At 38.1% G+C, this 124906-nt stretch overlaps 1 protein-coding gene across 5 annotated transcripts; it reads right to left on the bottom strand.

Moving 5' to 3' along the window:
* Nucleotides 1-4614: 4614 nt before the first annotated feature.
* Nucleotides 4615-122592, bottom strand: UIMC1 (ubiquitin interaction motif containing 1). Of its 5 annotated transcripts, XM_043594652.1 has the most exons (16): nt 122450-122581; nt 115249-115401; nt 86422-86506; nt 67487-67611; nt 66629-66734; nt 66081-66319; nt 65586-65786; nt 58425-58489; nt 56337-56413; nt 51655-51758; nt 46135-46285; nt 10399-10483; nt 8142-8313; nt 6753-6816; nt 5659-5701; nt 4615-5107 (listed from the first exon to the last, which is right to left on the bottom strand). In XM_043594652.1, exons 2-16 carry the CDS (start codon nt 115393-115395, stop codon nt 4897-4899), a joined length of 1875 nt encoding a protein of 624 aa, XP_043450587.1. In that variant the 5' UTR covers nt 115396-115401; nt 122450-122581; the 3' UTR covers nt 4615-4896. The 5 variants fall into 5 exon arrangements, with proteins under 5 accessions (XP_043450587.1, XP_043450414.1, XP_043450760.1 ...); XM_043594479.1 differs by having other exon boundaries at nt 65586-66319; XM_043594825.1 differs by lacking the exons at nt 65586-65786; nt 66081-66319; nt 66629-66734 and having other exon boundaries at nt 122450-122592.
* Between the last annotated feature and the right edge of the window lie 2314 nt (nt 122593-124906).

Here is a 124906-nt window from a genome sequence, read left to right as displayed (position 1 = left end):
AAAACTCTGGTCTACCTCAACAGCAGTAACCCTACCATTATCTACAGATAGAACATGGCCTCCACGTGACACCAGGGTGGAGACCAGGGATGATGGCTCTTGTATTAGTTTTGGCTAGATTAGTGCCAATCAGACACATGGGCTCTGAAAAGCAGGGAAACTGGGGGTGGGGTCAGGAGGACAGAGTGGCCATCACCCACAGCATAACATCCTGCCTAGCCTAGGGCTCTAGTCTCTCTCAGCTTAGTTTAGTTGGAAGAGAATATGGAACTGAATGTGATTCATGCTGACAGCCAGAGTCCAGTCTTCTGGGCCAGGGTGAGGCTATGTTCCTAACAAGTAATGCCAAAACTCTTCATCCATGTTTCTGGAAGTCCTGTGTCTATTTCCCCAATACCCTAGGCAGACTGTCGGGGAAGTTCTATGTCAGGGCCTCTAGAGGGTGGAGGTTGCTTGAGCTTGAGGTCTGTGAGCAGCTGTGACAGTCCTGGCTATAGCAGAGGCATAGTAGTAGCCAGCAGTTCTCTTTGGACGCCAGATGACCACTGACCAACAAGAAGGACAAATCCTGACAAGACTCTCTCATAGCACCCTTAGTACCAATCTCCAGCTGTCCAGGAGGAACCGAGGGATGGGAATTGGTGGTCAGGTCATTGAAAGGTGGGCTGCAACCAGGGCTGGGCTAGGAGCTAGGCTCTCCCTACTCGGAGCTGTTCATAGTCTTGCTTCTCACAGCTGACAGTGCCCAGCAGCCAGGCACACAGGCTCAGTAAGTTCCCCACCATTCCTTCCACACCCTTTACTCCAGGTGTGCCTTGCAGACTTCCTACACCCATCAAGCTGCTTCTTGCTGTTAAGTCTTTGTTCATGCTGGTCTATCTGGAATAACCTCCCCCTTTGCCCTCTCTAGCCTTGTCACCAAATTTTTCCTATCCTTTATACTTCACGGGTGCCTGGGTAGCTCAGTCAGTTAAGCGTCTTAATTTTGGCTCAGGTCATGATCCGAGTCATGGATCATGCTTGGAATTCTCTTTCTCTCCCCCTCTGCAGCTCCCCTGCTCTAAGTAAATAAACATTAAAAAAAATTATATTTGAGTCATCACCAATGCTGTGGAGCCTTTCCTGAGAAGCTCCTCTTGGCCCTGACCCCAGCTGAGTGTGGTCTATTGATCTCAGGGCCTTGGATTGGCTTATATCATTGCATTGACAACAGTCTATTAAAATAATGTTTGTCTTTCCCCACGGACTCCCAAGAAAATGTTCCTTATTCATCTTTGGAATCCCATGGCCCAGGTTCTAGACCTGACATGTAATAGGTATCAGTTAATTTGTGTTAAATTGAAGAGCTACAACTTCAGTAGTACAGGGCTTTTGAAACTGAGAGTTTCGAAATAAACTCTTCCTGCTTTCCTGGTGCGTACAGCTTCAGCAGCCTTTCCACTCTGGGCTTATATATTCTTCTATCTTCCCACTGGTATACCCTCCACTTAGTATCTGCCTTCTCCTCAGTCCAATTTCTAAATCAACTTAGGGCCAAAGCTGCTCTGCCTCACAGGTGAGAATGAGCCCATCCAAACTTAAAACTTCCATTGAGTTTTGGGACTCAAGTGGGAGGTAGGAGGTGGTGAAGTACACAGAGCATTAGCTCTAGTGTCAGGCAGATGGGTTAGAATCCCATCCCATTTAGCTGTATGATTTTAGGCAAATCTCTTCACTTCTCTGAGCCTAAATTTTCCATGCATAAAACATGGAGACTAATTTTTCCATAGGATTTGCCTCAGGTTGGGTTTCCCCAGAGGCAGACCTAATTTGAGTGCAAATATCTTAACTGGGAAGTGATCCAGGCCAGGGCTAGGATGAGGGTGATCCATGTGAGGTGTGCCCAGCTACAAAAGGTAAAGAGGCCCTCTTACCTTCATGTAAGTGCCAACTCTGTCCTTACATGAACCCAAAGCAAGGGCCTCTCACTCTAGTCCCAGCCCTGATCCAGGAAGTGCTGGCAAGGGAACTGGAAGTGAGGTAGGAAGGAAAAGAAAAGCAATTGAATGTACATAACTAAGTTGCTGCTGGCAGCTAGTGAGGCTCAGTCCCACAGAGGAACTCTGTGAGAACTCTGGTGGAGAATGCACCCACCTAACAGGTAAGGAAGCTCAAGTATTTATCCCCCAGCTTCCACCTTTCACTGGTTGAGGACTGCCTCAGGGGCCTAAGTCCTGGCACCCCAGCCTGTGCCAATACAAAGCTAGAGAAGTGCTAATGCAGAGAGTTGCAAATTCTTGCAATAGGTTACTGTGGGTATGTAATAGAATGTTGAGTGCCCAGGGGAAATGGGCAAGGCACAGCCTCTGCTAGAGGATGAAAGGCTGTTGTAAGGGATGAAATGAAATTACACAACCACAATGCCTAACATGGAGTAGTTCTCTTTCCCAATTTATGATAATAGCTTACGAAGTTCATGGAGCTTTCCAGCTCTCCAAGAATTGGCAACATCAGCAGAACATCTGCTTCCCACCTTTCAGGAGAAGAAAAAAAAAAGAAAAGAAAAGAAAAAAGAAAAACCCATGGGTCCTGGGTGAACTCTAAATGCCCAGGGACCTAAGCCTGTTGTGGAAGGCTGGTGGTTGTTGAAGCTAAGACAGTCAAGGGCTCACTCCTCAAATAACTGACTCCTTTCGCATCTGCACCCCACCTCTAGCTTCTTTTACTTCTCACCCTAACACTACTTATGACATACAAAACCAGCATCACATTAGTAACTGCTGCCATTTACTTCTCATCTTCTATGCGACAGATACTGTGCCTTTATATACATTATCTTACTCCTTAGAACACTGTTAAGTATGATTTCCCCATTTTATGGACAAGGAAACTGGGTCTCAGAGGGATTAACACATATCAGAGAAAGGGGTTCAGACTCAGACTGATGTGATACTCTTTCCACTGACTTTTTGTCTCTTCATTGTCTCACTAACACCTCTCTCATGGGACCACGGGCACAGGGGGAATAAAATAAATGAGCAGACTTTACCAAAGATAGGGATGGTAGAGTGTAGGGAGGGGGTAAGGAGTAAGTCATGAAGGGCACTGGGGAGATGGCTGTTTTCCCCTGACTAGCAAGTAAGCCTATTGGTCCTGGTCCTACTGACCCATACTCGCCTCCAACAATTTGCCACTGACCCATGTTCTGGGGAAACTGCTCAATTTTAAGCTAAAATATTCACTTTCTAGAATCAGCCTTTTCTCTTCTCTTCAGGAAGAGAGAGAAACATATTATCCCACTTATAATGTTCTACCCTCCAATAAATTGCCAGTAAATGAGACTAGTGAGGATTAAGTTGATGGGACATAATAAACTACTTTTTGTTAGAAGGAATACAAGAAAATAATCAATACTAGAGTAAAAATACAGCATTTTCTTTAGGACTGAAGATGAGGGGCACTGTGGTCTCACTGCCAAGGACAAAAAGTGGCTTTATTTATTTCTCTGAGCCTTTGTTTCCTTATCTGAAAATTAGGGAGGGTAATACCTACCTCATAGAGTTGCTGTGAGGATTAAATGAAAGTACATACATTGCCTAAGCCACAATAGTTCCTCAAAAAACAACACCTATTACCTTACGTGATGCTGGCCACAATGTCCGTGCCACCCAACACCAAAACATGGAATAAATAGTGTGCATACCATGCTGCCTTCTTTTAACTCAAAGAGCTTGTGTGCAAAGGCTCAGGCAGGAAACAATGCCTTAAAGGCCTTTGCTGTGCCTTCCATCCTAGCTATCTCTGAATCTCCAGTCTAACACACCCTTCATTTTCATCTTTTTTAAAACCAAGGAAAAGGTAACTTTGAACTTGATAAATCAGAAGTTAGGAGAGTCTGAGTGGTGTCCCTATTTACCCTGTCCCAGGGCCCATTCCTGGACAGCAGCCACCTCCCACAGTCTTTTATTACATCTCCAAATCAGGTTGGGCCAAAGCTAGCTTTCTTAACATCCTTGTTTGATCATCTCCCACAGGTAGTTGCTTCAGCCATTCGACATCCTCTTATCTTTGGAGTCTGCAAGTACACTGAAGACAGACCACATCTCTGTTCTGCACCGAAAGCTCCTGGGCAATGTGGTAAAAAATGCGCACTCCTCTACTAATACACTGAAATATAAGTTATTTCCTATTGCTGCTATGACCTTTGACAGCAAGAGAACCAATCTGTTTTAACAGATATCCCTGGCATCCCCACTGGTTAATCTAGGAAGAAAAATAATTTTGCATAGGAGCTACTAACAAACAGAGCATTCAATTCCTCAAAGGTCCTATGCTCTGGCTGAGAATTCTTAACTAGGTGAGGCAGCAAGATGAAGTGGTAGGTCACCGAATGGTAGGGACAGCAAAATAAGAGGTAGGATCTGATGCCTTGGCACCTTCCACAATGATGTCAGAAAAGGTCAAGGAAGTAACCACACAATGCTTAGAATTGCACACTACACATTCAGTGAATATCGGCAGTATGTCAAAGACCAGTAATGGAATTAATTTGGAAACATGTAATTTAGGAGTCTCAGAACTAGCTCCACATTTAAATATTCCCAACCCAAATCCAGTAACACAGAGAAAAAAAAGTAAAATCTCCATCTTATTGAAATAATATTTCATACAAACATAGATAAATATATTTAAATTTTCTTTTAACTATAAGTGAATCCAGATTGTTATAAAACAGAATACTATACACAATGTCTGTATAGCTTATAGAAAACATCAAAACGAGAATGCTGAGTGGGTGCTGGTGGCGAAACCTGTAGGGCCAAAACTTGCTCAACAATGAAATAGGGGCCACTAAGGCTTAATGACCATGGCCCACCCCTATCGCTAATGGTTTTGTGAACTCTGGACCCTAGAAATTCAGAGTTTTCTCCTTCTTCCTTTGCCTGCTTTGGCCCGTGCCCGGCTACCTGGCCGGACAGTAAGTTGCTTTTTAAAGTCCACTAAGCAATCTGTGGCTTCTGAAATGGAAACAAAAGACTTGATGGGAGATTCGTTTAAGTCAAGATGTGCAGGGGAACTCTGCATCTCTCTGCTGCAGCCTGCCTCTTCCATCCCTAGCGAGGGCACCCTAGAGAGAAGGGGAAAAATTCAGAATTCAATATATACCTACTAATAAGCACTAAGTATGTATCATGCATTGTACCAGGGGCTTTTACATACATTATCAGTTCATATAATCTTTGTAATAATCCAACCAGATAAGTACTATCATTCCCTTTTTGCAGATGAGGACACTGGGTAAATTATAAACCCAAAGCCACACAGATAGTGAGAGAATGAGAATTCAGACCCAAATTCCCATTTTTTAAAAAAAATTTTTTTTTTTTACCAAATTCCCAAACTTCTTGAAATCTAAGTCAGAAGACTACGGTTGGGAGGGAAGAATAAGTCATAGCTCTTGCTCTGCCTGTTTTTATGCCATGAAATTGAACTAGCCATCCAATTCTTAGCCAAGATATATTGGGGGTTGGGGGAGGGATCACAGAGAGAGGTCATACAGTTCCATGGTGATTTCTACCTCCAATGGTTTGAATATCACATTATCCACGGAACCCAGGACCAGGCCTACACTTTTTTAGAACTGCTCACAGTCATATTTCAATGTATACCCCAATTCACCTGAGGCCTCCTGTTTCTTTAGACTTGGTCTTTATTTCTGCATCTGTAATGAGAGAGAAAAAGTAGTAATGCTGTTAAAAGTGTTGTAATCATACTACTTCTCACTGCTCATGTGCTTCCTATTTTCTGGGCACTGCTTTTCATCAGTCTTATCCAGGTAGTTCAGATCCCCAAGCCTCAGACCAATGGAATGTTAGTATTAGCATCCAATAGACTCAGCTGCAGAAGTATCGAGGTGAACACTTTTGAATGAACAACCTCTGAATAATCTACTTCAAATCTGGACTTGAGGTACAAGGAGTTGCCAAGGGAACTCTGCCACCTGCAGAGATTCAGAACATGCTGATCTAGAGGCAGTAGGCCGTAGGGCTTGGAGAGGCTGCCTTTTTATAGTCATCACGAGGCAAAACAGATTTATTTGTGAGAATGAACTACCAGAACGAGAAGGTAGGCAAATCTCCCCAGGCTTAAGCAAAAGCTCCTCTTCCATCTACATCTAGTGAATTTTAACAATAGCAACAAATAACAATAGTAATAATAGCAGCTAACATTTACCAAGAGCCTACTTATGCCAGAGAATTTGTTTGGAGCTTTACTAGATAAAATCCTTACAATCTATGAAGTTGGTATTACTAACTTTATGCAATGCTTTTAACCAATCCACTCTACTGCTCCATAAATACTAGGCACAAAGAGAGAGTTACTTCCTATAATCCCTCAGGAGCATAGATTGGGACACAAAACTAAAAGTGACACATAAATAATGCACAAAACATTAGAAGGAGGAAGAAATGTCTACATGTCTGGTTTTCCAAGATTGTTCCTTTAGAAGGTATTTCGGGCTGTGTCATTCCTCTATGATTTGGATTTTTTTTTCCCCACTCAACAGGCTTTATAAAGCCTGAAATGAAACACATGATGAACAAGACAGGGTGTGTCCTCATCTTCTTTAGGGAGATACAACTTAGAGTCTAAAAGGCTGGCTGATTGGGTCAAATGTATACCCACATAACTCCAACAAACAATGAGTTCTCAGTGGCTATTTTTACTGGGCCTTTGACAGAAGCCCAGAAAATTGGTCCTGAAGTCTTCACCTGCAGTCTTCTGCTCAGACTGTTCCAAGAGACTGAGGAGTCGGCCTTCACTGAGTTTTTTTTCCTGTGACAGAGAAAAACAGATGAAAGAGTTATCTCATGGCAGAGAGTCTAAAATACAACCTCCTTAGCCCAGATCACACCTGTCTCCAGGAGAGAAGGAATGTGGGACACAGCTCTAGGAAAGTCTTTTGCTTTCTAATAAACGGGGTACACAAGTAAAAACACAAACTGTGATGATGAACAGAATACATCTTTATGCCAAGAATATTATCCAAGAATGGATACCAGAGTCAAAGCAAATTATTCCACCAAGATCATATTAAAGAACAGTAGCCTTTGACCATGATAGATTTGGAGAGATTTAAAATAGAAAATAATAGTTTCACGGTAGCTTCTAGGGATAGTGATGCCAGAAGAATAAACAGGCTCTACAATATAAGCATTTACCTATAATCCCCAACTCCAAATCACTACCTCAAAATCACCCCATTGATATAGGAGAGTCCCTTTCTTTTGTCATGATAGATAATGGCTCTTCATCTTAGTGTGCAGTGACTGCTAAGTTAGTAAACATAGAATATGGAGCTGCTGCTTTATCTTTGATCTCTAAGCCAAGACTTGCTCTTGCTGATCTAATTGCAAAGCCCAGAAAGCACATTCATCTTCCCAGTAACTAGTGGCCAGACCTCACAGCTTCCTAAGACCAGGCTCACAAGGTGTTAAACAGAGTTGATCTCAAATATGCTCCTGGCAGTGGTGATATGACTGGATATCCTTTCAAGAGAAGAATTTGGTGATATGTTTCAACAGATTTTAAAATGTTTATATCCATTCCCCTAAGAGTTCCACTTCAGGAAATCTATTCTAGGAAACAGTAAGTGGTACACAGATTAATGTTTTAAATACAATCTTGTAATACAAAAGAATTGGGAAGAGCCTAAATGCCCACTAATATGAGAATGGTTATGTGACTTCTGTGTGATGTAAGTTTTAAGAGTAATTTAAAACAAAGTTTGAAAATAAACCCAGGAAGGTGTTTATGCTACAATGTTATGTAGACACACACACACACATATATATGTGCATATATAGTGTGGTCTCACTTACATGAAATATGCATAAAAAAAGACTGAAAAAATTGGCCAAAATACTAAAAGTTGTTATCTCTGAGTAGCTAAATTATGGGTAATAATTTCTTAATTTCTCCTGATTCTTCATATTTTTTTGAACTGCCTATATTTCCTACAAGGAGCATATATACTTTTTAATTGAAAGAAAAGATAATTTTAAAATGCAATCTTGTTTCTAGATAAGCAGAAAAGGAAGGAAGAAGAAAAAAGCATAGAACAGAACTTTGGAGAGCTTCCTAAAACATTCCATACATACCTTTGGGTTCCTCAGCCGCTGCCGCCACTTCTCCTCCATAGCTGAGCATATCCTCCCACTCTCTTCAGGCCCATCTCCTTGGTCACCCCTTGCAAGCTGGAGACAGGACTCTACATGACTCTGATACTCTCTGAATGGGACCAGGGATTTACAGAGATAACACTTCTCATTCCTAGCCAATCAGAAGGAAGGGGGAAAGAGCAGTTTTAAGATTTGCTTTTGCCTCTGGGCTCCTGGATATGTCTCAAATTGTGTTTTTATGTTACTCTGTCTCAATTGTGTTTTTACGTTATTCAGTGGAGGAGACATGTCAACCAATGCAGATTCACTCAGCAGGATGGCCAATAAAACTAACCTGACGCCAATCAAAAGGACTGAGTGATTAGCGGTTTTCCCTGGCTGTTTCTCTGTACCCTGCTGTTGCAGCAGTGGGATGGTAATGAAATCAGCTCTTCTAACTATCTCAAACAATGCTGATTGCTCTTCAGACATAAAATATTCTGTCAAACTCTTCTGAAATTAAGTGTAATAGTTTTTTCAAAGGGAAGTTAAAATTTAGACAACCATGAGAATTAAATCAAGATGACATTTTTTACCAGGGTGGATGAACTTGTCTGACTCTGTATGCTGACTTCCTTAATTTTACAACCTGCAACATCAACTAGGAAGTTACCAAAACCATGTGGTTCTGCCAGAGACTTTTGAGTAACTTCACCTACATAGTTATTTTTATCTTTTATAATAGTAGAATCTGTAGAAAGAGAGGAAACTGTGTCCTTGAAGTAAGATTCATTGGGCATCTGTGACAATGGAATCATTGGGGACAAAGGAAGAAAATAAGCACTTATTAAGTATTTTCTCTGTGGTAGGAACTGGTACCAAGCCCTTTAAACACAACTTCTCAATTAATTCTTTGGCCCTACTAAGAAAGTACTATTCTCCCCAAGGTTCTATAGCTAATAATTGTCAGAAACCAGGTCTTGTAGACTCTTAAGATCATCTTCATTTTAAGAAGCTAAAGAAAACTTTCCAAAGGCTGCTATTTTAGATTTCTCTTTCTGGTCATAACTATTCAGTTACTATACAGCAAGAGAAATCTGGATTAGCTCTACAGAAAACTTTCTCTGGAGGTCTTTAAAAATAGGAGAAAAAATTATCTCATATACTCAATCATCTGGAAGAATATAAATAAAACTCTGCCTTATGAGAAAATCTAGATCAGTGTACCTTTTAAAATTTATGAATTAATGCAAAAATCATACAGTCATCTCCTACTACATGAGATAGCAGCACTGTGAAAGGAGCTTAAGTTGTGGAGTCAGGATTTGCCAGTTCTCACTACATGATCTTTAACCAGTTACTTATAATTTCCCTTCAATTTCCTTATCTATTTAAAAAAAAAGAAAGAAAGAAAGAATAACTATCTTATCAGCTATTGTGAGAGTTACAAAGTACATCAAACACTTAGCACAGTGGCTGGTACATAATATTAGGTGTTCAACAAAGAGCTATTATTGTTTTTGCTGTCTCAGACACATTTTATTAGATGCTGAGGATATAAACATGAATGAAGGCAAGTATCTGCCTTCAAAATTCACAGTCTACCCAAGGAGACAGAAATGAAAAAAAAGAAAAAAAAAATACTGCAATATAGTGGGATGGGATGCAATACAGTCATAGAGGAATGTCCACATGTTAGGATTCCAAAAGGAGCAAGTGATCAGCTCCACTCAACTGGATTAGGGAAGACAGCCTTGAAATTTAGGGTCTAAGATCTGTATTTCAAAGATAAACATTTCTGCCTAATGACTGACTGTTTTATTGTTGGTAATGTCTTTCCTTTCAGGGGGCATCACTTCTACCCAACCACCCTTTAGAATATACTTTCTTAGTCAAGCTGCAACCTATAACCCAAGGAAGTCACTTATATTGCCCAAACTTTTGCAACTGAACTTCTGTACCATTACATCGCAAAATAGCTCACTGCTCCCAAAAGTACCAAAGACCAAAATGCAAATTTAAAGAAAACAGAATGTGGAAATGGAATGGGTGGTAGAATTTTTTAAGGGTAATTCAAAAAGATAGAGGCCACCTGCATTAACATAAATTGGGAATAAGAAAAATAGATTCAGATATCAAAGCAATGAAGTGACTGGAAAGCCAAAGAAACCCAGGGTAGAGAGGAATAGGTCTCTTTATTCAGTCCAAGCAATGGTATGTTAGACAAGAGCTCTGAAAACACGACATAGTCACTTACTTGTCAATGTCTAGGGAAGTTTGGGCAGTTGTCTCACTGTCACTCTTGCTCTTGCTGTTGGCCTCTTTTTGTCTCCGAGTCAACACTTTCAACAAAAAAAAGGAGGGGAGGGGCAGGGAGGGGTAGAGAGAGACACAGAAAGAAAGGAAGAAAGAAAGAAAAAGAAAGAAAGAAAACTGTTAGTTGGAAGTAGATTCTGAATATAAAAGACAAAATGTATGGGAAGAAGTTTAAAATCATATTCCACTGGGAGAAGTGCACTGTGTCTGCAAAATCTCTGCCTTTTCTAGCAAAGAGAGTAACACCTGTAATGTATGAACTGAAGCTGCCAGCCACAAGATATTCCTATATTTGCTAATAAGATCGATTTATTCCCTATTTGCCATGAGATCTAAAGATCTAGTCCAGGGATGCCTGGGTAGCTCAATCGGCTAAGCATCCAACTCTTGATTTCAGCTCAAGTCATGATCTCAGCGTCATGAGATAGAGTGCTGTGGCAGGGCTGTATGCTGGGTGTGGAGCCTGCTTAAGATTCTCTCTCTCTCTTTCTCTCTCTCTCTCTCTCTCTCTCTCTCTCTCCCTCTGCCCCTCCCCTACCTGCACATGGGCACTCTCTCTCTCTGTCTCTAAAATAAATAAATTAATAAATTAATTAATAATAATAATAATAATAATAATAATAAATAAAAATCTAGTCAACACAAGGAAAGGGTTTTGTGTAGTACCCCAACTAGCAGCACTCAAGGGAGGGATTTATACTTTACCAACCAAAATTCTATCTGGTGTGACATACACTCCAATCAGGTAGTCTATGGAATATAGTAACGATAGCTACATCTGAGTACACACATTAGTTCCAATCTTTAGTATAGAAAGTGTTCCAATTACAAGTGAGGAAACAAACTCACAATGGTGAACACAACCAGTTTTTCCCACTACACTAGGACCACTTCCCAGTTCTAGTGGGTACAGATAGCTTTAGCCCAGGTGGCATATAAATAATACTTTGTCTCACACCCAAAGCATCTGTTTATAAAATCACAGTCTCTTAAAAGGTCTTAGAGGTTAATCAACTATTTTGCAGTCTTCATTCCTTGCCAACAAGAAAAACTATAACCATCTAACTTCAAATTTTGCCTTCCTCCCTCTTGACTTGAAATCCCCATGTCAGAGAATTTAGGAAGGTTAGCAGTTGACAAAATAATTTAGGTTGTGAAGCGTTGATCTAGTCCAGGAGTCAACAAACTTCTTCTCTAAAAGGCCAAACAGTAAATACTTTGGGCTTGGCAGGCCATATGGTCTCTGTCACACTACTCAACTCTGCACGGTGCAGGAAGGCAGCCATCAACAACCCATAAATAACTGGGTGTGGTATGCTCCAGTAAAACTGTATCTACAAAAACAGATGTCTGGCTAGATTTGGCCCCTGGTGGCCAGAGTCTGCCAACCCTTCTAGTCCAACCTTCTACTCATAAAAAATGCCTTGCAAGCATCCCCAACAAATAATCACCTAGTCTCAACTTGATTATATCCATTCACTGAGGGGAATTCACTTTCTCCTAGGGAAACTCATTCTACTGCTACACAACAATCCGACTCAATTTGTATTTACTGGGGGCTCTATGAATAAGTCTACCCCCTTTTATGTAAGTCAATTCTCTGAAAACTTAACAAGCTACATTACAATCTTGGATTTACTCAGTTGTCTGCTCCACTGAAATGTAACCTCCTTCAAAGCAGGGACTATACTTAGTCATTAATCTAATTTCTAATGACCGCAGAAAATTTTGATTGCATTGGTTAGCTCTAATCCTTATAATAATCCTCCAGATTGGTATTATTATTCTGCCCTAAAGGTATGGAAACAAACTCAGAGGAAATGACTTTGCCAAGCTATCACAATTGCTAAGTGACAGAACCCAGGAGAGATCTATACCAGTCTGATTCTTATACCCAAGTTTTATATTCCTAGTTAACCTCCTTTATATACACCTCAATTTGTCAGGCTCCCTTTAAATGTGTGGCACCCCAAAATGGACCTAATACTCAATAAGCAGTCTGACTAGTAGAGAGAACACAAGAACCACAAACTAACCCACTTAGACTCATATTCCACTAATTCAGCCAAAGCTGTATTTGCTTTATTGACAATCTTAAATTAAGCTTAAAGTGAGCTTAAAGGCAACTAAGATCCATCCCCTACCCTCCCAAATCATCTTCAAATAAATTATCATCAAGACAAGTCTCCTAATTCTATACTTGGGTATTGGGTATAAAACAACTAAGCTATTGGTTATTTCCCCCTCTTAAACACAGGACTGTATATTTATCCCTGGTTGTTGGTTTGTTTTTTTTTTTTCAGCTGAACATTTTAGTCTGTTGGGATCATCTGCAGTCTTAATTCTGTCATCTGATGTTATCAGCTCTCTTTTCCATCTTTGTGTCATCTGCATGACAAGCATGACAACCATGCTTTCTACATCTCCATCCAAGTTATAAATGATATGGCCAAGGACAGAAAACTGTGGCATTTTACTAAAGAAGCCTGTCTTCTCCCTGGTCCAAATTTCATTTGAATACTTAATCAAGCAGATATTTATTAAGAACCTTCAATGTACAAGTACTTTTGGAGAGATATAGGAAATCATGTGGTAGGGTCCTTGCTCTTAAGGAGCTTACAACTTACTAAGGGAGACAGCATATACACTCAAATAATTACAATACAAGGTGTAAAAAGATACACATAATAAAAGATCATATACACAAGCAACTATTAATAGCGTTTGTCTCTGGGGAGGATGTCAGGGACATTTGGGGAATGGAATTGGAGAGAGAGGCATATTTTGTACTATATACTTTTCTGTACTGTTGAATTAAAAATTAAAAGGGAAGAGAAAAGAGACAGTAGAGAGGTGTTAGGTACAAGTTAGAGTATACTATATATCTATTTCTAAGGTTCCTTCCAACCCAGAGATTTTATAAGTAAACAGAAAGTACTGTAGGAGAAAACATCCCAGACACAGTTGTAAAACCATCTTCAAATCCTATTCTATCAGCCATCCCACATTTCTCCATCTTATGTACAAGGACTTCATGAGAGATTTTATCAAGTGTCTTGCTGAAATCAATTCTCAAAAGGTTGGCACCTCACAGATTACAGAAACCTTTAAGGGTTGTTGTTTTTTTTTTCTCTTTCTTTCTATTTGTCCCCCATCTTGACTACCAAGTATTTTTCCAAAAGAAATACTTGGAAAGCACTCCACAGGCAAAGCTGGAAAAATAATTAATTGCTTCTAGCACTTTATATATATCTCTATTGTACTTAGTGCCTTTCTGTTATTTGTTTATATGTCAGTCTCCTACACTATATAACTTTCTGAATTTAGAGATTCTAGGTTTTGTTGTTTCTTCAGAATCCTCAGTAGAGTCCAACATTGATTAGGTGCTAATAAATATTTGCCAAATTAAATCATAGCAATGGATTCAAAAAAGTTCTTGTTTTATGAGGACCTTCTCTGTGCCAGGGACTTTATAAACATCATCTCTAATTCTTTACAATAATCCTGCAAGGCATATATGATTACCTGTATTTTTACAGATGATGAAATATTAAATAACTTGATCAATATCACAAAGCTAAAACAACAACAAAAGAAACATGGCACCAGGAACGCAATACAAGTCTAACTTTAAAGAAGCTTATGTTGGGGTTTCTGGCTAGCTCAGTCAGTGGAGTGTTTGACTCTTGATCTCAGGGTTGTAGTTTTGAGCCCCATGCTGGGTGTAGAGATTACTTAAAAATAAAATCTTAAAAAATTAAATAAATAAAGATGCATATGTTGTTCTACAAGAGTAGGCTGCCTTTCCTGAGAAATAAGAGGGAACAGAAGGGAAGATAAAAAGTTGTAAGTGGTAAATGAGTGGAAAAGAATTTGAGGGGAGAGACTAGGCAGACAGCTGTAAACCATATGCTAATTTTATTATTAAATGTTATGATCAGAGTAAACTGGACTGACTCTGCAGCTGTATTTTGTCTTAGAAACCTATAGCCCTTACAAAGAAGCATGAAGGAATATGTTGCTCTAAAAGAGCCTCCTACTTTGGTTTCTGAGGGCCAAGACAGCCATTTCAAATAGCTATCGGAAGAAATTTCAGTATTAAACTTAAGTCCAAAAACCTAACTACTGGTGACAACAGTCAAAGATTTCAAAAGGGAACAATGGAAGCTGAGGACAGATAACTACCAGGAAAGCAACTACCAGGGCCAGGTAAGCAAAACAGAAAGAAGGGATATCACTGAGACCTGACAGAGCCACTTATAAACCTATGACCATTAACTCAGGCCTTTACAGAACTGAATGGAAAACATCCTAAGGAGCTGTGCTTGGGACTTGGCTTGGCACTGTTAATATACAAAAGAAGCTGTAACACCCAGCAGAATAAAGTGCATTGACTTTAGAGTTGTCCAAGTTGGGATTCTACCAGCTGTGTTGTCTATGGCAAGTTACTTAACCTGAGTATCAGTAGAATTACCTACAAAAAGAGATAATAGCACCTATCCTCTGAGGTTTTGGTAAAGATCATATCAGATAATTCAAATAATTTGGATTTAATTTAATCCAAATAAATTGTTGAGTGTCCAGCCCACAGAAAGCCCTCAGCAAACATTTGTTGCTATTATTATATGATTCCATTATCCTTCCAGATTTCTTAGCTTTATCCAAAGATTTAAGACTACCCTTAGAATAAGTGCCAAATAGCTTATCTATTATTTTTTCTAATTGTCTTTGAATGTTTATTTTTTGAGAGAGAGACAGAATGTGAACGGGGGAGGGGCAGAGAGAGAGGGAGACACAGAACCTGAAGCAGACTCCAGACTCCAAACTGTCAGCACGGAGCCCGACGCAGGGCTTGAACCCACAAACTGTGAGATCATGACCTGAGCTGAAGCCAGACGCTTAACCAACTGAGCCACCCCCACGACCCAGCTTATCTATAATTTATTAATCTTTAGTTCTCATACTAATTTATACAAACAAAATGGTAAAGTAAATAATTAAAGTATTAAAGAACAATTATCAATATCATATAAACATTTGTTTCCACAATGCACAGAAGACACGCAATCAACAATAAAAACATGTGGCCTGAAACTGTAAATAATGAAGATGGTCCCTTGAGGAGAGTGGAAATTATACATACAAAGAAGAGAGACTTGGCAGAATAACAGGCTAATCAGTATGTCTCCTTCAAACTCAAAACCATCTCAGCAGAAAAAAATGGAAGGCCACAGAACTGTGTATGGTCCTGCTAAGACCAGCCATCCTCCAACCCAGCACTTCCTCAGTGGAAGGTACAAGAAGGGAAGGCTTGTTATACCTGCATGTTGCCTGTCTCAATGTTGTCAGCCTCTCCCAAAAGACTAGTCCCAAGAAAAACGCATCATTAGAATTATCTACATTTTCTGAGACATGTGGCTATTTAAATTTAAATCTTAATTAGAATTAAACATAATTTAAAATTCAGCTCCTCAGTCCCATGAGGGGTGATGACACAATCTTGTCCATTGCAGTGCTCCTGCTGCCTCAAGGACTTTATCTTATGAGTAGGTCTCTGGTGATGAATTCTTTCAGTGTTATATATCTGAAAAGTCTCTATTTCATCTTTTAAATTTTTAATAACATTTTTAGTTTGGAATAATTTAGATTTTAAAGTGTTGGAAAGATAGTGCAGAGATTTCTTTATAACGTTCGCTTACTTTCTCCTAATGTTAACACCTTATGTAACCATGGTACGTTTGTCAGAACTAAAACATTTACACTGGTACATAGCTATTAACTGAACTCTAGACTTCGTTCAAATTTCACCAGTTTTTCCATTATGACCTCCCTTTTTTAAATTCTAGGATCCAACCCAAGATACTTTATTATATTTGGTAGCCCTTGTTTTTGAAATATTCTGCTGGGTACAGAAATTTAGGTTCTGCTAGATACAGATACTAATCTTTTTCTTTCAGTATTTTGAAAGATTTTGCCCCAATGTCTTCTTGATTGTGTTGTTCCCAACAAGAAATCTGATTAATTCTTATGTTTTCTATCTGCATGTAATGTATCTTTTTTCTCTGGAAGGTTATAAGGTTTTTTTTCTTTATCTCTGGGTTTTGTTTGTTTGTTTGTTTTAAGTAAACTCTATGCCCAACGTGGGGCTAGAACTCATGACCTTGAGATCAAGAGCTGCATGTTCTACTGACTCAGCCAGCCAGGCACCACCCCCACCCCGCCCCACTTCTTCTTTATCTCTAGTTTTAAGCAATTTGATTATGATGTGTTATTTTTTTTTGAGGGTGAGAGAGTGCACAAATGGAGGAAAGGGACAGAGAGAGAGAGAGAGATTGATTGATTGATTGATTGATTGAGAGAGAATATCCCAAGCAGGCTCCACACTTAGCATGGAGCCCGATGCAGGGCTTGATTCCACAACCTGGGCTCATGACCTGAGCCAAAATCAAGAATCCGACACTCAACTGACTGAGACACCCAGGCGCACCAATTATGATGTGCTTTTTTTTTTTTTTTGACGTTTATTTTTGAGACAGAGAGAGACAAAGCATGAATGGGGGAGGGTCAGAGAGAGGGAGACACAGAATCTGAAACAGGCTCCAGGCTCTGAGCTGTCAGCACAGAGCCCGACGTGGGGCTCAAACTCACGTACCGCAAGATCATGACCTGAGCCGAAGTCGGCTGCTTAACCGACTGAGCCACCCAGGCGACCCATGATGTGCTTTTTAAAGTTTATGATGATATTTCTTCTTCCTGTGCTTCATAGAACTTATTGGATCTACAGATTTATAGTTGTCATCAACTTTGGAATTTTCTCAGCCATCATTTCCTCAAAATTTTTTTCTGTCGTTTGCCCCCTACAGCAACTGTTATTTACCAGTATATTAGGCCACTTAAAATAGTCTGATACACAACAGTTTTAAATTTTGATGTAATCTAATTTATCTATTTTTGTCTTGTATTGCTTATACTTTTGGTGTCAGATCTAAGAATCCATTGCCAAATCTAAGGTCATAAGATTTACCCCTAAGAGTTTTAGTACTTACATTTAGATTTTTGATATATTTTTTTGTATACAGTGTGAAGTAGGGGTCAAACTTTCTTCTGCATATGGATATTAAGTTGTCTTAGTACCATTTGTTGAATAGACTATTTTACCCCTATTGAACTATCCTGACAGCCTTGTCAAAACCTGGTTAGCTATAAATGTATGGTTTTAATTCTGGACTCTCAATTCTATTCTATCTATCTATCTATCTATCTATCTATCTATCTATCTATCTATCTATCTAATCTCCTTATGCCAGTGCCATATGGTCTCAATTGGTAAGTTATATAATTAGGAAGTATGAACCCTCAACTTTGTTCTTTTTCAGGGCTGTTTTGGCTATTCTGGATCCCTTGTATTTCCCGAACTCAAAAAATGGAGTCATTAACCCAGCTGCTTTAGGACAAAACTTGGTGTCACCTGTTTTCTCCTTCCCTCAGATTCCAACAAATACTGTAGGATCAACCTTCAATATACATCCCAAATTTGGCAACTTGTTTACCTTACAACTATCACTATCATCTACTATCACATTAGACTCTGCCTGGAATACTGCAAAAGCCTCCTCTCCTTAGTCTGTTCACATCTACTTTTGCCCCTGGCCCTTTACAGACTATATTTCACACAGTAGCCAGAGTTGGATTATATCACTCCCTTGCTCTCAACTGTTCCATGGCATTTCATCATATTTAGAATGAAGTACAAAACCCCAGATGATCTGGTCACTGATCTGATCTTTCCTCTCTTTTCCCCTGTTGTTCATCCCACTACACTCGTTGTGGCTTCCCTGATGCTGTAGAAACATGCCAAGCACACTCTTGTTTTAGGGCATTTATAGTTATTCCCTTTACCTAGATGACTCTATTCAAAAATCACCTCAAGAAATCTTCCTTGATCTTTTCATTTAATAGCTCCCCATGGCCTCCTACCACCTTCCCTGTCCTGGGCATTCTCTATACCCTGGTTTTTGCTTATTTTTCTTAAGCCTTACTTATTATCTGTTTTTTCCATGAGAATGTAAGCTTCATGAGCACACAGACTTCTTTTCTGTTCAGTGGTATATTCTCAGCTTGTATAACAGTACCTGGTTATAATAGGTGCTATATAAATTATTAACTGGGGTTGTCAGTAAAGGAACATAAATAATATAGTATAAACAATACTTCTGAATTACTCAGGGGGCTCTCTAAGTTGAGCATCCTACAGTGGGCTTAGCCAGAAACCTAAATCAAAGTTGCCTTCTCTCATCCTGATCCCTGGTCACAAAAAAGCTTGATTGATTCCCTCACGAAAAGATTCTCAAATCTGTCAACTTCCACTGACTCTCCCTTACTACTTGTCTCCCTGTTTCTAGCCTCAGTCTCTCCAATCTATCTTCCATAAGCTCTAAGAATAACTCAGGCCCAGTATTACCAGTGGCAGTACCCAGGAAGCCTTCCCTGACCCAAGAAGGCCCCAATCTCTACACTCAAACAGGACTCTATGTGCATATTTATCACAGCACTTCTCACACAACACTCTAATTACTGCCTTACCTACTTGTCTCCCCCAACAGATTGTCTCTTAATCACTTCAGCATTCCACATTCCTGGCATAAAATTGACACTCAATATAAACGTATATTTAATGAATTCATTTGGCAAGATAGTTTCTTATTCACAAGTTTGCCAGAGTATTTTCTTGGCTTTAAGAACAATAGAATATCTTTATAACTTAGATGAAAAGGTCTCTTAGGCCTGACCCAAAATAACACTTGAAGCAGAAAAGCCCTATCTACCTCAGTCCAATCAATAAATAAATTCTTGTTGTCTTCTCAGGTTCTAGACTTGATAATTTTATTCTACTACAGATAGCATCTAACTCAAAAATCCTAATGATTATGTTGACACTTCCTAAGTATAAAAAAACCTAAAACAGGCAGACATCACTGAGTCCTATTTACAGATGAGCAAAATAAAGACTCAGAGACCTCAATTCTGTAAATACCTGGTCTTGGATACGATTCCAAGTCTGTTAGACTCCAAAGCCAGTACCACAATACCAAACTGTCTTCTTTGCTTCAGAGAAGCCACAGAGGCCCCCTGTCCCTATTCAAGTTGCAGCAATTTCCTTTCCAGTTTAGAGACAAGCTTGCTTTCAAGAAGTACACTTAATGTTGAGCTATTGACCCTAACCTTCAATACTGCTATAGTTATCCCCTGCATCTGAAGTGTCAGCATGGCTTGCATAATACCTATCCATATAAAGACAAAAGTACTCATATAAAAATATTCTTAGCAGTGACCCCCCACCCTGAAGCTAAAGGCAAGAGTAAATACTGAGGAAAATCCATAAGCCACACAATCCTACTTAAGATACAGAAATAAAGGGTCTACCACCTCTATATTTTTATGAGCAAAATTTCTCAATCTATGAGGTACTGAATAACTTAGAGGTCTTAGAAAAACAGTCACTTGTCTAGTTCCTACTAGCACCTGGGTATAATATTTATAGTTCAATTTTTTCTTTAACAGCTAGAATTTTTATTTAAGCAATTTGACAATATATATCTAGGATTGTAAAATAATTCATATCTACTGACCCATGAATTATACCTTGGCAATCTATTCTGAAGAAATCATCTGATTTTAAACAAGGTCATAAGACAAAGATATCTTATCAAAGCATTATTTATAACAATGAAAAATTTAAACAACCTAATGTTCAAACACAAGATGAAATACTATGCAGGAATTAAAAAAAAAAAAAAAAAGACGAAAAAGAAATATACCAAAACATTAAATGTAAAGTGGGAAGGGGGAGTAATTATTTTTCCATGTTGCCATTTTTTTTTCAGTGAGCATATATACCACTTTATAACTTTAAAAAAACTGTTTAAATAAATGTTAGGAGACACCCCTGATGAAATAACAGATCAGGCAATGGTCATCAATGACCATCAGTTGAAAGCTAGCGGCTTTCTAATGAATGGATTAGGCTGATCCTACTGATCAATTGAATCATAAAAGTAAGATAATCAGATAGTATGTGCCTCCCAAACTGATGCAATATGAAATATACAATACCACTTATAAAGCGCTCTTTAAAAAAAACAACAAAAAAAACCACAAACTGAACCTGATAAAACCTCAAATCTAACTATTAAGTTTCCAGAAATTATTGTCTAGAACAGAATAACATGTTAAAGATATAACAGGAAGGGGTGCCTGTATGGCTCAGTCAGTTGGGCGTTTGACTTCAGCTCAGGTCATGATCTCGTGGTTTGTGGGTTCGGGTCCTGCCGTCAGGCTCAATGCTGTCAGCACGGAGCCTGCTTGGGATCCTCTGTCTCCCTCTCTCTGCCCCTCCTCTGTTCATGCTCGCTCGCTCTCTCTCTCTCTCTCTCTCTCTCAAAAATAAACAAACATTAGGGGCACCTGGGCTGCTCAGTCGGTTAAGCCCCGTGTGGGGCTCTGTGCCAACAGCTCAAAGCCTGGAGCCTGTGTCTCCCTCTGTCTCTCTGCCCCTCCCCTGATTGCACTCGCTCACGCTCTCTCCCTCTCTCTCTCAGGAAATGAATAAACATTAAAAAAAATTATAAATAAATAAACATTAAAAAAAAAGAACAGGGACACAATCAGCAAAATCCACAAAAGGAATACTGAAAGACAAAAAGCCAGTCTCTTTAACAAATAAACTGTCAAGAAAATAGAGATAGGCGGATAACTGAGATTAAAAGAGACTTGAATGACATCAACCAAATGTAAATGTGTGCAACTTGTTTGGATCCTGATTTGAACAAGCCATTTAAAAAAATTATGAGGTAATTAGGGAAAGAAAGATGCTGACTGATATAATAATGGTACTGTGTCTACATTATTTATTTATTTATTTTAATGTTTATTTTTCTTAACATTTATTTATTTTTGAGAGAGACACAGAGCACAAGCAGTGGGGAGGCACAGAGAGGGAGAGACACAGAATCCAAATAAGGCTCCAGGCTCCAAGGTGTCAGCATAGAGCCCGACATGGGGCTAGAACCCATGAACCTTAAGATCATGACCTAAGCCAAAGTCAGATGCTTAACTAACTGAACCATGAGGCACCCCTTAATGTTTAGTTTTGAGAGAGAGAGAGAGACAGAGTCAGAGAGACAGAGACAGAGAGACAGAGAGAGAGAGAGAGAGAGAGAGAGAGAGAGAGAGAACCAGCGGGGGAGGGGCAGAGAGAGACGGAGACACAGAATCCAAAGTAGGCTCCAGGCTCTGAGCTGTCAGCACAGAGCCCGATGTGGGGCTCAAACTCATGAGCTGTGAGATCATGACCTGAGCCAAAGTAGGACACTCAACCAACTGAACCACCCAGGTGCCCCCAGTGTCTGTATTTTTTTTAATAGCCTTTATCTTTTAGAGATACATATTAAAGTATGTATAGACAATATGTTATACCTGAAAACTGCCTCCCCAAAACCTGGTGGGGGGTGGATAGGAGGTGTATTATAAGTGAAAAAAGATTTGTCATATTGATAACTGCTGAAGCTAGAGAACAGGTTCATAGAGACTCATTATACGGTTAAACAATGAAAATAAAAAATAGGCTTAACATAAGACCTGCTGGCAAAAGCTATGTTAAAAAAAACAAAAGGGTATATGATACATATCAAGCTATAGCAGTGGTTTGGATTGGGCTGGGTCATGGATGAATTTTTTCTGAATAAAATTTTCCTAAAACCTTCTATAATAAATATATAATGCTTAAAAATAAAAATTGTCAGAAGGCCAAACAGCCTAATGATTAGGAGCAGAGCCCTTAGATAAATGGCAAATTCCAGGGGTGAACAGGAAAAGTCATGGTAACCCCATACTCTCTTATAGTAAAAAGACAGTGCTCAAAAAATTGATGGGCACATTCCCAGAGGTTACAGAAGAAAACCTGAAGGGATTTCCATTGGTCAAATTTGGAACAATTTGAACAACAAAATTACTGGGAAGAATGAATTACAACACATTAAATTTTAAAAATGAATCAGGGGCACCTGGCTGGCTTCAGTCGGAGAAGTGTGTGACTCTTGATCTTGGGGGTGTGAGTTCAAGCCCCACAACAGGTGTAGAGATTACTTAAAAATAAAAAATCTTAAACAAACAAACAATGAATCCATGAGTTCATTCCACATTAAAAAAAATACTAACAAGGGATAAGGAGAGAAAATTTCTCTTTACAGAAGAATGTCAGCTAATCAATGTAGAAAAATGGAAGAAAAGAAAAAAATCACCACTTACTGCTGTAGTAATAATTAAGCAAGAATCACCAACTGATGCTAAAACCATGGGTAAATGCCTACTTGGGAACAGGATATTCACATAGCCTCAAAGTATTACCCCATAGATGACATACTGACCACAAAAAAAGGGAAGGGTACCTTTACAAAAGGAAATTTGGTAGACACCACCTTAGACAGAAAATCAAATTTAACAATGCCAATAGTACAAACTGATAATCATTTGCCCCTTCATGTGATATCCTATGGACTGAATGTTTGTGTCCCCCAATAATTCATATGTTGAAATCCTAGCCCTTGGGTGGTAATTAGCTCATGAGAGTGGAGGCTTCATGAATGGGATTAGAGCCATCCTAAGGGCCTGACGAAACCAGAGCTCTCTCCTTCCATCACGTGAGACATAGCAAAAAGTCAGCAGGCTGCAACTCAGAATAAGGCTCTCACCAAAATGCAAACCATGCCAGCACCCTGATCTCAGACTTCTAGCTTACAGAACCGTGACAAATAAATTTCTGTTGTCTATCAGCTACCCAGTCTGTGGTACTTTGTTAGAGCAGCCCAAACTAAGACATGATGCATTTAGAAGAATACAACATTCCCTTTGTTATATTCTTGCCACAAATGTTAAACCTGAATCTAATCACAAGAAAACATCAGACAAATCCAAACTGAGGAATATTCTGAGAGGAAAAACCAGAAAAGAGAAGACCCACAGTCTGTGAATAAACTCTGCCCAGGTCTATGACTCCAGAACTACTCATGTACTATACAGAAACTCCAGTTAAGGATAAAAGAACTAAATTAAGATTTGAACTGCCTCCCTAAATAAGAATGTGCAGTTTGATTCCAACCCAGTTAACTAATGAAACAAATAATACTTTGAGAAATAAAATAGACTCTAGAATATCCACAATATAACATTCACAATATGTAAGATAAAATTCAAGATTACTTAACATATAAAGAGGATGAGGCAAATGTGATGTTTTCAATTTACAAGGGTACAACTTGAATGATCACAGATTACTGAGGCCAGAAGAAAGTGGAATAAAATCTTTAAAGTGCTGGGGGAGAGGTGACTGGGTGGTTCAGTCAGTTAAGTGTCTGACTCTTAATTTCTGCTCAGGTCATGATCCCAAGGTTGTGAGATCAAGCCCCGCATCAGGCTCTGTGCTGAGCATGGAGCCTGCTTAAGATTCTCTCTCTCCCCTCTGCTCACGTACCTGAGCATACTCTCTCTCTCAAATAAATAAATAAAATGTTTTTTTTTAATATATATATATATTTTTTTTTTTTTTTAACATTTATTTATCCTTGGGACAGAGAGAGACAGAGCATGAACGGGGGAGGGGCAGAGAGAGAGGGAGACACAGAATCGGAAACAGGCTCCAGGCTCTGAGCCATCAGCCCAGAGCCCGACGCGGGGCTCGAACTCACGGACCGCGAGATCGTGACCTGGCTGAAGTCGGACGCTTAACCGACTGCGCCACCCAGGCGCCCCAAAATGTTTTTTTAAAAGTCCTGGGTGGCTCAGTCGGTTGAGCATCCGACTTTGGCTCAGGTCATGATCTCAAGGTTTGTGGGTTCGAGCCCCACATTGGGCTCTGTGCTGACAGCTCAGAGCCTGGAGCCTGCTTCAGATTCTGTGTCTCCCTCTCTCTCTGCTCCTCCCATGCTCTGTCTCAAAAATAAATAAACATTAAGAAAAATTTTAAACACAAATGCTGGCGGGGGGGGGGGGGCAGAAACACCTATCAGCCCAAATTCTATATTCAGAAAAAATATCCTTCAAGAATGATGGTGAAATCAAGACATTCAGATAATAACATGCTAAAGTAAGTTGGTTACAATTAGACCTACACTATAAGAAATACTAAAGACAATTCTTTTTTTTTTTTTTTAATTTTTTTTTTTTCAACGTTTATTTATTTTTGGGACAGAGAGAGACAGAGCATGAACGGGGGAGGGGCAGAGAGAGAGGGAGACACAGAATCCGAAACAGGCTCCAGGCTCTGAGCCATCAGCCCTGAGCCTGACGCGGGGCTCAAACTCACGGAGCACGAGATCGTGACCTGGCTGAAGTCGGACGCTTAACCGACTGCGCCACCCAGGCACCCCACTAAAGACAATTCTTGAAGCTGAAGGTGATGATATACTATAGACTCAGATAATCAGGAAGAAGAGAAGAATATCGGAAATGATTAACATCTGATAAATACAAAAGTCTATTATCTCTTAATTGCTTTTAAATATACAGGGCTGTTTAAAGCAAAACCTTTGGCATTGTTTTATGAGGTCTATAATACATAAATATATACATGTGACATTTGACAACTATAGCATTTAAAAAAAGGAAGAATAGTAAATGAACCTATACAGTTACAAGATTTCTACACTTTTTTGTTAAGTGGTATTAACTCTAAGTAGACTGTGAAAAGCCAGAGCAGCCACTAAAAATACAAAGAGGTATAGCTTTAAAAAAAAATTCTATTAACATATTCAAATAATCAAAAGATAGGAAAGAAAAAAAACAGGATAAAAACAAAAGAGATAAACCAAAAAACAACAGCAAAACAATAAAATGGTAGACCTAAATCTAACCACATCAATGATTAAATTTTAAATGTCAACTAACTAAATTTTCCAATTAAATATTAGAGATGGGGGGGGGAATGAAAAAAAATAATAGAGATTGTCAGAATGGATAAAAAGCATGACCTAACAGTATGCTGTCTACAAGAAGACTCATTTAAAAAATAAAAATACAGGGGCGCCTGGCAGCTCAGTTGGTTAAGGGTCTGATTTCAGCTCAGGTCATTATCTCACTGTTGTGGGTTCAAGCCCCGCATTGGGATCTCTGCTGTCATCGCAGAGCCCACTTCAGATCCTTTGTCCCCCTCTCCCTTTGCTCCTCCCCTGCTCATGCTCACGCTCTCTCAAAAATAAACATTAAAACAAATGTAAAAATAAATAAAATAAATACATAAATACAAATACAAGTATGTTCAAAGTAAATGAATGGAAAAAGATATACTAGGCAAACAGTGATGTAAAAGAGCTGAAATGGCTAAAACTATGTTTAATTGTTCTATCAGATAAAATACACTTCAAGAAAAATATTAACAGAGATAAAGTTGGAAACTATAGAATATACTTAATAAGTTGACTGCAAAATTTATACAGAAATGCAAGACTATAATATCCAGCAACCTTAAAAAAGAACAAAGGGAATTTTTGCTACCTGATTTCAAGACTTACTATGAAGCTACTGTAATTAAGATATTTGCATCAATGGCATAAAGATAAACAGATCAAGGAACTATAACAGAGAACCATGACCTATATATAGTCATTTAATTTTTCTGCAAAGGCACCAAAGTAATCCATTGAGAAAGAGAATTTTTTTCTATAAATGGTGCTGGAATAACTAGATATCCATATGGAAGAAATAAACCTCAACCCTTACCTCACACCTTCCAAAAAAATCAATTCAAGATGCATTATAAACCTAAACAGAAAATAGCAACTATAAAGGAAAAAAAATAATAAACTTCATCTTAAAACTTCTGCTCATCAAGACACCATTAGGAAAACAGGCAGTCACAGACTACAAGAAATTATCTGTACAACATATATTTGACAAATGACTAGTATTCAGGACATACAGAGAATTCCTGTCTTCAGTAATAAAAAGTCAAGCAATCCAATTTACTAGCTTAGAGATTTTGACAAAGTTATTTACTTCTCTTTGGTGATGACAGAATGTAATTTTAATGTTGCTGCAAAGATCAGATGGGATAAGGGTAAGTATAAATACATAAGTGCATGGTGCCTCACACAAAGCAATAATAGGAGTCACTGCTATAAAGACTAGGAATGTTATACACCCATGAACTTCAACATTTTTTTATTCTAAACAAGAGAATCCTGTTTTTAAATAAAATCTCATTTGAAACCCAATATATAAAAATCCATACAAGCAGAGTTCCAGATGAGGTGGTGGTAAAGGTAGACTGTTATACCAATACTAGTCCTGGCCGCCATACCCTTTACACACCTTCACAGAACCTAGTGATCTGTAGAACACATTCTGAAAAACTAATGCTGTAGAACAAGGATAAGCGAATTACAGGCTGACCACCTATTTTTATAAATAAACTTTTACCGGAACACAGCCACCTAATTCATTTATGTATTGTCTATGGTTTCTTCCATGCTATAATAGTACAGTTGTGTAGCTGTGACAGAGATCTGGGAAGTTGTGACAGAGACCATATGGCCTGCATAGCCATATTTACTATCTGTCCCTTTAAGAAGGTTCTCAACTTTGGCTTTAAAAGAGTACATTTTCGGGCACCTGGGTGGCTCACTTGGTTAAGCGTCCGACTTCGGCTCAGGTCACAATCTCACGGTATGTGGGTTCGAGCCCCACGTCGGGCTCTGTGCTGACTGCTCAGAGCCTGGAGCCTGTTTCAGATTCTGTGTCTCCCTCTCTCTCTGACCCTCCCCCGTTCACGCTCTGTCTCTCTCTGTCTCAAAAATAAATAAATGTTAAAAAAAAAAAAAAGTACATTTTCAGAGGGCCTACCTGCATAACACTGTTAAGATGCTGTGGAAGGAGTAAAAATGGCTATGACACAGTTACTGTGAATAACAATACTAAGCTTATGAATATAAATCCTGAGTGTTTAAGTCTTAAAAAGGAACATTTTGGGGATGTGAATCTCCCCATAAATTAAGAAAGCCTAAGATATTAGCATCAAAAACTTTCTACAGGGCGCCTGGGTGGATCAGTCAGTTAAGCAACCTACTCTTGATATCGGCTCAGGTTGCAATCTCACAGTGGTGGGATCGAGCTTCAAGTCAGGCTCTGAGCTGAGCGTGGGGCCTGCTTGGGCTTCTCTCTCTCCCTCTCTCTCTGCCCCTCCCCTGTTTGCATGCTCTCTCTCTCTCTCAAAATAAACAATTAAGAAAAAAAACTCCCTACAATGTGTAAACCTTGTTAAACTCTGATTTCAAACAATCAGGAGACTAAGGGACATTTGAATTCACCAAATATTTGATGATATTAATTTTTTAGGTATAATATAATGCTTAGATTGGTTTTTTCTTTTACATTTATTTATTTATTTATTTATTTATTTATTTATAGAAAGGGGAGGGGGGCATGCACGGGGGAGGGGCAGAGAGAGAGAGAGAGAGAGAGAGAGAGAGAGAGAGAGAATTCCAAGCAGGCTCCCAGGCCGCCAGCGCAAAGCCCGACCTGGGGCTTGATCCCACCAACGAGATCATGACCTGAGTGGATATCAAAACCTGGACGCTCAACCGAATGAGCCACCCAGGTGCCCCAGTTTTTCTTTTAAAGAGATTTTCTCTTTCAAAAATAACTAGTATTATAATGAAATGATATCTGGGATCTGATTTGAAATAATCTGAGGAGAGGAGGTTATGGATGGAATATAGATAGAACACCAGTGACCATGAGCTGATGAACAAGTGGCATACCCTGGGGTTCAAAGTACTACTATTCTCTCAATTTTTATGTTTGAATTTTATATGTTTGTATTTAAAACAATCACAAGAAGTCCTTTTGCAAGACAATAATCAAAATTAAACTGGCCATTGTCTTCTGAAAAAACTGGTATGAAAGCATAGATATAAAGAACCTAGGAAAAAACCTAAGAGCCTTCTCTCTAAAGAATCATTAATGGGAGGGGGCACCTGGGTGGCTCAGTCAGTTAAGTGTCCAACTTCAGCTCGGGTCATGATCTCACAGTTCACAAGTTCAAGCCCTGCACTGGGCTCTGCTTGCAACACAGAGAATGCTTCAGATCCTCTGTCTCCCTCTCTCTCTGCCCCTCCCCCACTTGTGTGCACACTCTCTCTCAAAAATAAACATTTAAAAAAACACAAGAATTATTAATGGCAAGTATATCCAGTGGTTACATCTTATCATCAGAGCCTAAATTAAGGTAATACTAAATGAGTTTCATATAGAGAAAAAACTGAACTTCTCTGAATTTTACTAGTAGCTGCTTTATCAAGGTTCCTATAGGAGTGAAATGAATAACAAGAAGCATAACAGAAACATACAAGCTCTTTAAAATTTTTATAATATGTACAAAAAATATATATATCCAAACCAATCATCCAACTTAAAAACTACACTATTCTCGGGGCGCCTGGGTGGCTCAGTTGGTTGGGCGACCGACTTCAGCTCAGGTCATGATCTCACAGTTCATGAGTTCGAGCCCCACGTCAGGCTCTGTGCTGACAGCTCAGAGCCTGGAGCCTGCTTCAGATTCTGTGTCTCCCCTCTCTCTATCCCTCCCCTGCTAACACTCTGTGTCTCTCTGTCTCTCGATAATAAATAAATGTTTAAAAAAATTAAAAAAAAACAAAACACTACACTATTCTCAAAATTGATTATCTGTGTGCTTCTTCCTGATCCCATAGTCTGCCTCCACCCATCTCCACCAAGAAGCCTTTATTGTCAAAATTATATAATTTGTTATTATACAAACACACAGTTTTACCATAAATTCTTAAAACAATATATTGACTATCATGTTAAATTTAGTATTCTGAAATTTGTTTTTTTTTAATAAATTTTTTAAAAGTTTATTTATTTTGAGAGACACAGAGCAAGTGGGGGAGGGGCAGAGAGAGTGGGAGGCAGAGAATCCCAAGCAGGCTCTGCACTGTCAGCTTGGAGCCCAATGTGGGGCTCTAACTCATGAAACCGTGAGATCACGACCTGAGCTGAAACCCAGAGTCGGATGCTTAACCAACTGAGCCACCCAGGCGCCCCGTTCTTGTTTTTTTTTTTTTTTAATCTGAACATTCCTGGATGATTCTTTGGAGTATGAGGTTTTTTGACTTTTTTAAAAAATGTATTTATTGTGAGAGAGAGAAACAGGGGGAGGGAGGGGGGAGGGTCAGAGAATCCCAAGCAGGCTCTACACTGCCAGCACAGAGCCTGATGCGGGGCTCAAACTCACAAACCGTGAGTTCATGACCTGACCTGAAATCAAGAGTGGGAAGCTTAATTGACTGAGCCACACAGGCCCCCCCCCCCCCGCCCCGGAGTATGAGTTTTTTAATTTAAGCTGCTTGTATATATGCCAGCTCCTGCCACTTTCTAGGAATGTGATACTGGGAAAATTATTTTCCTGTGAAGCCTCAGTTTCCTCTTCTATAAAAGTGGAATAATATCTGCTTCAAAAGCTTATTATACAAAAAGCACAGTTCCAGATATATAACAGGTGCTCATAAACGGTAGCTCTTATTGGTTCATATTAGGTATGATTTGTAAAGACCTGGCACATTAAATCCTTTTACTTAATGGAAAAATATTATCTTGCTATCAAGTGTTTCCTTTATATTATGCCCTTAGACTCCTTAGTAATAAGTCAGTCTGTGAATGGACAATTTCTACAGCCACCACCAGAAGTAATTCTGATAGTTCATCTGATCCTTTCATTTTACACACACGCTTTTACAGAGGTGACTTATGTCATATCAACTCAGTTCACTAGGAAATAGTCTGAATCCATCAAACTGTTTCTCCCAGGTAATTTAAAAGCTGACAAGGTCAATTCTGATGAGATCAGATTTCATGTTTGCATTCAGGGATGAAGGATTCTAGTACTCTGTCCTCTTAAAACTGACTGAGGCTTCCATGTTCTCCTCAAACTTTGTGTATTCCTGTCTCCATACATGGGAAGGCAGAATGAACCTGTAGCAATGAAGAATGCTAGCTCTTGAGTCAGGCCAACCTGGGCTTAGGCCCTGGATCTACTGCTTATTAACTATCTGATGCTGCCCTCTCTGAAGCCAGTTTCCTCATGAATAAAATGACGATAACAATAACATTTATCCTCTGAGGTAACTAAAGTCCTGCCTGTGGCTCTAAAATAGTTTTAAAGGAGATGACTGATCTAATATTAATTCCCTGAACTTCCTTCTTTCTTAAAATGTTCTAAATGCCCAAGTTAAAAAGTGTGACTAGATCATGAAATGAGAGAACTTCTCTGAAGTGGGTTTTAGCTGATAATATTCCTTCAACACATAATGCTTTGGATATTAACTCAGGTGTTAATAAGAGCTATTTTATTTTTCAGGAAAGAATAAGCACATCTGGCAGAACACTGCTGAAAGAAATCCTGAGGTCTGGCTCTTTAGCAGTGAGGCACAAAGAGTAGGGGTAACTGAAGCAAAGACAAAGCCAATGTTAAGAGGAATAAGATGAGAAGAATGAAGGCACTAAGGACTCAAGCAGACAGAGACTGCAGTCAGACATCCATTTCACATGCTAAACCATACAGCAACTTTATTAATGCATCACAGCGGAGCTGATATGAGGCAATGTCCCACAGAAAGGATGAAGAGAAGTTGTCAGAAGACAACCAAGATGTGAGGGGAGGGGAAGTGAGAGGCACACCGCTGCTACATTATTAATACTTAATACAAGAGGAGAAGGGTTACATACAGTGCAACCTTTAAGTCTGGGGTAGAGGTAGATATTGGTCTAGGAGTTCATCAGTAGCTATGTCAGTAGACATTCAAATAAGATGGTGGCCACTCAGAAAATGTCAAAGAGTTCTGGACTCAAGTTCTCAAAAGGAATCTACTTTAAATAGTATGCCATTTTGGGTATCTGGCTCCTAGTGACTCCAATTCCAGGCCGCCACCTTCTACTTAGCTTCTTCCTGCCACCGTCAATAGCAATAAAGTCTTTATCCTTTCTCCTTAATGCCCACCCCCCTTAATTCTGCATGGATTCCAATACTCTTTTCCCCCTATCAGTGCTACTTCTATTCACACGAATTAGATCCTTCTACAGAATCAGCACTCTTCTTCAAGAAATAAAAGCTTTGACAGTGTTCACACCAAGAAGTTGGTGTCTCAGGCTGCATAAATCTGGAAACCTGGTGAAAACTGATGGATGGGTAGAAAAAACCTGGAAAGCACCTTCAAAGCAAAAGGCAAACCATTTATAAATAACTTCTATAAATGGATAAGAAAAATACTAAGAACTCAAAAGATACTTGGGCAAAGTTCAGAGAACAATTCTTCAAAGAAGAATTTAAATTTTAAAGAATTTTAAAAAAAGAAAAAAAATTTAACTTTACTACTAATTGAAGAAATATAAATAAAGTACAGTGAAATGCTATTATTTACGTATCATATATGTTATGATCTGTATTAAAAAAAAAAGAAAAAGAAAACGAATATTCCTCAGTATTTGGAATAGTGTGGTAAAAGGAATAGTTTCATATTCTACTGGAGAAAATTTAAATGACTAAAACCTTTCTAGAAAGCAATCTTAAAACTCTGTAGATATAATTCAGTAATTCCACTTTTAGTAATCCTAGTTTAAAGAAATAACTCTAAACAAATTCAGACAATTTATGTAAGACTCATGCCACTTGCTTGTTTTTAAATGTTTATTATTTTTGAGAGAGAGAGAGACACACACACACACAGAATGCGAGTGGGGGTGAGCAGAGAGAGAGGGAGACACAGAATCCAAAGCAGGCTCCAGACTCTGAGCTGTCAGCACAGAGCCCAACATGGGGCTCAAACTCACATGCCGTGAGATCATGACCTAAGCAGAAGTCGGATGCTCAACTAACTGAGCTACCCAGGTGCCCCACTTGCTTGTTTGACTAAAAGATTTTATTTTGGGGGACACCTGGGTGGCTCAGTTGGTTGTGTCTGGTTCTTGGTTTCAGCTAATGTGATGCTCTCACAGTTTGTGAGTTCAAGCCCCGCGTCAGGCTCTGTGTTGATGGCACAGAGCCTGCTTAGGATTCTCTCTCTCCCTCTCTCTCTCTCTGCCCCTCCCCGACTCATACTCTCTTCCTCTCTCTCAAAGTAAATAAACTTAAAAAAAAAAAAAAAAAGATTTTATTTTTCTCTACACCCAACATAGGGCTTCAACTCACATTCCCAAGATCAAGAGTCACATGCTCTGTCAACTGAGCCAGCCAGGTGCCCCAAGGCTTGTGCTATTTTGGACGTGTATCTTTAATAGAAGGAAAAAAAAAAATGGTAAAAAACCTAAGCCTAATATTAAGGGAACCCTTAAACAAGAATCTGCTCTTTTTCTCACCAATCAGAAATTAACCCCCTTCTATTGTATGAGTAGCTAGTGTCTTTATTTTAGTTCTTCAAATGATTTGTGTCATAGTTATGCCCAAGTCTATTTGCCCCACTAGACTGTGTGAATTCCCTGAATATAAATTTGAGGTCCCAGTCAGCTCTGTATCATATCCCTTTACTACCTCTTGAGGACCCCCAGCACCTAGTGCAACACTTCATTAAACAGTAGAAAACAAAATTTTTTGTTAAGGTGAATCACTGTACAAAGCAAATTAATCAACGACTTCAAAGACAGTATAATTTCATACATAAAGGCAAACACACATACATAAAAGACATGAACACCAGATATATACCTGGCCTAATTCTACCACAATTTGGAATAAGCTCAATTCCACAAGATTATAGGAATATTAGACTATATAGAATAATATAGGAGTGTTAGACTGCAACAGTAAAAATCTATAGCCATGCCCCTTTATCCCCTCCTTCCTGGAACACAGATGTGAGGTCTAAGGATAAAAAAGTCACCTTGAGACCATGAATCAAGAAGTCACAAATTAGTGTGCCTGGGTGGCTCAGTCAGTTAAGCGTCTGACTTCAGCTCAGGTCAGGATCTTGTGGTTTGTGGGTTCAAGCCCCGCATCGGGCTCTGTGCTGAAGCTCAGAGCCTGGAGACTGCTTTGGATTCTGTGTCTCCCTGTCTCTCTGCCCCTCCCCTGCTTGCACTCTGTCTTTCTCTCTCTCTCAAAAATAAATAAACATTAAAAAAATTATTAAAAAAAAAAAGGAAGCCACAAGGACTGTAGAAGCAAAAGAGAAAAGTCTAAATTTTCATTACATCACTGAGCCATTGCCTCTCTCTAGATCCTTGTTATATGAGAAAAAGAAACCCTACATATTAAACCTATTGTTAATGGTGTTTTCTGTTACTGTGACTTACAGATTTTTCTGACAGTTACTAACAGGGTTTTGTTACTTGTTCTGACTTAAGAACGATGCATACCCTCTTACTTGGTTACAGTGACTAGTCCAGGAATGGTCACTTAAATCAAATAAAGACTAATCAAAAGTCTTTCTCTAGACTGATCTATGGTTTCAGGAGAAAGAACTCCTTTCCAATAAAGGTGAAAAGTCTACAGCTGCTGGCAGACATTCTGTTTGCCTTTGAAAAGCCTATTGAAAACAGACAAGTAGAGTCAAAAGATGGAGATCTCATCTGAGCTCTTAGATCGAGGTCTGCCTGAAATCTACACCAGACTTCCCAATTACCATGCAAACTAACTTGTTTTTTGCTTAAGTTACTTGAATTGTATTTTCAACACTTGCATCCCAAAGAGTCCTATATACTATAGTGTGAAGTAAACACACAAAAAAATTCTTTTACAAGTAGAAAAAACTCTACCCCATTTTAACCCACATAATTCAAGTTACATTTGTCATTCTACAATTGCCTACTATTTCCTTTCATATTGCCCATACTACAACCACATTGAATCACTTGCTCTTTCCTGTATACTGTTCATACTTTTCTATTTATGTGATGTTGCCTACTGTTCTTTTACATTAATGCCCTTCCATCTCAATCTCTAATCACATTTCCTCTGAAACACCACAGACTTTAAGTCCATTAGTAATTCTGACCTTGTGTTACAGTTATTCATGTTCATGCTTTATCTGCCCAACTGTACTATAATATCTCAGTATGTTTGGATTTGTAGATCTCCCCACAAGCCAGTCTGTCTCCAAAATCCATGTTATTTCTACTAAAACTGTGCTATTTCCCAATTGTTAACACCTCAGTAGTTAGGTGTCAATAGTAATATAGTTAATCTACTTTTCCTAGGTACCACAAAAACCATATTGATACAAGAGTGAAGAGTAAATGGGGTACAAATTACATTCAGGTAGGCAAATTCAGGTATATAAAAAAGAAAAAGTCAAACTTTATCTAATTAAAAAAAGCTTTTCGGGGCACATGGGTGGCTCACTCAGTTGAGCATCTGACTCTTGATTTCAGTTCAGGTCATGATCTCACAGTTCCTGAGTTTGAGCCCCACATCGGGCTCTGTACTGACAGCACAGAGCCTGCTTGGGATATTCTGTCTCTCCCTCTCTCTGTAACCCTCCCCTACTCATGCCCACTCTTTCTCTCTCAAAATAAATAAACATTTTTAAATTTTTTAATAGAAAATAAAAAAAGTTCTTCATTAGAGATGTTCAGGTCTTATGATTTTTGCTAAGCCACCCAAGGTAAGCCTAATTTTAGGCCTCAATCCTTCTCTGTTAGCTCTGAGGCAAGTTTATAACAAGGAATCTCACCTACACTCACCCACTTACTCACTATTATTTTTCGAGGAGACATCCATGAAAAGAAAATCCACTCCTGACAGTATCCTGACTCTAAGCCACACCTGTCTCCAGGCCCAAAGAGTACACAGTTAATGCCTTCAGCTTCCCTAACTCTCCCACCATCTATTTCTTACTAGCTTATTCTTAACACCTTACAATTTTCCCTGCCTTTCATCTTCCCCTCTACCTGGCTTATGGACTATTCTTTAGGTATTGGCACACAGAAACAGACTTCAGAGAGACTACACAGACAAGAGTAATATTCAATAACAGCAGCTACTATTTACTGAACACTTATTACATGCTAAACACAGTGCTAGGTACTTTGTAAAGTGTCTCTGATTCTCATGACAATCCTAATGATGTCAGACTAATTTTATAAACAAGACATCTGATCCTCAAAAGGGTAAGGTCATTTGTCAAATATTATCCAGCTGACAAGTATTAACAGTGGACATTTAAATTCAGATCTGCCTAGTTCCAAAGCCCATGTTTCTCCCACTCTATCATATTGCCAAAAATAAAATTTTGGCTATCCTCCCAGCTTCCACTCTTGTCCCCCACCTAACAATCCATACATACAGCAACCAGGTGATCCTTTACTCAAATATTAATTCATTTTTTTTGCTCAAATCCCTCCAAAGGCTCCTCCTTTGCTCCAATTAAAAGCCAAAGTCCTTACTATGGCCTAAGAACCCTATGTGATCTGTCCACTTGTCCCCTCCCCAATTACCTCTTTAATTTCACTGTTTATCTTTCCCTCACTAACTCCACTCCAGCCACACTGGCTTGTCATTCTCTCATACACACCAAGCCTGTTCACAACCAAAAGTCTTCGTACTTACTGTTCCTTCTGCCTGTAACACACTCTCCTCTCCACCTCGAAATCCTTCATTTCCTTAAGGTCTCTGCTCAGATGTCACCTCCTTGATGGGACCTTCCCTACCACCTATTCTAAATTGCTACCCCTTGACCTCAGTATTCTCCATTCTCTTCCTCTGCTTCCTCTTTTTCTCCAAAATACTTATCACCACTTAACATACTGGATGTTTACTTATTTACTGTCAGTATCCCACTGCTAAAATATAAGCTCCATGAGAACAGGGACTTTGTATATTCTGTTCACTGTACCTGGTATATAGCAGTTGCTTAGTAAATATTTACTAAGTAAATGGAGAGCTTTATTCTTCCTAAATGTTTTAATAAAAATGGTCTCAAACACATTTTCCAGAAAGCAAATACAAAAGCAACCTATCTTTGTTAGTCTAGATTAATTTAACAAATCTTCTCCCCTCAAACAATGCCTTTATTTATTTTTTTTTCAAACAATGCCTTTAAAGAACACTCCTTCTAGTTTTTCCAAACTTGTAGTAGCCATGTCATTGAGCAACAAACTGAGCAGACTGAGCCAACTTACTCAGAGTGTAGTATTATAATCAAATAAAACTTACAGCAAAGTTAATCAGACACATATTTAATGATATGCATAATTGTTATTGTGCTGCACGGTAACTAGGCATAAATGGTAGACACTTCATGTAAATGACTCTAATTACTATTTTTTTTACACAGCCAAACCAAGCATGTCTGGGATCAGATTTAGGGGAAAACAGGAAGGAGGGGAGAGCTGAATACTTAATTCTGGGAGATAAGTCCTCTCTATTATTCCATCTCCTTAGGCATTGGGCGAATGGTCTCCCAGCCTGGGTTATGTGTTTTCAAGAGTAACTCTTTCCCTTCCATGGCAGGAGAGGGGCTCCCTTTTACCAAAAACTGGGCTGAGGGCCTGGCCTCTGTCTCCAGTCATAAAATGTTGAGAGGAACCAAAACAATCACTACTATCTCTGGCAAGGAAAACAGGGGCAGGCAAGATGGTGAAAAAAAAAAAAAAGCAAAAAAAAAGCAAACAGACAGCAAAGTTATTGAGGACGTATGATATGCTAGGCACATGGCACAGTAGCAGGTGCTTTGCATAATTCCCCTAATTACTTTTCCATCCCACCTATATCCCCAAACTCTGTTCTTAAGACACAGGAATAAATCAAGAGTGGAATAGTTCCAGTGGGGACTCCCTGCTGCAAATTCTCTTATAGGGTCAGAGAGAGTAATTTAGGTTAGCAAGTTAACACTACTAGGAAGACTAAGTGGAAGCTGTTGTCTAGTGGCTGTTTCCCTTGCTTCCTTTTTTAATTTTTTTTTAATGTTTGTTTATTTTTAAGAAAGAGACAGAGGGAGACAGAGGATCTGAAGCAGGCTCAGAAGCAGGCTCTGCACTGTCAGTGCAGAGCCTGATATGGGGCTCAAACTCATGCACTACAAGATCATGACCTGAGCAGAAGTCAGACGCTTAACTGACTGAGCCACCCAGGCACCCCTCTTTCGCCTGCTTCCTTCTCTTATCTAACCTATAGGAAGATAAAGGGTCCCCTACTTTCCCATGGGTTTATCCAAACCTATTAGCCTTCCTAGCCCAGGTTAAACCAACCCTCTTTCTGAGATTTCATCCCTATTCACTGCAGCTCTCCATATTCCTATTGCACTTACAGTCAGAATCATTCATGTAGGGGTGCCTGGGTAGCTCATTCAATTAAGTGTCCGACTTCAGCTCAAGTCATGATCTCACAGTTCATGAGTTCAAGCCCTGCAACGGGCTCACTGCTGTTAGCTCAGAGCCTGCTTCATATCCTCTGTCCACCTCTCTCTCTGCCCCTCTCCTACTTGCTCTCTCTCTCTCTCTCTCTCTCAAAAATAAATAAACTTTAAAAAAAAAATCACTCATACAGGTACATCATCATTCACTTTATGTCATCTTGTAATTAATTTCTTAGGTTAATATTTATCTCCCCAATGACACTGCAAGCTCCTTAATGGCAGAAATGTCTCAAACTTCTTTAGTAACCCATGTTAAGTTCTAGCACCATTTAAAAAAAAAAAAGTTCTGGGGCGCCAGGATGGCTCAGTCAGTTGAGTGTCCGACTTCAGCTCAGGTCATGATCTCTCAGTCTGTGAGTTCAAGCCCCGGGTCAGGCTCTGTGCTGACAGCTCAGAGCCTGGAGCCTGTTTCAGATTCTGTGTCTCCCCCTCTTTCTGCCCCTCCCCCGTTCATGCTCTGTCTCTCTCTCTCTCTCCCTGTCAAAAATAAACATTAAAAAAAATTTTTTTAAATAAAAAAAACAACCAAGCATAAATATTTCAATGAAATGAAGTTAAGGAAATAGGGGATAGAAAGTAATCAAATTTCTCACTGTAGGTACACAAGCTGGTGTTGATATTTACAGTATTCTACATTTCTCTTTATTATACTCCTCAGCTAATTTTTAAAACAAATTTCCCTTGAAAAAGAAAGTGTTACTGTTATTCAGGATATAGCAGACATCTTTAAATGGATATCTGAGACAGTTGGATCAGGGCTAAAAGACATACAGTGCCAATAACATACATACTTCCAATTTATCAGAAAACACACATATATCTACATCTGAAAGAGTGCTCAAAACCAGAGTGTAAATCCCACTGAGCAGCATTCGACAGGGTCACTGACACTTGTCCCAGGGGAATAAAGAGAACCTGAAAGGATTTCCCTGAATGAACGACAATGCAAGTCTCAGTCTCCTTTGCCCACCTGATGGTGTCAGCTTCTCAACAAGTTCAATGACAACAACCTGGTTCTGGTGGTATAAGTTGTGGTTCAGAAAACTTAAAAACAATGCTGAACTCATTTCAACAGTAAGATGAATTGTGAATTGCCCCACTAAACTCTAGTAAGGAAGAACAAGCTAAAAAGCAAGTATCATATAGCTGAAAGATGTCTTTGGACAGTAATGAATACCAAAGCCTGCTGTTTAAGCACAGACTATCAGAGTTCAGTCTGGGAGGTGTCAGCAAGAGCTACTTTATACTACCCTTTACCTAACAGCTCTGACCATAATATTATTTTTATTATGGTCATAATAAAGTTATGACCATAAAGTTATTTTTTCTACAGCTCAAGGTACAATCAGCTTCTCAAACTCATTTATCTCTGGACCTCAATGCTGTGTAGGTTGTTGACTCAGATAATTAATACCAGCTGGATAAGCATGTTTGGTGAGATGTGCAAGATAGTTTCTTCCTTCTCCAGTCACCAGATGTCCAACTCCAGAGTTCTTTCAGTCACTGGAACTCTCTGCTAAAAACTCAGACTGAAGAGCTCTGTCAAATTAAAATTGCATCTAAAGCCCTAGTCCTTCAGTGTTCTACTAGAAGGTGATGATGATCAAATGTAGGTCTTCAACTTTCACTACATTTAAAAGATGACCATGCTATTATAATGATGCTTAAAAATGATGACAAAATCTCAAACCCAGTAATTCTACCAAGAATAGTAACAGCCAACTAAAAGTTCTTAAGTACTGGGGTGCCTGGGTGGCTCAATTGGTTAAGCATCTGACTTTGGCTCAGGTCACAATCTCGCAGTTTTTGGGTTCAGACCCTGTGTCGGGCTCTGTGCTGGCACCTTGGAGCCTGGAGCCTGCTTCAGATTCTGTGTCTCCCTCTCTCTCTCTGCCATTCCTCTACTTGTGCTCTCTCTCAAAAATAAACAAACATTAAAAAAAAATTGTTTTTAAGTTCTTAAGTTCTTACTCAATGTGCTAGGAATAGTACTATGCACTCTCCCTAAGATATCTCATTTAACCTTTAAAAAAATAAACAAGGTCATTACTGTTAATTTGAAAGCTGCATAAAAGGAAGGTAGGAACTCAGCACAGAATCACACACTGCTAAGTGACAAAGATGGGATTCAATCTCAAAATAACTAGACTCTAGAGCCCATCTTTTTTTTACTATCACCCGAGCTAGTGATATACATCCTTGGGAAATAACCCCAAAATACAGCAACAACTTCATGCATAATAGGCTCAACAACATGGTGACCTGAATCATGCTAAATGAATAACAGTTAAGTAAATGGAGGCAATTCAGATCACGGAATATTTAATATTAAAAATATTTTTACAGGCACCTGGGTGGTTCAGTCAGTTAAGCATCCGACTTCAGCTCAGGTCATGATTTCATGGTCTGCGAGTTTGAGCCCCTCTTTGGGATCTCTGCTGTCAGCACAGAGCCTACTTCAGATTCTCTGTCCCCTTCTCTCTGTCCCTCCCCCACTCACATGTGCTCGCTCTCTCTCAAAGATAAATAAGCATTAAAAATTTATAGATTTTTTCTTTCAACAACCAGACCAAAACACACCTAGAGTCTGGCATCCTTTTATTATATTTTTTGTGTTATTTTAATTTTTATTTTATTATTTTTTATTTTATTAATTTTCTTCCTCCAAAATGATGAAACGAAGGAATTCACCCCAAAAGAAAGAACAGGAAGAAATGACAGTCAGGAACTTAATCAACACAGATACAACCAAGATGTCTGAACCAGAATTTAGAATCACGATAATACTAGCTGGGGTTGAAAAAAGCACAGAATCCCTTTCTGCAGAGATAAAAGAAGTAAAATCTAGTTAGGATGAAATTAAAAATGCTATAACTGAGATGCAATCTCAAATGGCTGCCACGGTGGCAAGGATGGATGAAGCAGAGCAGCGAATCAGCAATGCAGAGGACAAACTTATGGAGAATAATGAAGCAGAAAAAAAGAGGGAGAGTAAGGCAAAAGAGTACAATATAAGAATTAGAGAATTCAGTGACTCATTAAAAAAGAATAACATCAGAATCATAGGGATCCCAGAAGATGAAGAGAGAGACAAAGGGGTAGAAGGTTTTTGTGAGCAAATCATAGCAGAAAACTTTCCTAACCTGGGGAAAGACACAGACATCAAAATCCAGGAAGCACAGAGAACTCCCATTGGATTCAACAAAAACCGACCATCAACAAGGCCTATCACAGTCAAATTCACAAAATACTCAGGCAAGGAAAGAATCATAAGAGTAGCAAGGGAAAAGAAGTCCTTAACCTACAAAGGAAGACAGATCAGGTTTGCAGCAGACCTATCCACAGAAACTTGGCAGCCCAGAAAGGAGTGGCAGGATATATTCAATGTGCTGAATCGGAAAAATATGCAGCCAAGAATTCTTTATCCAGCAAGGCTGTCATTCAAAACAGAGGGAGAGATAAAAAGTTTCCCAGACAAACAAAAACTAAGAAGTTCATGACCACTAAACCAGCCCTGCCAGAAATTTTAAGGGGGACTCTCTGAGGGGAGAAAAGATGAAACAAAACAAAACATAACAAAATCAACAAAGACTAGAAAGGACCAGAGAACACCACCAGAAACTCCAACTCTACAGGCAACACAATGGTAATAAATTCGTATCTTTAAGTACTCACTCTAAATGTCAACTGACTAAATGTTCCAATCAAAAGACATAGGGTAACAGAATGGATAAGAAAACAAGATCCATCTATATGCTATTTACAAGAGACCCATTTTACACCTAAAGACACCTTCAGATTGAAAGTAAGGGGATGGAGAACCATCTATCATGCTAATGGTTGCAAAAGAAAGCTGGAGCAGCCATACTTATATCAGACAATCTAGATTTTAAAATAAAGACAGTAACAAGAGATGAAGAAGGGCATTATATCATAATTAAGGGGTTTATCCAACAAGATCTAACAATTCTAAACATTTATGCCCCAAATGTGAGAGCACCCAAATATATAAATTAATCACAAACATACAGAAAAACTCATTGATAATAATACCATAAATAATATGGGACTTCAAGACCCCACTTACAACAATGGACAGATCATCTAAACAGAAAATCAACAAGGAAACAAAGGCTTTGCAGGATACACCGGACTGGATGGACTTAACAGATATATTCTACCAAACTTTTAAAGAGAGTTAACACCTATTGTTTTGAAGCTGTTCCAAAAAATAGAAATGGAAGGAAAACTTCCAAACTCATTCTATAAGGCCAGCATTACCTTGATTCCAAAACCCAGACAAAGACCTCACTAAAAAAGAGAACTACAGACCAGTTTCCCTGACGAACATGGATACAAAAATCCTCAACAAGATACACTAGCCAATGGGTTCCAACACTAAAAGAATTATTCACCATGACCAAGTGGGATTTATACCTGGGATATAGGGCTGGTTCAATATGCACAAAACAATCAATGGGATACATCACATCAATAAAAGAAAGGACAAGAACCACATGATCCTATCAATAGATGCAGAGAAAGCATCTGACAAAACACAGCATCCTTTCTTGATAAAAGCCTTCTAGGGACAGAAAGATCATATCTCAATCATAAAAGCCATATATGAAAGACCCACCGCTAATATCATCCTCAATGGGGGAAAACTGAGAGCTTTCTCCCTAAGGTCAGGAACACAACAGGGATGTCCACTGTCACCACTGTTATTCAACATAGCGTTGGAAGTCCTAGCCTCAGTAATCAGACAACATAAAAGAGTAAAAGGCATCCAAATTGGCAAGGAGGAAGCCAAACTTTCACTCTTCGCAGATGACATGATACTCTATATGGAAAACCCGAAAGATTCTACCAAAAAACTGCTAGAACTGATCCATGAATTCAGCAAAGTCGCAGGATATAAAATCAATGCACAGAGATTGGTTGCATTTCTATACACCACTAATAAAGCAACAGAAAGAGAAATCAAAGAACCAATCCCATTTACAATTGCACCAAAACCATAAAATACCTAGGAATAAACCTAACCAAAGAGGTGAAAAATCTATACACTGAAAACTATAGAAAGGTTATGAAAGAAATTGAAGAAGACACAAAAAAATGGAAAAATATTCCATGCTCATGGATTGGAAGAACAAATATTGTTAAAATGTCAATACTGCCCAAAGCAATCTACATATTCAATGTAATCTCTATCAAAATAGCACCAGCATTCTTCACAGAGCTAGAACAAACAATCCTAAAATGTGTATGGAACCAGAAAAGACCCTGGATAGCCAAAGTAATGTTGAAAAAGAAAACCAGAGCTGGAGGTATCACCATCCTGGACTTCAAGATGTATAACAAAGCTGTAATCATCAAGACAGTACAATACTGGCACAAAAACAGACACATAGATCAATAGAACAGAAGACAGAACCCAAAAATGGACCCACAAATGTATGGCCAACTAATCTTTGACAAAGCAGGAAAGAATATCCAGTGGAATAAAGACAGTCTCTTCAGCAAATGGGTGTTGGGAAAACTGGACAGCAAAATGTAGATAAATGAACCTGGACCACTGTCTTATACCATACAAAAAAATAAACTCAAAATGGATGAAAGATCTAAATGTAAGACAGAAAGCCATCATAATCCTTGAGGAAAAAGCAGGCAAAAACCTCTTTGACCTTGGCTGCAGCAACTTCTTACTCAACATGTCTCCAGAGGCAAGGGAAACCAAAACAAAAATGAACTCTTGGGACCTCGTCAAAATAAAAAGTTTCTGCACAGCGAAGGAAACAATCAGCAAAACTAAAAGGCAACCGACAGAATGGGAGAAGATATTTGCAAATGACATATCAGATAAAGGGTTAGTATCCAAAATCTATAAAGAATTTAGCATACTCAACACCCAAAAAACAAATAATCCAGTGAAGAAATGGGCAAAAGACATGAATAGACACTTTTCCAAAGAAGACATCCAGATGGCCAACCAACACATGAAATGATGCTTAACATCACTCATCATCAGGGAAATACAAATCAAAACCACAATGAGATACCACCTCACACCAGTCAGAATGGCTAAAATTAACAACTCAAGCAACAAGAGATGTTGGTGAGGGTGCGGAGAAAGGAGATCCCTTTTGCACTGCTGGTGGGAATGCAAACTGGTGCAGCCACTCTGGAAAACAGTATGGAGGTTCCTCAAAAAGTTAAAAATAGAACTACTCTACGACCCAGCAACTGTACTAGGTATTTATCCAAGGGATACAGGCGTGTTGTTTTGAAGAGACACATGCACCTCGATGTTTATAGCGGCACTATCGACAGTAGACAAAGTGTGGAAAGAGTTCAAATGTCCATCAACACATGAATGGATAAAGATGAGGTGTGTGTGTATATATATATATATATATATATATATATATATATATACACACACACACATACAATGGAGTATTATTTGGCAATCAAAAAGAGTGAAATCTTGCCATTTGCAATTACGTGGATGGAACTAGAGGATATTATGCTAAGCAAAATTAGAGGAAGACAAATAGCATATGATTTCACTCATATGTGGAATTTAAGACACATAACAGATGAACATAAGGGAAGGGAAGCAAAAATGATATAAAAACAAGGAGGGGGACAAAACATAAGAGACTCTTAAGTACAGAGAACAAACTGAGGGTTGTTGAAGTGGTTGTGGGTGGGGGGATGGGCTAAATGGGTAAGGGGCATTAAGGATTACACTTGTTGGGATGAGTACTGGGTGTTATACATAGGGGATAAATCACTGGAATCTACTCCTAAAATCATTATTGCACTATATGCTAACTAACTTGGATGTAAATAAGTAAACAAATAAATTAAGTTAAAAAAATATATATATATATACATATATACATATATATACACATGTAACTTTAGTGACATGGGGGAAATTTCATGCTAGTAAGTAGAAAAAGCAAAACAGAAAATTTTACAGATGGTGAGATGTCCACTATATAAAAAGCATATCTGTACATGGAAAGATCTAAATTTACTGCTAAATAAAAAAAGGCAAGTTATAGAATAATATATATACTATAGCATGGTCCCATTTATGTAAGTAGTATGTGACTCATTTTAAGTATTTAATAAATATGGGGCACCTGGGTGGCTCAGTCGGTTAAGCTTCCAACTTCAGCTCAGGTCATGATCTTGTGATTCATGAGTTCGAGCCCCACCTCAGGCTCTGTACTGACAGCTCAGGGCCTGGAGCCTGCTTTGGATTCTGTATCTCCCTCTCTCTCTGCCCCTCCCCTGTTCACACTCTGTCTCTCAAAAATGAATAAATATTAAAAAAAAAGTTTTAACAAATAAATATAAACAATTATTATTACAATGAACATGTACTACTTTATAATCAGAAAAATCTACAAATTTATTTAATTATAAGTTTATAAGTTTAGGTACTTCCTTACATAATAAATAAAAAGTGTGTTATATCGGAAAAATTAAATAACATGTGCCTTTCTTTCCTGGAATTCCTACCTTATAAAATACTTCACAATTATACAATTTCAGACTAAATACTTCCAAGTTATGGGAATCAAGTGGGACTAAGAAGTGCAACACGCTTAAGGAAAGGCAGGATTGGGGATGGTAATGGACTGTGATCAACAAGCAGATTCTCTTGGTCAATATCTCACACTGCACCAAAACTAAGGTTTTTGATGTAGTCTTCAAGAGGTAACCAACGGTTCCAGGGGTGATACAGCAGAGACATATAGCACATGAACAGAAATGGGGGATACTTTTTGGCTTCTGTTTTTAGTTAGAATTTCTACACACATAAATAAACCCCACAAGGGATTTATTTTGAATTAAAAAAAAAACAACAGGCAACTCTTATAACATTGTGTAAATTACACTTCAATTTTGAAAAAAAACAGGCAACCCTAGAACTTAATTCCTCAAGCTCCATGGAATCTCAATATTTGAAATAAAAGATGAAATGGAAGGTCCACAGCATCACACTGATTTTTGGCCCACCTATACCAAGATGAAAGATTTTTTCCCTCCCTTTCTCCTAAGTATGTGCAACAAAAGAGCATACCTGCCAAAGAAATAAAGAACAGATATGGGAAAGAGAAAAAGACAAACCCAACAACTTTAACTTTGAGGAAGAGTGGTCTGTTTTTCCTGTACTGTATTATAGAGGATTACAAAACTATCATGCAAAGAGAAGTTTGATAAATCCTGGTAAGTCTTACCTGTACTTGGCCCTATTCCATTGCAGTACATGGCATGTCGCTCAATCTTTGTGGGTGGAAAGTCTTGGTCACATAGTGGGCAGGACACCTGGGTACTGGATGAGACAGTAGAAATAGCTATTTCCTTCTCAGCATTTTCCCTGTTATCAACCTGAAGAAAATAACAAATGGCAACTATAATAACTTTATAATAACATCTTTTCCTTCAAAGAACTGCAAGAGAGTCCATCCCATATTTCATTTACTTTCTAAGAAAATACCAATCAGTTTGCCAAATTCAGGTCTGAAGATTGGGAGATATACTAATATAGTTAATACTTATTCAGTGCCCGCATACTATATGCTAAGCACTCTGCATGTAATACTCACTTAAGCCTCATAGCAATCTTACAAAGGTATTAACATCATCTTTCTTACACATGAAGAAAGCACTGTCCAAAACAGTAAAGCAACTTGCCCAAAGTTAGAGAACAAATAAGAGGAAGAGCTGAAATTCAAATCAAGGACTATTTGGCTCCAAAATCTGAGGGCATTCTCTCTCTCATGCTCTTAAGTCAGTATGCTTATCAACAGCATCTCAAAGAAACTTTTTCAATGTCATAAAGAACTGTGAGCATTGCAAGTGACTTCAGACATAAGGAGTTAGGAAAGGCGAGTTCTAAGCAAAAGGAGCATAACTAAAATTTAAGAGCTAGGCCTCACCTTAGACCAGTAAGATATACCACCTCTTCTGTTTTATCTGTGACTTCTGGATCAAAAGTGGAAATAGAACTAAGACCCAAATATTTAAGAATGGTCAAATAAAAGTCATTAAGACAATTCTGCCAAAGCCATTCTTATACCTTCTCTCTCTTATTCCTCTCACTGTTTTATAATCACCATTTTTCCTACAGTTGCCAGAGTCTCTGAGAGGCAGTTTTATTTTACCTTTACAGGTCAGATCCAAGAACTCTGCAGCGATTAATTCAACAGTATGCGTGAGCACTGCAGCACTACTGCCTAACACTTGCTTCAAAGGACAGCGTGTCCTAACCAATCAATGTGAAACTGTCCTGCATAGCCAGCCACTGCTTCCACTTAAGAGCAAGGAACACCTGGGCTGTTATTATGCCTTACTATGGGAAAAAAAATAAACCCTCTTCCGGTACAAGGACCAAAACTGCAACAGGTAGATAATTTGAGCTCCGAGGCAACTGGGTTTTTGTTTTGTTTTGTTTTGTTTTGTTTTGTTTTGTTTTGTTTTGTTTTGATTTGATTTGATTTAGGTCACCCTTAAAATCTACTGCCTGTGAATGAGATCCAACAGAGGGAAACAGGCCATCTAAATACCAAGTCAAACAGTTTCTACAATTGCCAGAAAATGTTGTTTTCAACACACCTGCCTTATACTTGAAAAGACATACTGTGAAAGGGTGAAAAAAGAAACAAGAAAAAGAACTAACAGTGGTTGAGTTCATATTCTATACTAGGCCTGGGCAAGGATTTTCCATACCTGTCTCTCACAACTCAACTGGCAGAGGTATCACTAGCTCCAGGATTACAGAAGAGGAAATTGAGATTTGTTTGAAAGATAAAGTAACCTGCTTGCTGATCACAAAGTTAGGAAGTGGCCAATCTAGACTTGAACCCAGGCTTGTGTGGCATCAAAACTTTAGTATTTCCATTATACCATATTTTGGCAAAAGCAAAAAAGCATCCCCTCTACTTTGTTTCTGGAAGCTGACCCTGCCAACTATTGGGAGATGATCTGGTTCTATTATTCTTCTCTAAAAGGTGGGGAGAACCAACTGTGTCTGGAAGTTCTGGATGTCATTTATTCCAAGCTTAGTCACTTAGCTTCTCAGAAACCCAGGTTCCTCTGTTCATAAATCTTACACTGAAAAGTTGTCTTATGCATGCAAAGCCATTTGAACAGAAGGGAGAAAAATCAATATACCCTAAAACTTGCAAGTAGTTTTGAGTTACTGAAAGTTAATGGCAATTGAGTAGTTACTTGGCATTCTAAAGTTCACTAAGCACAGAAATGTTATATGACATGAATGTCACTGGTGCTCACACCCAGCACTAACACTCCTTTGTATTCATCACCAGCTCTGTAAAATGCACAGAATGTACCTTCAACTATTAATGTATTCAAGAAGGAGTAGTCTATTATTGTCTTATTGTGAATACAATACCATTTCCAATCACATTCATAGGCAACCCAGAAGGTTTCTGAACATTTTTATATAAAGGAGGATTTTTTTCAGCACCATTTAAAAGTTCTATTTAAATATTAACTACAATGGAGGAATCTCAAGAGGAAAACACATAAGCGAGGCAGGTTTTTATTAGCGCTGTGTAGTCAGGGATTCAGTCTCTGAAGAGCTGCCTCTACTCCTTTTAAAATACTACCCAGTCATTTCTCAAATAAGGTACTTGGACACTGAATCTTGATCACTTAAAGGTTAGCCCTTACCTTCTGGCCTCAAAAGAAATCTCACTTCAAGAAATGAACCAAGTGAAAATAAAAGTACATCCTACAAGTCACCAACCCCCTCCCACTCCCCCATCCAGTTTATCTAAACAGAAAGCTGTTTAGTTAGATCTTTCCCCTCTTTCCATAGGACTCAACACAGTTTACTTAAAAACCAACTGACTACACCAACTGTTTGATGCTGAGTAACTTCTATTAACATTTCTGAGAAAAGACTATCTGAAACTCCAACCAAGGGGTTCTCTCAGGCAAGATATTCAGAAAATACTATTTCCAAAGGAACCTGACCACTGCAAGAAGTCAAATCAAGGATTACAGTTCTGCCGTGGTATTCCAAATAAATACTTTTGAGCAATTCTCTGTCATTAGTAAGTTAGTATCCCTGAACAGCCACAATATATTACAAAGCAGTAAAATAATAACTGGTTCCACATACATACTTCTACTTGTGCCAAATCTCTACTGTGTTTTATATTCTTTATCTAATTTAATCTTCAGAGCAACCCAGTAAAATAGGTTCTTTTTTGTCTCCATTTTACATATGAAGAACTGAAATTCAAAAAAGCATTCTTCTTCTATGTTCCCCTAATGCCCTGGGCATCTCTATCATTACATTTGTCAGACCACATTAAAATTATCTATGTGTCTATCTCCTCCTTTACCACCAGGACCCTTTGAGAGAAGCGACTGTTTTTTTGTTGTTGTTGTTTTATCTTTGTATCTCAAGAGTCTAAAACTATGACTGGCACACAGTACACAAACTATAGTATCTGTCAAATATATGAAATGAATAAAACAATTAAGTCCAATGCTCAAAGCTCCTTGCACTACACCATACCACCTTCCAATAAACAAGAAATTTTAGAACAAATGAACCTCTACACAGATTCTAAGAGTAAGGGACCACACCCATTCTGATACTATCTTTGTGCTCATAAAATGTTCAGATTCTACCTTTCTAATAAGCAACTTGTAACTAGTAAATGATTGGGTAAAAACTACAGTATCTCTAACATTTTTTAATAGAAATTTCTAACGCTATTTATAGACATCTATAGATACCAGCAAACAGCAACACCAAAAAGAGGACATCCGCTGTAAGAAAAGCCATACACACACCTCTATCCATTTGATGTGTAGCGGTGCAGACTATAAATCCTAAATAGGGGTTGCGCTCTTTGCCCCAAAGAACAGTCTCCTTTGCAGTCACAGGTGGATAAGAAATCAGCCTTGATAAACAAAAGGACTTTAGGGCTTCTTCTGTAGTTAAAATGACTCTGTTAGTATCACTCTGTTCTCCATCCCTATTTACAAGGTTCTGGTCCCTCCCTGGGAAGCCATTTTGACATTCTCTAGCAGGATCTGTCCTTAGGTCACTCTGTTGCAGAGATTGTCACCATCTTCCCTACCACCACTAGCATCAGGGAATCTTTGTCAGGTGTGACAGATCAGGTTGCAGGGAACCACACAGTGTGCATGATTCATGAAAGCAGAATTTCTACCCAGTTACCTGCAATGAAGAGACCAGGGAAGGGATCTACTTTCTATTGTAAAAACTGTTTTCAAAAGACCTAGACTATAAAAAGGAGTAAGAGAATGAAACTTTTTTTTTTTTAATGCTCAGGATAAGATAGCATACACAAATGTAACCAAAATATTTATCCATAGAAAAATTAGTTTAATTCTCAGGGTGCTTTTCAGAGCAACAGATTTTAAAGATTCTAAAATTTTTTAAATTCTTGGTAAATTACTTCATCAGACTCAATATGAAAAATATATACTGAAAATCTTAATTAGAAGTATGAACTTGTAGGGCATCTGGGTGGCTCAGTTGGTTGAGCGTCCAACTCTTGATTTTGGCTCAGGTCATGATCCCAGGGTTGTGGGACTGACCCCCACATCAACCTTAACACTGAGTGCGGAGCCTGCTTAAGAGTCTCTCTCCCTCTCTCTCTCTCTCTCTCCCCCCACCCCTCTCTCTCTCTCCCTCTGCCCCGCCCCCTGCCCCATTTATGTGCTAGCTCTCTCTCTCTAAAAATAATAATAGTAATAAAAGAAGGATGAACTTGTATCATTCATCTCTAGGGCTGACACCAGATATGTGAAGTTAGGAAATTTAATACAGCAAATAAAGATTTGCTTATTTTTTCATGCTGCTATCCTGATTTTGCATTTCTTTTTTCTTTTTAAAGTTTATTCTTTTTGAGAGAGAGAGAGAGAGAGAGAGAGAGCGCGTGCGCGAGCAGAACCCTGATGCAGGGCTCAAACTCACGAGCCATGAGGTCATGACCTGAGCCAAAATCAAAAGTCAGACACTTAACCGACTGAGCCACTCAGGTGCCCCCTGACTTTGCATTTCTGATCACATCTAGAAATGAGGGCTGAAAGTTACATCATAATATAAATACAGTGACTTTTTCTAAGATTGTTCATTTCTGTTACTTATCAGTAATTTAATAGAAATATCCCAGACTTTGGAGATAAATCGGTGTTTAAATTCTAGTTTTACCATTATTAACATTTTGAATATGAGCAAATGACTTAAACATTCTAAGCCTCTGTTTCCCCCATCTGTAATAGAAAATAATAAAGCATATTAAGAAATCAAGAGGGGCGCCTGGGTGGCGCAGTCGGTTAAGCGTCCGACTTCAGCCAGGTCACAATCTCACGGTCCGTGAGTTCGAGCCCCGCGTCGGGCTCTGGGCTGATGGCTCGGAGCCTGGAGCCTGTTTCCAATTCTGTGTCTCCCTCTCTCTCTGCCCCTCCCCCGTTCATGCTCTGTCTCTCTCTGTCCCAAAAATAAATAAACGTTGAAAAAAAAGAAAAAAAAACATTAAAAAAAAAAAAAAAAGAAATCAAGAAATGGTGACTACTCCTATTTTAAAACAGTGCTGAAATGAAATGTAAGAATCTCCCTCTGACATAAGTATCCCCAAAACTACAACTGTCTGTCACCTAAATCTTTCCAGCCAAGTCAATGCTGCATCAGAGAGAGGACTAGCCGGAGAAAGAAAACACTAAGAAAAATTATACAGAATATTCACCTCCTTATCTGCCATTATTATTCTTACTTCATCCAGGATCTCTCTGCTACCTGAAGAGACTTCTTTTTCAAGGTCAAAAGTTTCAGAAGAACTTAGCTGTGTCTCTGTAATTTAAAAAGTTAAAAAGTCATTAATTTCCATTTTATATTTTCATACTTAAAAAAACAAACACCTGGGGCGCCTGGGTGGCTCAGTCGGTTGGGCATCTGACTTCGGCTCAGGTCATGATCTCACGGTCCGTGAGTTCAAGCCCCACGTCGGGCTCTGTGCTGACAGCTCAGAGCCCAGAGCCTGTTTCAGATTCTGTGTCTCCCTCTCTCTCTGACCCTCCCCCATTCATGCCGTCTCTCCCTGTCTCAAAAATAAATAAATGTTAAAAAAAAATTTAAAAAAAAAACAAACACCTATTTCCCCTTAAGCTTAGGGTATAATACCGCAGTGGTAATACAGATCTAGTTTGTTTCTTCTTAAAGCTTTATTTTTATTTTTATTTATTTATTTTTTTTAACGTTTATTTATTTTTGAGACAGAGAGAGACAGAGCATGAACGGGGGAGGGTCAGAGAGAGGGAGACACAGAATCCGAAACAGGCTCTGGGCTCTGAGCTGTCAGCACAGAGCCCGACGCGGGGCTCAAACTCACTGACTGCGAGATCATGACCTGAGCCGAAGTCGGCCGCTTAACCGACTGAGCCACCCAGGCGCCCCTCTACTTAAAGCTTTATTGAGGCACAATTTACATAAAACAATTCACCAATTCTCAGTATACAGTTTGATGAGTTTTGGCAAATGTATACAATTTATACATGGTATCATTTATACCATGTAACCACCAAAATCAAGATATAAAGCATTTCTAAGCACCCAAAAAGTTCTTATGTACCCCTTTGCAGTGAATTCCCCACTGCTTGGCTCCTTGCAATGACCAATCTACTTTACAATCCTATAGTTTTCCCTTTTCTAGAATGTCACGTAAATGAAATCCTACAGTATGCCATCTTTTGTGTCTGACTTCTTTCATTTAGTATAATGTGTTTGAAAAGCATTCATTTTGTTACATATCAGTAGTTCATTCCGGTTTACTACTGAGTAGTAGTATTCCACTGTATGGATGTATCACAATTTGTTTATCCATTCACCAGTTAATCCACCTGGCTTCTTTTCAGCATAGTTCTGTTTTTAAAATATATTTATTTTGACAGAAAACAAAAAATTGCCAATGTTAGTTCTAAGGTTAAAGGGATGATTAGAGAAGACAAAAATTGGGAGCAAAAACAGAAAAGACATTCTAGGCAAAAATATGCCTTTCTTTAATATATTTTTTAGGCAGCATCTATTTGTTCAACATTAACTCAACAAATATTTATGAACAACAAGTTCCAGGCACTGTACAGGCTATAAGCAACATGGACATATAAGATGGGGTCCCTCATAGTCTAGTTCAGGAGTCAGCAAACTATAGCTCATGGGCCAAAATCAGCCAGCCTCCTGTTTTTTGTAAATAAAGTTTTATTGGAACACAGCCACACACATTCTTCTTTGTATCTTATGGTTCCTTTTGTGCTAAAATGGTAGTACTGAGTAGTTTCAATGGCAGAGATGAGTAGTTTATCCCATAAAGCCTAAAATATCTCTCTAGTCTTTTGCAGAAAAAGTCTGCCAACCTCTGGTGGAGACACTTATCACTTAATATAACAAAATAACAGTACCTCTATGTCAAAAAAGGACAACAAATCTGAAAAAGAAAGTTATCCCAGAATACAAATCCAGTAAGTTCTCTCTTATCTACACTGCAAGCACTGTACATCTAACTGATACTTATGTTCTTCACAAATATAATGGCCAATATTGGGCAAATAAAGTACCTATAAAATACTGAGGTTATCTTCTCAATCATCAAAGAGGGATTAAACACATTTCTAGTGTTAACTATACTTCTATACCTTATAATTTTTCTCTGAAAAATGAATATGCATGAACACACACACAGATTTTATTACCTTCATGGGAAAAGGCTTACAGTGCATAAACTTCAAAGTCTTCTTTGTCAGGACCCCCCTCTACTTGCTAGATGAGATGCTGCCCGATTCATGAATTGTTTAATAAAACCAAAAAAAAAAAAAAAAAAAAAAAAAGAAAGAAAGAAACTTCTTTGCCAAGTTTCCTTAGAGTACCAAAAAAGACATTCAGTCTGCTAAAAAAAAATCAGAGCTACTCATTGTTTGCACTACTGTAATGATAAGAAGTCTTTAATTAAGCTTTCTGTAGATGGCTGAAATATTCAACTATAAAGACAAGACAGCATTAGCTCTTTAGAAATAAACAATGCTAGGAGCATATACAATATAGGCATAAGGCTATAATCCTGCTTCTTCAACAAAGTGAGTAACTCTAAAAAGATGTGATAATTCTGAGTATCAGATCCCTGGAACTGTCAGAAATATAGGACAACACAAAAAAGGTAAGATGAACTACAACACTCAATCTGTATTTCGTTCATTTAGAAAACATCCAGAACTCAAATTTTCCAGAAAATTTAGTTGCATAGCTTCTAAATTATACATTTACAAAGACATTCAGGAATCTGGCTCCATGGAGAAGTAGTTATACTTTCTTAGCAAAAGGAACAGTAATGTAATGAAAACCTTTTACAATCTCATGTAGAAGTGGTTTATGTCAGCAAACAGTTGGACTTAATTAGCAAGCTAATGACAGCAAGTCATGATCATAAAAGTTATCTAACCTCAGTACTGAAGGGCATGCTTTTCCCTCTCATTAACTAGGGCTTTCAAAATTATTGTATTTATAAGGTTCCTCCTGCAAGATCCTAAGGTGACATACATGCCATCATCCTAAACACACTGAGTGGGTGTGTGTGTATATGTACACATACATATGTGGAAGAGATACACACATACATCCAACGGGATGGCATGAATCAGCAATCCAAGACAAAGCAGGGTAAAGTTTTCTTTTCACAAAGATAGCACAGCATCCCTGAGTGCTCCTGCCAAAATCAGAGCACTTGGTAGTGGGGTCTCTCAGCGGGTATCATTAGGCAGTAATCCAAATACATTTTATAAGAATTAAGAAACCACTTTCAATAAAAAACAACATAATTAAACTTTAAAAATAAGAAAGGCCTTTATGATATGCTGCCAAATGTTTATAAATGTTTATAGGTCCTTCGTAGAATAATGTGTAAACTAAGTTTAAGTCTCTAAAGAAAAAAGTTGAAAGAAACCAAAATAAGAAGCTATGTGTCTCTCTGACCCTGATAGGTTATATGAGACCTAAGGGAAAACTAGGTGTGATCTATGGTAACATGTATGCAACACTTACTGCCCAAAGAGTTTAAACATTGATAGGAAGTCCCTCAATCTCACATGAATGAGGTTACTGATAAATGTAATGGGCCCCACTTTTAAGAAAGGCAAAACAAGAAAATATAAGCTAAAACAAATTCCTTAAAAAGTAGTGGCTCATTATCACAAAGTAATTTTTCATATTATACAATGATTCAGCTCAAGAGTTCCCTTAGATAATGGGTATCTTAGTTCATTTAAAATTATTTTATGTACCAAGGCGGGGGGATGGGCAAAATGGGTGAAGGGGAGTGGGAAATACAGGCTTCCAGTTATGGAATGAATAACCAGTACAGCACAGGGAATACAGTCTATGGTACCATAAAAGTGCTTCAGGGTGACAGATGGTAGCTGTGCTTGTGGTGACCACAGCATAATGTATAAATTTGCCAAATCACAAGTTGTACACATGAAACTAGTGTAACATTGTATGTTAGCTATACTTCAATTAAAATAAATAAAATCACATTAGCAAAAAAAAATGTTAATAAAAGTTTGTTACAATTAAAGCAAAAAAAATGATTTTGTATGTCAAAATCTATTCATGTACAACCTTGAATGAACATCTCTTGTACCTAAAGTAAGGTACCCCATGTCTTTTCATCTCTACAATTAACAAAAAGCAAAGTACAGTGCTTAACTACGTTAAATGTCTTATCTGAAATTAAAAATAAGTCAATGACAGAACTGTACACAAAATTCAATTTCTGGACTCCCTCTGCAATGAGTAAATGGTATATAAAAATAGTAAAAGGCTCTGAGAAAAATCTGTTTAATGACAGGCATATTTGAGGAAAGTCCAATTTGGAGAACCCATAAACCAAAATACGAAGTCCTCTTGCCTCTCAATGTACAGTTAAATGCTATTCCTGATGTTTTGCTGTCATATTTGATGAGGTTGGTAAGCAAACAAGTAGACAAAAGAGCCATATTAATTTCAAAACTAAAATAGCTCTAAGTGAAGATGAAGAATCAGAGCCAATGTCCATTAAAAAAGTGAGTGCGTACGTATACGTATGTGTATGTGTGTGTGTGTGTGTATATATGTGTGTGCATATATGTGTGTGTATATATATGTGTATATATGTGTGTGTGTGTGTGTGTGTGTATATATATATATGTGTGTGTGTGTGTGTATATATATATATATATATATATATATATATATATACATATATATATACGGAGGAGATATACACACATACATCAATCACACATAAACCTCCTGAGAATGGGCTGGAAAAGTCAGAAAAATTAATTGGCACAAAAAGGTAAGATAGCTAAGGATCAGATTGAGTAAAATCAGTGAAGTGCTTACCAGGACACACAGTGATTTCCTCTGCAGAACTCTCTGGCATAAGGACTGAACTTCTCTTACTGGTCAAAGCAGCAATGCTGAAAAAGAACCAAACCTTAAGTGAATCCCAGTGAACCAAATTAGAACACAAGGCCAAAAGCAATGGTGAGTCATTTACAAGGCCACAGGTAATCTATACCTGCCATCTGATACCACTTGCACAACAGGGGAGCAAGGAATTGGTAGTGAAAACTCCAGGTCAGAAATGAGGAAAACAAACATGCTTACAACTCTGGTTGCAGTGAAATCACTGAACCAAAAGAACCCCCTTTTGGAATCTTTACAAAGGAAAGTTGAAGGGTAAGGACTATCTATGAATACCAAGGAAGACAAAAACTCCACTCCAATGTAAGAATGCCAATGGTGTTTTATAGCCTCCACCTCAGCCTTCTGAAGGTTAGAGATCTGTAAACTCATAAGAGAAAATATGGAGATTCTCCTAACAACACACTAGCTCTTCCCTCACCTTGCAGTTAAATTTCCTCTTTATCTCAAGATGTGGCTTTTTCCAACCAACAAAAAAAATGTAATTCCAAACTGCCCTATAGTAAAGACCTGCCCATACAAGTTGAAAAGCTCTTCTGAGAGTAACATAATTATGAATCACTCCCATCAAACTTCTAGTTTATCCTGTTTGTCCATGGAGTGTAATCTCCTTCTGACACAGGAACACATGGATGAGAAATCTGAGCATCTGAGCTACCCTCCTCATGCTTCACAGAGCTTTATGATTGTTTGATCAAGTATGCAAGAGGACGCTTAAAAACATACAACCCCACATCAACCAAGAACCACAGAGAAGAGAGACTAACCATCACTGGTCCATGATAAATAACTAAATCCTAATAGGAAACCACAAGTGATTTCTCTCTCTAAATAAAACATCTAGTAACATTTGTTATAAACTCCAGCCAGACACAGTTTACTCTGCAGGTAACATTAGGGCTCTATTCAAAGGGTCCATCACAAAACAATTTGCTGACATTTATAAAATGGGCTAATCAATTTGAAGTCAAACCACATTGCCTGCAATTCCAACTCTCTCCTGGTGACAAAGCGTATAATCATTTATTAAAACTTACATCTGCTCTGCACAAGGCTCACCACAACAAAGCACAGGGACCTGCCAGAAGCAGAAGGCCTGCTCCAGTTAAAACCACTTCCAAAATTGTCTTAACAGCAGGAGAATCAAACCAAAACCATTATTCTTCAACTCAGGAAGAAATATCTCCTACTATCAACTTAACCAAAAGCCCAAGAACCACCACCAAATTACAGCAAATGGTAATAGTGCCTCAACTTCCACATGAGAGATGAAGGTCACTCAACACAAAATTAAGCTCTACAGTAATCCCCAAAGGTCAACTACCAGATAAAAGGGAAAAGTAATTGAAAACCTGATCCAGTTGATAATGCAGTTTGTAACCAACCAACCACTATATATTATTAAGGTGAGAAAACTTAAGAAGGTAACCCCATCAATCAATCAATCAGCAAGAATAACTGAGAAGGTAATACAAACACAGCAATTTAAGGAAAAAATGAAAGACAGATTAAAAGTGGCAAAGGACAGGAAGTGAGAGTGACACATATTCTCTGTGACCTGAATAATATGAATAAAAAACAAGTCTCAAGAATAGCCTTAAAAGATGTATACAATTTGAATATGCAGATAAAATAAGCATAAGGGAATAAAGAAAGAGGACAGGTGGTCTAGAAGGACTAAAAAAATCTAGAGCTTTCAAATTGGCATAGGAAGCTAGAATAGTTAAAAGAGTAGCAGGATGTAAACACTATTCAGGAATGGTATAAATGGGATATGAGCCAAGATGGCTGGACAAAAAAAAAAGTCTCTTCCACTCTAATATTCTAGACTTCTATGAGATACATATTTGAGAACTGGAAGATAATAATCTCTCTTGGTTTGTGTTTATAAAGGAGCTAAAAGATCCCTGACAAGCTGTCCCTATACAGTCTCACTAATGTCGTTCATCTCTCTTATTCAGGCACCATCAGAGAATTCAGACACATAACAACATATAAACTTACCTTTGTGAGGCAGGTACAGAGTTTCCTTCTTCAGAAGTTTCTTCAACAAAAAGCCCTTGGGAAGACTGCAAAGAAATATATAACATCCTAAATATATAGGCACAGATGAACTGGTTTGTCCTCTATTAAAAAATAAAATTAATTGCTCAACACTATTAATCAGCAATTAGCAATAAGAATAAAACATTTTACATAAGTAAGTTTCAGTAAAAAGAGCACATCCTATGGAGTGAGAACACTGGGTTTTAGATCCCAAGTGGATCACACATCAACTCTGTAATCTAGGATAAGTCACATCTCAATCTGTTTCCTCATCTTAAAACGGGTATTAATAACGGCCTCACAGAGCATTATTGTGAGAATTTAAAAATATGTATGATGTACTTTGTAAAATGTAAGACATATGAATATTAATTGTGAGTCAAATGAATTATGATTTCAAAAAAGCAATTACAGGAGCGTCTGGGTGACTCAGTCAGTTAAGCATCTGACTTTGGCACAGGTCATGATCTCACAGTTCATGAGGTCAAGCCCTGCATTGGGCTCTGTGCTGTTAGCGTGCAGAGCCTGCTTCAGATCCTCTGTCTCATTTCCGTCTCTCTCTGCCCCTCCCCGGCTTGCACTGTCTCTCTCAAAATAAATAAGTAAACTTAAAAAAAAAATTCATAACAGGGTGCCTGGGTGGCTCAGTAGGTTAAGCATCTGACTTCAGGTCAGGTCCGGGATCTCATGGTTCATGCATTCAAGTCCTGCATCGGGCTCTGTGCTGACAGCTCAGAGCCTAGAGCCTGCTTTGGATTCTGTGTCTCCCTCTCTCTGCCCCTTACTCGCTCACGCTCTCTCTCTCTCTCTCTCTCTCTCAAAAATAAACATTAAAAAAATTTTTTTACATACATAACATCAAAAAAATTATAAAGCTTTTGTTGTGGATAGAGAAAATACAGAGAAAAGCCCAGTTTCCAATGGACATATTCTGTTGCAAAAAACAATGCAATCTGTAAAAGATGTCTAAGTACAACCAGGTCATAAAACAGACCATCCCAACAGGAAGGTTATAAAGGTTCCTTTTGCTACAAATCTGCCACTATCGTTTTAATATCTGGCTACAGGGATATCTTTCAAGAAATGTAACAAAAAAGGGGCGCCTAGGTGGATCAGTCAGTTAAGCTGTGGACTTTGGCTCAGGTCATGGATCTCACAGTTTGTGGGTTCAAGCCCCACGTTGGGTTCTATGCTGACAGCTCAGAACCTGGAGCCTGCTTGGGATTCTGTGTCTCCCTCTTTCTCTGCCCCTCCCCTACTCACACTCTATCTTTCTCTCTCAAAAATGAATAAATGTTAAGGAAAATTTTAATTTAAAAAATGTAACAAACAGGGACTAGATTAAAAAAAGATTATTTTCTATGATTAATAGTAAAGTTGGTACAAATGTCAACTCATTAAATGTAGGTGCACATAAGAGCACAGAAACTTCCCTAAGAGCACAGCTGCCTTAGGGAAATTTCTGAAGAAGGGCCTGAGCTGTAAGGCTTCTTCCAATAGATACAAAGCTACTGGCTGTAGTTTTCAGGGTCTCCTAACAGGATATAAATAACCTAAACAAGCTAAGCATCTCTGTACCAGTCAGGCAAATGATAAAATATACTAAAAAACAGAAATAGCTGAGATGAAACTTCATTCAAAGGAAAGATAAAGCTGTACAATGATCAGGAATGCAATCATCATGAAAAATGAGGGTTAAACAAAACGGACAAAAGGACTAAAATACGACAGCAATAAATAGTCACCTGAGTATTTGTTTGAAATCAGTAGTGACGAAACACTGATTACTAAAATTTTTTTTAAAAATTTAAAAAGGTAAATACTGACACCTAGTGTCCATTTAGTAGATTTTACTCTCTTAGAAGGACTAGTTGAATAAACTTGAGCTTCAGAATCAATCAAGGCAATTAAGTTAAAAGATACCTGCACCTCTACCTTAGACTAAAAGCATATCTACCTTTCTCAGTGTTTTGTTTTAATTATTATATGCCTATTATGTGCCAAGCCTATGCAAATCACTTTAAAATGCATTATCTCCTTTAATCCTCATAAGAACCTTGTGAAGCAGAAATTATTATTTTAGAAATGAGGTAAGTGAAACTTTGACAGGTTAAATAATTTACCCAAAATTAGAGTTGGCCAAAAGTGGAGCTGAAATCCGACTCCAAAATCCATGTTCTAACCATTATTGTTATATTGTTTACTCAAGTAATACTCCTACAATCATTTCAACACAGAATCTCAAAAATGTCATTTCAATAAATCATTTCTTCAAGTTTATTTCTTTTGAGAGAGAGTGAGCAAGCGAGAGAGGATGAACCAGCAGGGGAGGGGCAGAGACAAAGGGGGACAGAGGATCTGAAACAGGCTCCACACTGAAAGCAGAGAGCCCAATGCAATACTCACAAACTGTGAGATCATGGCCTAAGCCAAAGTCGGAGGCTAAACTGATTGAGCCACCCAGGCACCCATCAATAAATCATTTTTAATTTCTAAACTTACACCTCTACGGCAGCATTCTGAACATAGGGGTAAAGTGAGGTTCTTCCAGAATATGAAAATAACATAGCAAAATAAGCAAACAAAACTTGAATACCCAAATCTAATCAAGGTGAACAGGGACACATGATATGAATAAAACTTTAAGGAAGCTGTGGCCTAATCAAGACACTGCATTCTGCCTGAAGAAATAACATGTTAATGAAAAAGGGGTGATATGAATCTAAAAAAGAAAAATCCAAAAATTCAGAATCAAGCAGTGTCATCAACACCATGGCCTGGGAAGTAAAAATTAACAGACACATCATCTGGTCACTATAGAAATGTCTTCTGTTACCAGGTATTAGTAGCTTACCAGGTCTTTCCATAAACTAGCTGCATCATCCATTAAAATTACTATTTTCTGATTACTATTTTCAGCCTTCCAGATACCTTCATCCTAGAAGAAGGCTCAATGGACGGTGAACCTGAATATTCTGGTCACCAAAAACATCTACCTTCCATAATAAATCAGCAAACTGTCATCTGGTGTACAAGTCAGCTTGAAGTTTGACTTGTCAACATCAGTTCTCACACCCCCACATAATCTGGCCATTTCTGAAAAATAAATTCCAGTATCTGGACTGAAAAATTAAGGATCAGACCCTGAAGAGTAGCGACCACATCAATATACTACTCCTCCACCTCCCGGCTGTATGGCCATCAAGATGATCTTTCCATCTTCACTAACAACCTCTCTATTGTTGCTGTGATGCCAGAAACTAGCTGATTCGAAAGCTTTTAAAACCTTCATGTATACTAAAGCAATTTGCCTCAAAGTGAATGTTTTTAAGTCCCTATTTCTAGAAATCTTTTGCTATCTCTATCAACCAAGGAGTCTCATATATGGGCAGCTCCAGCAAAGTCATAATCAATAGAAAATGTTTAATAAACATGTAAATTCTTTCTACCCACAGTTCCTAAAAGCAAAAAACCAAGTGGTAAAATTACAACTGTAAGATTTTCATTATTTGACTATAAAATTTGCAAGTTTGTTTGTTTTGTTTTTTACAGATCCTATTCTGTGTTGGCAAGACTGACCTAGGCATTCTCATACATTACTGTAAGGAAGGAGTACACATTTGAGCAACCTTTCCAAAACGCAACTTGGCAATAAATAGTATTTTTTGTTTGCAGCTCTTTAACCCAAAATTTTTCTTGCTCCCTACCCCTAAGGACACTAATTTTAAATAGAACAAAGTTTTAATTAAGAAAGATGTTTATCACAACCAAAATATCTAGCAGTATGAAAAGGGTTAAAATATAAGTTCATAAGCCAGACTATTATGCAGTCATTAAAAAAGTGAAATCTACAAATGATTTTAATATCATAAGAAAATGTGTACATAATGTTAACATAAAAATACAAAAATATAATATTATAGACACTGTACAAAAATAGGTATAGAAGATGAAGGAGTATATCACTAGATGGTAGGACCCTGAATGTTATCAACTTTATTCTTTAAACTTTTCAGTATTTTTCAACAGTTCTAAGTCATTTCTAAAATTAATGTTAATGACAGTGACTATATGGATACTTACTAGTTTGTCTGCCTGGTCTCTTTTTTTGCTAAAGACAGTCCATCACCCCTCCCACTATATTATAGCAGTGGACTTAGTCACTTGTACAATTTGACACAGACCACACATCAGGCCACAGTAAGCTGGGCTGGTGAAGGCTACTAACCCCAAATGGGCCATAAGTCCTTTCTTAGAATTTGAAATTGGAACTGAAAGAGAATAAATCTCCTATAACCTGCATTTAAGTTTGGAAGCTGTAGGATCAGTGTCTTCCACCTACCATTGTGAAAGAGAAGCCAAGAAAGCCAATATGTAGGGAGAAAAACAAAGCAGATACCACAATATAGCAATTCGATATAGAAAAATTACAGATAACATCCCAGACCTTGTCCACGCTTAGTTACCATCCTGTTTTAGAATTTATGAGGCACCCTGTTTCCTCATGATAAAGTCCTCTTTTTTTTTTTTTTTAAATATTTCCCATTTATTTTTGAGAGAGACAGACAGAGTGAGAGCGGGGGAGGGGCAGAGAGAGGGAGACACAAAAACTGAAGCAGGCTCCAGCCCCAAGCTGTCAGCACAGAGCCCAACATGGGGCCAAACCCACAAACTGCAAGATCATGACCTGAGCCAAAGGTGGACACTCAACCAACTGAGCCACCCAGGCGCTCCGAGATAAAGTCTTCTTTTTTAATTAAACTAGCTTGATTTGATTGCTTGTGGCCAAATAGTACTTACTATCTATAGTATTTAGTGACCAGGTTAAGGGAAGTTAGAGAACTTCAGTCTGTATAGTGCCCCCATCATCCTTGAGCTGGTACTCATACACTGCTGTTCCAAAGTCGCTGCTTTCAAACCTTAGAACTTGACAAAAGGCTACGCTCTACAACTCTAGTCGCTGGGATTTTCAAGCTAACAACTTGAATTACAATCAATCAGTCAACAAATACAATAAATAAATGTTCATTTATAGAGCTAATTTATTCTCTTAAGGGGAAGTATCTCTGAATTACAAAGAACTAACAAACAAACATGTTATCACAAGCACAATCTAACTTTCCTTTGGAAAAGAGGTAAGTCACTAGAATAATTGTTAAGAAAAATACTTTCCCTTCCCTTACAGCAAAATTGCCAGAATGTGGATGAAGAAGGCTGCTGAGGAAGAATGATTCCCATAGGTACCCTCAATGAATGCTGTTCTGGTCCCTTAGAGAGAACTACCATTTACTGAGTGCCTATAATCTCTTAAGCATCATACTAGACATTTTACATAATTCGCTTTAATCATTAAAACTACTGTAAGACATGAATTACTATTCTCATTTTACAGATGTAAAACTGAGATTCACAAAGGTTAAATAGCTTGCTCAAAGATATACAGTTACTAAAACACAAAAGTCAAAATTCAAACTGCAAATCCAGGTTCTCTACACTATGCTGTGAAACTTCTCATAGCTAAAAAATCATTTCTTGAACTCTTATCATAAGAGACAGAATAGGATAACAGCAAAACAAAACCAAAAACTGAGAGCCCAAAAATAAAAATAGTAACAAAGAGCATACGCATAGAAAAGAATACTCCAAATTTAAACTTTCGGTTTATACATTATAATTATATATTGTGTATAATATATAACTATGTATATTATAATTATATGATTGCTTTTATAATATCTAGAGAAAAAATAGAATATAAGCTTTGATATATAATACAATCTAGATATATCAGAAAAAAAACTGAAAAGGCAACCTAAATGTTCCCAAATAGGCGATTGTTTTTAGTAAATTATAGAAAACCACCACAAGCAAAATAAAAAATATACCATCATGTGGGGGGGGAAATAAACTGGAAAACTACCCTTCCTATTAAAAAGGACCACTTCCTCTAATATGTAAAGGGTGCCTACAAACCACTAAGAAAAAAACTGTTGAAAAAGAAAAATGCCCATAAAATCTAAACAGCCAGAAGAGGAAATATAAATGGGTTTCAACTGCACACACAATAAAAGAAAAGCAATTTAAGACTGTTTTGAGATAGTATTTTTCATTCCTCAGATTGGCAAAGATCAAAAAGTCCTAATAGTACTGATTTGGTATGGTTAAGGGAAGCTGGTACTCATACACTGCTGTGAGTGTAAATTTACACAACATCTATGGAAGGCAATTTGGCAGTAGCTAACAAAACTGTAAATGCATATATCCTTTGATCCACCAATTATATCTACAAGAAATTATGCAAATATCTCCCATGTGGATGAAACATCTTCATACAAGAGTAATCAGTGCAATAGTGTTTGTAAAATATCAGACACCTAAAAGTCAACCAATAGGGGCACTGGATAAAATTCATCCATACACAGTGTATTACACATCCAAAATAAGGAAGAAATTCCTTATGTACAGTTATGGAACAATCTCAGAAATATTTCAATGAAAAAAGCAAGGTGCAGAATAATGTATACAGTATGGAAAAAGAGTATGTATACTCATTTGCTGGTACTACATAAAATATCTTAGAAGAATACACTGGAAGCTAGCAATATAGGTTGACTTGAGGGAAGGGACCTGGTTGGCTGGGGAAGGGGATAAGTGACAGACTTTTCATTGACATCTTTTTGAATTCTGGGCCATGTGAATATTATTACCTATTCAAAAACTTAACTTTTTAGAAATAATAAAATTTTAAAACACAAGGTATAAATTATGACACATCCATATAATAATGTTTTCAAATACACTTAATGAATCAGAAAAGATTTAAGATAAACTATTAAGTGGGGAAAAGAAATAAAGCTTATACACAAGAGTCTTCATTTTGTTGAAAATTTTAAAAATAACATGTTAAAATGCACAGAAATAACGATGATTGCCTCTTGGCGCTGAGATTATGGATAATTTTTTTTCTTCCTTACACTCTCCCGTACTTTCCTAATTCTCCATAGTGAGCATGTGTTACTTTAAAATCAGGAAAAAAAGACCACAAAAAGAACAAATAGCTATAATTCTTGTTTAACTTGTGAATAAATCATCCTTAATCACAGCATCACTGACCCTTACCTGACCATGACTGGTTGTTGGTTCTTCCTCCAACAAAAGTTTCTCTTTCAAGCTTTTAATTGGGCTTTCTTGGAAATCCTTGGTTTTTGAGTGCCAGACAGATGCCCTAGACTCCTGCCTCTCCTCTTTGTCTTCATCTCCCATATCTTCTGAGATGTCTTCATTTTTTTCACTAGCCTGATCTCCTTGGCCACATTCATTCTGGATCAGAGAAGGAGGTCTAGGTAACACTGGTTCCCCAAACCCTTTTTTTTTAAAGAGCTGACTCTGAGCCATTTTTAGGCTCTTCTGATAAACCTCCAACTGGCAGAGAATGACCTTGGTATATTGGTTAGGGTCTACTCCAGCAGGGCAAAATGGAATACCCCAGAAGTAGTGCACAGTGCCCCCAACATCGAGACCTTTGGCATCTGCTTGGGTAAGCAGACAGTGCCTAGATGTGTCCCCCCTACCCTGGGCAGCTTTGTGAAAAGCACAACCCCTCCCAGTACTTTCCTGTGGCTTCCCACACTGTGTGTGCTCAGCCAAGTGGCCAATACATCTGTCAAAACATTTAACGTTCTCATTCTCAAACACTGGCTGGCTTGACTGATCCCAGCTTCCTGAGCTGCCAAAGACCGGCTCCTCTTCAGTGTTTTCAGTGTGGTCCCAAGGCTCCTCTCTTTCCTCAGCCTCGTTTCCCTGACTGATATGTGAGCCTTTAAACAGTGATGGAGGTACCAGCTGCCATATGCCTGTAGGTATTTGAGAAAAAGTAGGGCTAAGGACAAACTGTTCTTCGTTAAGAGGGCTTGGTAAGTTATCACTTACCAAGAATTACATAATGTGGGTAAAAGGCTCTTCTTTGTGTTTAACCAAATGTTGACTTCCTTGGAGATAAAAGTATGCTGGATATTAGTGAGATCTCAACTGCTTTCAGATTTAACCTCTTTAATACCACACCAAAGGGATTTGGGGCATTTCTGTATATCTACTCTCAGCATGAGATCCCTGTGATATAGTTATACTTGATGAGTGGGAGGAGTCAGAACAGGGAGACATGCCTTCAGTGGTCCCAGAGTCTGTAGTTTTCTCTTGGTGGGACTGTGAAGATGGTCCAGTTGCCAGAGGTCGAGATTTGGTAGCAGAAGCATCAGAAGGCCGACAACTCTGAAACGAGTGATCCCACACCAGACCAGGTTTATTATTAAAATAGCTATACATGAAGGGTCACAGGAAGGACAAAATGGGGAGGCCACTGTCCCTAAGAGATTCTCCTTTCCAAAATGCAGATGCTCAATTCAAATGACTTCTACAATGTGTACTGAATGCCTACGATGTGCAAAATGCTATACTAGATCACTATACTACATCCTTTTCTAATATAGAGACATGAATGACATAAAGGATGACTCAGGACCTCCTACTGGCAAATAACCTTCACATTTAAAATAATTTCAACTATACATATTCAAATCACAATTTAACATTATTTGAAAAAAATTTAATTGCTCATTCTTTCTTTCCATAACTCACTTCTAGTTTCTCATTGCCTTTGCTCTCCCCAAAACACAGGGGAAGTAAGCACCTCATCTTGCTTCCTTTTGGTTTCTTGGGACTTGGTAACTCTTTTCGGAAGCTGCCAACTACTATGATCCTCTTAAACCATATACTGAAAATCTTGTGGGGTGGAAGAAAACTCCTTCATTTAAATTAACAAAACACTTCAAATTGGATTCACCAACAATTCAACAAACACTTTAAAATTATTATGGGAAATATTTGTTAGTTCAAAACCTTATGAACTACTACAGCGAGTTCCTAATGCAACTGTAATACTGCAGAAGTAAAACACAAAAAACAAAAACAAAAAATTAACTTCTGATCAACCCTCACAAACTTTTCGAACATAGCATATTTACATTCAGGCTTTCTGCAATGGCTTTCCTCAAGAGTTCCTCTTCTTCCTCCTCTTGGCTGTTCATCTCCCTAGCTTCCTGCTCACTCATTTTGAGAGCCAGAGCAAACTGTTCTTCTTCTGTCATTTCTGTAAGAGGATAAGACAAAAAGAGGAGAGGAACAGCACAAACACTGAATAAGCATGGAAGCAAGAAAACAAAATTATTAAACTTTTCGAGTGAAAACACTACAGACCATTTAGTACAATTTCATAATCTTATAAATGAGGGGGGACGCCTGGGTGGCTCAGTCAGTTAAGCATCTGACTTCAGCTCAGGTCACGATCTCATGGTCTATGAGTTCGAGCCCCACGTTCAGCTCTGTGCTGACAGCTCAGAGCCTGGAGCCTGCTTCGGAGTGCTCCCTCTCTCTCTGCCCCTCCCCCACTCACACTCTGTCTCTCCCTGTCTCTCAAAATTGAATGTTAAAAAAATTAAAAAAAAAAAATCTTATAAATGAGGAAAGACCTAAATGTAAGGTATTGGCCAAGAAAAATAGCAGTTGTTTCAGTAAAAATTCTGGGTTAACTAGACTGTAAACTCCCATAAAGGCAGCATTTCTGCCTACTTTGTTCACTGTTGCATAAAAGAGTGCCTGGCACCTGACAGAAACTCAACAAATATTTGGCAAATGAATGAAAAAATTAAAAAAACTGGCTCCCATTCCAGGACTTTTTGCTACATATCACATTGCTTTGTGCTCAACACTCAACCAGAAGAATTTTATTCTTCAAAATCCTCTGATTTACCCAGTAGAAAAGAACATCCCTAGTGACCAGAATGTGATCTCCAAACACAATTTCCCATTAAAAGCAACTAGGGTATCTTTGAGAAAGGTACCATGGCTGATATAAAAGTACCGTGGCTGATTCCAAGTCTGGAGCAAGAAATGTAAAAAAAAAAAAATTAGCTAGAATATCTGTTGCGAGCAAGGTATCTATCAGACGTTACTAGGGTCATATCAAAAGAACTTAATAGCCAACTTTTAAGTTGGCCAAAAATTGAACAATTGGCCAAAAAGTGAACTGGAAAATCAGTAAGAATAATGAATACAATGAACTAAGATATTAAATGTGTTTAAATCTATGAGTTCATAATGACACTCAGAAAATAAGGCATCAATTCTAACCAAATTATAGAATTAACACAATCCCAATCAAAATCCCAACAAGCTTGATTAATGGAACATAATAGAAAATTCAGAAATAGATGCACACATTGATTTTTGACAAGAACAAGTTTTTCTTTTTTTTTTAAATTTTTTTTTTAACGTTTATTTATTTTTGAGACAGAGAGAGACAGAGCATGAACAGGGGAGGGGCAGAGAGAGAGGGAGACACAGAATCTGAAACGGGCTCCAGGCTCTGAGCTGTCAGCACAGAGCCCGACGCAGGGCTCGAACTCACGGACCGTGAGATCATGACCTGAGCCAAAGTCGGACGCTCAAATGACTGAGCCACCCAGGCCCCCCAAGAACAGGTTTTTCAACAAACAGTGCTAAAACAACTGTATATCCATCAAAAAAAATTATCCTCAGCTCTGACCTCATACTATATACAAAAATTAACTCAAAATGGATCACACAACTAAATATAAAAGCTAAAACTATAAAAATTCTAGAAGAAAACCTAAGTGAAAATCTTTGTAATCTTGGGGTAGTCAAAGATTGCTTATACAAGACCCAGAAAGAAAAAAGCATACAAGAAAAAAATGGACCTAATAATAATTTAAATCTTAAGAATAAAAAGGTAAGCCACAAAATGGCAGCACATATTCACCACACACACACACACACACACACACACACACACACACACACACACACAATCTGATAGGGGTGTCTGGGTAGCTAAGTTGGCTGAGCGTCCAACTCTTGATTTCTGCTCAGGTCATCATCTCACAGTCATGAGATCCAGCCCCACGTCAAGCTCTGCACCGAGCACGGAGCCTGCTTACGATCCTCTCTCTCTCTCTCTCTCTCTTTCCCCCTGCCCCTCTCCCCCACTCATGCACTTTCCCTCTCTCTAAAATAAAAAAAAAGAAAAGAAATAAATAAAATCTGATAAAGAACTTACATCCAAAATATACAAAAAATTCCTACAATTTAATAAAACAAGCAATCTAAGTTTTAAAATAATAAGCAAGGATTCTAAACAGATACTTCAGAAAGGAAAATACTGGAATGACCAATAAGCACACGAAAAAATCATTAATCATCAAAAAATGCAAATTAAAATGCAAATTAACATGCTACTAGAATAGCTAAAGTGAAAAAATTCCTATCAAAATCACTAAATCATTTAAAAATTTTTGATTACATCATTTATGTTCAATTTAAGAGAAACAAGAACCATATAATGCACAACAAATCTGAGATCTTTGTAATACTGTTTTTCAAAACACCCTATTCCCTAAAGGGAGGCTTTGCTACATTAACTGAAGTATTCTCCAGATTCTGCCCTCTTGCTACACCATTAGAACAAGAACTTTAATATAGTAACATAGTATGATTCTGTTTTCTAATATACAAGAACTCTAGAGGCAGACTGCCTGGGTTTAAATCTTGATTTTACTTCTTTAGTGTCCAGATTTCAGTACCTTACTTATCCTGTATACCTGGACACTGGTGCTGGTCTTTGATAATCTCCCTCCCTACTTTTACTTTGCTTCTTTTAATCTGCTGTGGACATGCATGTAGAGTAAATATACTCCTGACTTTAGCGATTGTCAGATAAATACCATGATTCCGTAATACTTGTTTTAGGTCGCACATACATAAACTTGAGGTAGTAATATTTAAGGCTGTTATGAGAATTAATTTAATACATGTAGAAAGCTTAGAATAGTACTTGGCACATAGCAAGCATCCAATAACTGCTAATTATTATTAATTAATAATTAAATAATGCATTGTCATTATATATTATTTAAAGAAATCCAAAACTTCAATTCAGATTATCAGTCATTTTACATATATTTTACTGACAGCATACAACCACATAACTTGACAAAGCCACCATTACATATTTAATTTAACCACAATCAGAATTAGTTACTGTCTTTCACTAGTACCATCTCTTATTTTCACACAGCAACCATGATCTGAGACTAAAATCCAAGAAGCATCACTGTTGACTAGGATTCATTTTACCTGACCTCTCACCTATAGAAGAATCCAACCACTAGAAGAAACGGAAAAACAAACTTTTTCCTGGGAGCATACACCTTTAAGGAAAATATCAGCAACTGTCAACCTTAGAATCTCCAAATGAATGGACTTGCCCAGATTATCAAATGATTCTGCTAAGCTAAACACAGAGTAGTGCACAATTTGTATAAAGCTGATTATGCTGATCATAATTTATGATGATTAACATCTCCCAACATTCAGGTTAGCCTCCCACTGAGACATACAAACAGGCTGTTAACAATCCAGATCACAAATTTAGATAGTACATCAAGAGAACCTGTATAATTTGGGGGTATTTGAAATGGCTGAAAGGGAACATTTCATATAAAAGAAAATAAGATAAATCATTTTCGCACCCAAATCTTTTCCTAAGAACTTTCTTTTCCAAAACAGATATAGCTCTGTACTGTAGTGAGGCTGATATACCTATATATTGCCAGTTACAGTGTAAATGTGTAAAATACTTTTGAAAGGCACCATGTAACCCCTATAGATGTGCATTCTCAAACAAAGTGATATGACTTCTAGGAAATGACCCTAGGCAGTCACTGAAGAGAAGGAGAATACACAAAAAGATGTCCACGACACTCGCATCTATATAAGAGCACTGACTTAAAAACAGACAGTGGTTAAGTAAACTATGGCATGTTACATGTTTTCACTCATATGTGGATTCTGAGAAACTCAACAGAAGACCAGAGGTAGGGGAAGGGGGGAAAAAAAGTTACAGAGAGGGAAGGAGGCAAACCATAAGAGACTCTTAAATACTGAGAACAAACTGAGGGTTGATGAGGGGTGGGGGGAGGGGAAAGTGGGTGATGGGCATTGAAGAGGGCACCTGTTGGGATGAGCAACTGGTGTTGTATGGAAACCAATTTGACAATAAATTTCGAAGGAAGGAAGGAAGGAAGGAAGGAAGGAAGGAAGGAAGGAAGGAAGGAAAGAAAGAAAGAAAGAAAGAAAGAAAGAAAGAAAGAAAGAAAGAAAGAAAGAAAGAAAGAAAAAAGAAAGAAAGAAAAGAAAGATAAAGAAAAAAGAAAGAAAATAATAAAAACTATGGCATGTTAACTCAAGAGACTCAGATGTTGTTATCAAAATGCTAATTGCAAAGACATACAAAAATGATTAACTGTACAAAAGTCAAATGAAAACTATAATGGAGACAACACAACCAACTTCTGGTTCCACATGTAAGGAGCTTAAAAGTTGCCACTCTGTCCTAACAAGAAGTGAAAATCTCTTCAGAGACTAAAAAAATCAACAACTCTTCTTTGATCCATGAGGGAAGAACACAGAGCAAACAACTGCCCCCAAGATAAAGAGATGGAGAGGGGAATACAGGGAGTCATGGTTTATCAGAGCAAGAGATTCAACAGCAGAAACCGCCACAGAAACCAGTGCCAGGGTAGAAAACTATAAACCATAATTGACAAATTACTGGAGGCTCAGTGCATAGAAGTCTGAGTGTTAAAAACTCCACAGGAACTCCATCATAGCAACCACCCCACCCCAAAGTTTGTGAACTTTACCTCCAAGGGCTCAACTAGGTTCTCACAATAAAAATAGCAGAAATTTCATCTTGAGCATCCAACAGACGGAGAGAAAAAGGAAATAATTTGAAATATGTCAGAGTACTCCTTTCTTTTTAAGAAGGTCTGCCCTAGGTCAAACTAGTTAACCAGAGCCTACAATGACAGGGTATTATCAGTGGCTGACCTGTAAGAAGGGAAAGTACAAAATTCCAACCTTCTCTAGCCATCTTGTCCCACATAAAGGAAGTGAGGGGAGAAAAACCGAGAAATACTTACGAAGTTCACAGTACAAAGGCACAGATTCACTGACAGACTGAGACCTAACCACAGAACTATAGAATACTTTCCCATGGGGCACTTGCATGGCTCAGTCAGTTAAGCATATGACTCTTGATTTCGCCTCACTGCATGATCTCACTGCGAATTCATGAGTTTGAGCCCCCCATCGGGATCTGTGCTGACAGTGTAGTGGGATTCTCTCTCCCTCTCTCTGCCTTTCCCCTGCTCACTCTCTCTCAAAATAAATCAGTAACGTTTAAAAAAAAAAATTATAGATGGGGCGCCTGGGTGGCGCAGTCGGTTAAGCGTCCGACTTCAGCCAGGTCACGATCTCGCGGTCCGTGAGTTCAAGCCCCGCCTCGGGCTCTGGGCTGATGGCTCGGAGCCTGGAGCCTGTTTCCGATTCTGTGTCTCCCTCTCTCTCTGCCCCTCCCCCGTTCATGCTCTGTCTCTCTCTGTCCCAAAAATAAATAAACGTTGAAAAAAAAAATTATAGAATACTTTCCCTACTTCCACACCTTACCAACATGTTATCAAAAACCCATTCATAACTATTTCTTTCTACCCAGTACATCATGTCCAGCTATCAAGTAGAAATTACAGGGGCACCTGGGTGGCTCAGTCAGTTGAGCATCCAACTCTTGATTTTGGCTCAGGTCATGATCCCAGAGTCATGAGATCAAGCACCATGTGAGGCTCTGCACTGAGCATGGAGCCTGCTTAAGATTCTCTCTCTCTCCCCACCACCCCTTGCCCCTCTCCCGCATGTGTGCTCTCTCTCCAAAATTAAAAAAAAAAAAAAAAAAAAAACTAATTAAAGAAGTGTTTATATACAAGGCATAATAAAAGGCATAAAAACACAACTTGAAGAGACAGAGTAATAATTAGAACCAGACATGGCAGAGACACTAGAATTATCAGACTGGGAATTTCAAACAACTACGATTAACATACTAAGCAATCTTAGTACAGACCCCTTAGTATATTTAGAGAGCATGCAAGTAGAAAGCATGCAAGGAGAGATGGACTACATAAATAAAGAGATGAAAATCCTAAGAAAGAACCAAAAAAAAATCCTAGAGATCAAAAACACTATAACAGGGGCACCTGAGTGGCTCAGTCAGTTAAGCATCAAACTCTTGATTTCAGCTCAGGTCATGATCTCAGAGTTGTGAGATCAAGCCCCGTGTCAGGCTCCATGCTGGGTGTGGAGCCTGCTCAAGATTCTCCCTCTCTTTCCTTCTTCTTCTAACCACCTCCCAACCCCCACTGTGTGCATGCATGCTCTCTCTCTCTCAAAAACAACAACAAAACACTAAGAGAAATGAAGAATGCCTTTGATGGGCTTATTAGCAGCCTGAATATAACTGAGCATATATCAGAGAAATCTCCAATACTATAAAGAGAACAAAGACTGAAAAGAATAAAATAGAATATATCCAAGAACTGTGGGACAATAACAAAAGGAGTAATAAACACATAATGGAATTACCATAAGGAGAAGAAAGAAAGAAAGAAAGAAAGAAAGAAAGAAAAGAAAGAAAGAAAGAAGCAAAAGAAACATGTGAAACAGAAATGACTCAATTTCCCCAAAGTAATGTCAGATACCAAAACACAGACCTAAGCTCACCCCCCCCACCACCACACACACACACACACACACACACACACACACACAAAACCCACCTTACACCTAGGCATATCATTTTCAAACTATAGAAAATCTAAGATAAAGAAAAAATCCTGAAGGAAGCCAAAGAGAGAAAAAAAACCTTACCTATACAGAAATAAAGATAAGAATTACATCTAATTTCTCAGAAACCATGCAAGCAAAAAGAGAATAGAGTAAAACACTTAAGTGTTGAGGGGAAAAGCCACCTATACACAATTCCGTACCCTGTAAATTATTCTTCAAAAGTGAAGGAGAAATAGAGACTTTCTTGGACAAACAAAAATGGAAGGAATTTGTTGACAGTAGACCTGCCTTGCAAGAAACGTTCAAAGAAGTTCCTCAAACATAGGTCAGAAACTCATATACATATACACAAAGTAAGAGTATCAAAGAAGGAATAAATGAAGGTAACATAAAATCTTTTATTTTTCGGGGTGCCTGGGTGGCTCAGTCGGATGAGCGGCCGACTTCGGCTCAGGTCATGATCTCGCAGTCCATGAGTTCAAGCCCCGTGACAGCTCAGAGCCTGGACCCTGTTTCATATTCTGTGTCTCCCTCTGACCCTTCCCCATTCATGCTCTGTCTTTCTCTGTCTCAAAAATAAATAAACGTTAAAAAAAAAAAACTTTTATTTTTCTTATTCTTAATCTAACAGAAAACAGTTTGTTCAAAACGCTAACAGTAATAATGTATTTGACTATGTATGCTTACATATTTTTATATATGCTTCTATATTTGTGAAATAAATAACAACAATGATACAAGGAATAAGAAGAATTAGCATAATTTTGTTATTAAAAAGTACACACAATACTCATGAAGCATTACAGTGTTACTTTGGGTTTTATTTAAAAATTTTTAATTAATTAATTAATTTTCAGAGACACACAGGCAGAGCGAGTGGGGAAGGGGCAGAGAGAGAGGGAGAGGGAGAATCCCAAGAAGGCTCTGTGCTGCCAGCACCGAGCCCAACATGGGGCTCAAACTCACAAACTGGGATCATGACCTGAGCAGAAACCAAAAGGCAATAGCTCAATCGACTGAGCCACCCAGGTGATCCATTTGTTTTATCTTAAATGTTTATTTATTGGGGCGCTTGGGTGGCTCAGTCACTTAAGTGTCCAACTTAGGCTCAGGTCATGATCTCACAGTTCCTGAGTTCAAGCCCCACGTCAGGCTTTGTGCTGACTGCTAAGAGCCTGGAGTCCACTTCAGATTCTGTGTCTCCCTCTCTCCTGCCCCTCCCCTACTCACACTCTGTCTCTGTCTCTCAAAAAAAATTAAATTAAATGTTTATTTTTTTGAGTGAGCGAGCACGCACACATAAGCAGGGGAGGAACAGAGGGAGAGAGGGAGAGGGGGACAGAGGGACAGAGGGAGGGAGAGAGGGAGGGAGAGAGGGAGGGAGAGAGAGACAGAGAGAGACAGAGACAGAGAGAGAGAGAGAGAGAGAGAGAGAGAAACCCAAGCAAGCTCCATGCTCAGCTCAAAGCCAGAGTCAGGGCTCAATCTCAGGACCTTGAGACACAACAGCAATATCAAGACCTGAACCAATATCAAGAGCCGGACGTCCAACCAACTGAGCCACCCAGGTGCCCACATTACAGTGTTATTTGAAAATGGACTTGATGGGGCGCCTGGGTGGCACAGTCAGTTAAGCGTCCGACTTCAGCCAGGTCACGATCTCGCGCTCCGTGAGTTCGAGCCCCGCGTCAGGCTCTGGGCTGATGGCTCAGAGCCTGGAGCCTGTTTCCAATTCTGTGTCTCCCTCTCTCTCTGCCCCTCCCCTGTTCATGCTCTGTCTCTCTCTGTCCCAAAAATAAATAAAAAACGTTGAAAAAAAAATTTAAAAAAAAAATGGACTTGGATTAGTTGTAAATGTATATGGCAAACTCCAGAGCAATCACTGAAAACTGTAAAAGAAAAACAAACAAAAAAAAACCCAAAAACCGGGGGGGGGGGGGGGGGGCGGAGCACCTGGGTGGCTCAGTCGGTTGAGCATCTATCTGACTCTTGATTTCAGTTCAGGTCATGATCCCAGGGTCATGGGATCAAGACCCACCTTACTGAGTTCACTGGTGCCTACTTGAGATTCTCTCTCCTTCTCCTTCTGCCCTCTCCTCTGCTCATGCTCTCTCTCTCTCTCTAAAACAAATAAATAAAAATATAAAAAAAGAAAATAACTGAAATGTTAAGGAGAGAAAATTGAATAAGATGCTCAGTTAAAACCACAAAAGGCAGAAACAAAGTAGAAGACAGGGAATGAAGAAGAGGAGCAAATACAGAAAACAGTAACAAATAAGACAGACCTTAATCCAGCTACAAAATAATCACATGGGGGTGCCTAGCTGGCTCAACTGGAGGAACATGTGACCCTTGATCTAGGGGTTGAGTTCAAGCCTCACACTGGGTGTAGAGATTACTTAAATAAGTAAAAATTTTTTTAAATAATTAATCAATTAATCACCTTGAATGCCAAGGACTAAATGTACAAATTAAAAGAGATTGTCAGAGTGGATCAAAAAGCAACCGCAAACTACGTTATCTACAAGTAACCCGCTTTTTTTGTTTAAAGATTTTAAGTAATCTCCACACCAAATGTGGGGCTCAAACTCACAACCTCAAGATCGAGAGTCACATGCTCCACTGACTGAACCAGCCAGGTGCCCCAAAAACCCACTTTAAATATAAAGACAGCTAGAGATTAAAAGTGAATAGATGGTACAGCATAGGGAATATAGTCAATAATATTGTAATAATGTTGTATAGTAACAGATGGTGACTACACTTATTGCGATAAGCACTGAGTGATGTAAAGAATTATTGAATCAATGGGGCGCCTGGGTGGCGCAGTCGGTTAAGCGTCCGACTTCAGCCAGGTCACGATCTCGCGGTCCGTGAGTTTGAGCCCTGCGTCAGGCTCTGGGCTGATGGCTCAGAGCCTGGAGCCTGTTTCCGATTCTGTGTCTCCCTCTCTCTCTGCCCCTCCCCCGTTCATGCTCTGTCTCTCTCTGTCCCAAAAATAAATAAACGTTGAAAAAAAAAATTTTTTTTAAAGAATTATTGAATCAATATGTCACACACTTAAAATATTACATTGTATGTTAATTATACTTCAATAAATGAAACAACAAAATGAAGCATAAAAATCATATGATCATCTCAAAAGAGGCAGAAAAAGCACTTGACAAAATTCAATACCCATTCATGATAAAAACTCACAACAAAGTGAGTTTTGAGAAAAAATATCTCAACATAATAATAAAAATAACAAATTAATAAAAACCATATGTGAAAAAGTAAATGGAAAAATTTACCATAATAACACTAATCAAAAGAAAATAGGAGTAATTACATTAACTCCAGAAAGAGCAGACTTCAGAGCAAGGAAAAGTTATCAGGTATAAGAAGGGCATTACATAGTGATAAAGAGGTTAATTCTTCAGGACAACATAACAATCCTCAACATGTAAATGCCTAACAATAATGTCACTATGTGAGGCAAAAACTGATAGAACTGCAAGGAGAAATACAGGAATCCACTATCGTATTTTAAAACTTCAACATCCCTCTATCAGAAGTGGACTGATGCAGCAGGCAGAAAAGCAGGAAGGATATAATTGAACTTAACACCATTGTACATAATTGAGCCTATAGATTATTTCAACCAATAATAAGAATATATACACCCTTTTCAAGCTCACATACTTCTGGGCCATAAAACACACCTTAACAAATCTAAAATAAAAATCAGGCAATGCCTGCTCTCAGATTACAATGAAATTAAACTACATATCTTTAACAGAAATATAACTAGAAAATCTAAAAACTCATGGAGATTAAACAACACACTTTTGAGTGTGTGTGTGTGAGAGAGCGAGAGAGCGAGAGAGCGAGAGAGCGAGAGAGCGAGAGCGAGAGAGAGAGAGAGAGAGAGAGACACAGAGGGAGGGAGGGAACATGAGCAGAGGAGGGGCAGAGAGAGGAAGAGAGAGAGAATCCCAAGCAGACTCCGCACTGTGGCTCAACAGGTTAAGCATCAAACTTCGGCTCAGGTCACGATCTCACTATTTTTGAGTTCAAGCCCAGCATTGGGCTCTGCACTAACAGTGTGGAGCTTGCTTGGGATTCTCTCTCTCTCTATCCCTTTCTCCCTGCTTCTACCCAACCCTCTCTGTCTCAAAATAAATAAATAAACTTAAAAAACACACACACAATGAGATACTACTATACACCTATTAGAATGACCAAATTCTGGAATGCTGAAAACACCAAATGCTGGTGAGGGTATGGAGCAATAGGAACTCTCATTCACTGATCATGGGAATGCAAAATGGTACAGCCATTCTGGAAGACAGTTTGGCGATTTCTTACAAAACTAAACATACTCTGGGGCGCCTGGGTGGCGCAGTCGGTTAAGCGTCTGACTTCAGCCAGGTCACGATCTCGCGGTCCGTGAGTTCGAGCCCCGCGTCGGGCTCTGGGCTGATGGCTCGGAGCCTGGAGCCTGTTTCCGATTCTGTGTCTCCCTCTCCCTCTGCCCCTCCCCCGTTCATGCTCTGTCTCTCTCTGTCCCAAAAATAAATAAAAAACGTTGAAAAAAAAAATTAAAAAAAAAAACTAAACATACTCTTACTATACAATCCAACAATCAGACTCCTTGGTTATTTACCCAGAAGAGATGCACATAAATGCACACAGATATTTATAGAAGCTTTATTCTTAATTGTTAAAACTTGGAAGCAATCAAAATGACCTTCGGTAGGTGAATGAATAAACAATGCTATATTCAGACAATGAAATATTATTCAGCAAATAAAAAGAAATGATCTACCAAAGCATGAAAAGACACAGAAGAACCTTAAATGTGTATTACTAAGTGAAAGAAGCCAACCTGAAAAGACTTCATACTGTATGAAGGCTTATATGACATGCTGGAAAAGACAAAACTATGGAGACAGTAAAATGACCAGTGACTCCAAGAGACTGGCAGCAGGAGGAATGAATAGGGAGGGTACAAAGGATTCTTAGGGCAGTGAAAATGTATGATATCATGACAGATACATGTCATTACATATTTGTCAAAATCCACAGAATGTACAACACCAAAAGTGAACCCAAGGTAAACTATGGACTTCAGGTGATACTAATATGTCAAAGTATGCTCATTAATTATAACGCTTCACTCTGATGGAGGCAGCTATACATGCATGAGATCAAGGGGTAAATGGAAAATCACTGTACCTGCCCCTCAATTTGCTGTGAACCTAACACTGCTCTAAAAAAAATAGTCTTAATAAAACAAAATTGAGAATTTTCAAAAACTGATAAGAGACTACAAATCACAGATCCAAAAAGAATATTTAAAAAATATATATTCCAGGAGTGCCTGGGTGGCTCAGTCAGTTAAGTATCCAACTCTTGATCTCAGCTCAGGTTTTGATCTCACGGTTGTGAGTTCAAGCCCCACATTGGGCTGCATGCTGGGCGTGAAGCCTACACACACACTACATTGAAGGCAGTCACCAAAAAAAACCAAAACAGGTTACGTACAAAAGAACAAAGGTAAGAATTCTCATCACCTTCTCACCAAAACCGTGCAGCCAGAAGACAACACAGTGCCATTCTGAAAATGCTGGAAAAAAAAATAAGTGTCAAACCAGAATTCTATAAACAAGGGAAACATTCTTCAAAAATGAATAAGATTCAACATACCACTTTCAGTAACAGGGAGAACTAGGCAGAACATCAACAAGGAAATAGAAAATTTAAACAAAACTATAACCCAACTAGACCAAACAAAGATCTATTTAACACTCCAGCCAACTAGACCAAACAGGTATCTACAGAACACTACTCCCCCTGATGGCAGAGTATCCATTTTCCTTAAGTGTATATAGAATATTTTCCATACATCATATGATAGCAATAGAACAGGCCTCAATAAATATAAAAGGATAAAAAACATACAAAGTATGTTTTCCAACTACAGTGAGTGAAATTAGTGATAACAGAAAGAAGAAATCTGGGAAACTGACAAATACACAGAATGAAACAAAACACCCTAAACTAACCAATGGGTCAAAGAAGAAACCAAAAAGGTAGTAGAAAATATTTTGGGGGGCACAGGGCTGGCTCAGGTAGTAGAGAATATGACTTTTTTTTTTCTCTTTATTTATTTATTTTGAGAGACTGAGCAAGTGCACACATGCAAGAGCAAGGGAGAGGCAGAGAGAGAGGGAGAGACGATCCCAAGCAGGCTCTACACTGTCAGCGCAAAGCCTGATGCGGGGTTTGATCTCACAAACCATGAGATCATGACCTGAGACGAATCAAGAGTTAGAATCAACTGACTGAGCCACCCAGGCACCCAGCAACTCTTGATCTCAGGGTTGTGGGTTCGAACCCCACATTGGGTATAGAGATTATTTAAAAATAAAATCTCTTAAAAAAAAAAAGAAAATACTTTGAGATGAATGAAAATAAAGTATGTCTTCAAAACTTACAGAATGCAGCTAAAGGAGTACTTAGGAAATTTACAGCTGTCTAATGCCTATATTAAAAAAGAAAGATCTTGAATCAATAACCTAAACTTCTATCTCAAGACACAGGGGAAAAAAAGAGAAAACTAAACCTAAAAGAATACAGAAGAAATCAATAGAAAATAGAAAAACAGGTAAGTTGATAAAAAGAATAATTTTTGAAAACAACAAAATTGACAAACTTTGAGTTAGATTGAGCAGGGGAGGAAAAAAGAAGACTCAAACAAGTAAAAGCAGGACTGACAGTGGAGACATTCCTAACAATCTTAAAAAAATAAAAATAAAAAGGGCTATAATGGAATACTATAAGAAAAACTGTACATCAATAAATTTGCTAACTTAGAGGAAACACAAATTCCTAAGACAAACTACCAAAACTGACTCAAGAAGTTACAGAAAAAACCTGAATAAAACTACAATAGGTAAGAGACTGAACCAGTTATCAAAACCTATCCACAAAAAAAGGCCCAGGTCCAGATGGCTTCACTGGTGAATTCTGACAGTTAAAGAAAAATTAACATCAACTCTTCCAAAAATTAAAGGAGAAACCAAAATGCAACTCATTCCCTGAGGCCAATATTAGCCTAATACCAAATCCACACAAACACATGACCAGAAAACTATAGACTGGTATCTCTTACGAAATGTAGATGCAATAAATTCTCAACATAATACCAGCAAAACAAATCCAGCATCATATAAAAAGTATTCTACACCATGACAAAGGAGACTTTATCCGAGGAATGCAAAGTTAGTTTAACATAAGAAAATCAATTAGTATACCAAATCAACAAAGTTTTTAAAACATAAAACCCATGGGAATGCAAACTGGTGCAGCCACTCTGGAAAACAGTATGGAGGTTTCTCAAAAAATTAAAAATAGAACTACCCTACGACCCAGCAATTGCACTAGTAGTAGGTATTTATCCAAGGGATACAGGTATGCTGTTTCAAAGGGGCACATGCACCCCAATGTTTACAGCAGCGCTATCAACAATAGCCACAGTATGGAAAGAGCCCATGTCCATCGATGGATGAATGATAAAGGTGCTGTGTGTATACACACACACACACACACACACACACACACACACACACAATGGAGTATTACTCGGCAATCAAAAAGAATGAAATTTTGCCATTTGCAACTACATGGATGCAACTAGAGGGTATTATGCTAAGTGAAATTAGTCAGAGAAAGGCAAATATCATACAACTTCATTCATATGAGGAATTTAAGATACAAAACAGATGAACGTAAGGGAAGGGAAGCAAAACTAATATAAAAACAGGGAGGGGGACAAAACACAACAGACTCTTAAATATGGAGAACCAACAGAGGGTTCCTGGAGGGGTTGTGGGAGGGAGGATGGGCTAAATGGGTAAGGGGCATTAAGGAATCTACTCCTGAAATCATTGTTGCACTATATGCTAACTTGGATGTAAATTTTAAAAAAAAAAAAGGCAGAAAAAAAAAGATAAAACCCAAATAATCATTTTAACAGACACAGAAAAAACATTTGACAAAATTCAACACCTCTTTCATGATAAAAACATTTTTTAATTTTTTTAATTTTTAAATAGTATGTTTTTTTTATTTTTTTTAAATTTTTTTTTTCAACGTTTATTTATTTTTGGGACAGAGAGAGACAGAGCATGAACGGGGGAGGGGCAGAGAGAGAGGGAGACACAGAATCGGAAACAGGCTCCAGGCTCCGAGCCATCAGCCCAGAGCCTGACGCGGGGCTCGAACTCACGGACCACGAGATCGTGACCTGGCTGAAGTCGGACGCTTAACCGACTGCGCCACCCAGGCGCCCCAAATAGTATGTTTTATGTGACTTTTATACTTAAAAAATTTAATGAGCAAAGGATATGAAGACTTTTCTCCAAAGAAAATGTACAAATGGCCAACAAATACATGAAGAGATGATCAACATCATTAGTCATTAGAGAAATGTAAATCAAAAACCACAATGAGATCATTTCATACCCACTGGGGTGTCTATAATTTAAAAAATAAATAAAAAGGAAAAGAAGTGTTGGCAAGTATGTGAAGGAATTAGAACACTCATACAATACAAGGAAGTACTGTATGATGAATGAATTGTATGGTACAGGAGTTATATCTCAATAAAGTAGTTACCATAAAAATGAAGAAATACTCTCAAACAAAAGCAGAGAATTTATTGGCAACCAGTCTACATTACAAAAAGTGATTAAAAAAAAAAAAAAAAGCTTTCCAGCAGAAAGAAAATGAAACTGCACAGAAATTGGGATCTACACAAAGAAATAAATAGCCCTTGAGATAGCACAAATAAACAAAAGTATGGAATTCTTTACTTTTTATTTCCATTACTCTACAAGATAATTATCTAAAACAAAGTATCAACATATTGTGTGTTATATGCAAAACTAAAATGTATGGCAAAAATAACACAAAGTAGGGTAGACAAAAACTGGGAATGTACTGTAGTCTACACTACACATGAAACAACATAACATTATTTGAAGGTGACTGTAATTAAATGTATGTACTATAGACTCTAGCTCAACCACTAAATTTTTTTTGAGAGAGAGAGTGCAAGCAGGGGAGAGGAGCAGAGGGGCAGAGAAAGAGAAAGCGAGAAAGAGAGAAAGTCTCAAGCAAGCTCCATGCCAGCACAAAGCCCAATGTGGAGCTCGTTCCCACGACCCTAGGATCACTACCCAAGCAGAAATCAAGAGTGAGATGCTCAACCAACTGAGCCACCCAAGTGCCTCAACCACTAAATATTTTTTTAAAAGAGATATAAAAAAAACCAGTAGTAGAAATAAAATGGAACCAAATACAAAAAAAAAAGGACAGAAAAAGTTCAGTTAAGCATCTGACTTCAGCTCAGGTTATAATCTCACAGTTCCTGAATTCAAACCCTACACTGGGCTCTGTGCTGACAACTCAGAGCCCAGAGCCTGCTTCAGATTCTGTGTGTGTGTGTGTGTGTGTGTGTGTGTGTGTGTGTGTCTGCCCCTCCCCTGCTCATGCTCTGTCACTCTCTCTCTCAAAAATAGACATCAAAAAAAAAAAAAAAAGACTTCAAAAAAATTTTTTTCATAAAAACAAAGAAAAAGAAAAAAGACAAAGAACAGCTGGAACAAATGGCTCTCAAATGACAGACTTTAATTCAGTAACATCAATAATTACATTAAATGTAAATGTGAAAGACAATTAAAAAACAGGGGGCGCCTGGGTGGTTCAGTCAGTTAAGCGTCCGACTTTGGCTCAGGTCATGATCTCATGGTTCGTGGTTCGAGCCCCACGTTCAGCTCTGTGCTGACAGCTCCAAGCCTGGAGCCTGCTTCCGATTCTCTGTTTCCCTCTCTCTCTGGCCCTCCCCTGCTCATGCTCTGTCTCACTCTCTCTCCCAAAAATAAATAAACATTAAAAAAAAAAAAAAAGACAACTAAAAGACAAAAGCTGTCAAAATACATTAAAAAGATAAAAAGGATTGTCAGACCAGATAAAAAAGCATAACACAACCAAATAAAAAAATAAAACCCAATTTGATTGTAAAGATCCAGAATAACCAAACAGGCAACTATCAACAGTCCACCAATGATGACATAAATTTAACTATCAATTGATAAAGATGATCACATCCCAAAAAATAACTATTACCGATTTTCAATACTGAAAATAATTTGGGTACATTCAACAAGATCTAACCTAGTGACAAGCTACCTCTAGACATAATGGAATGATTTCACAACAATGAACTGTGTGTGGTCAATTTTACAAGGCTAAGAATTCTACCTTAAACCACTGAAATTCAAATTAACAGTAAAATAAAGCCTTGTTTATTTTCAATCAACCTTTGTAATAATTTCAACTAGTTTTCATATCTTTTGAAAAATTCACTGAAATGAACACTTCACATCACATTAAAATGCCAAAAATAATAATGAAGTAACTTCACAAAGCAAAATCTACAACAAAAAAATTTTTGTGATACTGTGACCTACACTAATAAATATATGTTTGACCTTTGTTCCCTGGCACAGTGCTCCTAAAACCCTTGGAATTTCCTGAGTGAAAAGAACAATAAAGGCATCTTCTGTTATTCATAACAATCCCTTTCAACCATACCTGAGTTTATGTTAATGCATTTACTTTGGGAAAGCCTCTCAGGATGCAGGAACCAACCAGGGATTAGAGTGCTGAAACTTTCATCCCTGTCCCCTAGCCTTGAGGGAAGGGAGAGGGGCTGGCTGGAGGCTGAACCAATCAGCAAAGGCCAATTATTTAATCACTCATGCCTGCATAATGAAGCTTCCATAAAAATCTGTAAACTACAGGGTCTGGAGAGCTTCTAGGTTAGTGAAGATACTGGAAAGGTGACACACCTGGAAAGGACGTGCAAGCTCTGCAGCCCTTCCCTCATATCTTGCCCTATACACCTCTGCCATCTACCTGTTCCTGCACTACATCCCTTATAATAAACCAGTCATCTGGTAGGTAAACAGTTTCGCTGAGTACTGTGAGCCATTCTAGCAAATTAATCAAACCCTAGGAGGGGGTCAAATGAACCACTTTATAGCCAGTCAGGCATATGCACAGGTAACAACAGGGACTTGCAGTTGCCATCAAAAGTGAAGGCAGATCTGTGGGATCTGACACTATCTCCAGGCAGGCAGTGTCAGAATTGGTTAAACTGGGATACCAGACAGGGTCTGACTGAGAACTAGAGAATTGTTTGGTGTGGGGGAAAACCCCCAACATGTGTGATGACCACAGCGAAGTGTTAAGAGTAGAGGAGGCACACAGGAGAATTTCTCCCTTACAATTTTAATGAATGTTAACAAGAAAGCCCACGGGCCCAAAATGCCATCACTTGTGCCAGGCCAAGTCACCAAACTGGGGCTTAATATCTAATCTAACTGTAGTTTCAACTTCCCCCATTAATGTAAGACTTAACCCTGTAAATCAGGAATATTCTGATTAAGTACCAATGAGATAATCTATCACATAAACTCTCTCCATCCCCCAAAGGAAAATGACATAATCTACCTAATAAGACCCCTGTCCTTCCCAGTAAGAGAAAGTGATCTTGCCTGAAACAATCCTTTTTTTTTTTTTTTTTGCTATTAATTTTCTTGCCCCACCCTCCTTTCTATAAAAAGCTTCCATTTCAAACAGCTCCTCAGAGCATCCCTCTACTTGCCAGATGGAATGTTGCCTGATTCATGAATCATTTAATAAGCCAATCAGATCTTCAAATTTACTTGGTTGAATTTTGTTTAACATGATAAAAATAGTACCATTATAATAGGTACCATTATTTGAGCCACTGTTATATCTGTATTTTATTGGTAAGAAAAAACAGGTAGAAAAAAAAAAAAGAAAGAAAGAAAACAGAGGTAGTCTGAAAGTACTAATTTACCTAAAGACTATATACTAAGGGCTGAAACAAGGATTCAAATCCAAGTATGCCTAACTCTGAAGTTCACATTTTTAATTTGAACCCTCTACGCATAAGTCAACTGTGTAAGCTATAGGAAACAGTGAATCCTAAAAATTTCAAAAGAATCCAGAATAAATAGGCACATACATCCTTAATCTGACAAACCTCTTCCTAATGAAGAAACTAGTATCAATTCTATGCTGCAATTTTCAAAGTATTCTCAACACAAAAATGAAAACATACGTGCAATTTTTCTTTTAGCCAAACACTTTGTTCTATCTGACTGTTTTGTCTTCATTTTCTGCAATCCATTCTCTTCCTTTGGTTCCTGTTGCAAAATAAGAAATATCATCAGAATGGCTATGATTACAAGTAGTACTCTTTCTGCATCTTCTACAACTAATAGAGGCCAATGAACCTCTGCAGAATCAGTGGCTATTGTAAATGTTCACAGAAACATCAGAAATAGATCCCTTATGGTACAAAAAAGAAAACATGTAAATCTGAAACAAAAATCATAAAAACTGAAAGACATAATATATTGACACTATCATGTGTCAAATGGACACTCATGTAAATATCTGCATAACACCATTAAACATGCACTAAAGTAAAGGGAAAGCTTGATTCAGATTTAAAAATAAGTATGATTAAAGTCAGTGTGTACTCATTTATTTTAAATTAGTACCTAAAAACCAACAGAGCAGGGCACCTGGGTGGCTCAGTTGGTTAAGTGAAACTCTTGGTTTGAACTCATGTCATAATTTCAGTTTGTGGCTTCGAGCCCCCAGTCAGGCTCCAGGCTGGCAGTGCAAAGCTTGCTTAGGATTCTCTTTCTCTCTCCTCCTCTCTCTGACCCTCCCGTCTACTCACACACTCTGTCTCTCAAAATAAACAGATAAACTTAAAAAAAAAAAAAAAAAAGAAAAAGCAATAGAGCTGGGGAAAACTGTTACATAATTATTAGGAAAAGTACTAATTTTCTTTATATATAAAGCACTCTTACAATCAATAAAAAGACCAATATTTAACCTCCTCCCTTACTTTTTAAAAAATTTTTGTTTATTTTTGAGAGGAAGAGGGGCAGAGAGAGAGGGAGACACAGAATCTGAAGCAGGCTCCAGGCTCTGAGCTGTCAGCACAGAGCCCGACGCAGAACTTGAACCCACAAACTGAGATCATGACCTGAGCTGAAATCGGGCTCCTAACCAACTGAGCCACCCAGGAGCCCCTCCTCCCTTACTTTTAAACATAGAGAACAAACAGAGGGTTGCTGGAGGGGTTATGGGAGGGGGGATAGGCTAAGTGGGTAAGGAGCATTAAGAAATCTACTCCTGAAATCACTGTTTACTATATGCTAACTAACTTGGATGTAAATTTAAAGATAAAAAATAAATAAAAAATAACCTCTGCCTTTAGCAAAACACAATATATCTCATAAGGAAAAATACACAAGGGTCTCGTAAGTATATGAAAAGATGCTCGACCTCACTTTGAACATCTAAATCAAAATAATTACATACTTTTTTAAACCTATATTAATAGTAAAAGAAAATGTGTTATAAATCACTTTATGTGGGGAAACAGGTACTCTTATGCTAGATGGGATAAAATGGGTAGAATATGGTTAGAAGGTAAATTGGCAATAACCTCTGAAATCATAAATGTACAAACTCTTTGTCCACCAATATACTTCTAGGAATTTATACTACAGATACACTCACACACAAGCACAAAGATGTGTGCACAATAATGCTGAGAGTAGAATATTCTGTCACTGTAAAACCTGAATCAATGCTACTGAAAACATGATCTACAGATGAGCACACTCCTTGTTACTGCTCTAACAAAATAAGCATAGAAAATGAAAATATGCACTTAGATACTTACAGCAATCTGACACTGCCAAAATATCCAAGCACATGATGAGTGGACTTCCATTTGCAGAAGGACCATGTTATATGTGGTATGTTAAATTTATTCAGTAAAATCCAAAGTATTATAAATATGTGAGAAAATGCAAACATTAATTTAATAACATTATCACTTTAAGTTTTAATCAAGCCTGTTTTAATTATACTTTAATATGATTAAATGAAAGAAATAAAGCTCACATTATGTTCAAAATATATTATTCTTTTTTATTAGAAAGAGAGAGAGAACATGAATGTGGGAGGGGGGAAAGGGGCAGAGGGAGACAGAATCTTAAGCAGACTCCACGCTCAGCACAGAGCCTGACACAGGGCTCGATCCCACAACCCTGGGATCATGACCTGAGCCAAAATCAAGAGTCAGACGCTCAACCAACTGAGCATCTCCCATACAATCAATAATCTTATTGATTAATTATTTTTAATCTTAATTAGATTTAAAAACAAGCTTCACTGACTTCTGTCATCAAAAAACCCAAATCTTTCTGAATGCAGCAGTAGCAGTAAAATAAAGTGATTGTGAGGAGACAAAGGGCAAAACTTTCATTCTAGTTTTAGTCAGAAATATGATCCTTCACATACTAAGTTTGGTTTTGTACCCACAACTGATGGTGAAGTAAGATAATCAGAGCATCTTGGGCACCTGAGTGGCTCAGTCATTAAGCTTCTGACGTCGGCTCAGATCATGATCTCACGGTTCATGAATTTGAGTCCCACATCACATAAGCTCGAGCCCTGCTGAATTCAGGTGAGCTCAAGCCCACTTCAGGTGCACTCAAGTCCTGCTTCAGGTGAGTACAAACCCCGCACTGGGTGAGCACAAGCCCCCCAAAATTTTTTTTTATAAATTCAGAGGTGCCTGAGTGGCTTAGTCAGTTAAGCTTCTGACTTGGTTCAAGTCATGATCTCACAGGTCAAGAGACTGAGCCCCATGACAGGCCCTGTGCTGACAAAGTGGAGCCTGCTTGGGATTCTCTCTCTGCCCCTTCCCTGCTTACATGCGCACATGCACACATTCTCTCTCTCTCAAAATAAATAAATAAACATTTAAGAAAAAAAAAGAAGAAAAGGGCATCTAGGTGGCTCAGTCGGTTGAGCATTCGATTCTGCATTTCAGCTCAGGTTATGATTTCACGGTTCGGAAGAACGAGTCTCGCATCAGGCTCAGTGCTGGCAACGTGGAGCCTGCTTGGGATTCTCTCTCTGCCTCTCCCCTGCTTGTGCTCTCTTTCTCTCTAAAAATGAATGAATAGACTTGAAGAAAAAAAATTTTAAAGACACTTAATGTCTAAAACAAACAAAAAAAACTTTCCTAAATGCCAAAAAATACGCCAAAACAAAGAGCCAAAACAGCAAAGAATATAAAATAGATACAGAGAATATAAGATAATCTAATAAAACACAATTCAAGATTACATACAACGACAGAACTATAATAAAGTGATCCAGAATGGCTGAAAATGAAAAAATTTTAAAACAATGGAAAATCATCTAAATCTGAATTTCTCCACAAATCCTCCAGAAAAACCACAAGACCACAAAGGCAAGAAAAAAACGCCAACTATGACCAGTGTCTTCAGAACAAACCACAAATATCATATAAGCAGCAAGCAATAAATAAAAAATAAATTCCAACAGAACATCCATCGCTGCTGCAACCCTGTGGGTGCACAAAATAGAGGAAGGAGACACTTAAGAGACTCCATGAAAAAGAAACTAAAGAACTTAAAGCACAGAAAACATTACCCTGATTAGAAAGTCTAACACTATGGCCAAACACTAAGCAAAGGTCCAAGATATGGTACTTCACATAATTAGCTACAATAAAGTGCTTAAAGGTGAGAAGAACCAAAAGTGGCAACCACAGGGATGCAGTGTTACTGGAAGGGAGGGAGATAAACTGGGAAGAACTGCTGCCCTCTGAGTCATTGAAAGAAAACAAAGGAAGGAGAAACAAAAAGGAAGACTCCTGAAGAAAAAAGGGGAAAAAAAGGACATGTCAATCTATCTTCCCCACCCTAACAATTCACTAATATTAACAGTATATTCCATAAAAGAAACTACACTTCACTAAAGATATAAAGGGGAACTTTTAAAGTAGGACATCTGCCCAGTAAATGACAGAAGTAAAAAAAGAAATTCCAAACTAAGCAAACGTAAACCAAAAAGAAAATGCAAAAAAACCTATTTCAGCTTATGAACATTATTATCCCCCCTACTAAACAGCACCATAGAAAAGAAAATACAATGTCCCAATAGATTACAAAGAAGCATCCAGAAATTAAGAAAAACAGAATCTGGGGCACCTGGGTGGCATAGTTAAGCATCCGACTCTTGATTTTGGCTCATGATTTCACAGTCATGGCATCAAGCCCTGCATTAGGCTCTGCACTAAGCATGGAGCCTGCTTAAGATTCTCTTCTCCCTCTACCCCTCTCCCCTGCTTGTGCTCTGTATCAAGAAAGAAAAGAAAAGAAAAAAGAAAAGAAAAGGAAAAAAAAAGAAAAGCAGAATCAGAATCTAAAAACACAAACCGTAACCAGACAAAAATAAAAACCGAATGAAATCAAAGTTGGTAAAACTCAGGAAAGAAACTGAAGACAGACAAAACCATCTCAAAAAAAGAAAACTGGGGGCGCCTGGGTGGCGCAGTCGGTTAAGCGTCCGACTTCAGCCAGGTCACGATCTCGCGGTCCGGGAGTTCGAGCCCCGCGTCGGGCTCTGGGCTGATGGCTCAGAGCCTGGAGCCTGTTTCCGATTCTGTGTCTCCCTCTCTCTCTGTCCCTCCCCCGTTCATGCTCTGTCTCTCTCTGTCCCAAAAATAAATAAACGTTGAGAAGAAAAAAAAAAAAAAATTTAAAAAAAAAAAAAGAAAACTGAATTACTACGTCCCCAAAGGTAAACAGATTCAAGTATAATTTAAAGATGCTCATTGAAGAAATGTAACAAAGTAAGAGAATGAAAAAAATAACCTGCAGGATATATTGTTCAGAGAAAAAATCAAAATGCAAAGATGTATACTACATTTCACATATAAAAAACTAATATTAAGAAAACATGTGTGGGCTTAATTTTCTTTAAAGCAACATCAACAAGAATTACCAAGTAAAACATTCTACATATGCAAAAATTAAACAAAGAAGGATGGGGAGAAAACTCAAAATCAATGCAAAAAAATCTGAAAGACAGTAAATTTTTTAAAATTTTTTTAATGTTTATTTTTGACAGAGAGACAGAGCATGAGTGGGGGAGGGGCAGAGAAGAGAGGGAGACACAGAATCCGAAGCAGGCTCCAGGCTCTGAGCTGTCAGCACAGAGCCCGACGCGGGGCTCGAACTCACAGACCGCGAGATCATGACCTGAGCCGAAGTCGGACGCTCATCCAACTGAGCCACCCAGGTGCCCCGAAAGATGGTAAATTTTAAAGTACCTCAATAACTTTATTAAATATTAATGGTTCTAAAACAACACTTTTAAAAACAATGTCAGTTTATATAAAAATACAAAGACCAAACTGTACTGTACAAGAAACCCAATCAAAGGACATGGGTGACTCAGTTGGTTAAGCATCCAACTCTTGATTGTGGCTCAGGTCATGATCTCAGGGTTGGTGAGATTGAACCCTGTGTGAAGGATTCTCTCCCTCTCTCTCTCTCAAAAATAAATAAATAAAGCTTAAAAAAAAACAGAAACGCAATCAAAATATAAAAACATAGGTTAAAAGTTAAAACACCAACATATGGTGTTAGGAAAACTGGATGCAAATGAAGAAAGCTGGACCCCTATCTTCTTTTTTCTTTCTTTCGGTGAGTGTGTGTGTGTGTGATTACCTGCTTTTTTTTTTTTTTAACCCAAGTTAGTTAACATATAGTGTAATAATGGTTTCAGGAATAGAATTTAGTGATTCATCACTTACATATAACACCCAGTGCTCATCCCAACAAATGCCCTCCTTAATGCCCATCACCCATTTAGCCCATCCCCTCACCCAACACCCTGCCAACAACCCTCAGTTTGTTCTCCGTATTTAAGAGTCTCTTATGGTTTGTCTCCTGTTTTTATCTTATTTTTGCTTCCGTTAACCTATGTTCATCTGTTTTATTTCTTAAATTCCACATGTGAGTGAAATCATATATTTATCTTTCTCTGACTTATTTTGCTTAGCATAATACACTCTAGTTCATATTGCTGCAAATGGCAAGATTTCATTCTTTTTGATTGCCAAGTAACATTCCATTATATATATATATATGTATGTATATATATATATATGTATATGTATATGTCACATCTTCTTTATCTATTCATCTGTCAATAGACATTTGGGCACTTTCTACACTTTAACTAGTGCAGACAGTGCTGCTATAAACATTGGGGTGCATGTGTCCCTATGAAACAGCACTCCTGTGCCCTTTAGATAAATACCTAGTAGTACAATTTATCTACAATTACAATTACTACTATAATTTAGTAGTACATAGGGTATTTCTATTTTTAACTTTTTGAGGAACCTCCATACTGTTTTTCAGAGTGGCTGCACCAGTTTGCACTCTCACCAACAGCGTAAAAGAGATCCTCTTTCTCCGTATCCCTGCCAACATCTGTTGTTGCCTGAGTTGTTAATGTTAGCCATTCTGATTGGTGTGAGGTGGTATCTCATTGCGGTTTTGATTTGTATTTCCCTGATGATGAGTGATGTTGAGCATTTTTTCACATGTCTGTTAGCCATCTGGATGTCTTCTTCGGGAAAGTGTCTATTCATGTCTTTTGCCCATTTCTTTGCTGGATTATTTGTTTTTTGGGCATTGAGTTTGAGAAGTTCTTTATAGATTTGGATGCTAACCCTTTATCAGATATGTCATTTGCAAGTACCTTCTCCCATTTGGTTGGTTGCCTTTTAGTTTTGCTGACTGTTTCCTCCGCTGTGCAGAAGCTTTTTATTTTGATGTGGTCCCAGTAGTTCATTTTTGCTTTTGTTTCCATTGCCTCCAGAGATGTGCTGAGTAAGAAGTTACTGCAGCCAAAGTCAAAGAAGTTTTTGCCTGCTTTCTCCTCAAGGGTTTTGATGGCTTCCTGTCTTACATTTAGACCTTTCATCCATTTTGAGTTTATTTTTGTATACGGTGTAAGAAAGTGGTCCAGGTTCATTCTTCTACGTGTTGCTGTCCAGTTTTCCTAACACCTTTTGCTGAAGAGACTTTTTTCCATTGGATATTCTTTCCTGCTTTGTCAAAGATTAGTTGGTCATATGTTTGTGGGTCCATTTCCAGGTTCTCTATTCTGTTCCATTGATCTATATGTCTGTTTTTGTGCCAGTACCATACTGTCTTGATGTTTATAGCTTTATAATACAGCTTTAAGTCCAGGATTGTGATGCCTCCAGGTTTAGTTTTCTTTTTCAATATTATTTTGGCTACTCGGGGTCTTTTCTGATTCCATACAAATTTTAGAATTGTTTGTTCTAGCTCTGTAAAGAATGCTGGTGTTATTTTGAATTCAGCTGCAAGTCATAAAATCAATGTACAGAAATCAGTTGCATTTCTATACACCAATAATGAAGCAGCAGAAAGAGAAATAAAGGAATCAATGCCATTTACAATTGCACCAAAAATCATAAAATACATAGGAATAAATTTAACCAAAGAGGTGAAAAATCTATACACTGAAAACTACAGAGAGCTTATGAAAGGAATTGCAGAAGACTCACAAAAAATGGAAAAATATTCCATGTTCATGGATTGGAAGAACAAATACTGTTAAAATGTCAATAGTACCCAAAGCAATCTACATATTCAAAGCTGGATCCCTATCTCACATGATATACAAAAGCTAACACAAAGTGGACAAAAGACATAAATGTAAAAGCTACAATATTAAAACTCTTAGAAGAATAGTGGGGAGAGCTTCATAACACTTGATTTGGTAATGATAACCTGGATATGACACCAAAAGCACAAGCAACAAAAGAAAAAACAGACGAACTTAATTATAGCAAAACTTAAAAACTACTGGGCATCAAGGTACTATTAACAGAGTAAAAAGCAACCTGCAGAGTATGAAAAAATATTTACAAACCACGTATCTGAAAAGGAGTTAATATCCACAGTATATAAAAACTCCTACAACTAACCAACAATGTGAATATATTTAATGCCACTGAACTGTACACCTAAAATGGTTAAAATGGTAAGTTTTATATGTATTTTAAATACACAAGACATGCATGCACACATACACATATGTCTACCTCATACCATATACAAAAATTAGCTCAAAATGGATCAAAGAGCAAAAACTATAAACATTTAAAGACTATCATGACTCTATTTGCCAAAAAAATTTTAGATATAACATCAAAAGTACAAACAACTAAGCAAAAGAAATAAACTGGACTTCATCAAAATTTACAGCTTTTCTGCATCAAAGAACACCATCAACGAAGTGAAAAAGACAACTCAGAGAATGGAAGAAAATATCTGAAAATCATATTATATAAGGATTTAACAGGCACAAATATAAAAATTAACACCATTCAACAACAAACAATTGCAACTAATAAATGGGCAAAGAACTTAGATATTTCTTAGATATGGCCAAGAAGCATATAAAAAGATGATCTAGATCATTAGACATTAGGAAAATGCAAATCAAAACCACAATGTGATAACCACTATACACTCAGTAAGGTGGTTATAATAATTTCCTGTAAAGATTTTATTTTTAAGTAATCTCTACACACAACATGGGGCTTGAACTCACAGCCCCGAGATCAAGAGTTGCACAACTTTTCCAACTGAACCAGCCAGGCATCCCTATAATAATTATTTTTTTAAAAAACACAGAAAGTAACAAGTGTTGCCAAGGATGTGGAGAAATTAGAATCCTAGTATATTGTTGATATAAGTATAAAATGGTGTAGCTGCTATTAAAAAAAAAAAAAAGGAATGAAGTACTGACACATGCTATGACATGGATGAACTTTAAAACATATGTTAAGTGACAGAACCCAGTCACAAAAGACCAAATATGGTATGATTCCATTTATATGGCATGCCCAGAATGGGCAAACCCATAGAGACAGAAGTAGATGAGTGGTTGCCTAAGGCTGGATGTTGGCAGGGAAATGGAGAGTGACTGCTAATGGGAACAGGTTTCTTTTTCAGTTACTGAAAATGCTACAAAATTGATAGTGGTTATAGCTGCACAACTATGAATATATTAAAAACCACTGGATTACACTTTAAGTTACTGAATTATATAATGTATGAATCATATTTATGAGACAAAGTTGTTGTATCAAAACAAAGAAGAATGGTGACAGTCGAGTCAGGATAAATATTGGAGGTTTGAGGACAGCAGAGGAGAAGCAACAGAGTCTCTGGGATAATAGAGGAATAAACAGACTGTGGAAACATGTGGATTGCTAGGCAGTACTGAGGGGCCACTTGAAGTTTATGGCCTTAAATATAATGTGAACCCAGTCAGCATTGTTGTGCTGCTTACGTAGGGACACAAATAAATAGATGGAGGGTTGGATTTAACCAAAATTGGGTTTTGCCAGGGAGTACAACAGAAATTAGAAGTGAGTTGAGAGAATATTCAAGGGAATTGTTAATATGATAACAATGAAATCTAAATTAGTGAGAAGTGAGGACATGACAGGGTAATGGGACAATGAAAAGGTGATAGTCTGGAATTAGACATCCTAGTGTGGCTGAAGGATTATTGCAGTTAGGGTATTAGAGGGAGTGAGTTGGAAAAGATAGGTGGTGGTGATCACCAAAGAATGGGAGATCTGAAAACAAGATCTTGGAAGTGGCACAATTATTACTGACAGGTTCAACCAGGGTTGAGGAACCAGAGAACACAGAAAATGAACTGGCTGTTTCCTTATTTCTCCCAAGGATGGTACATAACTGAAACCATTCTAGATGCAAAAGACAGAGGTTAATTCATTACATACAGTGGATGTCTTGGGCATTAGGCTTACTTCTCTCTCTCCGAACCCCACTTGAGAAAGGCTGACATGGTATGATCCATGGGAGTTGATGGCCAAAAGGTCAGGGAACTGAGAGGCCAGCATACTGGACAGATCATACCTTAGGTTGAACCTACAAAAACTGCAACTTCATATGCTTCAGTCTAATAAGTAGCTGTTAAAATTGTCAATGAATGGTCATGAAGTGGGATGGTTGGTGAGGGGCAGGTGACCCGGAGGATAGGAGATGACTACTTCACGGGTGGGGTAGCAGGCCTACCACAATGGTTTGTGTTTCAAACTAGGTTTTTCTAGTAAGTCTGGAAACAAGTAAGAGGGTACTTACCCCACCACCGGGTCAGTAGTACTGTCGTGAAACAAAGAAGAAACAGCCAGTACTTGAGAAAGTACAAAGAGAAGCAGTAACTTCAGCCATCTGACCTACTCACAAGAAATAGTAAAGCCCTAGAGGCAGCAGGAACACTGCAATGGACTAGACTGTGTCATCACATCTCCCCCTACACCCATCCAAAATTCATACAATGAAGTCCTAATCCCCAATGTATTGATATTTAGACAGGATCTTATAGAATGAGACACCAGAGAACTTAGTCTCTTTCAACCAGTGCATCAGGGAGGAAAAGCCATATAAGTACACAGTAAAAAGGTAGCCATCTACAAACCAAGGAAAGGGTCCTCACCAGACAATGACCCTGTTGGCACCTTGATTTTAGACTTCCAGTCTCCAAAACTGTGAGGAAATAAATTTATGTTCTTTAAACCACTTAATCTATAATATTTTGCTATGGCAGCCCAATCACACTGAAAACCATGATACCATGACACCAGATATAAAGTTATACAAAGGACTGAAGAGCACCAAAAATGGAAACCACTGATAAATATATGATTGTTTCTCCTTAGCTTCAAAAACTGATTGTTTAAGCAAAATAATAACAATGTACTATGGGGCTTATAATATATGTACAAGAAAAACACATGACAACAATAACATAAAGTTCAGGGCAAAGTAATAAAAGTAAACTATCATAAAATGCTTACATTATACATGAGGTGGTATAACATCATGAGGTTACATTATGATAGGCAAAATAGACATACTAAAATCTCTAAATAAACCATTAAAATAATAAGAGTTATAACCAGTAAGTCAAAAAAGGAAGATGAGATCATAAAAAAGACTTGATTAATACAGAAGAAAACCCAGAAAGTCAAAAAAGGACACAAAGAACAGATGGAACAAACTGAAAACAAACAGCAAGATGACAGATCCAAATCTAACCTTACCAATAATCACATAAAATGTGAATGGTCTACACAACAAAATTAAAGGCAGTGATGGTCAGATTGGATAATAAAGCAAGACTCAACTATACACGCTAACTATAAGAAATGTACTTTACATGTAAAGATTCAAATAGATTTAAAATAATAGGATGGGGAAAAACAGCATGGAAGACAAGTCAAAAGCAAGCTTAATGGCCACAACACAATGAATGTAACAACAAAGAAAGCAAACACAAACCTGAGGCCGACACTAACAAAAAGCCATCCAGCAAAGACACAGAAAAATCTCTGAAGAATTCTACACTAGGTAACTAGGTTGACAGATTTATAACATAAAGATCATTTGAGAAGTTTATAATGGTTTTCATTTGAAATACTGAGACTGCTGAAAAGTTTTAAAATTTTATAGGCCTCTTTTGATGTTTAAAACTCACTTTGAGGGGCGCCTGGGTGGCGCAGTCGGTTGAGCGTCCGACTTCAGCCAGGTCACGATCTCGCGGTCCGGGAGTTCGAGCCCCGCGTCAGGCTCTGGGCTGATGGCTCAGAGCCTGGAGCCTGTTTCCGATTCTGTGTCTCCCTCTCTCTCTGCCCCTCCCCCGTTCATGCTCTGTCTCTCTCTGTCCCAAAAATAAATAAACGTTGAAAAAATAAAATTTAAAACTCACTTTGAGAAAGAAAACTGCTTTACTTTGCTTAAAAGTAACTAAACATTATTGTTCACTGTACTTGTGTAATAGTAAAAGCTTATCCTACAGCAAATATGAGGAAATTCCATTTAGAAAATGATAAATTTAGAATTATGGTTGTGACATATATTCAATTAGTGTATATTTTATTGCGTAATTGACAGAAAAAACTTCCACTTGAAAAACTTTGTATAAACCTTTTCCCCAAATATCGTGGATTTTGTGCAGTTTTTTTTAAATCTTGGATTTACAGACTGTCCTTTCACTCATGAGTTTTGTAAAAGGCAAAGAAATTTATGATAGATAAAATATGTTACATCTAGGGGCGCCTGAGTGGCTCAGTCGATTAAGCATCCAACTCTGGATTTCGGCTCAAGTCATCACCACACAGTTCGTGAGTTCAAGCCCCACGTCTGGCTCCATGCTGACAGTGTGGAGCTTGCTTGGGATTCTCTCTCTCCCACTCTCTGCCTCTCCCCTGTTCGCTTGCTCTCAAAATTAATAAAGTTAAAAATAAATGCTACATCTACCTAAGTACTGATTCTCTCCTTTTATCAAAAGTCCATTTTAATCTCCCAGTCTACATGGTGTTACATTGTTCTGCTTCTCTGTAACAATATCTTTATGCCTTTCTGTAACAGAACCAGATACTTAACTAAAGTTGAAGTGACAATTGTACAAAGTACAAAACTTGAAGATAATTTAGTTTTGTGCCTGGGAATTCAGTAAAATCATAGGACTGTCCTGAACAAAACAAAATGGATTATATACAGGAATAAGTCTGGTTTAGGGTTATTAACCCTCTTGAAATGAACCATCTAATACTAACACCCCTAATAAGCACTAGTAGATAAAATTTAAAACAAGTTTGTTTTTAAGTAATATCTCAACTTCCTAAGTTTTCTTTTAAAGTCAAACTCATTAAGGAAGTCATAGAAGTTGTATTTTCTTATTTAGGGAGAAAAAAATCAATCTCTGATGCTTATATACTAAATTTAAGTAAATACCACATTAAAAAAGTAACCTATTTGAAGGTCACCTGAGTGGCTCAGTCGGTTAAGCTTTTGGTCTTTGGCAAAGGTCATGATCTCGCAGTTAGCAGGTTCAAGCCCCACATCAGGCTCTGTGCTGACAGCTCAGAGCCTGGAGCCTGCTTCAGATTCTGTGTCTCCCTCTCTCTCTGTCCCTCCCTCAATGACACTCTGTCTCTCTGTCTCTCTCTCTCTCAAAAATAAATAAAAGCATTTTAAAAAATTGAGGGACGCCTGGGTGGCTCAGTTGGTTAAGCGTCCGACTTCGGCTCAGGTCATTATCTCACAATTCATGTGTTTGCGCCCTGTGCATTGGGCTCTGTGCAGACAGCTCAGAGCCTGGAGCAAGCTTCCTATTCTGTGTCTCCCTTCTCTCTGTCCCTCCCCTGTTTGTGCTCTGTCTCTCTCTGTCTCTCAAAAATAAATAAACATTAAAAAAACAAAAAAAAATTTTTGAAAAAAATTCACTATTGGAAAACACGGCTATATTAAAAGGAAACTTTATTCTCATTTCTGTATCATTTATGTGACAGGATTGCAAAGAATGTACACATTCATTTCTTCAAAGCAGCAGAAAAAGTAAAAAGTACTGGCACTTTGACAGTCTCTATATTAAACCCAATGTTAACATACAACATTTATGGGTATATAGCTAAAGGACAGCATACCAAAAATATTGTTTTGAATATTAGTTCATTGAGTAATTTTCAATAGCTCAAAGACACTTCTCATGTTTGAAAACTAAGTAAATGGGGGGAAATTAAGACAAGATAGTTACAATTTTAGGTCTACGATTTGTAAGTTCCACCAAAAAATAGTATTCGCATGTGACATATATTATGTTTTAACCTCATGGTTAATTATATTCATCTGTAGATGAAAAATTAACATTTCAAAAATTGGATGTTTTGCTTTTCATAGATCTTAAAAAGGAAATAGGACCCATTGTTTTGAGGGAATTCTATTACATAACACAAACGAGTCATTCTGTATTTGGTCCTTAATACAATTTTAATTTGGACAGATTTATTCTAATTAAGCCATAAATATTAACATATAAGCTTGTTTTGATTAAAGAATTTTCCTATCAATAAAAAAAAAAAGAGAAGACTGGATAGCTATATATATGTCATAATAAGTGGATGTCAGAACAAAGGATATCACCAGCGATAAAAAAGATAATCTCATAATGATAAAGGGATCAATTATCAAGAAGAGATAAAATTCTTAAGTTTACATATATAATAATAAAACTTCAAAATATATGAAACAAAAACTGACAATACTGAGAAGAGACAGACAAATCCACAATTACACACACAGCCTTTATTTAGTAACTCTGTCAAAATAGTTATAATATTTGCAGAAAATAAATAAGGATATAGATTTGACAACAATATCAACCAACTTGATTATATTGATAATTATAGGCAAAAAAAACACAAAAAACACATTCTTCTCAAGTACACATGAAATATTTACCAAGATAAGTGATTTTCTGGGCCACAAAACAAAGTTCAATCAATTTGTAAAAGATTCAACTCATATAAAGTACATACGGCCAAAGGAATTAAATTAGAAATCAGTAACAAGGGGCACCTAGGTGGCTCAGTTAAGTGTCCAACTCGATTTCAGCTCAGGTCATGATCTCACAGTTCATGAGACTGAACCCCACATGGGACTCCACGCTAACGGCATGGAGCCTGTTTGGGATTCTCTTTCTCCCTCTCTCTCTGCCCCTCCCCCCACTCATGTTCTCTATGTCTCTCAAAATAAAAAAACAAAATAAAAACTTAAAAAAAAAAATCAGGGGCGCCTGGGTGGCGCAGTCAGTTAAGCGTCTGACTTCAGCCAGGTCACGATCTCGCGCTCTGTCAGTTCGAGCCCCGCGTCAGGCTCTGGGCTGATGGCTCGGAGCCTGGAGCCTGTTTCCGATTCTGTGTCTCCCTCTCTGCCCCTCCCCCGTTCATGCTCTGTCTCTCTCTGTCCCAAAAATAAATAAACGTTGAAAAAAAAATTAAAAAAAAAAAAACAATCAGTAACAAAAAATCTCTAGAAACACTCCCAAGTATTTAGAAAATAAATAACACACTTCTAAATAACCCATAAATCTAAAACAAAACAAAACAAAAAAAAACCCAAAAACACAAAGGGAAATTATAAAGTATTTTGAATTGAATAAAAATGAAAACACAACATGTAAGAATCTGCAGCATGCTTTAATGGGAAATTATAGCATTAAACACCAATATCAAAAAGAATAAATGTCAGGACATCAGGATGGCTCAGTCAGTTAAGCATCTGACTCTTGATTTCAACACAGACTCATGATCTCAGGACTAAGATCTAGCCCCAGTGAGATCTAGCCCCATGTCTGGCTCCGTGCTGGGGTGCTGGGCATGGAGCATGCTTAAGATTCTCTCTCTCCCTCTTGCTCTCTCCCTCCCCCACTTGCTCTCTCATTCTCAAAAGAAATAAATGTCTCCAATCAATGACCTTAACTTCCTTCCACATTAAGAAAATAAAATTAGGGGCACCTGGGTGGCTCAGTCAATTGAGCAACCAACTCTTGATTTCAGCTCAGGTTATGATCCCAGGGTTGTGGGTGATTAAGCCCCACAACGGACTCCACACTGAGCATGGAGCCTGCTTAAGATTCTCTAAGAGTGTCTGGGTAGCTCCATCAGTTAAGCATCTGACTCCTGATTTTGACTCAGTTCATGATCTCACGATTCATGAGTTCAAGCCCTGAGTCCATCTCCATGCTGACAGTGGGGAGCCCGCTTCGGAATGCTCTCTCCCTCCCTCCCTCTCTGCCTCAGCCCCGATCATTCACTCTCTCTTTCAAACTATAAATAATAAATAAACTTAAAAAAAAAAAAAAAAGATTCTCTGTCTCTCCCTCTGCTATTCTCCTCTACTTGTGCACTAAAATAAAAACAAAAAACAAAAAACAAAACAGAAGGAATTAAAGTAAGCAGAAGAAAGGAAATAATAAAAACCAGGGCTATCTGGGTAGCTCAGTCGGTTAAGCATCTGACTTTGGCTCAGGTCATGATCTCACAGTTCATGGGTACCAGCCCTGCGTCGGGCTCTGTGCTGATAGTTCAGAGCCTAGATCCTGCTTCAGATTCTGTGTCTCCCTTTCTCTCTGCCCCTCCTTTTCTCTCTCTCAAAAATAAATAAACATTTAAAAATTTTTTTTCAAAAAAATAAAAATACCAAAGTAGAAATCAATGAAAGAGGGCGCCTGGGTGGTTCAGTTGGTTAGGCAACTGACTTCAGCTCAGGACATGATCTCACGGTTCGTGAGTTCAAGCTCCGCGTTGGGCTCTGTGCTAACAGCTCAAAGCCTGGAGCCTACTTCAGATTCTGTGTCTCCCCCTCTCTCTACCCCTCCCCTGCTCACGTGCTATGTCTGTCTCTCAATAAATAAACGTTAAAAAAATTAGAAAAAAAAGAGATCAATGAAAGAGAAAACAGACAAACAATGCAGAAAAATCAATGAACAGAAAGCAATAAAACTGGACTGATTAGGATTAAAGAAATTATATCAGAAACCAGAGAGGTGTTATCATTATACATCTACAGATTTTAAAAAGGGTAAAGTTAATATTAAAAACAACTTTACATTAGCAATGTAGTTGGAATGGACAAATTCCCTGAAAGACACAATCAAAGCTCACTCAAGAAAGAGTTAACTTAATGGGAATGCAAGCTGGTACAGCCACTCTGGAAAATGGTATGGAGGTTCCTCAAAAAACCAAAAATAGAACTACCCTACGACCCAGCAATTGCACTACTAGACATTTATCCAAGGGATACGGGTGTTCTGTTTTGAAGGGACACATGCACCCCCATGTTTATAGCAGCACTATCAACAATAGCCAAAGTATGGAAAGACCCCAAATGTCCATCAATGGATGAATGGATAAAGAAGATGTGGTATATACAATGGAGTATTACTCGGTAATCAAAAAGAATGAAATCTTGCCATCTGCAACTACGTGGATGGAACTGGAGGGTATTATGCTAAGTGAAATTAGAGAAGGACAAAAATCGTATGACTTCACTCATATGAGGACTTTAAGAGACAAAACAGATGAACATAAGGGAAGGGAAACAAAAATAATATAAAAACAGGGAGGGGGACAAAACAGAAGAGACTCATAAATATGGAGAACAAACTGAGGGTTACTGGAGGGGTTGTGGGAGGGGGGATGGGCTAAATGGGTAAGGGGCACTAAGGAATCTACTCCTGAAATCATTGTTGCTCTATATACTAACCAATTTGGATGCAAATTTTAAAAAATAAAAAATAAAATTAAAAAAACAAGAGTTAACTTAAAAAAATAAAGACTTAACCTGAATAGCCTTATATGTAATAATGAAATCAAAATTGCAGTTAAAATACTTCCCACAAACAAAACTTCAAGCCCCAATGACTTTACTGGTAAATTCTATCAAACACTTAAGTTAGAAATAATACCAATTCTACTGAAACTATCCCAGAAAACTGAAGATGATATATTTTCCAACTCATTCAATAAAGCCCAAATCACCCAACATCAAAACCAAACACAGATATTACGAGAAAACTACAAACTAATAACCCTCATAAACAGAGGTGCAAAAATCCCAATTAAAATTTTATCAAATCAAATCCAACATTATGAAAGGATAATACATCATGAGCAATTGGAGTTTGTCCCAAGAATGCTGAATTTCTTTAACATTCAAAGATCAATGTGATTCACAATATTAAAACGAATTTAAAAAGGAGTATTATAAGTTCATCTCAATCCATACAGAAAAAGCATTTCACAAAATCTAATATTCATTCCTGATCAAAACTCTCCACTAGTAAACTAGAAACAAAAGAGAACTTCTTCGGAGCATGTGACCATCTCAGTTGGAAGAACATGTGACTCTTAATCTCAAGGTTGTGAGTTTGAGCCCCACATTGGATACAGAGATTACTAAAAAAATAAACTTTTTTTTTAAAAAAAACCGAGAACCCGATAAAAGGTGTCTATGGAAAACCTACAGTTAACATCATAATAATGGAAGACTACATGCATTCCTCCTAAGATCAAGAACAAGACCAAGAGGTCTATTCTTGGCATTTTCTATTCAACATTATACGAGAGGTTCCAGTCTGGGAAATCAAACAACAAAAAGAAATATAAGGAATCCAGATTGCAAAGAAAAAAGCAAAACAGTCTTTATTAATAAACATTAATAAATAAACATGGCCATGTAGAAAATTTGATGGAATCTATAAAAATATACTAGAATAAGTTTCCAAGGTTGCAAAATGCAAGAAAAAATACAAAAATCATTTCTATGCATATTCTACCAAAAAAAAAAAAAACCTGAAATGTTAAAAGAATTCCATTTACAAAAGCATCAAAAAACATCAAATACCTAGGGTTAAATCTGACAAAAGATGTGAAAGATCTGTATGTTGAAAACTACAAAATACTGCCATGAGATGTTAGAGACAACCTTAAAGAAATAGAAAAATATACCTTACTCATTGGCCAGAAGTCTCCATATTATTAATTCTCTCTCAAATCGATCTATAAATTCAACATCATTCCAATCAAATAACTAACAAAATTTCTGTAGAACTGGCAAACTGATTTCAAAATTCATGTAGAAATACAAAGGAACTAGAATAGCCAAAAACCTCTAACAAAGATCAAAGAAGACTGACAGTTTTATTTCAAAAACCTATAGTAATCAGGGGTACCGGGTAGCTCACTCGGTTAAACGTCTCACCTTTGGGCTCAAGTCATGATCTCACAGTCATGAGATCAAGCCCTATGTCAGGCTCTGTGCTGGGCATGGAGCCTGCTTAAGATTCTCTCTCTCCCTCTGCCCCTCCCCCACTCATACTCTCTCTCTCTCAAAAGAAAACAAACAAACTTAAAAAGGGGGAGGGGACCTGGCTGGGTCACTTGGCTGAGCATCTAATTCTTGATATGGGCTCAGCTCATGATCCCAGGGTCATGGGATCGAGCCCCACATCAGGCTCCATGTTGAGTGTGGAGTCTACTTAAGATTCTTTCTCTTTCCCCCCCTGTCCCTCTCCCCTGTTTGTGTGCTTTCTAAAATAAATAAATAAATAAATAAACAAACAAACAAACTATAATTATCAAAGCAGCATTATAAACTGAGTTAAGACAGACAAAAAGATCAGTGGAATAAAGTCTAGAATTAAATTCACATAAATAAACATGACTGATTTTTAACACAGGTGCAATGGTACAGTGAAGAAAGAAAAGCCTTTCCAACCTACAGTGCTCAAAAAATTGGGTATGATGTTGGGGCGCCTGGGTGGCTCAGTCGGTTGAGCGTCTGACTTCGGCTCCAGTCTCATCTCGCGGTCCGTGAGTTTGAGCCCTGTGTCAGGCTCTGAGCCAACAGCTCAGAGCCTGGAGCTTACCACTGATTCTGTGTGTCCCTCTCTCTCTGCCCCTCCCCCACTCATGCTGTCTCTCTTGCTCTCAAAAATGAATAAATGTTAAAAAAAAATTGGGTATGATGTGCAAAAAAATGAACATGGAGCTATACTACACTATATAAAAATTAACTCAAAATAGATCATAGATTTAAATGTAGCACCTAACATAATATTTCTAAAATAAATCACAAGAGACAATCCTTGTGAACTTGGGTTAAGCAATTTCTTTTATTTTTTCCCCCCTTGGCACTGTAAGTTTTTTTTTTTTTATTTTTTAAATTTACATCCAAGTTAGTTAGCATATAGTGAAACAATGATTTCAAGAGTAGATTCCTTAATGTCCCTTATCCATTTAGCCTATCCCCCTTCCCATAACCCCTCCAGTAACCCTGTTTGTTCTCCATATTTATGAGTCTCTTCTGTTTTCTCCCCCTCCCTGTTTATATATTATTTTTGTTTCTCTTCCCTTATGTTCATCTGTTTTGTATCTTAAATTCCACATATAAGTGAAATCATATGATTTTTGTCTTTCTCCAATTTTGCTTAGCATAATACTCTCTAGTTCCATCCACATAGTTCCAAATGGCAAGATTTCATTCTTCTTAATTGCCAAGTAATATTCCATTATCTATATATACCACATCTTCTTTATCCATTCATCCATTGATGGACATTTGGGCTCTTTCCATACTTTGGCTATTGTTGGTAGTGGTGCTATAAACATGGGGATGCATGTGTCCCTTCGAAACAGCATACATACCTGTATCCCTTGGATAAATAACTAGTAGTGCAATTGCTGGGTCATAGGGTAATTCTATTTTTAACTTTTTGAGGAACCTCCATACTGTCTTCCAGAGTGGCTACACCAGTTTGCATTCTCACCAACAGTGTAAAAGAGATCCTCTTTCTCTGCATCCTCGCCAACATCTGTTGTTGCCTGAGTTGTTAATGTTAGCCATTCTTACTGGTGTGAGGTGGTATCTCATTGTGGTTTGGTTTGTATTTCTCTGATGTTGAGTGATGTTAAGCATTTTTGCATGTGTCAGTTGGCCATCTGGATGTCTTCTTTGGAAAAGTGTCTACTCCTGTCTTCTGCCCATTTCTTCACTGGATTATTTGTTTTTGGGTGTTGCATTTGATAAATTCTTTATAGATTTTGGATACTAACTCTTTATCTAATATGTCATTGGCAAATATCTTCTCCCAACTATCATTTGCTTTTTAGTTTTGTTGATTGTTTCCTTTGCTGTGCAGAAGCTTTTTATTTTGATAAGGTCCCAATAGTTCATTTTTCATTCCCCTTGCCTCTGGAGACCATCAAGTAAGAAGTTGCTACAGCTGAGGTCACAGAAGTTGTTACCTGTTTTCTACTCTAGGATTTTTTCAATGGCTTCCTGTCTTACATTGTGGTCTTTCATCCATTTTGAGTTTATTTTTATGTATGATGTAAGAAAGTGGTCTAGGTTCATTCTTCTGCATGTCGCTGTCCAGTTTTCCCAACACCATTTCCTGAAGAGACTGTCTTTATTCCATCAGATATTCTTTCCTGCTTTGTCAAAGATTAGTTGGCCATACGTTTGCGGGTTCTCTATTCTGTTCCATTGATCTATGTGTCTGTTTTTGTGCCAGTACCATACTGTCTTGATGATTACAGCTTTGTAATACAGCTTGAAGTTTGTTGGGTTAAGCAATTTCTTAGATATGCCACCAAAAGCACAATCCATAAAAAACAAATTGGCAAACAGATGTCATTAAAATAACTTCTAGCATTCAAAATATTGATAAGAGAATGAAAAGACAAGCCATGAACTTAAAGAAAATATTTGAAAAGCAAGTACCTAATAAAGGACTTTTAGCTAGAGTATATAAAGAACTTTCAAAACTCAACAGTGAGAAAACAACCAACCCAATTCAAAAACAGGTAAAAGATCTGTCTCCCTCTCTCTCTGCCCCTCCCCTGCTCATACCCTCACATTCTCTCTCTCTTAAAAATAAACTTTAAAAAAAAAGATGATTCCTTTACTATATAAACTGTGGCAGGACAACAGAAGGTGAAAAAGTGTGATAGCTTAAACTTGATACTAAAATCTAATTCAGAAGGTACAAAAAAAGGACAATTATACAAAAACCAATGCCACTAGGAATACAGATGCAAAAATCCTAACATATTAAGAAAGCAAATACAGTATTATGTTAGCGTAATATATAGTGACCAAGTAAGATTTACTCCAGATTGCAAGATGTGCCAAAATTAGAAAATATTAATGTACTATATAAAACTAACTGATTAAAGGAGAAAAACTATACCATCATCTTGTTAAAAAATGAAGCAGCATTTGATTAAATACCCATTCCTAAAAACACTAATATTAAATAAGCAATTAATATTTCTGTAACATAATAAAAAATACAAATATGAAACAAAATATCTGAATACTTCTACAATTAAATTCAAGTCAAGACAAAGATGTACTCTATCACTGAAATCAATCAACATTATTCTAGAAGCTATAATCAATGTAATGAAACAAACAACAAAAAAAGGTATAAATACTAGAAAGGAAAAGAGAAAATGATCCATTATTAGCAGGTATAAGTGCCTACCTGTAAAACCCAAGATAATCAACACAACAACTATTTCAAAAGTCTGTAATGGACTAATGGAACAAAATAGAAAATCCATAAACAAGTCCATTTATTGACAAGATTTTAGTTTACAATAAAGGTAAAACTACAGGGGCTCAGGGGCTCATCACTTAAGCGTCCAACTTCGGCTTGGGTCATGCATGATCTCATGGCTCATTAGTTCAAGCCCCACAAGGGGCTCTGTGCTGACAGCTCAGAGCCTGGAGCCTGCTTCGGATTCTGTGTCTCTGTCTCTCTCCACCCCTCCCCAACATGCACTCTCTCTCTCTCTCTCTCTCAAAATTTTTTTAAGGTAAAACTTCAAATTTTTGGAGAAATGATTACTGAAAAATGTTGGTTAAAGCATGTAACCATTAAGACTGCTTTTTAGTATGTATGTACTGTTTTAAATACACATAAATGGGGGGTGAAAAAATGAAATACACATATGTGGTAGAACTGTACAGAAAATCATGGAAATGTAAAACAAATACAGTGCTTACCTCTAGATGGGTGGAAAGGGATGCAACTGATGAGGGTCACACTAAGTCAAGAGGGCTTCTAAGGTAGTGAATACAGATAGTCGAATTATTTTTTTAAAGTATGATTTTGTATTTTATGTAAATGTAAAACCCGTATGATTATTTCTATAGATACAGAAAAAGCATTTGACGAAGTACAACATCCACTCATGATGAAAACCCTCAACAAAGTAGGTCTAGAGGGAACACATCTCAACATAATAAAGGGCTTATCTGAAAATCCCACAGCTAACATTATTCTCTTCTCAACGGGGAAACACTGAGAGCTTTCCCCTAACGTCAGGAACAAGACAAAGATGTCCACACTCACAACTTTTATTCAACATAATACTGAAAGTGCTAGCCACAGCAATCAGAGAACAAAAAGAAATAAAAGGTACCTAAATCAGTAAGGAAGAATTAAAATTTTCACTATTTGCAAAAAACATGATGCTACATATTGAAAACACTTAAGACTTCATCAAAAAACAACTAGAACGGATAAATGAATTCAGTAAAGTCACAAGATACAAAATCAACGTATAGAAATCTGTTGCATTCCCATACACTAATAATGAAGCAGGAGAAAGTAAAATTAAGAAAACAACTCATTCACAAGTGCACCAAAAACAATAAAACATCTAGAAATAAACTTAATCAAAGAGGTGAAAGAGCTATACTCTGAAAACCATAAAACACTGATGAAAGAAATTAAAGACAACACAAAAAATGGAAAGACATTCCATGCTCATGGGTTAGAAGAACAAATATTGTTAAAATGGCTCTACTACCCAAAGCAATCTACATGTTTAATGCAATCCCCATCAAAATACCAAGAGCATTTTTCACAGAACTAGAACAAACAATCCTAAAATTTGTATGCAACCACAAAAGACCCCGAATAGCCAAAGCAATCTTGAAAAAAAAAATTCAAAATCTATAAAGAACTTAACAAACTCAACACCCAAAAAAGAAATAATCCAGTGAAGAAGTAGGCAAAAGACATAAACAGACACTATTCCAAAGAAGACATCCAGGTGGCTCAAAGATACATCAAAAGATGCTCAACATCACTCATCATCAGGGAAATACAAATCAAAACCACAATGAGATACCACCTCACACTTGTCAGAATGGCTGAAATCAACAACTCAGGCAACAGATGTTGGCGAGGATGTGGAGAAAGAGGAACCCTTTTGCACTGCTGGTGGGAATGCAAACTGGTACAGCTACGCTGGAAAACACTATGGAGGTTCCTCAAAAAGTTAAAAATAGAATTACCCTATAACCCAGCGAATGCACTACTAAGTATTTATCCAAACGATATAAAAATGCCCACTCAAAAGAGCACATGCACACCAATGTTTACAGCAGTACTATCAACAATAGCCAAATTATGGAAAGAGCCCAAATGTCCATCGACTGACGAATGGATAAGAGGATGTGGTATGGGGCACCCGGGTGGCTCAGTAGGTTAAGCATGGGGCTCAGCTCAGGTCATGGTCTCACAGTTTTTGAGTTCAAGCCACATGTTGGGCTCTGTGCTAACAGCTCAGAGCCTGGAGCCTGCTTCAGATTCTGTGTCTCCTTCTCACTCTGCCCATCCCCCACTCATGCTCTGTCTCTCAAAAATGAATAAACCGCAAAAAAAAAAATTTAAGAAAAAAAGAGTATGTGGTGTATACACACACACACACACACACACACACACACACACACACACACACACACACACACAATGGAATATTACTCGGTGATCAAAAAGAATGAAATCTTGCCATTTGCAACCACATGGATGGAATTAAGAGTGTATTATGCTAAGTGAAATGAGTCACTCAAAAGAAGATAAATATCATATGATTTCACTCACATGTGGAATTTAAGAAACACAACAGATGAACAGAGGGGAAAGGAAAGGAAAATAAGATAAAATAGAGAGGAAGGCAAACCATAAGAGACTCTAAATACAGAGAACGAACTGAGGGTTGCTGGAGGGGAGGTGGGTGAGGAGATGGGTTACGTGGGTGATGAGCATCAAGGAGGGCACTTGTTGGGATGAGCACTGAGTACTGTATGTAAGTGATGAATCACTAAATTCTACTCCTGAAATCATTATTACACCATATGTTAACTAACTTGGATTAAAAAAAAAAAACAAAAAAAGAAGTATCACAATTCTAGACTTCAAGTTATATTACATAGCCATTGTAATCAAAACAGTATGGTACTGGCACAAAAATATTCATATAGATCAATGGAACAGAACAGAAAACCCAGAAATAAACCCATAAATATATGATCAATTAATCTTCAACAAAGCAGAAAAGAATATTCAATGGGAAAAAGTCTCTTCAACAAATGGTGCTGGAAAAACTTGTCAGCTACATGCAAAAGAATCAAAGTGGACCACTTTCTTACAGCATACACAAAAATAAATTCAAAATGGATTAAAGACCTAAAGATGAAACTTGATACCATAAAAATCATGGAAGAGACCACAGGCAGTAATCTCTCTCACACTGGCCATAGCAACAGTATTCTAGATATGCCTCCTGAGGCAAGGGAAATAAAAGCAAAAATAAACTATTGGGACTCCATCAAAATAAAAAGTTTCTGCATAGCAGAGGAAACAACAAAACTAAAAGGCAACCTACAGAATGGGAGAAGATATTTGCAAATGACATATCAGATAAAGGATTAGTATCTAAAAATATAAAGAACTAATACAACTCAATACCCCCCCCAAAAAAAATCAAATAAAAAAAAAAAAGGACAGAACACATGAACAGACACTTCTCCAAGAAGACATCCAGAGGGCCAACAGACACATGAAAAGATACTAAGTATCACTTATCATCAGGGAAATACAAATCAAAACTACAATGAGATATCACCTCACACCTATCAGAATAGCTAAAATCAAAAACACAAGAAACAAGCATTGACAAGGATATGGAAAAAAAAGAACCCTCTATGCACTGTTGGTGGGAATACAAACTGGTGCAGATGCTGCAGAAAACAGTATGCAATTTCCTCAAAAATTTAAAAATAGAACTACCCTATAATCCAGTAATTGTACTACTGGATATCTACCCAAAAAATACAAAAACACTAATTCAAAGAGATACCTGCACCCCTATGTTTATAGCAGCATTATTTACAATAGCCAAGATATGGAATCGGCCCAAGTGTTCAGCAACAGATAAATGGTTAAAGAAGATGTGGCATATATGTATGTATATATATGTATACATACTGATAATGGAATATTATTTAGGCATAAAAAAGAATGAACCCTTGCCGTTTGCAAGGAATATTATTTAGCCATAAAAAAGAATGAAACCTTGCCATTTGCAATGACTTGGATGGAGCTAAGTGAAATAAATACCTTATGACTTCACTCATGTGGAATTTAAGAAACAAAACAAATGAGCAAAGGAAAAAGAGAAACAAACCAAGAACAGACTCTTAACTATAGAGAACAAACTGATGGTTATCAGAGGGGAGGTGAGGGGAGAATGGGTGAAATAGGTGATGGGGATTTAAGAAAAAAATAAATAAAAAAATTATGATTTGCATTTTATGGACTCTCCTGTGCGGCATATTTGACAACTTAAAAAAAAATTCATGAGTTAGATCTGTATCTGTTGTTATAAAAAGATCTGCAATAAATATTAAATTAAAAAGCAAAACAGCCTATGTAGCATGATTCCTTTCCCGTAAAAGATTTTATTTATAGCATATTCATAAAAAAAACTTTTCTGGAAGAATAGAGAAAAAATTATTACCTTTATTTAAATGTACACTGACTGAGGTGTACATCTTCACTATATAGCTTTCCATACTATTCTGTTTTCAAATAGTTTTGAACTGTTTTTATCTGTTTTAACATGTATGTATAAAATGTTTTAACATATCTGTGTGTTTGTGTATAGTTATTTTTGTTAATATTAACACAAGTTATTCAAATGGTAGAATTGATGGATTCTTTTATTTTCTCCTTTTTTTTTTTAATTGTATTTATTTCTTTTGACAGAGAAAGAGAGCACGAGCAGGGGAGGGGCAGAGAGAAAGGGAGAGAAAGAGAATCTTAAGCAGGTTCTGCACTGTCAGCACAGAACCTGACATAGGGCTCAAACTCATGAACCAAGAGATCACAACCTGAGCCAAAATCAAGAGTCAGATGCTTAACCGACTGAGCCACCCAGGCACCCCTTGTTTTCTTCTTTATACTTTCATACCTTTTTATTTTTTTTTCTTTCATACCTTTTTAAAAACTATTTAGCCAAAATCCTAATTAAAAACTAGACTATAAGGAAATTCAAAAAAATAAACAAATACCCAACAGAGATGTGAAAACATGTTCAATTTTCCTAACTATTAAAAAATACACAACTTTTGGGGCGCCTGGGTGGCACAGTCGGTTAAGCGTCCGACTTCAGCCAGGTCACGATCTCGCGGTCCGTGAGTTCGAGCCCCGCGTCGGGCTCTGGGCTGATGGCTCGGAGCCTGGAGCCTGTTTCCGATTCTGTGTCTCCCTCTCTCTCTGCCCCTCCCCCGTTCATGCTCTGTCTCTCTCTGTCCCAAAAATAAATAAACGTTGAAAAAAAAAAAATTTAAAAAATACACAACTTTTTCATTATGAAATTGGGAAAAATAAAAAATGTGGTCACACCCTTCAAAAGGAACAAGGCAACTAATGCACTACTGATAAGAATACAAATGAGAACAAACTGTGACAGTTGTAATGAAGTATACTATATTAAAATTCTAAACTGATCTTGTAGGGACTAGAGAATCAAAGATTTTTTAAGTAAGTGAATACAACAATCTAAAATCAGAATTCTTAAAAGAAAGTTGGAGTAGGGACACCTGGGTGGCTCAATCGGTTAAGTACCCGACTTCAGCTTGGGTCATGATCTCAGAATTTGTGGGTTCGAGCTCCATATCAGGCTCTCTGCTGACAACTCAGAGCCTGGAGCCTGCTTTGGTTTCTGTGTCCCCCTTTCTCTCTGCCCCTCCCCTGCTCATGCTCTGTCTTTCTCTCTCAAAAATAAATAAACATTAAAAAAAAAAAAAGTTGGAGTAAACTAAGTGAAATGTAGAGAAAAACCAAAGATAGACAATCAAGTTCAGAGTCTTAACAGACTCAAGAGCTCAAGTAACAACATGATCTCAATAACAAGAACTCAAATAACAGATGATCAAGGAAAGAAATGGAAATGAAAGAGAAAGAATAGATTGAGTGTCATTTAAGAGGTAAAAACTAAAGAATGTGGTGAATGATTAGGTATAAAATATGAGAAAGAGGAATGAGTTAAATACAATTCTGAGTTTTAATAACAAGGCAAATGAGGGGTTCTACCATCCAATGAGCTAGAAGATAAAGAAAAAAGAGAAGTAAACTTGGAAGAAAAAACAATGACTTAATTCACTGCCTTCCTCTATGTAACCTAAAGACCAACGGAAATCTCTAATAAACAAATGGAAAGGAACAAAGAAGAGATGTTAAGATCTAAAGCAGCACTGTCCAAAAGCAACACTGTCCAATAAAGTTTTCCACAATGAGGGGCACCAGGTGACTCAGTCAGTTAAGTGTCTGACTCTTGATTTCAGCTCAGGTCATGATCTCACAGTTCATGAGTTCAAGCCCCATGTAGGGCTCTATGCTACAGTGCATAGACTGCTTGGGATTCTCTCTCCCTCTCTCTGGCCCTTCCCTGCATATGTGTGCTCTCTCTCCCTCTCCTTCTAAATAAATAAGTAAATAAATAAACAAATTTTTAAAGTTTACCACAATGAGGTAAATGTTCTATAACTGTGTCATCTAATACAGCAGACACTAGACTCATGTGACTTTGATCACCTGAAATGTGCCAGTATAACAGAGAAAGGGATTTTTTTATTTAATTTTAATTAACTGTAATTTAAATAGCTACAGGTGATTCATTGCTATCACACTTAGAGACTTTACAGCATTTACATTCTCTTTCTCCCACTTTCCAAACACATAAAAATTAACATTTACATTTGCCTTAGTCTCTTCTAATAGTTTAAAAAATACCATCTTGGGTCAATATATTACAAAAATGAGTAACTATGATCCAGTCTCAGCCAAACAGTATTACTTTCTTTTACATAATTCTTTTTTTTTTTTTAATTTTTTTTTCAACGTTTATTTATTTTTGGGACAGAGAGAGACAGAGCATGAATGGGGGAGGGGGCAGAGAGAGAGGGAGACACAGAATCGGAAACAGGCTCCAGGCTCTGAGCCATCAGCCCAGAGCCTGACGCGGGGCTCGAACTCCCGGACCGCGAGATCGTGACCTGGCTGAAGTCGGACGCTTAACCGACTGCGCCACCCAGGCGCCCCTCATAATTCTTAATTACACTTACAAATCAAAATGAAGCTGAGTAAAAAACTGCACATTCCAGCAAGCTGGCATTAAGGTATAGTCACAAAACAAGCCATGGAGAAGGCCTGGTTTGAGAGCTAAAGCCCCACTATTCAGAATACTAACCTCTCCATCACTATCAGATATCACAATGAATGCATCTTCAAACCTACGTTTCCTCTTCAGATTGACAGAACTGGCAGTTTCTGCATCTTTCTTCTCCAAGTTCTGTGCTTCAGTGGCTTCTTTAACCCTTTTCTTTCTCCGTGGCATCCTTGTCTGAAACACAGGGTAAGTAATTTACTCAAAGTTTAATTTTTCCAGATGCTATCTGTAATTTAATCATAGAAAAAGGTTCCCATCTAAAAGAAGTAAAATAACTTCTGAATACTTCCACTACTCATTAAAATTCCAATTTTTCTATTAAAAAACTATATATGTACATATCTCATCTCTGTAGGGACATTTCAATAAAAATAATATAATAATTTATCCCAGTCATTTAAACATTAACTTAGATAGTTGGTTCTCTTGACTATGTATTATAATTTAAAGGAACTATTTTTCAACAGCAATGCCTCCACTTGATAAAGAACATCTCCAAAAAACAAAAACAAAAACCAAAAAACCAACCCATAGTTAATATGACACTTAAACATAAAAGACTGAATGCTTTCTCCTTAAGACAGAACAAGACAAGGATGTCTGCTTTCATCATTTCTAATGAACATTATCCTGGAGGTTCAAGGCAGGTCATCTACGCAAGAAGAAATAAAAGATATCCAAACTGGGGCGCCTGGATGGCTCAGTCGCTTAAGTGTCCAACTTTTGGTTTCAGCTCAGGTCATGATCTCATGGTTCATGAGTTTGAGCCCCATATCAGGCTCTGTGCTGACAGCACAGAGCCTACTTGGGATTCTGTCTCCCTCGCTCTCTGTCCTTCCCTTGCTTGCCCATTCTCTCTCAAAAATAAATAAATAAACATTAAAAAAAAAAAAAAGACATCCAAATTGGAAAGGAAGAAGGAAAACTATCACTATCTGCAGATGACATGGTCTTGTATTTAAAAAAACAAAAAAATTAAGAACTCCACTGAAAAACTATTATAACCAATAAAGAAGTTCAGAAAAGACTGCAGCATACAGTCAACATACAAAAATCAATTGTAGTGTTATCCACTAGCAATAAAAATCCAAAAATTGAATTTTAAAAATTCCATTTCTAATAACATCAAAAATAATGAAATTCGTAGGAATAAATGTAACAAAATAAGGCAAGACTTACAAATGAAAACTTAAAAATATTTTGAAAGGAGGGTCCAGTTCAAGATGACATAGTAAAAATCTTGATTTAACCTCCTCCTATAGACACACCAAGTCTACAAATATATATGGAACAAATTATTTTGAAATAAACTTAAAACCTCGCAGAGCAACCCATTCACATAAGACAAATGAGAGGGAAACCACATCAAAGCAAAGTTAAGAGAAATCTCATCATAATCCCCACCCTAGGCACAACAACCCACAGTGGGGGGGGGGGGGGAGTCAACCCAGGAGCTTCTCCCTGAGGAGAGATCAGTTTGAATCGCATATCTGGCATCACAACTTTTCAGACCTGCAACTGAGAGATAAGCCCCCTAAACATCTAGCTCTGAAAGCCAACAAGCTTGCATCCATTAAGACTCCCAAAACCAAAATGAATTGAAAAGCAGTTCTCAAAAAGCTGACACATACCAACTCACCCACCCCAGGGCTCAACACAAAGGCAGCCAACTGAAAAGCACCAAGACTTCCTGTGAGAGAGACTTATTTGTTTATCTTAAAACATCAGCCTGAGGCGCAGGCATCTAATTTAACATACACGTGGGTGACTACTGAAATATTCAAAGGCAGAGGCCAGTAGGCACCATCTTTGCATCTCCCTCTGCCTCATTCAAGCTTGCCAGTATCTCCCAGAAAGGAGTTTGTGCCCTTGTCTGATACTCCAATTTTTACAGCTGCTTCCCAGGGGATACTTCCAGATCACCTGCTTCTGGGGGCCACCAGGACTTACTTACACTGACAGTCCTGCAGGACTTTATATATTTGCATACTTTAAATGCTGCAGCCTGAGAGTCTGGCTTCCAAACAGCCCCAACCTAGGTGATGACTGAGTTCCTCCCCTTTGGGACATTGGCAGTTCTTGGCATACCTTCAAGTGCCAGGAACCACTAAAAATGTACTAGGCTGCTTGGATAATCACAAAGGTTTGAAAGACAACTAAAAGCTATGGCAAAGTTGAAAAATAAGATTAATTTCCTACATAAGGCCATTCTTTCAAAACTTGCTATTTTATCTAATGCACAGAATCAACATGGAGTCAAAGAAAATACAAAAACAAACAAAAAACAAAAAACAAAACAAAACCAGAGGAAGATGTTCCAAACAAAAAGAATTAGATAAAATTCAGAAAAACGCCTTAACAAAAGAGAGATAAGTCATTTACCTGACAAAGGAGTTCAAAATAACAGTCACAAAAATTAGGCACTACACTCAGGAGAATGAATAAACATAATGAGAATTTTAATTAAAAGAAAATAAAAGAGAGTACCAAACAGAAATCACATTACTGAAGAATGCAATAATATAACTGAAAAATACAATAGAGGGGTTCAACATCAGACTATATGAAAAAGAAAAGATCACTGCACTTGAAGACAGACCAATGGAACTCATTCAATTAGAGCAGCACAAGAAAAAAGATGAATAGAGTGAAGACACATTAAAGAACTTATGGAAAGGACAAAACCAGGCAGACTGACATTCACATTACAAGGGTCCCAGAAGAGGGAGAGAAACAAGAAGGAAAATTATTTGAAGAAATAATGGATAAAAATTTCCCTAATCTGGGAAAGAAAACAGACATCCAGATCCAGGAAGCCCAGAGAGTTCTAAAAAAGATGAACCCAAAGGAATCCACATCAAGACAAATTATATTTAGAGTGTCAAAAGTGGGGCACCTGGGTGGCTCAGTCGGTTAAGTGTCTGACTTTGGCTCAGGTCATGATCTCACGGTTTGTGCGTTCAAGCCCCGCGTCGGGCTCTGTGCTGACAGCTCAGAGCCTGGAGCCTGCTTCAGATTCTGTGTCTCCCTCTCCCGCTCATGCTCTCTTTCTCTCAAAAATAAACGTTAAAAAATTTTTTTAAAAAGAAAACCATCAGAATACACAAGTTTGGCAAGGCTGCAGAACACAAAATCAATAAATAAAACTATTTCTATACATTCAAAATGAGCAATGTGAAAATAAAGTTGAGAAAACAATTCCATTTACAATAGCATCATAAGGACTAACTTTACCTGACAGAAGACATGCAAAACTTATACTCTGAAAGCTACACATCATTTTTTAAAGAAATGAGAGATCTAAAAAATGAAAAACATCCCATGCTCAAAGATCAAAAGATTTCATATGGTAATACTCTTTAATATTTTATTTTTTATTTTTTTAATGTTTATTCATATTTTGAGAGAGAGTGAGTGGGGGAGGGGCAGAGAGAGAGGGAGACACAGAATCTGAAACAAGCTCAAGCTCTGAACTGACAGCACAGAGCCCAATGCAGAGTTCGAACTTACAGACTGTGACATCATGACCCGAGCCCAAGTCGGACACTTAACTGACTGAGCCACCCAGGAGCCCCAAAGATGGCAATACTCTTTAAACTAACATATCAATTCAATACAATACCTAATAAAATCCTGGTTCATTGTGTGTGTGTGTGTGTGTGTGTGTGTGTGTGTGTGTGTAAATCAACAAGCTGATCCTAAAATTCACACGGCAATTCAAGGGTCCCAAGATAGATATTTTTAACTTTTTAAATTTATTTATTTTTTAGAGGGGGGAGGGGCAGAGAGAGAGAGGGAGGGAGGGAGAGAATTTGAAGCCGGCTCCACACCCAGCACGGAGCCCAACGTGGGGCTCAATCTCACAACCCTGAGATGATGACCTAAGCTAAAATCGAGTCAGATGCTTAACCAACTGAGCCACCTACGTGCCCTGATGGTCCAAAAATATTCTTAATTAATTAATCTTCATAAAAACATAAGAAGTATATATAATTATTACTAGGAAGCATAAGTACAGAAAAGTAACTTGTCCAAAGTTACAAAGCAGGCACTTGCAATTCTGTCACCTGACTCCAATACTCTATAACTTAATCTTTACACCTCTTCTAACTAAAACTGCTACCTAATATATGGTATGCACACATAAATATGTGCTGAATGAACAGCTTAATGTATATTTAAATTATTAAATACTACAAAAAGGCATAAAAGAATAAAATTATTACAGATTGAATAGCATAGGTAAAACCTGGATGTCGGAATTAGTTTGAGAGAATTCTCAAGGAATCACGGTGCCCCAGGAAAACATCTTATATGGAATAGCTTTCATCTTATTAAATGTTTTCTGTACCCTAGAGTTATTTAAACAAAACTGCTCAAATCTGACATGAAGAATAGCTATACCACCAAATATATGTATTTCTTAAAGATGAGTAAATAAAAACCCTTTTCTGTAGCACAGAACCACCTGTAGTCTCAAAGTGGGTTTTCAAAGAATTAAGCAGATAAGAGATAGGTAAGAAGCATTAAGTAAAGGCACCCCACAGATACAGACTCCAAAATTCAGTGCTTCATGAGATGTAGCCACTTTGCTCCACGGTAACTCTAAGAGTAAAAACAAGGCATTGGTTGGCCAATTTAATTTTTTTAATGTTTATTTCTGAGAGAGACAGAGCGTGAGCAGGGGAGGGGCAGAGAGAGAGAAAGAGGGAGACAAAGAATCTGAAGCAGGCTCCAGGCTCTGAGCTGTCAGCATAGAGCTGGACTCCGGGTTCTAACTTGTGAACCTCGAGATCATGACCTGTGCCGAAGTTGGATGCCCAACCAACTTAGCCACCCAGGTGCCCCACTGTTTGGCCAATATAAACACACAGGCCAACATATAGCTCAGTTACTATTTATTTAAGTTGCTACCCTTCAAAATAAAGAACTCACTAAAATAATGGCTTATCTTCAATTATTTGAACTGAGGCTATACAATGAATTACCACTAACTGTGAAGGAAAAATAGAGCCTAGAGGCCAAAAGCCTCATCTTAATTATGACAGGAACAAAATGTCTCTAAAAGAATGTACAGGGTTGCCTGGGTGGCGCAGTCGGTTAAGCGTCCGACTTCAGCCAGGTCACGATCTCGCGGTCCAGCCAGGTCACGATCTCGCGGTCCGGGAGTTCGAGCCCCGCGTCAGGCTCTGGGCTGATGGCTCAGAGCCTGGAGCCTGTTTCCGATTCTGTGCCTCCCTCTCTCTCTGCCCCCTCCCCCGTTCATGCTCTGTCTCTCTCTGTCCCAAAAATAAATAAATGTTGAAAAAAAAAAAAAAAGTAAAAGAATGTACAAGCAGTAAGGTGATGCAATAATGAGACGTGGTTTTTTTTATTATTATTTCTCACGTAGTTTTTGGTACTATCCTTGAAAATCCCCAATTTGGGATACTATTTGTCATTTTCTTTAAGCACATCTATCATCTTTATCTATCTGAAGAACAATCACTGAAAATATAATTTTAAATCTTGACATTCTACCTACCAAACCTGCTTTGAAAGCTTAAGGACACAGGGACCTTAACAATTCTTTATGAATGACTGACTATAAGTTATTAAGTCACTATTCAAGAAATGTGGTACCAACCTCTTTATCACCTGATTTCACAGATTGTTTCCTTGTTTAAAAAAAAAAAAAGGTAAATGGAGGCCACTGGTTGGTTGTCTCTGCCCAGCCTCCAATTTTGGCTCAGGTCATGATCTCACAATTTGTGAGGTGGGGCAGAGCCCAATTTCGATCTTCTGTCTCCCTCGCTCTCTGCCCCTCCCCCACAGACATACACTGTCTCACTCTCTCAAAAAGAAATAAAACATTTTTTTAAAAAAGGTAAATACCTTTACAAACACACACACACACACACACTTATTCTTTATTCTCGGCCTCAGGATAAGTGTGTAACAACAAACTCCAAACACATTTTGAGTGATAATTATAGTTATTTATGGAGTCCTGGGACACTATTCTTGGTACCTCACACACATTATAAACGTTATCTTCCCAATAACTATATGTGGTAGGACTCACTATTTTACACTATTTATCACCAATCATTATTTTAACGATTTTTATCAGTATTTTAATATTTGTAAACTTACTCAAAATCAAACAATTGGCAAGTTCCTAGGTTGGTAAATGGATATGTTGTGAACTGCAGCTCGATATGCCTGATTCCAAAAACACATTCTTTGATTCATCTACAAAGCACTAGCTCCCGACAGAAAAAAAATACAGAAGCATAAAACTTTCACTTTTTCCTGGACATTACTTACATCTCAGTATGATACAGTGACTAAATACAAGAACATTAGGCTGACTGGATTCAAAACAGCCCTACCACTTATCAGACAGGTTACCTCATCTGTAAACTTAGAATAGTACCTATTTCATATAAGTGTCGTTAAGATGATCTATAAATGTGTACGTGTAACAAGCTTGAAACACTGTCAACATACAGAAAGAAACATCAGTTCCGTTAGAGGGGAAAGATTAAAGATCTTAAAGATCTTTATCAAACAATAAAGATTGCCAAGGAACAGATTTTTTTCTGAGCAAATAACTAATCACTCCGCAACTGAACGGTAGCCTGGCCCGAAGGGGGGGGGGGGCAGCGGAGGGGCCCGGTGGCCCTAGCTCCGGTAGAGGTCCGGGCTGTGGGGCCCCGTGGGGGGGACACGGCGAGGACTGAGCTGCCTCCCGGGGAGTTCAGCGTGAGGAAGACGCTTTCGAGGGACGGGCGGGGTCAAGAGCCCCTCGTCGGACGAGAAATAACGAAGGAACGCCCAGGAAGATAAAGGCCGCACCCCCCGGCGCGGGGGGGGAGGGGGAGGGGAAGCGGCGGCGGGGGCGGGGGTCAGGCCTGGCACCTGAGGGAGGAAGGCCACCATCGCGTCAGGAGGCGCCCAGCGAAGTCCCTACGGCCCACTCTGGTGTACCAAAGGGCCCCACTCTCGCGTCGGGAGGCGCCCGCCCGCATCCTGTGTTCCCACCCCGGCGTCCAGAGACGCCCACCCAACAGCCTGAGGGGCCACCTCGGCGTCCGGAGAGATCAGTCGCTGCGCCGAGAGGGCCCTACCCAGCGTCAGCGGCGACCCTCGGGTGAAGGGCGGGCCGCGGCCCCCGTAAGAGAAAGGAGGAGGAGAGAAGACGGCGGGCTGGAGGTGTGTGGAGGCGGCAGGTACTCACCGACCGGCCGTCGGCCCTCAGCCCAGCCCCTCCCCCGGGGCGCTGCGGGTCGCGAGCGTCCGCAGCGCGTCAGGAGCGCGGGGCCGATGCGCGCGCAAAGCTGAGGCACCGCGGGGAGGAGGGGAGGAGTCGCGCTCTTGGGCTGGTGGGAGCGCAGGCGCCGGCGTCTGGGGACGGAACCAATCCGCACCGCGGGGGGAATCCGCTGCCAGGTCGTACCACTGCACGAGGGCAGGGGCTCGCCAAGAATGAGTCGGATTTGAGCTTGGAACACAGATCTTGCCCTCCCGGCGTTTTGCAGTGTTCTCTTTCGTTGTGTCATTTTTTTTTACACGTTGAGGGAAACCAAAGGGTAACAGGCGCTCGAAACACTGCAGTGAACCCCTTCAAAGTCTTTTCTGCCACACCAAGCCTCCTCTGGCCCTTTCTTTTCACGTAGAATTATATTGAAATTGTCTGTTCATATGACCGCTTGAAAACTATCACCTGATAGTAAATGTTACAATCTGATGGTTTTGAGAAAGGGAGGGAAACTGAGAAACAGAAACTCTTAGGTAACGTGGAGGTATAAAATTAGAACAGCCACTTTGGTGAAATTTAAAATGTATGTTTTATGACCCAGGAACCTCATGTCTAGAAAAATACAGAAAGAAACTCCTACAGGTGTGAACAAGAAGACAAACCCATCTTCGAGCCTGCTTCCTTGTGAAAAATGTAAACAGAAATGTGCAATAAAACAGAGGAATAAAACGTGATATGTTCCTACAATAAAATACTAACAACAAATAAAACTAATAAGTGAGTCCTATACTATCAACATTTAATAGCTCATAAGAGTTATAAATAGCAACATACCAACAAATATGTGCACTGTGAAATGGATTTAAAATACAGTGAAACCTTAAACTGGGAGTAACTTGCTCTGCAAGTGTTCTGCTAAACAAACGTTTCTAATAAATTTAGCAATGTCTTCCAATACAAGTTGTACATGATGCTAAATGTCATGTGATCACAGCTGAGCCAATGGTTCTTTTCTCTCTCTCTTTCTCTCTTTGATATTGTGGGTGATCATCTCCCATGCTCAGATGTTCTGTCTAAGGCCTTGGTGTTTGGTAGAAATTAGTGATTTTTCAAAATGTTGGAAAGTGCCCACAACTGGCACTAGTGTATTTTTTGTCACTTCAAAGCACCTATAGACAGTCCTTTGCTTTTTCATGCAAGGGTAAGTTTAGGAATGCTTTGCTTCATTCTAGGTCAGGCTGCCTGCAGATATAGACTCCTTCCTCTGCTGCCTTATTGCCAGTTACATTAAATACAGTATATGACAAGAGTAGTCAACATCCTTGCAAGCATATACAATGGCCCCCAGGCAGAACAAGGTTGAAAAGAAAGGCGGTAGGAAGAAGGAGATGATTGTGGTGGAAGTTAAGAAGTAAATCATTGAGAGGTAGAAACAAGGTATGCTAATAGCCAAAATTGCAAGATTTTATAACTCTACGTCTGCATCTTACCCCCAGAGGAGGAGGAAAAGGCCGAAGAATCCCTCACTTTAAATGAGATTAGGAAGATGTGTAAAGAGTGGGAAACAATGCAAAATTTTGTAGAAAATCACCACCTGAATAAAGCTGTAGCAGTGCAAGCAATGAACCTGTTTAACGACAGTGCAAGTTTACATTTCTACGAAATACTCAAAAGGAGGCAAAAGCAAGTGTCATTGGATAGGTTCCTTGTTAAAGTTGCACGAAAAGAAAAAGATTCAATTGAGCCAATAGATAGAAATGATCCGTTAGTGATAGTGAAAGTCATCCTATACAATAACTCTCCTCTCTCTTATCTCCCTCACACCAGCCAAGGTTTTCAAAAAGTAAGTGCAGGTTGATTTATTTGTCTTTTGTATTTTCTTTATTATTTTGTACCATATTGTAGTAGTGTAATCATTTTTCTGTGAATATTTTCCAGTTGTGGAACAAACCATTTGAGTTCCATTATTTCTTATGGGAAAATTCACTTTGATATATAAGTGCTTTGGATTATAAGCATGTTTCCGTAACAATTTATGCTTGCAAACCAAGGTTTTACTGTACACAGAATCACAGTATATAGTGATTATGGGAAACATATGTGTGTAAGTTATAGAAAATGAACTAGATGGATATGCAGATAAACACCCTAATAATATAAGGGCAGGAGGAGGGGGTGGAAGTCAGGACGGATTGGAGAGGGGGATAAACAGGACTTCAGATAGATTTGTCATGATTTCTTTTTTTTAAAAAGAAGAAACCTAAAAATAAATATAACAAAATGTTAACAGTTGGGTAATGGAACTAGTTACATTATTGTTAACATTTTCTGTAACATCTAATTCTGAAATATCCTTTTCTTATCCTCCCAAGTCACACCTCCAACTGATCCTCCAAAACCTCGCTCAACAATTTCTTCCTTTGCCTTCTCTAACCC

The sequence above is a fragment of the Prionailurus bengalensis genome, chromosome A1 (assembly GCF_016509475.1).
Source record: "Prionailurus bengalensis isolate Pbe53 chromosome A1, Fcat_Pben_1.1_paternal_pri, whole genome shotgun sequence".
Lineage (NCBI taxonomy): Eukaryota > Metazoa > Chordata > Mammalia > Carnivora > Felidae > Prionailurus > Prionailurus bengalensis.
Note: the sequence above shows the minus strand (reverse complement) of the source record. Positions and strands in the feature narration are given on the sequence as shown.

What these genes read in the sequence shown, in the direction of transcription:
- UIMC1 (XM_043594479.1), bottom strand. Translation starts at nt 115,395, where the DNA reads ATGCCACGGAGAAAGAAAAGGGTTAAAGAAGCCACTGAAGCACAGAAC. An exon ending in TCTGTACCTGCCTCACAAAG is followed by an intron (nt 56,414 to 58,424) that starts GTAAGTTTATAT and finishes GTTCTTTTTCAG; the next exon opens with CATTGCTGCTTTGACCAGTA. An exon ending in TGGAATAGGGCCAAGTACAG is followed by an intron (nt 10,484 to 46,134) that starts GTAAGACTTACC and finishes TTTTGTTGAAAG; the next exon opens with TGTTGACTCGGAGACAAAAA.